At 36.1% G+C, this 119,001-nt stretch overlaps 5 protein-coding genes, 1 long non-coding RNA gene and 1 other non-coding gene across 8 annotated transcripts; 2 read left to right on the top strand and 5 right to left on the bottom strand.

Annotated features, from left to right (window-relative positions):
* Positions 1–5,421: 5,421 nt before the first annotated feature.
* LOC127789164 (oxygen-dependent coproporphyrinogen-III oxidase, chloroplastic) lies at positions 5,422–12,696 on the top strand. The gene is made up of 8 exons (XM_052317966.1): positions 5,422–6,111; positions 7,191–7,266; positions 8,946–9,040; positions 9,663–9,746; positions 11,531–11,618; positions 11,880–12,004; positions 12,092–12,190; positions 12,396–12,696. Exons 1-8 carry the CDS (start codon positions 5,563–5,565, stop codon positions 12,471–12,473), a joined length of 1,194 nt encoding a protein of 397 aa, XP_052173926.1. The 5' UTR covers positions 5,422–5,562; the 3' UTR covers positions 12,474–12,696.
* A 6,182-nt stretch (positions 12,697–18,878) lies between these two features.
* On the bottom strand, positions 18,879–19,254 carry LOC127788370 (uncharacterized). The gene is made up of 3 exons (XR_008020339.1): positions 19,222–19,254; positions 19,038–19,130; positions 18,879–18,953 (listed from the first exon to the last, which is right to left on the bottom strand). It is a non-coding gene; the product is annotated as an uncharacterized LOC127788370 (long non-coding RNA).
* A 29,949-nt stretch (positions 19,255–49,203) lies between these two features.
* On the top strand, positions 49,204–53,589 carry LOC127789218 (jasmonate-induced oxygenase 4). 2 transcript variants are annotated; one of them, XM_052318042.1, is made up of 3 exons: positions 49,204–49,779; positions 50,360–50,681; positions 53,223–53,428. In XM_052318042.1, the coding sequence occupies exons 1-3, from the start codon at positions 49,283–49,285 to the stop codon at positions 53,286–53,288; spliced, it is 885 nt and encodes a 294-aa protein (XP_052174002.1). In that variant the 5' UTR covers positions 49,204–49,282; the 3' UTR covers positions 53,289–53,428. The 2 variants fall into 2 exon arrangements, with proteins under 2 accessions (XP_052174002.1, XP_052174001.1); XM_052318041.1 differs by having other exon boundaries at positions 49,207–49,779; positions 53,251–53,589.
* Positions 53,590–53,743: 154 nt separating this feature from the next.
* On the bottom strand, positions 53,744–53,815 carry TRNAM-CAU (transfer RNA methionine (anticodon CAU)). Its single transcript has one exon. It is a non-coding gene; the product is annotated as a tRNA-Met (tRNA).
* A 14,134-nt stretch (positions 53,816–67,949) lies between these two features.
* Positions 67,950–78,278, bottom strand: LOC127789171 (probable sugar phosphate/phosphate translocator At3g11320). Its single transcript, XM_052317981.1, has 4 exons — positions 77,593–78,278; positions 70,217–70,320; positions 69,855–70,083; positions 67,950–68,588 (listed from the first exon to the last, which is right to left on the bottom strand). The coding sequence occupies exons 1-4, from the start codon at positions 78,034–78,036 to the stop codon at positions 68,442–68,444; spliced, it is 924 nt and encodes a 307-aa protein (XP_052173941.1). The 5' UTR covers positions 78,037–78,278; the 3' UTR covers positions 67,950–68,441.
* A 2,759-nt stretch (positions 78,279–81,037) lies between these two features.
* LOC127789170 (neutral ceramidase 2) lies at positions 81,038–107,619 on the bottom strand. Its single transcript, XM_052317980.1, has 10 exons — positions 107,382–107,619; positions 106,241–106,648; positions 101,476–101,684; positions 100,430–100,786; positions 83,399–83,663; positions 83,029–83,299; positions 82,806–82,931; positions 82,262–82,325; positions 82,013–82,182; positions 81,038–81,834 (listed from the first exon to the last, which is right to left on the bottom strand). The coding sequence occupies exons 2-10, from the start codon at positions 106,591–106,593 to the stop codon at positions 81,286–81,288; spliced, it is 2,364 nt and encodes a 787-aa protein (XP_052173940.1). The 5' UTR covers positions 106,594–106,648; positions 107,382–107,619; the 3' UTR covers positions 81,038–81,285.
* Positions 107,620–113,344: 5,725 nt separating this feature from the next.
* On the bottom strand, positions 113,345–118,323 carry LOC127789172 (60S ribosomal protein L35a-1). The gene is made up of 5 exons (XM_052317982.1): positions 118,164–118,323; positions 118,009–118,044; positions 117,686–117,914; positions 117,548–117,590; positions 113,345–113,547 (listed from the first exon to the last, which is right to left on the bottom strand). Exons 1-4 carry the CDS (start codon positions 118,193–118,195, stop codon positions 117,549–117,551), a joined length of 339 nt encoding a protein of 112 aa, XP_052173942.1. The 5' UTR covers positions 118,196–118,323; the 3' UTR covers positions 113,345–113,547; position 117,548.
* Positions 118,324–119,001: the final 678 nt, after the last annotated feature.

Below are 119,001 nucleotides of genomic sequence, written 5' to 3'. Positions count from 1 at the left end.
TAGGTGGAGTTCAAGAGGTGTTAGGTTTACGAATATTTTTTAAAAGTTAATTTTTAAAAAAAATTATACTACTTGGTTTATTAATAGGGTTAATTACATCAATAATAACCTAACTTTGCATTCTGTTACTATTTGGTCACTGAATTTTAAAATGTTATCTGTTAGTCACTGATATTTTAAAACGGTTACTATTTAGTCACTGAACTTTGAAATATTACATGTTAGTCACTAATATTTCAAAACTGTTACTGCTTAGTTACTGAACTTTAAAATGTTATTTATTAGTCACTGATATTTCAAAACTGTTATACAGAACTTTAAAATATTATTTGTTAGTCACTAATATTTCAAAAATGTTCCTCATTCGTCACTTGTGAACTTAAAATTCAATGACTATTAATGATAGGTGAAAAACGATTTTGAAATATCAATGGCTAGCAGGTAATATTTTAGAGTTTAATGACTAAGCAGTAACAGTTTTAAAATATTAATGACTAATAGGTAACATTCTAAAATTCAGTGACTAAATAGTAATAATTTTGAAATATCAGTGACTAACAGGTAACATTTCAAAGTTTAGTAACTAAGCAATAACCGTTTTGAAACATTAGTGACTAATAGGTAACATTTCAAAGTTCAGTGACCAAACAGTAATAGAATGTAAAGTTGAGTTATTATTAGTGTAATTAATCCTTATTAATATAAGAATTAATGAATAAAAAGTGAGCCTAAGTTTGTTAATAAAAAAAAAAAAAAAAGTAACTTCTGAAAGTTATACCAAATATTTGAATTTTTTTTGTCATAAACTAATTAAAAGTTATCTCATACAATATAAAGAGTATAATGTGTAATATGAATAATATATTATTATTATATAATACATTATTTATGTTGTATGTCACGTCCTAAGTTGATGTCAAATTATTTTTCAAAATACTGTAATTTTGGGATTATTTATTTTTAAAAACCTGTAATTTTAAATTTATTAGGGTAAGTATGTTGACTATTCTTGGAATTACCATCTTTGCATGATTTTCTATTACTCGTGTTCTTGATTTCAGCAGATGAAGTAAATCGTAGATAGATATTTTACTTCATTATGTAGTACAAGGAATCGAACCCATGATCTATTGATATAAATACTAACTTATCATACTTGATTTGTGTCCCGAAAACGTGGGTTGCCTACTCTTTTTGTTTATTTAGGTAATATTAGATATTGTGCACTTTAAATAACGACTTGTGAAATCACTAAGTAATAGTTATTAATTAAGATAGGATGAATTTTAAGTCAATGATATAAAATATAATGGCATTATCTCATACTTTTTAATAAAAAAATTTCAAGAAATAACTTAAATAACTAATATCTCTCGAGTAATAAGTCATGCTAAACAGAAAAAGCGCACCTAAAATCCCTAATCACCTAGATTTTCTGTCTTGAATCGACACGAAAGAAAAACCTTTTAAGAATTATTTGACGCCCTTTCTATTTTTCCTTTTATGTATATAAAAAAAGTTAATTTTCACAAAGTTATATATATATATATATATATAGAGAGAGAGAGAGAGAGAGAGAGAGAGAGCATATGATCTCTTCTCCTTTCCTTGTGTTGTGCCTGCAACATATTCTTCAAACTTGCTCCAATGGTGAAGAACATTGCCAGCCCAAGCTAGCTAGCAACCTAGGCAGAAGGACAAATTAATGGGAGATTTCCTAAATTATCCTTCTCTTGCCTTGACAAGGACATGGGGATTGAGATTTGGTCCTAGAATCTAGAATGCCAACTTGACCGTGGATGCAATAAATGTAATTTGGGGATATTTTTAGTCTTAAATTATTATAGTTAATTGAGAAAATATATATAGATACATAGACTACATATAACACAGGTGATGCAACTGGTGACAAAAGCTGGGCGAATGGAGCACCAGATTCCTGGGGATTATGCCAAAATGTATCAGAAGTGGGGATGTCCTTCTCAGGGGATTCATTCCATTGGCCCCATATCATTCCCTTTTTCACTATTTTATATTTCTATTTATTTTATTACTGCTTTTGTCCATTCCCCATATTTTACTTCTTGCCTGATACATGTTTTAATCTCTTGATTAATAAAAAAATAACTTTAAAATGATATAAATTAAATTGTATTCACTATTTATCTTTAGACAAAATAATTTTATACACTGTTAGTTCCTGGCTTAACCGACGTTAACCTTGTCTCGTCATGCTACCATGTCACTCCTTAATACTGTCACGTCATCACAGCTTAATATATTTTTTAAATTTTGAACTAATAAAAAAAATAACTTTAAGGATATTAACTAAATTGTGCTTACTATTTATCCCTGGACAAATATAATTTTATACACTTTTAGTCCCTACCTTAACCGACGTTAACTAAAACGTTAACTTTACCTTATCACGCTGCCACGGATATTATGAGTGACGTATCAGTAACGTGGCAGCGTGACGAGGCAAAGTTAATGTCTCAGTTAACGTCGATTAAGTCAAGAACTAAAAGTGTATAAAATTATTTTGTCAAGGAATAAATAGTGAACACAATTTGGTTGATATCCTTAAAGTCATTTTTTTTTTATTAATCTAGGGATTAAAAAATGCATTTAGCCATGGTGATGTGACAATACTGAGGAGTGACGTGGCAATGTGACAAGACAAAGTTAACGTTGATTAAGCCAGAAACTAACAATGTATAAAATTATTTTGTCCACAAATAAATAGCAAATACAATTTAGTTGATATCATTTTAAAGTCATTTGTTTTATTAGTCTAGAGACTAAAATATGTATTAAGCCTTTACTTGTTGTATAATGTGTGACTTTTGCTTCATAAATACTTATCATATGCTTATTTTCTTTTGATACAAAATATTTTATATAAAATTATTGTTTTTCTCAATGAAAAACATAGTCTTAATTTGATCTTATTATATTATATATAATATTATAAAATAGTATAATGTTGTTATTGTTGTCATTCGAATACAACAATAGATTTATTAATTGAGAATGTCATTGTCGACTCATTTAGACTCTAAAAGAAAAATAACGATTAAAAGACATAAGACCGTCTCCGTGCAAACGTTTCGATATTTAAATCAAATATTGAAAACTTAAATGCCATATTAAAATCAACATATGAGATATACTTAGTTTAGGATGAGAGTTTATCTATTTATAAAAGATCATTGAGCTTTGCAAGACGTATTAGAATTATGATTCTTCAAATAATGTCTATTTAATATTCTATGGTCTATTAAGATTAATATTCTTATTAATAATATTTATCATTTTTACAAAACTCTCAGAGTAATTTTTTGATGTCGAAATTATCTTATTTACGCTTTATATGAGATCTTTCCTCAATTAAGAAAAAAATTACATCGCAATTTACAATCTCCAGGGGATAAAAATAATCCTCTATTATAGGTTTTCGGGAGACCTATTAATCTTTCAATTTTTGGTTGCTAGCCAATCTCTATGGTCTCCCAAGTTAATATTTTTAGGAAACCTTACAATCTCTCAATTTAAAATCTGCAAAATTGAGGTTTTTAGGAGACATTGGCCTTCAATCAGTTGAGCCTGATCTTTTGCATGAATCTCAAAAATTGTTTTTGAACTTTTGTGTTTTTTTGATTTTTTGATGGGGTTTTATCCGACACATTAATTATAAATATAGTAAAACTATTAATACTAAATAATCATAATATTATGTAATAATCCAACCTATCTTTACTTGATTAAAATAATTATTCACTTTAGTATAAAATTACATTAACCGACTATCAACAAAGTTTTACTCGATTAAAGAGATACTCAGAAGATTTAACTTATAAATACTTGATTATTAAAAGGATTTACTCAAACACAAAAGATTTGATATCCGATTAAAAAAATTTCTTACTCAATTAATTTTTGAAAAGACACAAAGTTGTATAACATTCTTGAGTAGGAGATTATGGTTGTTGATTATAAAATATTTTTACTCGATTAAACTCTAATCGACTAATTTTAAAATAAACTGAATATTACTCGATTGAATTTAAAGCATACTAGATTGAATTTTCACAAAATATTTTCAAAAATTTTATTCGACTAACACAAAAGGTTACTTGATTGGCTCTCACAAGTCTTATAAAATACTTAATTAATATGAATATTTACTTAACTATTTTAAAAATATACTTGAGCAACTAAATAAGTGTTTCAATAAATTTTAGACTCAAATATCTTTTATTCCGTTGTACAGTTTCTAACCACATTGGGTCGCATGAGTTTTTCTTCATGCTCTCTTTGAGGCCCATTATTGAGCTTGGCCCAATTTAGTTTAATTTTGTCAAAAATTTATTTATATCTTAGGAAAAATAGCTTATTTAAATTCACTCTTGGGTGTAATATTTTTTGTAAATTCACTTTTAATGCAGTTAAATTCTCCTCAAGTCCCGATGATGGTCTAAGTTATTTCAAAGCTCCATTGGGGTGTAATTTTAATTAATTTGTAATATATATATTAGATACTACAAATGTTTGACAAGGAAAATCAAAATGAAAAGAGAAAGGGAAAGAGATGGAGATATTTTAATTATTTTTACAAAAATTTAACTAAAATCAAGTAAGGAGAGCAAAATGTTTGTTACATGAAAAAAAAATGTTAATGCCATTTTTAAAAATTCAAAAATACCAAGTGTGTAGTAATTTGGTGTAAGAAAAAAATCGAAATAGTAAAAGTACAACTATTATTTAGCTCAACATATTTTAAATATAATAAAAAATTCATTAAATATATGCACATAAATATAAAAAATATAATTTCATATTTTTACCATGGTCTTCTTTGCATCGATTTTGATGGACATAAATTATTTTATTAATTTTTATTTCTTCGCATAGACTCAAGTGATGAGAATAGTTTTTTTAAAGAAGTTAAATTGAAAAGAAGATTGAAGGGACAATTAAGGGCGCACGTGAGTTACGTGCGCAGAAACATATGGTATGGCCGCATGATTACGTAGAAATAATGTAACACTAATAGGGATTAAAGTAATATAAATGAATTTTTTTAGTTGAATTTTTAAAAAAATTATTTAGTATACCTTTTAAATTTTTTAGTATTAAAAATTGGAGTATTATTTTGAATTTTTAAATAAATACGAATATAATATATTTTTAAAAAATATAAAATAATTCGCGTATCATTAGTGAATTATTCGGCCAATTACTAACCAGGCTTAAGACTAAACCCACGAGCGCAAGAGAGAGAGAGAGAGTGGAAAACATTGTTTCCGCCCACCGGAGCGGATGATAGAGAGTGGAAAGGAATCACCGAATTAGAATGGAAAATTTTTGTAATTTATTTATTGAAGGAGTCAAAAGTCAACCTTCAGTTTCGGTTTCTGTGGATTGGTGACACTGTGGGCTGTTCTTCCTTGCCTTATCATCGTCACATCACATGTAAGGCCTCTCTCTCTCTCTCTCTCTCTCTCGATTCATCCAGCTTCTTCTTCTTCTTCTTCCAGCGACAAACCCAATTCTCCATCAATGCTGACCGCTCCTATTCTCTCCCCTTCGCCGCCCTCCTCCTCCACCGCCGCCGCATTTCCAATCGTTACCTCCCGTTCTGCCACATACGCAATCCCGATCCCCTTCACCAAATCCAGAAGAATTCGAAACCTCCCTGTGCGGGTGCAAATCGCATCATCCTCGTCGCCGCCGATGATTGAGAAGGAAACGCCGGAGAGCCAGCGGCCGCACACGTTCCTGCGGGAAGCCTCGGATTCCGCCACTTCGGCGAGGGCTCGGTTCGAGAAGATGATAAGAGACGCTCAGGACAGTGTCTGCGCCGCCATTGAAGCGGTCGACCAGGGCGGCAAGTTCAAAGAGGACGTCTGGTCGAGGCCTGGCGGCGGCGGAGGGATTAGTAGGGTTTTGCAGGATGGCGCGGTCTGGGAGAAGGCCGGCGTCAATGTCTCGGTGGTTTACGGCCTCATGCCTCCGGAAGCTTATCGCGCCGCTAACCCTACAAGTGCCGGTGCCGACGAGTCCACCAAACCTGGCCCTGTTCCTTTCTTCGCTGCTGGTATCAGCTCGGTAATTGATTCATTCCTCTAATTCAGTTCATTTGGACGAGTAGTTCACATTCTTGGAATATGTCAGTTGGATACTTATCTAAAACATCCTTATCTTTTTCTGTTTTTCAAACGGTGCCAATAGAATTCCCCATTTGACTGAAAATTGACCTCTATTAATTCGCAGACGACTAAAATGGAAGTTTTAATAGAATGTTAAAATTTCTAATGTGATGATATGAATGAGTGCTGTAGCTGAAAAAAAGAAAGTAGTCTCTATATCTTAGCCGTTGCCTAAACTCTTGGTTGCCACAACATAATTCTTGTACAGTAGTTGGGTAATTTATTTGAGATGGGTATAGTTGGTTGAAGAAGTATGAATCATTGCAAAGGTTCTACTCTTGGGAAATGGAATAGAAAAGGTCATTGTTTGTGGAGGAACAACACTAGAAAACCACATATTGTGTAAAACTTGGATCCTTGAAATAGTACTCTTTGAAACTGTAATATCTTTTTATGAAAGGGCATGCTTTCCCAAAAGAAGTTGCATTGCCAAGACATTGGAAAGAGGCAAAACAAGGTTCTCCTTTTCTTTTCTTTTCTTTTCTTTTTTTTCCCTTTGCTGGGTTGCTGTACGAGTTTTTCCAAACGCTGCTTGTTGCCTTGACATTAAGCAATAAAAATTTAAGTTATCTGAAGCCAAAAACCAGCATTTATGTTTTTGTGGCTATAATATGTGAACTCCTCTGTTTGTGAATTTGATTCCTGAGATTGATTTGAAATTGCTTACAATTCTGTTATACCTCATTGCTCTTACAATTGGGCGGAGTGTTATTTCTACAACTTAGAGTAGACAAGTGGTTTTTTCTTTTGTCTATTATTCCTTGCCTGTCATGTACCTGTATTAGCCTCTTAATTTTATTTTGCTTGGAGCTGATAATTTGATATTGACCTCAATAAAAGTTGAGTTAGTAATTTTGTCATTTCCTGAACTTCAGGAGTATTATTACTTCGTTGATCACAGCATTGCAAGCTGTGGTTTCTGTGTCCTAGTACATGTGCTTCTTTCCTTTTAATACCATCTCTTTCTTCCCGTTTCAGGTTTTACATCCAAAGAACCCTTTTGCCCCAACATTGCATTTTAATTATCGCTATTTTGAGACTGATGCCCCTAAAGGTACTCATGTGGCCTTAAATATTACTTATATGCAATTCATGTACTGATGTATATTAAACTTCTGCAAAAAAAAATTAATTGTACTTTATTGGCACTTGTTTTACAATTATATTTCTTGTGAACCACTGAATGTTTTTAGACCATATGCAGTGTCTTGCTTTATATTCCTTAGGAATAGATCAAAATTGGGGAGAGAATGGTGTGCGTTCCATACACAAAACCAACAGCAATGTAAAGGCAGAATAAATTGGTTTGGAAAGTAATATCATTCTTAGGCTTTCTAATTGATACCCAATCCTTCCTACCATAAGAAAATCATTTATTGGTCAAGCTATAGAGTAGGCTAAAACTCAGGAGTCTGCAACCAGGAGAAGTTTGAACATCTTCATCTCTTTCAAAGTTGCAGTCAAGCAATTTTTGTGGACAGCCCAGTTAACCCTTATTTCATAAACTTAACTCCTCGCTTTTCTTGAGCTCAGACTGATTGAAAAATAACCACTTCAGCTTGATAGTATTTTAACAACAGTTCAGCCTTTGCTGAGCAACAGTCAGATCATGTTATCGTAGTTTTCATTGTAGAACAATTATTAAATTATATGATAGTAATTTTTAACAAGTAATTAGATCTATATAAAGCAATAAACAATATCAAGCCTTCATCCCATTATGTGGGATCGGCCATATGAATTCTAGATTTCCATTCATTTCTGTCCATTGCCTTTTCTTCAGTAATGCCCATATACTTAATATCATATCTAACTGTCAGATCTACATAAAGTAATAGGGTAATGTTAACCATTGCCCTAAGGCCATTGGTTAAGCTGAATAAATGCACTTTGTTTTGGTTAGCATTACCCAAAGTAATAATATCAAAATAAACCAAAAGTGCAGGAAAGGGCGAAAGGCTTACTTCACAGTGAGCTGACCTTGCCCAAGCCAAGCCTCATTTAAGTTCAGGATTAACATCTTATTGGGCTATAAAGCATGGTCACTTTTATTATTAATTTCATTTTCTCACACATTTAAGACGTGTCCAACCTACAGACATCTGACAGACTTGGCAGGATTTTTGGTAAAGTTAGGGGTAAAACCTATAAACACAATAAGTTTCTGGGTAAAGATATGCAATACCAAGCCTAATTGCATCTCTGAAAAAAATAGTTACTTCTTTTATATGTTGAATGCTGTTTATATTATCATAGTTGTGGATTTAGTGGTTATTTTATGTTGGATTTTAGGGTTTTTTTTTTGTCTATTATTATTATAGATTGAATAGCATGTGCATATTTGATTTTTTTTTTTCACTACGTTTAGTATTTTTTATGACTGTAAGTAAAAAAGATTGAAAACGTTTTTGCTGCCTTCTTCCCTGCCATACCCATGTCCTTATTTTTCCAAATTTCATATCTTGTATTCATTTCCATATCTGTTTTTGTATCTGTATCCATTTCAGTGCCTATTAGTTATTGAGGTTATCCCAACCGTAGCACACAAAATGAACCTAAAACAACTTTAGGTGGAACCTGCAAGCTTTGGGCATGGCCAATCCTGTTGACAGTGCTAGTCAGGCTGCACCATTGAATATTTATATGCATATCAATGATTTCCATGTTATTCTTTAGGCTATTCAAAACAGTTTTGACCCGTTTGATTTTGATTTTAATTTTCTATGTCTGCAGATGCAACAGGAGCACCGAGACAGTGGTGGTTTGGTGGCGGCACTGATTTGACACCTTCATACATCTTCGAAGAGGATGTCAAGCATTTCCATTCGGTATTGAATTTTGTTTTCCTCTGCTTACACTAAGCTCCATTTTACTAGATTCCCATATTTAAATGGCAGTTAGACTTTCTTATACGAATGAAAGATCACTATCATGCCCTATGGATAAAACATAGTTACTAAAAAAATATCTTAGAAGTTCAAAGTGTTACCTCTCTTTCATAAGAGCTTCTGCAAGTTTGTGTGTGGGTGTAAACTGTAAGTTAAAAGAACTGGTTACAATTGAAAAGTTGTGGTGTACGTTCATACAGAAACACAAAAAAATTCAAACCCGGAATCATGTGTTTGGAAGACAGAAAATAGCCTGTTTGCACATGGGGCAAAGCTAACATCTGAGTCCCTATAGACCTCGTAGTAATTGGATTATTATACAGTATGCTGGCACCTTTTTCTTTTCCGCTGATTTTCACTGACATCGTTTTGCCACCAAAAAAAAAAAGCTCTTTGTCCTTTGACTGTGCATGAATGCTTTATGCTTGATTTATTGACTATCAGTGATCTTGCAACTTGCAAGTGAATCAAAATTGCACTTAAATTTAAAGGAAATTCACTCCTAGCTAATACTGGAGATCTCCTTATCTTGAGATATGCTCACATTGGCCTTCTCTTGTAGGTTCAAAAATTGGCATGCGACAAATTTGATCCTAGCTTTTACCCTCGTTTCAAGAAATGGTGTGATGATTATTTCTACATCAAGGTATGCTTTGATAATATGTAGTGATATACAAATTTTTGGTGCTGTTAGCATCCAAAAATCATTTTCTATTCTATGAATCTAACTATAGAGAAATATGGGCCTTCTTGCAACTTGGATCCAGGCCAGGGAAGAACCTTGGGCTAATTTTAATTTCCCAGGGTTATTCCAAGGGATCAAAATTTTTAAACTTGACCAATAGAAATTATGTTGGTGTTAAACTATTCTTCGTATTACAGTTGCATGTTGTTTTTATCTTTGTGATTTAGTTTATTTAAATATGTTTTATGTTTTACTTTTAGTTGTTTGAAATACAGCTGTTCATTACCTACCTGTCTGAATTCCCCTTTTACTAATTTAGTTAGAATGGTTTCTGAACTTTGCAAAAATTGAATGCATGTTGGTTGTGGATCATCTTTACACATCACATCCATTGAATTTTGAAGTTTTAAACACCGATATTTAGAATTTGAGCACAACAGATCTACTTCAGCAACTCCTTTGTTTTGATCTGACTCATCATAAAGTGAAAGTTCTAATTATTTAGGATTGTGCTTCCATTTTTTTGAGTGATGTAGTCAGTAGGAACTTAATTTTGATGATTTCTTCACCTTAACCCCTTGTTTGGATGGGAGTTAGGGAGGGGAGCGGAAACTCTTTTCCTTGTTTGGCAGAGTTTCATAATGTAGGGTACAGGACATAATGTAGGGAAGGGGAGGAAGGTACATGGTACCCTCCCAAATTGAGGTGTAATGTGGGAGAACAGAAAGCATTAGTAAATACTTATATTGACTTTACTATTTTACCCTTATTATTTTGATAACAACCCAATATTACCCTCAATCCAAGTAAAATCTTATAATTACTCTTTTACAATTTAAAACAACCTGATGGATAGCACCTTTCTCCAAAAATATTCAATTTCAATAGGGGTATTAATAGAACAAATTGAATGGTGTATTACCCTATTAAGCTTAGTGCCTAATTTCTAGTATTAACCTATTTTTAACATACATATTAAAATATCTATAGATATTAATAGAACAAGTTGAATGGTGTAACTGTCACTTTGTGCTTATTACTTTACCTTTCCATTCCCTTCCATCTTCTATCCAAACAGGGTGAGGCTACATTACTTTCTTTTTGTTCCATTCTTTCTGAACAAGGGAAAAGTAGCTTTATGTTACTTTCCTTACCCTTTCTTTCCATTCCGTCTGCCCCTTATCCCACCTCTCTCCGAAACAAGCATCAGTTGCTGGTAAATAGGTCAGATGAAGGGGTTGTGCAGCATACAGCTCCCTGCCTGCCAATTGTTTTTGGGAGCAGCATTTTAGTCAAAAGTTTACTTGTTGAAGTTTAATTCATTTATGCTGTAATTTCAATTTTAATGTTCTAGATACATATTTAAGTAGATAAACTGGTAACAAGAAAGTGCCACCACATGTAGTTTAGAATAGGTTTTCCTAGCCAGGAGTAAACCAGCCATTTCCAAGCTCATTCAAGTCTGAACTTTACTCTTCAAATTCCATGTCAGAATGGTATTCAAGCATGCTGTTGTCATAATGAGGTTTGTGATAAATCTTATCTTAACTAGTTTCCTGGAGTTCTGGCAGTGGCAGACAATGATGAGGGATTAAGTTTTCTCTTAACTACATTTAGTGGGGGAAGAGTTTCTGAAAATTGTTGGTTGCCTTATGATGATTACTTCGTACCTCTGCCTCAGGCACAATATTATTGTATTCCGTGTCAAATTTGAAGTTCATGCTGACTGTCTGCACTGTATGCAGCACCGGGGTGAGAGGCGAGGGCTTGGTGGAATATTCTTTGATGATCTTAATAATTATGATCAGGAAATGCTTCTTTCCTTTGCCACTGGTAATTTCTTATAGTGGTATTTATTTTCTTTACTTCTTGGCTATGCTTTGTTGGTTCAGTGGAAGTTTGGACTTTCATATAGCCCCAGAAAGCTAGGATAATTTGAGAAATCTAAGCACCCCTTAATGCGCATTGGCAGAAACCTGGCTTTGCCAGCATCTTTGAGTTAAAAAATAAAAAATTAACAAAAAATAAATTAATCGAACAAAAAGAAAATATAAAAGTCCATTCACTATTTACACACGCCTTGGTGATCTGCAGAATGTGCAAATTCTGTGATTCCTGCATACATACCCATAATAGAGAAGAGAAAAGATACGCCTTTTACAGAGCAGCACAAGGCATGGCAGCAATTAAGGAGGGGGCGCTATGTTGAATTCAACTTGGTAACAAAACTAGCTCTGAAGATCCAAATGCACGTATTTCTAAGAATAATCTGATCTGGGCTTCTTTCTTTTCATGCTTTCATGAAGGTTTATGATCGGGGAACAACATTTGGCCTCAAGACAGGAGGTAGAATTGAGAGTATTCTAGTGTCTCTTCCACTAACCGCACGGTGGGAATATGACCACGTAAGCTTTTGTGCGAATTGATTTATCTTTCATAAGAGTGTTCTGGTCTAAGATGTGTTTTTTTTTTTTCTTTTCTTTTTGGGTAACGGTTTCATATAAGATGTTAGAAAAATGGATTTTTGTGATCATGGTTAAAGCATAATTGAGGCTTCTGATGGTTGTTATTGTTGGGTTTTTGGTGAAAACATTTTCTCCTTGGGTGCAGCAACCTGAAGAAGGGAGTGAGGAATGGAAGCTACTGGATGCTTGCATCAATCCGAAGGAATGGATCTCTAATAATTAACTATCATTAATGTTTCCTTTGTATCTTCCTTTTTTTTTTTTTTAAAGTTTTTTTGTTTTTCTTTTTCCTCCCCTTGGATCTGTTGTAAATTGTATGGATTGCTGTCCTGACTCTTGAGAGCAAGGGCAGTGTGGATCAGTGCCTTGGAGATCACTCTTGTCAAATTTTGTACAACAGTGGTAATGTATTTAGTTGAATGATAACATTGTTATTTTTCATTGTATCCTTTTTTTATTTTTTATTCTTTATCTGAAAATTAAACAAAGTAGTAGAATGGGTTGCACATTAACCCATGTATCATTAATTTGGACGAAAGATTTGGTTATAACTACTGAAAGTGGCACTATTAATTTGGATGTATTTAGTGGAATGATAACAAAAATTAGGTTTCGGCTTTACCAGACAAGACGTGCACTATTATTATATATAAGTGGCTTTGTGTATTTGGCTAAGTTGTCAAGTTTAAGAGACCTACAAAATTAATGTGTCATCTGCATTAGACCTAGAAAAAACTTTTTGATTCTTGCATTTGTGTGGTGTAGAAAAATGGTGGTGGTATAATGATAAATATGTTGAAATAACTCAAAAGATTTCGAGGCACGAAAACTCACTTTTTTTAAGACTTTGTTCCAAAACACAATACACAAGGGATCCAAATAAGCCTTCAAGATACAATTGAATCAAGAACAACGTTTGTTAACGAATGTGCAATTTTTGAAAACAAACCCAAATACACGGAATTAATAACAAACACAAGAAGTTTTGTATTGTAATTCTGTAGTAAAAGAATACAAAAAATAGATTTTTGTATGCACAAATATTATGAAATTTTATGTAAAAATGTAAGAGAAGAATAAGGAGAGAGAAATCATATGAATTCTCAAAATTGTTTTATCCAACAATGCACCAATCTATTTATAGATAATGCTACAACTCTTTACCAAAAGTACAACCATTCACATGTATTACAATCCTTCACAAAATGATATATCCAATTTTTGTGTGTTACAACCCTTTATCAAAGGTGCATCCATTTGCCAAAGGTTATAACCACTTAAATTAAATTCAAAACAAGTGAGGCACAATCCTTTACTAAAAGTTACAACTATTCATGTGTGTAAATAGAATTTGAAAGGTTACAACCTCTACTTCCTTGACTTGGATCTCTTCCCATACAAGTGAAATGTTATAACCATTCTTTTAAAAATCTCTCCAACAATCCTCCACCATTTTCAAAATTAATGAAGTTTTGAAAAACTCTTGTGTAAGTTAGCCAAACTTATGCATAAATGAAGGTGTCTTTGGACTTGAACCTTCACGTAGTGAAAGCATTTCAAATGTCAACCAAGATGGCATGGTAGACAAGCTTTGAACTAGTGACCCTTATTTGATTAATCGAAAATACCTCACGCACTCGTTTGAATGTCCTTATTGTGTTCATAAGTACCGACACGTGAATAAGCCATGTGTCCCATATCTTGGTTTTCCTTTCGTGAATACCTTGAGTAGTTTACCAAACCACTTTGGAGACGGCACCATCCCCGATATTCATATAGGTAGGCTTATCGAAAATGCCAACGTATTTAAAGCATTTTATAGATATCAATATAAGCCTATTAAGAGCAAATTAACTCAACCTCCCATTATTGATACATTCCTAAACACTTTTACCTTGGGATTAACTTCAATGTTTGCAATCACTCATATGACGTACTTTACTAATTGAACCTAAGATCTTGATGTTTCAAGTGTTAGGTCGAGTTTCCATCATTGATGATTATTAATTGGCCACAATCCCATTCCCTTTGACATTTCAGAAACTAAATCACCTGCAAGGCCTTTTGTCAAAGGATCTGCCAAGTTTTGACTTGACTTCACATAGTCCACAGTAACGACTCCATCTGAGATCAATTGTCTAACCATACTATGTCTTAACCCAACGTGTTTAGACTTGCCATTATATATTTGGCAATATGCTCTAGACAACGTAGCCTTACTATCACAATGGATAAAAACCGAAGATATAGGTTTAGGCCAAATAGGAATTTCAATCAATAAATTCCTTAGCCATTCTGCTTCTTTACTACACGAAGCTAATGCTATAAACTCTGCGGCCATGGTGGAATCTGCTATACAAGTTTGTTTCTTTGAACCCCATGATATAGCACCTCTACCAAGTGTGAAAATCCATCCTCTTGTTGATGCATGATCTTCTCGATCAGTGATCCAACTAGCATTTGTGAACCCTTCTAAAACTAAAGGATAATTAGAGTAATGTATGACATAATTCATGGTTCCTTTTAGATATTTCAGAATTCTATAGACTCCTTGCCAATGTAATAGGCTTGGATTGCTCATATACCAACTCATTTTTCCAACGATGAAAGCAATATCTTGTCTTGTAGATGTCATAGCATACATAAGACATCCAATAACCCGAGCATGCTCTAATTGAGATACCGCTCTACTGGTGTTAGAATACATTCTAACATTTGGATCAAATGGAGTAGATACAGATTTGCAATCAAAATGATCAAACTTTTTCAACACTTTTTCGATATAGTGTGATTGAGTAAGAATGATCCCGGTATCTTCTCTTATGATTTTAATGCCCAAAATCACATCGCAAGTCCCATATCTTTCATATCAAAGTTGGATGATAACAACTTAATAGTTCTTATGACTTCCAAGTCCGTTCCGAATATTAACATATCATCCACATACAGACAAATGATAACACCCTTGTGCCCATTAAACTTGCTATACACACATTTGTCTGCTTCATGGATTTTAAATCCATTGGCAATAACAATTTTTTCAAACTTCTCATGCCATTACTTAGGTGCCTGTTTAAGTCCATACAAGGACTTAATCAACTTAAACACCTTTCTTTCTTGTCCCGGTAAGATAAACCCTTCCGGTTGCTCCATATTTATTTCTTCATCTAACTCTCCATTTAGGAAAGTTGTTTTAACATCCATTTGATGGATTTCAAACTTATATATGGATGCCAAAGCAATTAATGTTCTTATAACAGCCATCTTAGCAACTGATGCGTAGGTATCAAAGTAATCAAGGCCTTTCTTTTGAGTGAAGCATTTAGCTACTAACCTTGCTTTGAACTTGTCTAAGGTTCCATCTACTTTCATCTTTTTCTTGAAGATCCACTTACAACCAATAGGTCTAGAACCCAGAGGAAGATCTACTAACTTCCAAGTCTTGTTATTCATAATAGATGACATTTCTTCATCTATTGCTTCTTTCCAAAAGGCGGAATCATTAGATTTCATTACCTTTTCATACGTGAGAGGATTAGACTCAATTAACTGCATAATTGTAGTTTGATTTATATGTGAGTCCCTAGTACCTTCCACTAGATGCATAATGAAATTGGGTCCAAAAGTTTTCTCTTTTTTAGCCCGTTTTCTCCTTCTCAACTCTGGAGGTTCTTCATTAGAATTGCTTTTATTATCTTCTCACTACAAAACATTGGTTTTTAGCAGCATTTTTTTTTGGCATTTAGTGGCGGTTTCTAACCACCGCAAAGTGATTTAGCGGCGGTTTTTAGCAACCGCTGGTATAACCGCCGCTAAGTGATAGTTTTAGCGGTGGTTTTTTAAATTTCGCGGCGGTTATGAAACTGCTACTGAAATCATTGAATTTAATATTTTTTAGCGGCGGTTAAAATTTTTAACCTATTGAATTTAGCGACGGTTTAAGAAACCGATGCTAGTTAAAATAACTTAGCGGCGGTTTAAAAATCGTCACTAAGTTCTTTTCCTATTAAAATTAGTGGCAGTTTTCGAATCGATGCTAAATAAAATGATTTCAAAATGATAGCGACGATTTTTTATAACCGCCGCTAAATTGAATACTATAAAAAATATAGCGGCGGTTATAAAATCTTCGCTAAATTAAACACTATTAAAAATATAGCGATGATTTTATAACCGCCGCTAAATTCAATAAAATCCCACTTAAAATCGCTTGATAACCTGTATACCCAAACTTGTAACCTATATATATAATTCACAAACACAATATGTCCATCTATTTAATCATTAAACTATAAAGATTCCGACTTAAAGTTTAGAGGCCAAAGTCCAATCAAAATAGACTTACATATCAAAATGAAATTTAAAAAGTTTAGAGGTCAAGTCGTTCAAATATTTTAACAATACATCAATTTTGTTGGTCTGGAAGTTGTTGTGGATCATGAATGTTATGACTAGATATCGAAGACTGCCTTCTTGCTGGTGAAGCTTGTCCACTATTCGCATTTGGTGCCTGAAATAATTAAAATTGTATTAGATGTATACAAAAGATAAAAACATACTCTTAAAAGTATTAGTAGGCATAAACATAAACATAAACATAAACAATCACTTAAAATGAAAAATCAAAATTAATAATTTTAGAATTAACATATTAACATACCATTGAATTGAGCATAACAGTAAACTCAGGTGGTATATTCCCCACAACGTTTGTCAAAAGAAAACTCACTACACCTTGAAAATTTTGCAGCTGCGACTCTAAACTTTGAACCTTTTGTTTATTAGTTCGTAATTCTTCTGTCAAAACGTTCACTTGTTCTTGACATGATGGACTGGTATTATTGGAAGACGAAGATATCCCATTCAATTGACTAACGATCCCAAAAACTTGATTTGGACTCAGACCAAATCCCAAACCTCGGACTCGGCCTGAGTGTTCTTTTCCTAGCACTTGAGCAAGTGAATCATGGAAGGAGACTGACTGTGGCGATGTGCCTTGACTCTCAATCTCAAAAATTTTGTCCTGTGTACGAATTAAAAACAATATCAATAACAACAAAACACCAGCAAATCAACTTACAAAAAACTCTTATTAACACCAAAAATTGAAGTTAATATTTAAATGCACAGCCGAAGTAGTAATCTGCATGACAAAGGAATCAAATACTTAATCCATTCACTATTTTATCCCTTTCTTTACTTAGTCCCATCACTATTTAATCTGGATATCAAAGGGTTTGTTAGTGAAGTTGCCAGGTCCTCTCATCAATGCGAGTCTCACAAATTTGTAGAATCAACTGATTCAAGAGATGAGAGAGATTTTGATGAAGACAACATTTGGGGACGCCTATGATCACAATTATGAAGAATTTTACAAGTTGAAAAGGCTAAAACGAGTTCAACTGTGAATCTCCATGTTTGGAGAGGAGGAAAGAAAACCAGAGAAACAATGTGACTAAGCTAGAGGACTTAGAGAGATCTGCAGTATCTCACTGCCTAAATGACTGAAATAGTATTGTCTCTTGAACATCAATTGAGAGATGGTGAAGAGATTAAAAAAATTGGAGACTAATATCCGAAAACTAGAGTCAAAAGTACAAATAAATGCTTGAAAAGGATGAATGAATGAAGATCTCTTAAGTTAGATGAGATTAGGAGCCAAGAAGTAGCTTCCACAAGCTAGGAAAGAATGGTTTTTGTTCCAATGCAAGGAAAACCAAAGTTTAAGCTAGAAAAAATATTAGCAAAAACACTATGGAATGGTGAAAGGCAGGCAAATCATCTAAAATGTAAAGGAAGGATCAGAGGCAAACAAAACAAGTACTTAAGTAAATCAGAGGTAACTAAGGTTTAATGCTGCAAGATAAATTTATCAATCCAAATGAACAGGAAATAAAAGAATTGGAGCTTCATGCTGACTCTTCTGTAATTGGAGTTGCATTCTAATTTTTGGAATGAAAGCAAAAATCAATGCATGAGTATGGGAATGAAGGTTGGGAGATAGAGCAACACATCAAGGAGGGAGAGGGGCAAAAGCATTTAAGTGGTGTGAATCTTTGAGGGGAAGGCCTTAATTTATAGGGTAAGGTACACTAGGTACTACTCACCCAGGAGATTATTTCTTCAAGGGAGAAGGATTATCCAAACACCAACAGGTTTTGACTATCATTAGACATGACTTATCCCATGAAACTCGCTTGCAATAGGACATAGATTAGTTTGGTTTCTTTTCCTGCATCCAAGTTGCCTACTGATCCGGTCAATAACAAGAAAAATCATACACATATGCATGCCTAACCATATAGAATTTAAGATTTCAAATTTCAAAATAACCGACATGTACGGTTGCTCTAAAACCCTTTTTTATTTCTACCATGGAAGTAAAGAGGGGACCAATTTCAGACTCTAATAAACAAAGACATAAAAACAAGCAAAAGGTCTAAGAAGATGACTACACTGGGAAACAAAAGCAAAATGTGTCAAAACTTACGCTTATAGTTCATTAAAAGCAAAAGGTGTCAAAAGCAAAAGGTGTCTAGAAACAAACACTATAAAAACAAATAAATTTGAAAGTCAAGTTTAAGCCTGTGTCAAAACTTACGCTTATAGTTGGTGCTCTTTCATTCACAAAAGATCCGTCTTTCTTCTTATGTCTCGCGATGTATAATAAACCCCTACTCACTGGCTGACCACTCTCAATTTCCTATAATTTAGAACAATTTCACATAAATGTTAGTTGATGTTAGAATGAAAAATTCATACTTAGGATAAATTTTTGTAATATTACCATCTCATGTTTTTTTCTTGCCAAACTCTTTGATCCTCCAGTGTGTGGGATTGTCAATTTGGATTGATTTTCACTATTTTGTAGACACATCTCCTAGATATCCAACAAGAACATCATTAGTTGAATTATACTTATTTAGTTGTATAAAGAGTAGTACTCTTATAAGCAAGATTAGTAACATCACCTTAGTTTTCTCGCGTGCACGATAATCAATGAAAGTTGCCTACTGGTCTTGTGAGATTCCTGGTGGATGTTTTGCAAGATTTGCTTCTCGACCAAAGTGGGATCATAGTACTCGTGGTATAATTTGCATCTATTATCCTTCCATTTTTTTTCCAATGTTTCTCAAAATGAAATTCTTCACATGTCCTTTGTAAACATTAAATTTTTCCTTCAAAAAATAACAATGTTAATTATAACAAAATATTCAAAAAAATATATCAAAACAACAAATATTAGTTAATTACCATGACTCTATTTTTGTAAATTTCATCTTTATATGTGTTGGGAACTTTATGCCAGCTTTCCTAATTGACAGGAAAAACAATAAAATTAGAAGCTAACTCTCCTAAAATCCCTCCCAAAAGTCTGGCTGTATCTCCTATTGGTTGGAGTGATTCATTAAACTCTAACATGACACACTTTCCACGTGCAAGTAACCAAACATCCTTAACCCTTAGCTTTTCTTGTTTTATAACTCCCTGTTAATCTGTCAATCAAAATACATATACCTAATTTAATAATTAATGCAAGTATATAATAATTACACTCAATTTAAATATTTTGTGCATACCTATCACATTAATTGTCCAGTAATGGCGTGATGTAGATGAGCCTGTCGATGGAAAATCCTGAGATAGATGTGGGGTGGATGATTCTGATGGAGTCTGGTTAGATCCTGGAGATGGTGATGGGGCATGGGTAGATAATGGAGGTTACAATGGAGATAGGGAGGATGCTAGAGGCTGTGGTGGAGTTGGGGAGGATGCTAGAGGTTGTGGTGGAGCTAACAATGATGCTGAAGCATGTGTGGGAAGTAAGACATCTCCACCTAAATCGGTAGTGCCTGTCTTTCTTAGACGTTTCTTCTTAATCATGGCTGCATTTTTTTATAAATGAGAAAAACATACACGTATAGATAAAGCAAAGCAAAGCAAAAAAAAAAAAAAAAAGGGAGTAGGAGAAACATAATAATAAGCAAAGTAAAATGCAATATAATATTCTACATTTGCATTAACTAAATCCATAGAATTACATATCCTCATTATCAACATTAGACATTGGATCATCATCTATTTCTTTTGTATGCAGTGCTTTACTTTTATTAATACTATTATTAAGGCTAACAACAGTAACTACTATTATTAAGATAGATTATAGTGTGGGATATATGAAATGAAGCCCAATAACAATGGATTAGCCAGGTGTCTTGGAATTTTAAGTGTGGTGTGTAAGTGTCAATTATTGTCTAATAGTGCTAGGTGGCAGATGAATATACAATTAGAAAATGACTCACCCAATTTGGAAATTTTTGTGGCTAAGGACAAGTCTTCAACTTAGAGCTAAAGTGTGTGTGTGTACAGTAAGCTTTAAAATTGGTGATGATGATATCTGAATTCAAATTGAAGTTAGATGAGTAGTGTAAATACATATTCAGAGAAGTAACAAGGTTTTTGTGCTCTCTGTTAAAGGTGGATAGTTTGCACTTCTAGGTCAGAAATAAAAACATTCAAAGTTTCTTAGGTGGCATGTTGTTGCTATCCAATGAGTAAGCTTATATCTAAACATATGAATGACAAGTTGACAGGTTTCATCACATAAGACCTCATAAAATTAGCAAATAGAAAATGCTCTATTTTAAGGATGCAAAATTCCTAAACTTGAAGATTGCTCTTGTATTACTACAAGGACCGACACAAAATACGAAAGGGAAAAACAACATCAATATATGTTTTATTTATTTAAAATATTCAATTCTAATAATTATACAAATTTGCAAGATACCACTAAAACAACAAATCAAGCCATAATCCCACTGACATCCATTACTGATTGTCATTTAGACGAAGGTGCTATTTCTTCCCAGTCTACATTGACCAACTGCCATGAAAATAGCTTTGTTTGTGTCCTAAGCGGTTATGTATTTATTATCTAATTAATCTAAACCCTTCTAGTAAGACGTGTGAGGTGATGGTGATATATTAGTAAAAATTGGTAAGTTCACAAATTGATTATAATAATAAAAATTTTGTAAAAAAGAAGTCAGGATGCAGAGTATTTTTTATGCAAAAATATTTTGATATTTAAATCAAATTTTCGTATTTAAAAGAGTTAGTAGAGTTTTTTTTTTTTAGATAGCAATGATTTGTCTTTTAAGAATAAGGGCCATTGAAAATTTGTGATAAACATTTTTAATAATTTAAAATTGATTAGGATTCGTAATCTCATTGTTTGCGAGATTAGTAAGACAGATTTATGATGTTTGACTATTTGCTTTGGTGAGAATGAGGGTTTATTGGTGGGAGTTGACCCATGATACATCTCAAGTATAAAAACAAGTATTACCTAAAGTTTTGTACACCAAATAACTTAAAACATGCACGTATAGATAAAGCAAAACAAGACGAAAGGCAAAATAAAAAAAGGCTAACAACAATATAATAAACAAAGTAATTATAATGCAATATAATATTCTATATTTGCATTAATTAAATCCATAAAATTACATATCCTCATCATCAACATTTTCAACATTAGGCATTGGATCATCATCTATTTGTGCTCTTGTGAGTGACAAAATTCCAGTATCATTAGGAAAAAATAACCCTAAGTCTTGTGCTTGATATGGCTCGTTCTCATAGAATGTCTCTTTAGTGTCTTCACCCATATTGTACAAATCTCTTGGTTTTAAATGTACAACAACACTCTAATCATTTTCTACAACATCTTCAACATAGTACACTTGTTGCGCTTGTGAAGCTTCAATATAAGGTTCATCTTCTTCACGCTCACCAGTATGTATCAATCGAGAGAAATTCACTAAAGTAAACTGCAAAGCATCTTGTCTAATCCCTCTATCAGTTATGGTATTGGCACATTTACACTTGAATAGAATAATCCTGAATCGACCATAGTAATTAAGTTCAATTATATCTACCAATTTTCCATAATAATTAACATCTCCATTATCTGGGTTGTTGTCACTGATTCTAGAATGACTGCTTGTTCCAGAAATCACAAAAACTCCATTGTTTTGAGTTTTCAAACTATGTTCTCGTTCCATAGTTCGAAATTTGAATCCATTGACATTATATGCACTAAATCGCCTGGCACGTTGTAGTGGCCCTTGTCCAAGGCACTTAAGATCATCTGAATGGGATTCATTTTCAATCATTCATAATCTAAAATGAAACAAAAGGAAATCGATAAGTGCAATTTTTCATGATTGAAATATTGTTCTTAATAAAATATATCAATGGTAAACCTACACGCTTAGAGAACCAATCAACGAATTCTCGATGTACTGTTCTTTCAATCTCTATAGTTGATCGTGTTCGATTCCCGAGCCTTCTCTTGGTTATCTCTCTAAATTCCCTATATAAAATTAAGTCATTAACTCAACAAGGTAGGAAAATAAGGGATTTTGATAAATTATATATCTTTTATGTACAAACTCATTTCACAAACCGATCGACTAGTTCTGAATTCATTAACACATATCTGTGTGCTTGTCGTTTCTCAATATGAGTAAGGTTGAAATATGAAGTACTCCCAACTGATTTCCCTATTTCAGTAAAAAAACGTTGAAACTTGAGACTATTCATTGTTTGTCGTTTGATCATCAACACGTCCAACCTGATTGAATCTTGTCTCAATGTCCTCCAAGTATCTTGAACAAAAGGTCAAACATTCTTCAACTAAGTAACCTTCAGCAATGAAACCTTCTGGTTGTGCCCTGTTACGTACATAGAACTTCAAATGTCCCAAGTATCTAAAGTAAAAAACATAATTAGAAAATAGTGTTATACATATATACCTGCAAATCCAATGGCAAATAGCAATTATAATATATAGAATATTTACCTTTCTATAGGATACATCCATCGATAATGTACTGGGCCTCCAAGCTTTAGTTCATTCACTAGATGCACAACCAAATGAACCATGATTGTAAAGAACCCAGGCGGAAAAAACATTTCCATATGGCATTGTGTGAGAATGACTCGACGTTGGAGCTTGTCAAAGTCTAGAGGATTCAACACCTTGCCACATATTTGCCTAAATATTGAGCACAAATCAACTAAAACGGTAGACACTTGGTTAGGCAACACATTTCTAATTGATATTGGTAGCAGTTGCTCCATAAGAATATGTGAATCATGACTTTTCAAACCAAATATCTTTCGATGCTTTAGATCAATACACCTAGCAATGTTACTTGAGTAACCATCAGGCACTAAAACATTCTTCAAAGTTGTAAGAAATACATCTTTTTGGGCATTTGACATTGTAAATAAAGTAGGTCGATACTGTTTATTTTCATTTGGCCAAAGATCACTTCTTACGCCCATCTCTTTCAAGTCTTTTCAAGCATTGAGATTATCTTTTTTTTTCCACTTTCATTGAGAATGGTGTACAAGACATTATCACACACAATCTTCTCAATGTGCATAACATCAAGGTTATGGAGCAACAAGTTGTACTCCCAATAAGGAAGTTGGAAAAATATACTTTTCTTTCTCCATTGTTGACAACCACTTTCTTCAATATTTTTTCGGCGAGTTCTTTTTCTGTTATCTTCAACCTCCATCATTTTCCCAAAAGTAACATGAATATTTTCCAACTGCTTGAATATCTTAGAACCTGATAGTGTCACTGGTGGATTCCTAAACTCTGTATTACCATCAAAGTGAACACGGTTAAACCTGAATCTGTGATTTGGCTTTAAAAATCGACGATGACCCATAAAACTCCACTTTCTACTATGAGGTAGATGATGGGTAACAGAGTCCAAATTGCAAGTTGGACAAGCTAAACCAGTGTGTGTGTTCCACCCAGATAAATTACCAAGCCCAGGAAAATCGCTAATTATCCACATCAATTCAGTGCGCATATTAAACATTTGATTGAGTGAAGCGTCAAATGTTTCCACACCACCATCCCACAAATCCTTCAAGTCTTTAATCAAGGGTTGTAAGTAAACATCGATATCATTCCCTGGCACTTGCTTTCCTGGAATGATCATTGAAATGATGAAGGAAGTCTGCTTCATACACATCCAATGGGGTAAGTTGTACGGTATAAGAATCACAGGCCAAATGCTATAGTTGGTACTCAAAGTTCCGAAAGGATTGAAGCCATCACTAGCTAACCCAAGCCTAACATTCCGTGGATCTGATGCGAATTCAAGGTGTGTTTCATCGAATCTCTTCCATGCCTCAGAATCTCTCGGGTGCCTCATCAAGCCATCTTTGTTACTATCCACAGAATGCCACCTCATATGTTCAACAGTTTTAGAAGATATAAATAACCTTTGCAAATGTGGTTTAAGTGGAAAGTACCGTAAAACTTTGATAGGTTTCTTTTTTCTTTTCTTGCCCCCACTAGACATGTTCGTCAGGTTACCTTTCCTACTTTGTTTCTATCTTGACGTGTTACATACTTTGCATGTCTCCCTACTTTCATCTTTTCCCCAATACAACATATAGTCATTTAGACATTCATGTATTTGACTGTAATTAAGACCAAGCTTGGTAATTAATTTCTTCGCCTCATAAAAAGAATCAGGAATCTCTGCATGTTTGAAGGCATCTTTTAACAATTCTAAAATCATAGACATTGCTTTGTTACTCAATCCGCACAAGCACCTGATGTGATATAGTTTTACTAGGAATGATAACTTCGAGTACTTCGTACATCCTTCATACAATGCTTTATTTCCATCCCCAACTAGATTGTAAAATGCCTTAGTTTCCTCATTAGGTCCTTGATTCAATTCTGGCATCATTTCTTCACCTTCATGTACTGGTTGATGCGATGTGCAAGATTTTACATTCACATGGTCCCTAGATATCCCAAAAGCATCGTTGATCATATTGTGTATTGGATCATGACTGTATAAGGGATTTTGTATCGAAGGTGTGCTATTAGAAGTTTCCCCTGTAGTTGACTCCCCGTGCTAAAATCAAATAGTGTATGTGGTTGGAAACCCTCTACAAATCAAATGATCATACATCACTGCTCTGGTCTCCCAATTTCTAAAAACACAATCAGGACAAGGACATTTGATTTTGCTTTCAACAGATTGATGGGCAAAGGAAAATTCCAAAAATCCCTGCACCCCTTCATGAAATTCATGTGTATTTCGTGGCTTTGTAATCCAAGACTTATCCATGCAGCTAAAACAGAGCTTGTAGCTAGGGATGGTAATTGCAACCAAAATCGTGGGGAATCGAACTGAAATCGAACTGGTCAACGCGGTTAAAAATCGTTTGACTGGGTAACGGTTTGGTTTGGAGAAAAACCGAACACTATTTCAATGGGTATGGTTTGGTTATGGTTTTCACTAAAACTAAACCAAAACCCGAACCGAATGGTGGGTAACCAAACCAAACCGAACCGAATATATATATAATATATATTATATACAACCCAGCCCACCCGAGCCTAGCCCACCCAGGCCAATTGCCTTGCTTGCAAACCCTTCTCCACTTCTCTTCTCCTTCCTCTCTCGACCTCGCTCTCGCTCTCTCTCACCCTCGCTGCCTCTCGCTCATTCGCGCGCCCTCGCCTTTGCTCTCTACATTTCTCTTGCTCTCGCTCGCCCTCGCTAGATCTCTCTTGCTCTCGCTAGGGCTCGGCCCCTACTCTCGCTCGCCCTCAATCTCTCTCACCCTTTCTGCCTCATTTCTCTTACTCCTCCGCGCGAGCTCACCAGTCGCCCTCGCTCTCTGGATCTCTCCTGCTCTCGCTAGGGCTCAGCCCCTGCTCTTGCTCGCCCTCGATCTCTCTCACCCTCTCTGCCTCCTTTCTCTTGCTCCTCCGCGCGAGCTCGCTAGTGGCCCTCGTTCTCTGCATCTCTCTTGCTCTCACTCGCCCTCGCTGGATCTCTCTTGCTCTCGCTAGGGCTCGGCCCCTCTTGCTCTCGCTCACCCTTGATTTCTCTCACCCTCGCTGCCTCTTGCTCTCTGCCTTGTCTCTCTTCATATTAATTTATTTTTTATATTTATAATTTTGTTAGATGGAGTTGGCTCATTCATTTCAGATGGATATGCATCAATTTACGAAGAATATATTAATGTTGTTGATGAAGGTATTAACTTTTGTAGCTAATTTTTTTAACTTAAATTATAATTTAATTATGCAAATATTAATTTATTGATCTTAACAATTGTAGGTTTGGAGATGTGATTTTATATCCAAGAAGTTTTGTAAATTTATGCAAGAATAATGTAACTTTATTAGAATTTATCTTTGTTTGTTGTGAAATTATCAAAAAGTTTTATGAATGCTATTTGTCTTTGTTTGTTGGTATGGATTAAACTAAAAAAACCATGGTTAAACCGAAATCGAACCGAAACCGAATGGTTTGGTTATGGTTTTAAATTTTTAAAACCAAATGGGTAATGGTTTGGTTTTGGTTTTAGTAAATTAAGTTTGGTTTGGTTATGGTTTTGGCAAAAATCGAAATCAAATCGAACCATTGCCAACCTTACTTGTAGCTTGTATTCTGCTTTGCTAATCTACACCTCAATATGAAAACATTACATCCATATTAGTTTTAAGATGCATACTTCATACATAAAAGGTATTTAAAAACTACAACAATTTTTCAAGAGAGACCCTAATTACTGTCACTCTATAATACGCTCGACTTTTGTCTCTTGAAATACGCTTGTTAAGATTCATAATTTGTAGCACAAGGGCATTCTTCCCTTTCAAGTACGTATGCGATTATAATTACTTTAAAGAATTATAAAGTTGAAGTTGTCACGTCATCCTGATTTTTATAAGTAGATGTCATATTCATTTCACATTATTGTGTTATCAATCTCGAATATAGTGACTAATTTAAGAATCAAAAGATCCATTGGGGATTTAGCCTTGCTTGTCTTTTGCAATTAAAGCAATTCCCAAACAAACTCAAGCTCGAGGATAGCTAAAAATACTTTATAACGAAGAAGAGCTAGTTGGGAGCACATTCATTGCGGATTGTGTGGTGAGTAGCCCCAAAACCCTCATCAATTAATATTATAACATTATTTTTGTCCATATTTGATTAAAAAAAAGGAAAGAAAAATCTTAGGTTTCTTTTCAACCTTAACAGAAAAAAATTAAACCAAGTGGTTTGCCTTCATTTTGATTTTTTCTTCCTCTTAGATTAGTTTCTGTTCACCCATTTTAAAAAATCAAATAATTCAGTTCAGTTCAATTTTTGTTACACTTTTTGCAAAAATCGAATGATGCACACGTCTATTTTATCGAAAGAAATGGTCAAATTAGTCGTCGTAATTTAGTGTAAGGGCCAATTTGGTAAATAAACTTTTAAATAGGTCAAATAAGACATTACAGTTTTATAAACAAGGCAATTCCTTGCTTTTCTTTTTCAAATTTTGGGTTTTGCAGGAAGCTACAATTTCCCGTTTCTTGTGAAAACTAGTCAAGAGTTACTTTTGCTTAACAAAAAAAAAAAAGTTAAGACTTCAAGTTAATGGACACTTAAAAAATACCAAGACAATAACTTTAGAATATCAGTTAGTCACTAGATAATAAATCACATGATCCAATCAATTCTTGAATGAAAAATTATATGGAATTTCATCACATTATTGCTGAGTCAGTCAAGAAATTTCATTAATATTAGTAAAAAGATACATAAGTTTACCTAAGAATTTATTTAACCACTTAGTACATAAAAATAAATCTCTTTGCACCTCTCAAATATTGATTACGAATCTATTATTTTAACATTACAAAAATTGTTACATACACTAAGATTATCACTTTAAACTTAGTGAAGAGGGTAATTAATACTCCAAGTAAATCTGAACCCAAAACACTGCATTTATTGACTTTATCAACTATCAATAGATTAGGAGTAATGTTATTAGGAGTATGATCACTTGACAGCCACCAGAGATTGACTGCACTCTCACCCTGCAATTAAAACACAAAACAAAACACAATAAAAATTTTATATTTTATTTATTTATTTAGGCGAGAGGTTTATACTCGTCAGTGTACGAGTGCAGTTGTAGTTCAAATTTAAATTTATACTTTCTGGATAAGTCCAGGTCGTCCACTGAGAGATTTATTTATGGCAAAAGAAAAAAAGAATGTCACACACACGCACACGCATTTAGATGGATTGATAACATGATTTTTTTATGATTTTTTTAGATAACAAATACTAGAAAATAAAGCAAGACAGAAGTTGAAATAAATACTAAACGTGAGAATATGAAATTGGAAAGTACTTGAGTTAAGACAATTTCAGTGCCAACCCGTTGATTCCCAAATATTAGCATAAAAGATTAGCAACATTAATTTAATTTCAGATATGAGGATTTGTTATTAAATGCAATTAAAGATAATGATAGCTCTAGTTTAAGCAATCCCCATACATGATATGCGGGATTCTAATTTAAGAAACTACCATAAATTCAATTACAATTAATACACAAAACAACTAAATTAATCATCCGGGTTTGGGTATGATAGCGTTTCCAGTTCTAGTAACTCTCATGCGTGACATGAAAGCTCTTAGGCTTACGCTCCAATCCAAACCTAGTGATTTTTCAATAATCAAAACACACTCATATTGAAGTTTAAACCAATGTTACTCATTTAAAGCGTAGCTTTCTTTGGGAATCATTGGCGTTAGACACTGTCCTTGCCTTAACCCAAGATTAGATTTAGCTACTCATCTCTATTAAATTAATTGACAACAATTTAAATGACATAATTTAAATAACAGAATTTAAATGACAGGAATTAAAATAGAAGAAACTAACCGGCCATTTAGGCGGTAGATAATTAAAATACAAGAATTAAAATTGCAAGAATTTAAAGGCAAGAAACTAACCGTCCATTTAGGCGGTGAACAATTAAAATACAAGAATTAAAATTGCAAGAATTTAAAGGCATAAACTAACCGTCCATTTAGGCGGTGAATAATAAAGTAATAATAAATGACATAAGAATTTAAAAGAAGAAAGGAAGAAAGGAAGAAAGGAAGAAAGTAAGATCACAAGAGAAAATACTAAAGAAAATGAGAGAGAACAAAAGCAATTCTCAAAGAGAGAATTCTAAGGAAATAACTAAACTTTGATTCAAGAATAATAATCACACTTACAAATGCAATCAAGTGATCTATTTATAGGCCACAAGATGCAATACAAACCACACAATTTCAATTATTCAACTAGACATAATTATATCTAATGGGCACTCACACACTTAAAGTTAAATGGATTTTAGCTATAATACACACCTAATATTAAATGGATTTTAGCTAAAATACATACCTAATAAAGCATTCATAAAGTTAAATGGATTTTAGCTATAATATCCACCTAATAGTTAAGTGGATTTTAGCTAAAAAACACACCTAATAAAGCTCTCACATAAAAAATAAAAATAGATTTCTATAAATTGATTTTTAATCTTCATTAGGATTAAAAATAATCCTTGGGCCTTCTCCAAATAATATCTTCCATGGGTTGCTCAAATTGGGCCTTAATTCTTCATGGGCTTAAATTCTTCATGGACTTTAATTTTTCATGTGCTTGATTTCTTCATGGACTTGAATTCTTCATGGGCTTGATTTCTCCATGGGTTTGATTTCTTCATGGACTTGAATTCTTCATGGACTTTAAGTCTTCATGGGCTTTAATTCTTCATGCCTAAAAAAATAAAAATAATTTAATATTATTAATAAATTATATATTATATATATGTATTAGACATGGCACATATATATATATTATATTATATTATATATATTACATGAATGCATATAATGATGTATATGTATTATATATAATTTTATATATTATTATTATTATTATTAAATTTTACTTTAAAATTTCATTTCATTCATTTTTCAATTTAAACTTGCATATAACCATAAAATATATATTAATATCTAATTTAAACTATTTTTAAGATCAAAAGAAGGGTATAATTATAACAAAATTTTTATAAAATTAACCACTAATCACACCCCCCAACTTAAACATTGCTAGTCCCTTAGCAATCAGACTATACACATGCCAAGTTTTAATAACTGTATGAATGTAAAAATTTCAAATTTGAAATCGAAATGCATAAAATTGAATAAATAATTTAGCATTCTAAATCAGATTTTTGGTTAAAGATCATACAATCTCAGGAATAGCAATTAGGATGACCAACACACAGACTTACTCTCTTGAAGTTTTGACTCAAATCTCACTATGGATTTTCCCTCCAATAAAAAGGATTTCTCAGGTGTACACACAAGGGGGTGCACCGTTATAAGAGTAAATGCAGAACAAGTTCAAAACTCAGTGTCATCCCAAATACAAGGAACGTATTTTCATGAAAGAACAAGGAAATTGATATAGCTTCATGATTGGAATAATGCTCTAGATGAGTAACTTCTGAATTTAAACATGATTCCCTACTCCAAACTCGAATTCTGAGATCACATGATTTATAGCATAAAATGGGACCAGACTGGGTTGTAATGGGGCTATGAGGTTAATACGGGTTGTCAAAGAAAAGGTAAATTATGGAAAGTGTGTGTGTCGGGATTTTTTTTTTTTTTTTTTTTTTTTTTTTTAAGCAGTTATGCTGAATAGCTAAGAGAAGTTGCCCCATTTTTTTTTTACTTTTTTTTTTTTCTTTCTTTTTTTTTTCTCTCTTTTTTTTTTTTTTTTTTTTCTTTTTCTCTTTTTCTTTCTCTTTAAATATGAAAATAGATAGACAGATTAATTCCCAAAAACACACCAGGTTGGTCAAAATTCATATTGTTTTGGGTAAAACGAAGGTAGCGAAGAAAGTTGTACTACAAATGGCTCAAAAGGGCTACCAAAGGAGGTTAATTTAAAGAAAGAAAAAGGTTTAATAAGCTCAAAATGAAAGAAATTGATCCCCTTATCATGCTTCTACAAAACGATGATACTCAGTCATCTAATTCAGAGTTTGAAACCAGTCAAACTTATCCGTTATCATACTAGACATTCAATGCGAATTGATGTTTTGAAGCCATTGAAAAGATAAGATAAACAATAAAGCATATTTAGAGTAAGTGTTATTTCACTCAGAATTAACGGTTATTAGGCTCAAACACTCACTTGGGTAATAGTCTCCACTTTTGTTGAGAGATCATACAGTGTACTAATCAGCTAATTACTGTTACCTTTGACTTTATGACCGATAACTAATTTTTAAATTTTGAATCCCCGATGAATGCAAATTACTTATTCTAATGCATATACGTTTTCAAATAAGAAATCAATGCATTCATGTTTTGTATTGCAAACTTAACCGGCTATCAGTGCATAACTTCAAGCTTTAGGAATAGCATTATTTAAAACACATAATTTTTTTTTTTTATTATTATTGTTTTTTATTTTTTTAATAAGAGCAGATAAAGATAATCAAAATCACACAATACTACAAACTAGCAATAGCAAACTCACAGTTAAATATGAACCAGATAATTCATAATTAGACCTTACACCCCCCAACTTGAATTGCAGTAATAAACTAGGGTTGTTAGGAATACCTGTAACTCCACAAGTCCATAGATTTGCTGTGAACTGCTAAAACTTAAACAACAAATGAGCATACCATATATATATATATTTATATTTTCACACCAAAATAAAAATTCCATGCAAGTCATAAGATAAAAAAATGCGTCTCAAGAGTACAAAAAGTACTCCTTACTCAGCCATCTTATCAAAGACTTTGCCTAACAACATTCCACAGTTTTTTTTTTTTTTTTTTTTTAAGAACACAACCAAGAAAAATCCTGCAAGTTGTTCAATACTTAAAATGCGTCTCAAGAGTACAAAAAGTACTCCTTACTCAGCCATCTTAATAAAGAGCATTTCTCACAGTGATAAATCTAAATTAATCGGACCCCTTTGGCGCTTGTTACTAATTGCCTTAGACCAGTCTATCCAAGGCTCATAAGGATCGTGCTGTGGAACATAAGTGTGTAATTTTTCTAGCAGCTCATCAATGGTGGATGCGGAAATGAGAATCTTTCTTGCTGAAAGAGAAATGAACTTTTGATCCACAGCCTGATCAAGAAAAGAGAGCAACCCATCAAAAAAATGGTTAACATTTAAAAGTCCAATTGGTTTGGTATGGAGATTACTCTTGGCCCAGGAGATTATACAAAACATTTCTTCAAGTGTTCCAAAACCTCCTGGTAAAGCAATGAAGGCGTCTGACTGATAAATCTTACAAGCCATACGCTCAGACATAGAAGTCGTTTCTATAAGTTGACCGCGTGTAATCCCAGAAATATGTGGTTCAGCTAAAGGGAATGGCATTACACCTACCACAGATGAATTTCCAAGATGTACAGCTTGTGAAACATAACCATTCAATCCACGACTTCCCCCTCCATATACCAAATTAATTTTTTTCTCTCCTAATTTTTTGCCTAGTTCGCTTGCTGCAAGTGCGTAACAAATATCACTCCCAAGTTGAGAGCCACAAAGTACACATATGGTTTTGATTCGACGAACTAACTGACCTTCCATGTTTGTTCCTTTTGTATGCCCTGGAAAGAGATTTAGCGATCAAAAGTAGCTATACAACAATTCAACAAGAAATAAATACAAACAAAAATCATGCGTATGTATAAGTAGTTGTGATTGTGGCTCACATCTTCCTCTGGTTTTACGTCCAGAAACGGCTTAAACACTTTCTATGAAGCGGGGATAAGCTTCCCATCCAATTTTCTTATAGATTGGCAAACAGGGTCGTTTTTAGTCAGATTCCCAAGACTATAGCGTTGGTGGTCACTTCTAAACTGGGTCCATAAAGCAAGAAGTTCTCTTTGCACTATTCCACACGGATGCGTCTCAAGAGTCAATCGGATATCATCCAGAGACTCCTTACTCAGTCCATCCTTTATGAAACTAATTTTATCTTCTCGATTTATGGACGTAAACCCCACAGATTTGCATCGTGTGTTACAGGTCCATCGAGCACATTTGTAACAACCATTCACTCTTTTCGCTCTTCTTTTCTTCGCAAAACTACTCTTCCCTAAGCCTGGAAAATGCTTAAAACTAGGTGAAGTTTCACCAGCTAATCGAACTTTTGCTTCGATCAGCCAACGAATATCTTCAGGGATGTTATTAAGCATCAACAACCTAAGTCTTTCACACCTAGCAACATAAATTTTTTTCAAATCATTCTGCGGGAGAGATGGATAGTACTTGTGAATTTTTGAGAGATAAAGATCCATTTTTTTTTTTTTTTTTTTTTTTTTAACTATACTAAGAAAAAAAAAAGTAAAGAACTATAAACTTTGCAAAAGGGATGAGAGTACCTGATCGGAGGATAACACAAAGGAGAGAAGATTGAGCTCAAGAAGGGTGACTTGCCTCATACAGATATGGAGTCTCTTATAGAGCAACGGTCATCACTATTCTACACTCGAGTCGAGACATGTCACAATTACAGGGTCAGGCTTGGCGTCTCTTTTTCAACGCTTGGTGCCTCATTTTTCAACATTTGGCAGTGTGCCTTATCCTTTATAGGGCAGTGTGATTGCACTGCCTAAGAAAAGATAGCTACCACCAGCGTCAATTCTGTCTCTCTCAATTCAAATTTTTTTTTTTTTAATTTTTTTTTTTTTTTTTTTGTGGTAAATTTTTATTTTTTTTTTTATTTTTTTTTTTTAGTAGGGGCCCAATAAAATCATATATATCACACAAGACAATATTATCAAGTCAATCAAAATTATTTCACTAATAAATCAATAAGTACACCTTACCCCCCAACTTAAATTGCGCATTGTCCTCAATCGGCAATAAAATGATAGAAGATAGGCATACCTGACGGTCTTCAATACATGAACTCGTATGGAAAAATTTTTATTTAGACTGCATACAGAGAAACACTATTTGAATCAAAGTTAATTAAGTAATGCAGAAAATGAACAACTTATATATATACTTCTTTATTATTATTATTATTATTATTTTTTTTTTTTATTTTTTTTTTTTTATTTTATTTTTTTTTCAGATCTATAAACATCCATTTAACCTAAATGGAAAGGTGGTCTTTTAACGTCAGATTCCCAGACGACATGAAACTTCCCTTATTCATCAGATGATGGTGGATCATCCAAATCCATAACTCCTTCATTCTCCTCAACACTACCCTGGTATGGTTTCAACCTATGACCATTGACTGTTAGAAGCTGTCCTGACTCCGGATTTTCTATCTCAAATGACCCATATCCTGAGATGAACTTGATTACAAAAGGGCCGACCCATCGAGACTTCAATTTTCCTGGGAATAGATGCAATCGAGAATCGTACAAGAGTACCTGTTGCCCTACCTGAAAGCTTTTTCGAATGATGTGCCGATCATGTAACTCTTTCATGCGAACCTTGGCCAATCGTGCATTTTCAAATGCTTCATTCCGAATTTCCTCAAGTTCATTCAATTGGAGCTTCCTGGATAAGCCTGCTTCAGTTAGACTCTTGTTGATCTTATGAATTGCCCAATATGCTTTATGCTCAATTTCCACCGGCAGATGACAAGATTTACCGTATACTAGCCTATAGGGAGACATTCCCAAAATTGTTTTGTAAGCTGTCCTGTATGCCCAAAGAGCGTCTACTAGTCTTAAGGACCAATCCTTACGATTAGCAGCAACAGTCTTTTCCAATATGCGCTTAATCTCCCTATTGGCTAGCTCGGCTTGACCATTGGTTTGGGGATGGTATGGTGTTGCAACCTTATGCAGTACACCATATTTCTTCATTAATCCTGCCACAACTTTATTACAAAAATGGGAACCCCCATCACTGATGATTGCTCGTGGCATCCCAAATCGACTGAATATGTTTTCTTTCAAAAATTTCACGACAGTCCTATGGTCATTTGTTCTGGCCGGGATTGCTTCTACCCATTTGGACACATAGTCAACAGCAAGTAAGATATATTCATGACCAAATGAATTGACAAATGGGCCCATAAAATCCATACCCCAACAGTCAAAAACTTCTAACACTTGGATCGGATGTAATGGCATCATGTTTCTCCTTGACAGACTTCCTATCCTTTGACATCGATCACAATTTGAACAGAACTTGTACACATCCTTGAACAATGTCGGCCAATAAAATCCACTCTGAAAAATTTTTGCAACTGTTTTCTTGACAGAAAAATGGCCTCCACATGCAAGAGTATGACAGAAATTGATGACACTTTGTTGCTCATGATCGGGTATGCATCTACGGATGATTTGATCAGGACAATACTTGAAGAGGTAGGGCTCATCCCAAAAGAAGGTTCTGACTTTTCTGAAAAATTTATGCCTATCTTGCTTACTCCAATGGTCTGGGATCAGACCAGTTGCCAGGTAGTTCGCAATGTCAGCATACCAAGGGACAACAGATGATGCACGAATAACATTCACTTTAAACAGTTGCTCATCAGGGAAATTGTCATGAATTGGTTCATCAAATTGTGTGAGATCTTGACTTGGAATCCTTGACAAATGGTCAGCCACCCCATTTTCTACTCCCTTCTTGTCTCTGATTTCAATGTTGAACTCTTGCAGGAGTAAGATCCATCGGAGCAGACGGGGTTTTGCATCTTGCTTTGTGAACAAATACTTCAGAGCAGCGTGATCAGTAAAAATGATCACTAGTGACCCTACGAGGTAAGATCGAAACTTGTCCAGGGCAAAGACAACTGCTAGTAACTCTTTCTCTGTAGTGGTGTAATTCTTTTGTGCCTCATTAAGAGTTTTGCTAGCATAATATATCACATGAGGTTTCTTATCCTTCCTCTGCCCTAACACAGCTCCTACCGCATAATCACTAGCATCGCACATAAGTTCAAACGGGAGGGACCAATCAGGGGACTGAATGATAGGTGCTGAAATGAGTGCATCTTTCAATTTATCAAAAGCATTTTGACAGGCAGGACTCCATTCAAACGGAACATCTTGAGACAACAAATGGCACAAGGGTCTTGTTATGGTGCTAAAGGAAGCAATGAATCTCCTATAAAACCCTGCATGTCCCAAAAAACTTCTGATGTCTTTCACATTCCTAGGGATGGGGAGTTTTTGAATTGTTTCAATTTTTGACCTGTCTACCTCCATCCCCCTAGATGAAACGATGTGCCCCAAGACTATGCCCTGTTTCACCATGAAGTGACATTTTTCCCAATTGAGTATCAGATTTGTTTCCTCACATCTTGCTAAAACCTTTTTCAGATTCTCCAAACAGGCCTCAAAGTTACTTCCATAAACAGAAAAGTCATCCATAAACACTTCAACAATTTGCTCAACCATTTCACTGAAAATGCTCATCATACACCTTTGAAAGGTGGCTGGAGCATTGCATAACCCAAATGGCATGCGCCTGTATGCAAATGTCCCAAATGGACATGTGAAAGTTGTCTTCTCTTGATCTTCTAGTGCAATTTCTATCTGATTGTACCCTGAGTACCCATCTAAGAAACAATAGTAGGCTTGGCCTGCTATTCTCTCCAGAACTTGATCCAAGAAAGGCAAAGGAAAATGATCTTTCCTTGTCACAGAATTGAGCTTTCTATAATCAATGCACATACGCCATCCTGTCTGGATGCGCGTGGGAATCAGTTCATTGTTCTCATTTTTTACAACAGTGACTCCAGACTTTTTGGGTACTACCTGTGTTGGACTTACCCACTTAGAATCAGAGATTGGGTAAATTATTCCAGCATCCAATAGCTTAAGCACTTCTTTTCTGACAACTTCTTTCATGTTGGGATTTAATCTCCTTTGCATTTGCCTAACTGGTTTTGCTCCTTCTTCCAAGAATATCTTATGAGTACATATCAAAGGGCTAATACCTTGCAAATCTGAAATGGTCCATCCTAATGACTTCCTGTGTGCTTTTAGAACTTCTATCAATTGTTGCTCTTGCTGAGGTGTCAAACTTGAAGATATCACCACTGGGAATGCTTCCCCTTCTCCTAGAAAGACATACTTCAAATCACTGGGTAATGGCTTTCTCTCAGGCGTGGACTGATGGCTATCAGGAGCCATGAGCTTACTGTCCAAGTTTCTTAATGGCTCTAAACCAGGCATCCATGTAGGCTTCTCACTTTCTTTGCTTATGACTTCCACTTCTTTTATTTCTTCAAGATCTTGATTTCCTTCTTTGGGTCTTCTCATGAACTCTTCAAAACAGTCATTGGTCAGTGTTTGGATCAAGTCTACCTCCTCCACTTCACTCTCAGTGTCCTGATGTTTGGCTACCCTGAAGATATTCATTTCTACAGTCATGTTCCCAAAAGATAGCTTTAACACACCATTCCTACAGTTGATGATGGCATTTGATGTGGCAAGGAATGGTCGACCTAAGATGACTGGCACAGGAGGTTGAGGACCCTGATGTGGCTGGGTGTCCAAAACGATGAAGTCTACTGGAAAGTAGAACTTATCGATTTGTACCAGAACATCCTCCACAATTCCTCGTGGAACTTTGACTGATCGATCAGCCAGCTGAAGGGTCACTCTAGTGGGTTTAAGCTCACCTAATCCCAACTGTTGATACACACTGTATGGCAACAAATTGACACTAGCTCCTAAATCCAAGAGTGCCCGATCAACCTTTTGACTTCCTATGATGCATGTAATGGTTGGACAGCCTGGATCTTTGTATTTGGGAGGAGTTTTCAATTGGAGAATGGCGCTGACTTGTTCAGTTAAGAATGCCTTTTCATGCACATTTGTTTTCCTTTTTACAGTGCACAGATCTTTCAAAAACTTTGCATATGAAGGTGTTTGTTTGATTGCATCCAACAGCGGGATGTTGATTCTCACTTGCTTAAACACTTCATATATATCTGCATTTTGTTGCTCTTTTTTCAAATGATTCAACCTTTGTGGAAAAGGTGGTTTGGGCCTGTATTGAATTTCTTTCTCATCTTCTTTTTGTTTTTCATTTTTCTCATTTTTTTCATTTTTCTCATTTTTCTCATTTTTTTCATTTTTTTCCACGGTGGATTCATAATCTTTTGGTTCTTTTTCTTCATCAGCATGTTGGTTTATCCTAGGATCAGTTGGTTTCTCAATTATTCTTCCACTTCTTAGGGCAGTCACTGCTTGCACTTGTTCATGAGTGTTGGTTTCACTATTTGAAGCTTCTACCTGGTTGGTTTGTCTAATTGGGTTAGGATTAGTTTGGGATGGAAACCTTCCGGGTTCTCTCACACTCAATGTTTGTGTTATCTTGGTCAACTGGCTCCTAATGTCTTCTACAGCTCTATTTGTTTGGTCTTGATTTTTGACAAGCTGAGCAACCTGATTATTGATACCTGTTTGACTTTGGATGAACTGGTGCAAGGTATCTTCCAAAGATCTCCTATGAGGAGGTTGGTAAGTATTGGATGAAGAACCTTGATTTTGTTGGAAAGTGTGCTGTTGTGCAGGGAAGGGAGGTTGAGAATGATTTCCAAAATCATTTCTCCAAGAAAAATTGGGGTGATTTCTATTATTGGGATGGTATGAATTGTAGTTCTGATTATTCCCATAATAGGCTCCACTCTGATTTTGATTTTGTCTCCCCTCAAAGTTGTGTGAATGATTGTTATTAGTCTGCCCATACAATACCTCCTTGAAAGCAGGTAGGGTAGGACATTCTTCAGTTGAATGATCTATTGCATCACACACAACACACTTTACTTCCACTTGATTAACAGATTGCACCTTTTTGGGTTGCATGTTTTCAACTTTCTTTGTTAAAGCAGTTAGTCTTGCATTTAAATCATCACTCTCACTTAGTTGGTATCTCCCTCTAGGTTGTGGATTTTCTCTTGAATCAAGAGCAGATGTTGGACCAACTTCCCAGTTTCTTGTATTCTCAGCCAATGTGTCAAAGAAGTGGAAAGCTTCTTCTGGAGTCTTCTCATAGAATTCTCCATTGCACATTGTAGAAACTAGCATTTTCAATTGTGGAGTGAGTGAATCATGAAAGAAACTGACCACTCTCCATTGCTCAAAAGCATGGTGCGGACAAGTGTGAAGAAGGTCTTTAAACCTTTCCCACGCTTGAGCAAAATTCTCATTTGGTTTACAGGCAAAGTTCATGATTTGTCTTTGAAGAGTAGCAGTTCTGTTGGCAGGGAAGTATTTTTTTAAGAAAGTTGTTTGCATTTCTCTCCAAGTTCCTATAGATCTAGGTGAGAGAGTGCTTAACCATATTTTTGCCTTATCTTTCAGTGAGAATGGAAAGAGTTTTAATCTGATGACATCCTCATTTACTGTATGGTCCATGCAAGTGCTACATACTTCCTCAAATTCTTTCATATGAGTATATGGATTTTCAGAATCCATGCCATGAAAAGTTGGCAACAATTGGATTGTGCCAGGTTTGAAGTTAAACCTATGGTGGTTGATGGGAAGAATAATACAAGAGGGGGTTGTCTGCCTAGGAGGATGAAGATACTCTCTGAGGGGTCTGATCATCTCCTGATCAATGGGATCAGGGTCACCGTGGTCACTACCACGTGCAGACATGTTGTGTGCAAGTGGTATGTTCTCATTGTGTTGAGACATGAGCGATTGATTTTCTACAGTTCTACCAGACCTAAGTATCATACACAATGGACAAACAAAAATAAAGTAAAAAGAAACAGAGTTACCGAATTTATCAGGAGATGCTTCTTCTTTCTCTTTTTTTTTTTTTCTTTTTGTTTTTGCCTCAATCTCCCCGGCAACGGCGCCAAAATTTGACTGCACTCTCACCCTGCAATTAAAACACAAAACAAAACACAATAAAAATTTTATATTTTATTTATTTATTTAGGCGAGAGGTTTATACTCGTCAGTGTACGAGTGCAGTTGTAGTTCAAATTTAAATTTATACTTTCTGGATAAGTCCAGGTCGTCCACTGAGAGATTTATTTATGGCAAAAGAAAAAAAGAATGTCACACACACGCACACGCATTTAGATGGATTGATAACATGATTTTTTTATGATTTTTTTAGATAACAAATACTAGAAAATAAAGCAAGACAGAAGTTGAAATAAATACTAAACGTGAGAATATGAAATTGGAAAGTACTTGAGTTAAGACAATTTCAGTGCCAACCCGTTGATTCCCAAATATTAGCATAAAAGATTAGCAACATTAATTTAATTTCAGATATGAGGATTTGTTATTAAATGCAATTAAAGATAATGATAGCTCTAGTTTAAGCAATCCCCATACATGATATGCGGGATTCTAATTTAAGAAACTACCATAAATTCAATTACAATTAATACACAAAACAACTAAATTAATCATCCGGGTTTGGGTATGATAGCGTTTCCAGTTCTAGTAACTCTCATGCGTGACATGAAAGCTCTTAGGCTTACGCTCCAATCCAAACCTAGTGATTTTTCAATAATCAAAACACACTCATATTGAAGTTTAAACCAATGTTACTCATTTAAAGCGTAGCTTTCTTTGGGAATCATTGGCGTTAGACACTGTCCTTGCCTTAACCCAAGATTAGATTTAGCTACTCATCTCTATTAAATTAATTGACAACAATTTAAATGACATAATTTAAATAACAGAATTTAAATGACAGGAATTAAAATAGAAGAAACTAACCGGCCATTTAGGCGGTAGATAATTAAAATACAAGAATTAAAATTGCAAGAATTTAAAGGCAAGAAACTAACCGTCCATTTAGGCGGTGAACAATTAAAATACAAGAATTAAAATTGCAAGAATTTAAAGGCATAAACTAACCGTCCATTTAGGCGGTGAATAATAAAGTAATAATAAATGACATAAGAATTTAAAAGAAGAAAGGAAGAAAGGAAGAAAGGAAGAAAGTAAGATCACAAGAGAAAATACTAAAGAAAATGAGAGAGAACAAAAGCAATTCTCAAAGAGAGAATTCTAAGGAAATAACTAAACTTTGATTCAAGAATAATAATCACACTTACAAATGCAATCAAGTGATCTATTTATAGGCCACAAGATGCAATACAAACCACACAATTTCAATTATTCAACTAGACATAATTATATCTAATGGGCACTCACACACTTAAAGTTAAATGGATTTTAGCTATAATACACACCTAATATTAAATGGATTTTAGCTAAAATACATACCTAATAAAGCATTCATAAAGTTAAATGGATTTTAGCTATAATATCCACCTAATAGTTAAGTGGATTTTAGCTAAAAAACACACCTAATAAAGCTCTCACATAAAAAATAAAAATAGATTTCTATAAATTGATTTTTAATCTTCATTAGGATTAAAAATAATCCTTGGGCCTTCTCCAAATAATATCTTCCATGGGTTGCTCAAATTGGGCCTTAATTCTTCATGGGCTTAAATTCTTCATGGACTTTAATTTTTCATGTGCTTGATTTCTTCATGGACTTGAATTCTTCATGGGCTTGATTTCTCCATGGGTTTGATTTCTTCATGGACTTGAATTCTTCATGGACTTTAAGTCTTCATGGGCTTTAATTCTTCATGCCTAAAAAAATAAAAATAATTTAATATTATTAATAAATTATATATTATATATATGTATTAGACATGGCACATATATATATATTATATTATATTATATATATTACATGAATGCATATAATGATGTATATGTATTATATATAATTTTATATATTATTATTATTATTATTAAATTTTACTTTAAAATTTCATTTCATTCATTTTTCAATTTAAACTTGCATATAACCATAAAATATATATTAATATCTAATTTAAACTATTTTTAAGATCAAAAGAAGGGTATAATTATAACAAAATTTTTATAAAATTAACCACTAATCAGAGATCACCCAAAAAAAATTAAGTTTAATTTTGGGAATTGAAAGGCAAGCTATTCATGGAAGAGAATTTGGTCTTAAGGAGCCTGCCAAGATGATATTTTATTACTTGTGTTATTGTTCAAACAACAATCTAGTATGATTTTGTTGCTTGTGTTATTGCGAGAATTTGGTCTTAAGGATCCCCATTTTAATTTCTCAACAAAATTTATTAACAAAAATTAATATAATATACATTAACATAAACCTAAAGATTGTAAAATTTAGGCTAATTTTGCACCTTTAATAATTTTTGAATTCATTAATAAAATTTGATAAAAAATGACAAGAATAACTGAGTTATTAAAAAAAAATTAAAATTTATTAATTGTAGTGATAAAAATTAAAGTACAATGACAAATTTGTTACAAAATTCAAATTTATAGACGACAGTGAGCATGCTGTTTCTTAACAAAATATGGCATAAAGTTTCAAAATAAACAAAATGATATTGAGCCTCAATGTCTTCCCTTTGTTGAAACTGGACAAAATGCAAATTAACATCCTCTGTGCAAAATCTTAAGGGTACAACATGACACTGCTCATAACTTTAGCTAAATTATTAAGCATTCCATTCAATTCTGTATTTACAGAACTTCCCATCAAAAAAGGTCTCCTATACAGAGACAAAGCAAATAGTTGGGGCTCAACAAGAAGAGGGCTTGACCGATTTTATTGCTTGTGTTATTGTTCAAACAACAATCTAGTATGATTTATAGGCACTTGCACCTTTTGCCTTAATATTCTTTAAATGAAAATTTCATACATAAGAAAATGAACCAACCAAAGGAAATGAAAATTTCACCAAGCAGTAAATAAAATTTCATACATAAGGAAGCCATTTAAGCATCAATAACCCAACTAAGTGACACAAGATTGACTAATAGACCATAACATGCTTTAAATGAATAGAAAATCGAACTAACCTGAGGAACTGCGAGAGGCGAGAGCGAGTCAGTGATGGCCACCGAAGGGCCGAGGGCGAGCTCGAGTGAGTGGAGGGCGAGAGCGAGCGAGGGGGCGAGGGCTAGCGATGCGAGGAAGAAAGAGAGAGAGAGAGAAGGGTTCGCAGAGAGAGAAAGGAAAATTGGGGGAGGGAATTTGGGAAATTGGGTGCGTTAGCGTTCAAGCAGGTAATGGGAAATTGGGGGAGGGAATTTGGGATTTTTTTTGAATTTTTATTTTATTTCTTAATTAATTATTTAACTATGAGATTTAAAGTAATTATACTTAATATACATAATTTAATATCAAAAAATAATAAAAAATTAATATTGTCGAATAATTTATATTTTTAAATAATATAAAAATATTAAATTTAATTACGTGTAAAACTTAATTCATATTAGAAATTATCTGAAAAAAAGATTAAAAAATTATTAAAAGAGATGTACCGTTTTGTTGATATCTTTCAAGTGATCAATAACATTAAATGTGTGTTTGATAGTATAAAAATTTCATGAAAAATATCACATTCAAAAAGAGAATTCCATTATCGTTATTTGACACACTATATTTTTTATAGAATTAAATTTTATAGTACAATCATTTAAAGCATATTTTAATCTATTTTCTATGAAAAATTGATTCCAAGAGGTGGTATTTTTTGTTTTTCATATAAACTAAAGGTGTGTTTGATTGCATTATCTAGAATTTAATTCTAGATAATATTGCCTAGAAAACAAAAATCACCCCACCCCCTTGGAAAATGAATTCCTTGAAAATAAGTTTTAAATGTTCGTACCATATATATTTTTTCATAAAAAAATTAATAGTGTTTGATTGTTTTTCATAGAAAATGTGTAATAATTACATATTTTTTATGGTAAATGTGTGCAATCAAACACACTTTAAATGTAATCAAACACACCTTGAGAATATTTTTTAGACCTAGCTATTATTCTACTATAGATAAATGTTAAGTAAACTAATAAAATGATAGACACAGGCCCGGCTATGTTCACTTTTTTTCTAAACACTAAATTGCTTTATATTTAAAAGAATTTTCGGTATCAGTTACTACAGTACTATATTAAAGTAATTTTGATCAATTTTGTAACCTTATCAGTATGTTTGGAAACAAAAAATTTCTAAAATTCAATTCATTTTATTTAAAATAATTGAATTCCAATGTTTGGAATAGTAAAATATTCATAGAATTATGGAGATAAAATTGAACTTCAAATGAAGTTCAAATTGATCTTTTACAAATACAAATCAACGAACCAATTTAGGAGTGATTTGGAAAGAATTGAAGTTAACATGAGAATTCTATTTTAAATTGATTTATTTCAAATAATTTAAATTTTAAAAAAATTAGAAAAATGTTAATAATTTAAAAATATTCAAATAAAAATGTTACTAATTTCAATTTATTAATTTTTTTAAATTTTAAAAAATTATAAAAATATTAATTAAAATTGAATTTTAATTAATTTTAAAATTATTCTTAAAGTTTTACGGCAGTTCATTGAAACCACCACAAATTGTAATAAGAGTTTAAATTATTTTTTAATTAATTTGAAAATTTTCTTTAAATTTTAAGGCGGTTTCGGAGAAATCGCCGCAAAATTTAGTTTTTAATTATTTAATTAAAAAATATTGCGGTGGTTAATAACTGTCGCAACATGTTAAAATTAAATTTTAATTAATTTTAAATTTTTTCTTTAAATTTTACGGCGATCTGCAAAATTTTATTTTAATTTTTTAAATTATTAGATTATCCTTAAAATTCAACAGCAGTTTCACAAAAATTGTACTTTGCAACAGTTGGTAAACCGCCGTAAAATATTTAGTTCTGCGGCGATTTCTAAAATCCCCGCAAAAAAATCGCCGCTAAAATGCTATTTTTTTGTAGTGTCTCTTACTACCGGTACAACAATATTCAAATTTGTAGGTTTAAGAATAGTAGTAAAGTTATTCTTATAGAATATAGCATCTTTAGATTCTATCACGGTGTTAACTTCAATAGAACTATTAGGTTCTATAACTAGAAACTTATACCCTTTACTATGTTTTGCATTTTCTAAGAATATGCATTCTATTCTTTTTTCACCTAATTTTTTAATCTTTGGATTAGGTAACCTAACAATAGCTCTACAACCCCAAACATGTAGATAAGACAAGTTATGTTTCCTATTCTACCAAAGGTCATACGGTATAACTTTATTTCCTTTATTAGGTACTCGATTAAGAATATGACAAGCTGTTAGTAATGCTTCTCCCCAGTATCCTTTACTTAAACCCAAGTTACTAAGCATAACATTAACCATTTCCATTAAAGTCCTATTCTATTATTAACATGTCCTAAACGTGAATGCCATAAAAATAAAGAATCAACAACAATGTAAATGAAATTTGTAGTTTTTTTCATAGTATTAAGTTTGAACATTCCATCACAATAGAATCCTTTCCCAATAAAGACACCTCCCTTAGACAACACAAACTTATTTGACTCAAATATAACTTATTAAGAAGACCATCGGACACAAGATTCTTTCTAACTTTCGGCACATGGTAAACATCGGTGATAGCGAGAGTCTTCCTAGAAGTAAATTCCAATTTGATGTTGCCCTTGCCAAGCATGGCTGCGGTGGTGGAATTTCCCATGTAGAGGGTTTTTCCATCTTCAACAGACTCATAAATGGCGAATAGGTTTTGATTCTTACATACATGCCTAGTAGCACCCGAATCGATCCACCACTCATTTTTATTCTCCACCACGAACACCTCACTTATCATAGCCATGAAGTTGGAGTTTCCATCTTGTTTTTGCTTCTTTAAAAGGAGGCATTCTTTTTTGATGTGACCCATTTTACCACATTGTAACATGACCCATTTTTCTTCTTTGAGTCCTTGTCTTTGGAGTCAAATTTTCTCTTCTTGCTATTCTTTGAAGAGTTTTGTTTTCCATCATTTCTTTTGTTGGTACATTTTTCTTCCTCCACCACATAAACATTAGAAGATTGACCATTGTTTTTATTAGAGTTATTCACTCTAAAGTCCTCTTCTATTTGAAGATGTCTGCCCAACTCCTCAAGGGAAATATCATCCTTTCTATGCTTGAGATTCTTTTTATAATCTTTCCAACCAGGAGGAAGTTTATCAATGATGAATGATACAACAAAGGATTCATCCATTCTCATGTCATGTTGTTGAAATTGGTTATAAATGTGAACTATTTCATGAAATTGTTCAATTACCTTTCTATTGTCCACCATACGATATTGATGAAATTTAGAGGCTAGAAATTTCTTACTCGTGGCATCCTCGGACATATACTTAGCCTCCAAAGCATCCCAAATCTCCTTTTCACTCTTCTTGCTATGGTATTAGTCAAATAGAGCATCTGGCATAGCATTGCAAATGTGCCCTTTGCAAATGTAGTCATTTTGATCCCATTTTTGCCTTGCCCTTGCATTTTCCAAACTTTCTTCTTCAGTTTCCTCTGGTCTTGGTGTTGTAAGCACATAGACCACATTAAGTGTGGTAAGGAGAAAATGTAGTTTATTTTGCCAACGACGGAAATGAGATCCTTCAAATCTCTCTAATTTCACAAAATCAACAGCAAAGTCTCGTAGAGAAGAAGTCGGTGGAGCCATCACAATTTCAAGAAATAAAGTCTTAAGATTGTAGAAAAATGGTGGTGGTATAATGATAAATATGTTGAAATAACTCAAAGATTCCAAGGCACGAAAACTAGCTTTCCTTAAGACTTTGTTTGTCCTAAAACACAATGCACAGGGGATCCAAACAAGCCTCCAAGATACAATGGAATCAAGAACAACGTTTGTTAACGAATGTGCATTTTTCGAAAAGAAACCCGAACACACAGAACTAATAACAAACATAAGAAGCTTTGTATTCTAATTCTGCAGTAAAAGAATACAAATAATAGGTTTTTGTATGCACAAATATTATAAAGTTTTATGTAAGAATCTAGGAGAAGAACAAGGAGAGAGAAATCATATGAATTCTCAAAATTGTTTTATCCAACAACACACCAATCTATTTATAGATAATGTTACAACTCTTTAACAAAAGTATAACCATTCATATGTATTACAATCCTTCACAAAATGATATATCTAATTCTTGTGCGTTACAATCCTTTATCAAATGACCCCTTTGCCAAAGGTTATAACCACTTAAATTAAATTCTAAACAAGCGAGGCACAATCATTTACTAAAAGTTATAACCATTCATGTGTGTAAATAGAATTTGAAAGGTTACAACCTCTACTTCCTTGACTTGGATCTCTTCCCATACAAGTGAAAGGTTACAACCATTCTTTTGAAAATCTCTCCAACATGTGGGTTGTAATTTTTTCATATGTGTGAACTGTCATATAATCGGAATAGGGATTGAGAAAAGTTTTTTTTTTTTTTATTGTAATGAGAGAAATTCAAGGGGTATTTGATCACAATCAACTTTCAGCTCGTTTCGTCTTGTCCTCTCTAAAATTTATAGTCCATATGTTTCATAGATTTAGGTAAATGAATAGGTTCATATTAAACTAAAATTTAGGGATTTGTCCCTTCAAATAAACATAAACCTTTGTATAGTTTTGTATGATGATAAAATTGAATTCACAAGCTCGTGGTATCTCAATCTCTTGAATGTGTGTGGTGGAATGGGGATCATCTATGCTACCTCAAGGGATTAGGGATTGAGAAAAGTTAAAATGTCAAAAATCAAATATTTGTTTATGTAAGTATGTTGTTGATCTTTAATTATTCTTTTTTTTTTTAAGATGCTTAGGGTATTTTTTTATTTTTAAAAATATATAATTAAAAAAATTAAGTAAACAAAAATAGTCAATATGCATACACTTGAGATGATGGTTTGAAGTGAGATGGATGAAAAGAAATTTTCTATGTTAGGAAGGAAGAATGGATATAATAAAAAGAATAATACTAGGAGTCATGAAAAATGACTTTGGATTAATTTTTTATTTTGACTATATTAATACTTTTTATTTAAATGTAAATTTTCCTTCACATAATAACAATATCTTTTTATAATTTAAGCAAAGTAGGGGTAGAATGGTCATTTTACCTTTCTCAAAAGTTCTAACAACAAAAGAGAAATTCTATTTGCAGCCACATCTTTTGTTATCCACAATCATTTTTATTAAAATTTTATACTTTATTCTTCACACCCACTCTTATTATTCTTTGCACCTATTACTTTCCAAAAATACCCTTATTATCTTGCACACAACCATCTCACACACAACAAGCAGGCGTCAACGACTCATATGGAGAAGATAGTGGCCATGGTGAGGAGAAGATGGTAACAGTAAGCGATCGTGACGAATGTGGCCTCCATTATCGCACTCGAACCCCAGGGTTTGGGTACATTCAAGCCCATCCGAACCCTGGGTTGGGGGGCTTTGAAATGCCCCCGAACGTTGGGGTTTTCTTGTGACCATCGTGCTTTCCGACACAACCGTTGATCTTCTTCTCCAACTATTTCCCCGGCAATCTCATATTCTCCAATTGTGTGTGTGTGTATCTGTGTATATCATTGTCGGCAACCATGAGGAACGTGACCGTCATCATCGCACTCGAATCCCAAGGTTTGGGGGCATTTCAACGTTCATCGAATCCAAGGGTTTGAGAGCCTTTTAAAGTGGGTTCGAGGGCATTTGAACACACTTGAATGGAGATGATGGCAATGATCGCTGTGAGTTGCTTTCACCGACGATAACAACATAGAGGATAGCGCGACCGACGATGATGAATGAAGATGATGGTGACTGAGTTTGAACGCACCAGAACGAAGATAATGACGGTTGCGTCGCTGTTAAGGAAGTAAGTCGTCGACAACAATAATGAACAAAGAAGAGATGGGGTGACTGGCAACGAGAGAAGAAAAGAAGTGACTACAAATAAAGGATAAAAATGAGTTTTTACTCAGAGTTATTTTAGTCATAAATAAATATGGCTGTATAGGGCAAAATACTAGACTATAAATAGAATTTTCCTAAAAAAAAATTAAGTGGCTTTTCAAATAAAAGTAAAATTCCCATGAAGGAAGATGAAACGAGATTTATTTTTCTCTCTTTGTTTTTTTAATATATTCCAGTGCTAATAAATCCTTTCAATGGCGAGGTGAAGCAGTGAAAGCACTGATTCGACGTATGATTGGGTATGGCCGTCGCCGGGCGACAACCCATCAGAGTCCAGTGCCTAGCCCAAGCCGGCACACCGGAAGTTCCCCCTCAGTACATACAACCCCCGGAAAGCAGACCCAACTTACCATCGCAACCTCCGAGGACCGCCGCCCGCGGAGGGGATAAAACCATCCCGGCAATCGATCTGGCCGGCACCGCCGCCATCGTCCGGGACGAGGTCGGACGTGCGTGCAGAGAATGGGGGGCGTTTAACGTCATAAACCACGGCGTTCCGATTCGGTTGCTCGACGAGATTAGGCGGGTAGGGTCGTCGTTCTTCGAGGAGTGTCCGATGGATCTGAAGCTCCGGTACTCTTGCGACCCCAGTTCCGCTGCTTCCGAAGGCTATGGAAGCCGGATGTTGGTGACCTCCAACGACTCCGTTTTGGACTGGAGGGACTACTTCGATCATCACACTTTGCCCCTTTCTCGCCGCGACCCTTCGCGCTGGCCCCATTTCCCCCCAAATTACAGGTCCTTCTTGCCCTAGGTCTTCTTATTCAACTTGTTTGTGTTCTCAAAACAGTGAATTTCGTGTTGCTTTGAATGAATTATATGACTTTGTATACAAGAGATAAAGATAAGCCTATTATATAATCAAGAGTTGAACGGAAGATTCTACACAAAGATAGACCTAAAAACTAATCTAATTTAAACTTGACCTGATTTTACTCGTAACAGTTTGTTGTCGCCAAGCAAACTAACAAATAAGATAAGTTGGGAGAGAATATTGTTTGGATGTTGCCCTGTTCTATTGGAACGAACAGCCTTGAATGCAGCTGCCAAAATGATTTCAGAAATTTTTTTCACAAAAAGCTTGTGAAAACTGAATTTTGTGAACCAGTTTATGAATTATAAGTCTGCAAGACACATTTTGTCGTCGTGTTATTGAAATTTCCATTGGTTCCAAAGCTTGAAAATCCCTAAAACGAGGATCAGTATCATTCAAGTTGTGATTTTAATTTTATTTCTGGTGGGTTTGGTTCAAGTTTATTTCAGTTTATTGCTAATTGAATATGAATGATCTCATGCAAAAATAAAATACTTGAAACAGAGAAGTGGTGGTGGAGTATAGTGATCATATGAAGGCCCTTGCTCAGAGGCTTTTGAGGTTTGTCTCTGAGAGTCTTGGCCTGCCGCCTTCATGCATTGAAGAGTCTGTTGGAGAATTCTACCAGAACATTACAATTAGCTATTACCCACCATGTCCACAACCAGAGCTCACTCTTGGTCTACAAGCCCACTCAGATATGGGGGCCATTACCCTTCTCATCCAGGATGATGTTGGGGGTCTCCAGGTTCTCAAAGATGGTGAATGGGTAAATGTACATCCTATGTCCGATGCCATTGTTGTCCTTCTGGCGGACCAAACTGAGGTATGGTTTCTTTGTCATTCAGCATCTGCACTGCATTGTTTCCTCATTATTTTTCCTAAGATCCATACAATGATTGTGGATGAGAGTTTTCTGATAATAAGAATTAATATAGTTAGGCCGTACCGATTAACCCTCTCATTCCCCAAGCCACATAGGTAATCAGAACTTCCATATCCTACCAGATCCCTTTGTTTGAGTTCCTCAATGGTACTCGATTTAGTTCAATGCTCAGGACACTACTTTATGCTCCTGCATCTATTCAGTAAATGTTGATATATTCATTGAGACTTGACCAGTGGATGTTCTAACTTTAGCATGCAGTTTTGGTAGTCCAAAAGGATATGATTCAGCTAATTTATGCTTATTCTCCCTTATCTATTTAGCAAGTAATGATACAGTTATTGAGACTTGAACAGTGGATATTCAAACGTTAGTGTATGGCGTTTTGGTTGTCCAGAAAGTTGTGGATCAGTTGACTTGCGGGTATGCAATCCCAAATTGTAACATACTGAAGTATGGTTTTAGAAGTTGCTGACCAGGGTTCAAGGTGCCTTGGTGTGGATTAGTAATGAGCTTGTGAGCTTGTGATCACTTCCTTTGTGATCAATTTCACTGGCCATTGCACCCTTGTTAAAGATGCATGAATTTTGTGGTTTTGGTATCCAAAAGAATGGTCATTGTTTGGAGATAGATTCTATAGTCTTGGATAGTAATGGATGAAGGGAATATTACCTGAAGTGAGCTACTGCCCGACACTACTTCACCTGCATTGGAGCTATAAACTTGTGCCACCTAAATCCACCTTTATAGAGATTGATAGGTTATATTTTTCTTAAGATTGAATTTTTATTACAGTTATCAGTTAGAACTTGATGTCTTTTATTTTTGTTACCATTAAAAATATGCCTATATGCATATAAATAGGACTTAATTGTAATAAGAATTATTCGGATTCTAAGATCCTGAAGCCTGACCACCCATCACGGAAATGGCTGAGCCAAAGAATAAGTAGGAAAATGCATGAAGCCTGACCACCCAGAAATTAATAAGGAAAGAAGGATATAGGCTCTATGACCACAAATAGAATGTTTCACGCTGTCAAATGCTCTGTTGTTTGTGTTGTGCCAAATGTGTCAACATAATCCTAGAGGGGGACTTGGGCTCCAGGCAAATAAAAACTCAAACAACTCAGGCTTGCATCATTCATTGAATACCCCCCCCAAAAAAAAAGAACTCCAAAAGCTGTACAAGAGATATCAGTCAAATCGCAATTTTCCCTCTTGACGCAAGCTGTCTGCTGTAAGAACAAAATCAAGAGATGTTGTCCAAACAAAAAGGGCAGCCTTGGTGTAGTCCCAATCTCCAGATAGGGTGGAAATAGTTAGGGGTGTGTTTGGCCATGCAGCGAGAGGTAGAAAAGCATTTTTTTAAAAATAAAATACACATCTATCAGTTTTTCTGGTTTTTGGCAGAAGTTAGAAAGCACTTTTATATGACAATGAAAGCTATTTTTCTGTTATAAAGTAGAAGCAAATATTTGGAGTTCCTTCTGTGAAGCAAAAAATAAGATTATCAACATTTCAGATTACAAACGCTACCCTCAATCATATCTAATTACCACAAAAAAAAAAAAAAAAGTTTACATAAATATCATTTTTTTGGGGTAATTTAATTGTTAAAAACACTTTTATCATCATCCCCTGGGCAAACACATATAACAACGTTAAAAACATTTCTTAGATCATTTGACCAAATGCTAAGCTATTTTTTGAAAATGATTCTTGCTAAAGCACTTCTGGCAAAAATGATTCTTACAACAACAAAAATTTCATAGTAATGCCAAGGTGGCACTTTAGCCTAATCATGGAGAGTACTGTAAAAAATGTGATAAACCTTTTTAAGTCCATCCATCACCCCCCTGCTCTGATTGGTGATGATCTAGAATTATCCCCAAAAAAATATTGTCATCGATTCCACCCCAACTTGAGGATTTGTCTGAAAGCTATGTGATTAAACTCTATCCCTTGGAAATGAGAGGGATCATTATGGTTCTAGCTATAAGAGAACAAGATTGGTGAAGACCCAACAAAGGCCTATGGCTCATGGCTGCATCAATTATGTAACAAGAAGAACCTGATCCACCTAACATTACCAACCTCAAAATTAATGTTCCTAAAAGAATAGGTTCTTGGAATACCCCAATAACCTATTCCCATGGGTGAAGAAGAATCCTGATTTATTCTTTTCTTTTCTTTTTTTTTTTTTTTGAATTCTTATTCCCTTCCCCTTCTACAGCATTTTGGGGCGACATGCCTTTTCCTTTTTTGGTTTTGGTCCCTTCTATGTCAGCTTCTTTTGTCATCTCCACGTCTTCTTGATGCTTTCATACTGTTTGCTTGGATTGGATTGGATTGGATTCTAGTTAACTAAATGATAATTTAATCAAGACAGTAGATAGCAGTGAAGTGTTAAATTAGTGGTGTGAGATAAAAGGGAGCTTTTCTTCCCATTATTTTTAGATCTCTGATGAAACAAATGTAGACGTGTGTGTGTGTGTGTCGGCCTGCAGATCATAACCAATGGCAAGTATCCAAGTGCCGAACATAGGGCGATCACTAACGGCAGGAAGGCACGACTCTCGGTGGCCGCATTCCACGACCCTGCAAAGACAGCAAAGATATCGCCAGCTTCAGAGCTCACCGCCCAGTCTTCTTCCCCCCGCCGATACAGGCAAGTAACTTACGGCGATTACGTCTCGTCTTGGTATGGAAAAGGTCCTGAAGGGAAGCGGAATATTGATGCCCTGCTTCTGTAATATTTACTAGTAGCATAGATGGATATGGATTGTACGCTTCTTCGTAATTTTCCCACACTGGATCTCATAAATTCCAATTTGGATTGGAGAGGATGTCTATGACTATGACCACACCTTTCTTTCTTTGATAAATATATATATATATATATATTCTTTTGCAAATGGCCAAGAGAATGAAATGGTTCAGAGGGGAGTACGGGATGGATGTTTTTTTTTTTTTTTTAATAAAATGATAATAATATCTATTTATCAGAGCCAGGTTTCGATCCTGGGACCTGTGGGTTATGGGCCCACCACGCTTCCGCTGCGCCACTCTGATGATTTGTGATGTATATGATGGACGCAACTATACATATCTCAATCAGGCAGGAAATGTAATCATGAAAGGTGGCAGGGCATATTTATAATGTAAACTTTTAGGTGTCGCATTGGTATTGAATACTAAATAGCATGCTTAGAAAATTAAATGTAAAATAGATTTGTAATCTAAGATTTAATTTTTCTAATAAAATGTATCACTTAACATCCCATACTTTGAAATAAAATAAAATAAAATTAGGTATTGTGCTTTATAGTAATAACTCATTTTAGAAAAATAGTTCTTATTATATTAAATTTATTTATTATATATATATATATTTAAAATACTAAATTAAACGGAGGGTAAGATGTTTAACTATCTTCTTCTTCATCAAGTATTGATTGGTTCCTATTTCCTTTTCATCCTTTTGAAATAAATTGATTTGACATTTGTTGAATTTCTCAACTAATGAAGTTTTTAATTAGAAAACCTTATTTCCGTGGTTAATTATCAAAATTTAGAACCGCAGATATTAATACATATAATACATGCATCATAAAAAAATACATAATACACATACAAGCTACATCACGAATGGTACCTTTTGCTTGTCATGAGTGATATTGATAAGCATGATCACACCAACAACTATCACCAATGGATCAACCTAACCATCGAAGATAATGAGCACCAAGTAGTCTCATACTAAACCACTTTCAATTGTAAAAATAATTGATATATCCTATGTAAAAGATCCTGCGAAAGAAAATCAAAAACAATAAAAATTTAAAGGAAAGAAGATGGGTTGACCCCGTTGAAGGTGAGTTGACCCCAAAGGAAGGACAAAGACCAAGGGTGAGAGACCTTTGGTCTTTTGTCGAAGGCCTTCGGTGACGGTGGGAAAGCCTTCATCAGAGGCACGAGTGGAAGGCCCCATTTTTCGACAGCAAGAATGATGGGTCTCCTACCCCCATTGGCATCAAGCACGATGGGAAGGAGATTCAGGTCTTCGGCTCCTATCAACAACAAGCACGATGGGTAGGAGGCCCCTCGGTCTCTGGCCCTCATCATCTTAACAACGATATTTTTATTCCATAAATTTATTATAGTGTTCAAGTGACAACAATTGGCGTCGTCTGTGTGAAACATATAAAAAACCAACAAGTTAGTCTGTAATCGCCAGGACAAGAAGTGCAACTAACCAACGGAGTTAAGAAGAAATGGAAACTTGGTCCTTGGGACACCCACTTGGGATGCAAGATGAACTCCCTCGCTCCACAAGACCATGACCAGATAATTCTTTTCATGCCACTCGGGATACCCAACCTTAGGTCCGATTGGAGATTCACTCTTAGGACGAGCTGGAAACTCATTCTCAGGACGAGTTGGAGATCCACTCTTAAGACAAGTTAGAGACTTACTCTCAAGGGTGGCATGAGACCTGTCCCGTTGGATGCACTAATCCACCTAAACAAGCTTTGTCCACGGTACCATTTGCTAAGTATGAGGCCTTGTAGCGCTAACATAAAGAAAGAATGTGGGCACTTCAAAAGATGGCAGGTTTGTCGCAAAACATCGCCCCATGTATGACATTGCCATTGACCTTGAGAAGGTTTGTGTCTAGCTCGATCCTATTGTAAGAGATACAAGAAGAAAGTTTTGAGACCACTCTAGAGCCACAGAGGACGTTGTCACAGTCCATTCCCCCTTAGAGAACTAGTATGTGCAACTTTCCCCTTTGTCGGATTCAAGACTGGGAAATGGGAAAGCCTTGGAAAAGGCCAAGAAACACCTAGAGGGATCCCCAGAAGGAGAAGTATCTCAAGATAGTAGGAAGCACGTCTACTAATGCATAATGGGCTCCACTAAAGGGCTTTGTGAGAAAGATCAATAAAATTGAGGACGCATCGGGATTTAGTGCTCACAAAACGGTAGATATGAAAAGAATGATCAAAGAAGTCTTGGAATAGAAGAAGTTGCTACCTGTGTTCGAGGATTAGTCCAAGAACAGAATCATTTTGACCCCGACCATCACGGAGAAGCCTTTATCAAGGAAGTTTAAGATGCCCTTGATGACTGCATACTCGGGCAAGGGCGACCCTCACGATCATATTCAGAACTATGAATCCCTTATGGTGCTACATGAATGGGAAGATGAAATTATGTGCTGAGCCTTTCCTTTGACCTTGATGGATCACACTTAAGCATGGTACAACAGTTTTCCTAAACACTCCATATTCACTTTCAAACAACTGAGATTCGAGTTTATTAAAGCATTTATCATCAATAGTTAAAGGAAAAAAGACTTTATTTATCTTCTCAGTATTAAGAAAGGAAATAAAGAGACCCTTTGGCAATACGTAGACTGGTTTCGCAATGTGACACTAAAAGTACAAGACTTGCAAGTAGGGGTAGTAGTGGTAACCATGCTACAAGGAACCCAGTTTACGTTACTACAAAAATCTTTGGCCTTAGATCAACTAACTACCTTGGCAGACTTGTTTGTGAGGGCCAACAAATACATTCTTTAGTTAGAGGTCATGAGAACTATCGGGACAAGCGAGGAAAATGACTAGAAAATGAAGGGATGAGATTCTAATAACTGTGACGATAAGAAAGAAGACAAGCCAATGAGAAGTGAGGGCCCTCCAAAGTTGCACTACAAGAACTACACTCAACTCTTTGAGCTTCCAACTCACATCTTAACATCCATTGAAAGAACGAACCTATTGAGGAGAGATAGAAACGCCTAATGCAGATTCCACAAAACATACAGGCATAAAATATATAGATGTCGAGACTTGATGAACCAAATTGAGTCCTTGATTAGAAACAGAAGGCTGCAACAAGGACAAGAGAAGACGCGAAGAAGAAGTAGAGAGATGGGATGAATGAGCAGATGAAAGGCAACATGGTGACAAGAGAAGAGTGAAAAGACGGAATCCATTGGTGGACAACCAACCGACCAACTAAGCTATTTACATGATATCAGAAGGAGAGACCATGGCAGACCACACTTTATCATCAAAGATAGCCCACACACGACAGGCTTACCAAGTTAATTCTATGATGCTAGTACAGTTTAGAGAAGAAGCTATCACTTTCATACCTGCCAATCAAGGAGAGATTATAATACCCCATGATGATCCCTCGGTTATCTCAGGGGTAATCACCAAACACCTGATTGGAAGAATACTGGTAAACAGTGGCAGCTTGGTTAACTTGATATACTGGAATTGCTTTGAAAAGATAAACATCTCCATATATCGCCTGAAGCCAATCCACTATCCCTTATTCAGCTTCACGAGGGAGTCAATCCCTATAACCAAAGTGATACAACTGGCAATTACTTTGGGGACAGAACCTCTTAGCATAACCAGGCTAACTTCATGATAGTTAAAACACCTTCATCAACATACAATGTGTGGCACCCTCGATCCCACATTCGGGGTGCCTCCGTACCCACGATTACAACCATGGTCATATGCTGAATTTGAAGGACACCTATGCCCCAAAGATATGGGCTACCCGGGTGGGATCCAGGTTTCACTGCCTTCGCTCGCCGAGAATTCAAGTCCTAAAAGAAAAATAGGCAGCGGATGGCGTTCGAAAAATAGATTATTAATGTGGGTACGGGGTGCCTCTGTACCCACATTAATAGTCTTGCTAAGGGATCCATCTCCTATTTTGACCAATTAAGGGAAAAATTCATCAAGGCCTTCATTATTAACAGCCTTAGAAAGAAGGACTGCACATATTTGCTTAATATCCAATAAAGTGGCAAATAAATCCTCAGACAATATGTTAATCATTCTAGAAACATAACATTCAAAGTACAAGATTTACAAACAGGTGTGGCAACCTCTACGATACTCCAAGGGACGACATTGGTACCATTGTAAAAATCCCTAGCCCTGGATCTGTCTACATCGTTGGTAGACTTGTTTACTCGAGCCAACAAGTATATATTACAAGCTGAAGTAATGCAAATAGTTGGAGAGAACGAAGATAGGGACAAGAAGAGAAAAGGAAAAGACTTTGATGAAGGGGTAAGCCAGAGGAAAAATAAAGCCATGAGATATGATGATGCTCCTCAACTTTAATTCAAGGAATATACCCTACTCACACAGTTATGCTCCAATATTTTGGCAGCCATTGAAGGATTGAACCTTATTAAATTCCTTAAGAAGACTGACAAATGCCAAGACTTAATGAATCAAATATAGGCTTTGATTGAGGAAAGGGAACTGGAAAAATTTGTGGACACAGAAGCCCGAAATGAAGAACAAGCTGACTACCTTGGAGGCCAGGGGTATAATTCAAGGTAAAAAGAGCAATAAAAGAACAAAAGATTTTCAATAAACATGTTTCATCACTCAAAGGCCTAAAGCCTACAAAAGAATTTTGAATTCATATGTACGCTTTAGGGAAGTATCATGGGCAAGATTAAAAGTTTGAACATTTATATTTGTCATTCAATAATGCATGAATAAAGTGACATTTTGTCTTGTTGCAATTCCCTTTTTGTGTATTTTATATTTTAGGACAATGAATGCATACAAAAAGACCAAAACTCTGATAAACAAATGAAGCCTAGTATCAAAGCGTGGAATACGCAAGAACGATCTAGGGTTCTGTTAGTCATGTGCCATAATGCTAGATTTAGATGACATTGATTAGGGTGTAAATTATATGATATATCTTTGTATATTATTAATAAAGACAACTTTTCATCATTCATTACTCTCCAGTATCTATATGAATGAGTCCCTAGTAATCTTGTTTGAGATCTCATTCTTAAGGTGTTAAAAATATATGACAGGGTACTTTGGTAACATGATTTCTTGAATATTTCTAGTCCATAGTTTTTTAGATGGGGACTCTGATTAATCGATGGTGGACTAGCACGAAAGTTTACTACCTTGATTAGTATGCGATACTAATGGTAAGAGATGTTGAGTCACATTCCACAAAGCATGAGATGCTTGTAGTAAACTCATGAGTAGTTGTTGGAGAACAATGCACTGAAAATGACACTGATGACGAATCATATGGCATTGTGGATAATGATCTTGTCATCAAGTTGCGATTATATAATCAATCATTTGACTTGAAGCGACACAGTTGTCTTGTGTGCTGATGTGTGAGATTTGATGATGCACCGAATCATCCAATTGCGAGGTGGGGCCATTCATTTTATGTGGTCTTGTATTGCTAGTGCATCAATGTAACATCCCGCATCGAGCGATAAGAAGGACCATAACAACTTACCCTGATGGGCCTACGAGAACTTCCCAGGGGGTCACCCATTCTTGAACTTCCCCAGTTCAAGCAGGCTTAATCCCAGAATTCTTTGCCTACATGTAGCTCAAAAGGTATCCAGCTGGTGTTGTTTCATTCCTTACTTATCCTCGATATATTCTACCCTAAGAGCCCAGAGAAGGGTAAAATATATCGAGGATAAGTAAGGAAGGAAACAACACTAGTTGGATACCTTTTGGGCTAAATGTAGGCAAGGAACTTCGGGGTTAAGCGTGCTTAAGCTGGGGAAGTTCAAGGATGGGTGACCCCTTGGGAAGTTGGCGTAGGCCAATTAGGGTAAGTTGTTCCGGTCCTTCCTATCGTTCGATGTGGGATGTTATAGGTGGTATCAGAGCTGACCTTTGGTGAAGGCGGTCCGATGAGAGTGGGGAATGGCACTGGGGCTCAAGGGCCTGTACAAGGAGCGACTTCTGGCAGGCTTCTAGGATGGCAGCATCCAAAGGGGAGAGGTGGGACCAGTTGTAAGGTCGCATGACAAGGACGTCATGTGCTTAAAGGGGGGGGAGAATATACTACCCTAAGAGCCCAGAGAATGGTAGAATATATCGAGGATAAGTAAGGAAGAAAACAAAATCAGCTGGATACCTTTTGGGCTGAATGTCAGCAAAGAACTCCGAGATTAAACGTGCTTGAGCTGGGGAAGTTCAAGAATGGGTGACTCCCTGAGAAGTTCGCGTAGGCCTATTAAGGTAAGTTGTTCCGGTCCTTCCTATCACTCGATGCGGGATGTTACAATAAAAGGCAGGTGCTTGTGGATAAGATCGATCACTCTCATTAAGTTGAGATGAACATCCTATATGGTCTACTATTAATATGACATGAAAGTCCTTAACTAAGGCAGTATGAATGATTAGGAAAATAGTTTCTTGATGTGTCATCTAATCACACTTATGAGATCGGACACATAGTTATCAAGTTTGTGAGCTGTCTGTAATACCCGGGAAATTCTTGAGGATATAAATGGTATTTTAAAAAGGGCATAAATGAATTTTTTGGAGAAATGAGGCTATAGGATACACTATCGCAGTTTTAAGTGACTGAATTGACCGAAAGGGGTACCTCGGACCCTAGATGATTAAGGAAAATATAGTGGTATTGATGAGTAATACGAGTTATGATTTTAGGTATCAAAAAAAGTTGGATCGGGAATAGTTTTCGGTACAGTAGTCTACCAGGTTGAGAAAATCGAATGATCGTAAGGGATGTAATACTCAAGATTTTTAGATTCACATAATTGAGGAAATAGAATATTTTAAGGGGTTGTGGACGTTTGAAAACAAAAGTTCAATTTTTGAGCTAGAGGCAAAATCGTAATTTTTGAGATTCAGGTAAAAGTGTAATTTACCTAAAAATAAGAGGTATTAGCGTAATTAATCCATTCTTCAGGAACTAAAATACAATTAATAATTATCCCGGTGACTATGTTGAAAAGGGTCGAAGTGCAATTACCCAAAAGTTTGGGCCAAAGTGTAATTCTTGAAACCCTTTTACTAGAGGCATTTGGGAGATTCAAGAAAAGTCTCATAATGACTTTAGAGATAAGGATGAAGTCTCATGATGATGTTAGAGATAAGATGAAACCTCATGATGACTTTAGAGATAAGATATGATTTGATTTGAATAAGATTTGATTCGGATAACAGTGATTGCATAAAATCTTAGAAGATTTGAAATGATTATAGAAAATCTTAGAAGATTTGGAATGATTGCAAAAAATCTTAGAAGATTTTGGAATGATTGGAAAAGATTTTGGAAGATTTGAAATGATTGCACAATATGTATTTCTTGGTGGCTAAGTTTTCAAACCCTATAAATAAGGGGTTCATGGCCAAGGGTTTCTCATTCGAAGTTGTGATAAATTCGTGCTAGACGAGAGTGCTTCGGGTTTAGTGGATAGAGGGTTTTTTAAGCATACGCGAGGTATCACACGCGCAAAGCACTTGGGCAACGCGTAAGGGCATGTAAGGAGGTGGTTTGGTCAAAATACTTGAGGAGTTGCACGAAAATCAAGGTTGGACACAAGATTCAAGGTGTTCTGAGTTTCGTTCGAGGTGAGTGTTCTACCGAAAAACTTGATTTTGACTTGTGAGTAGTTCTCCCCCAAGCTTGTTTACAATGAGTATTCTACCGAAAAACTTGGTTTTGACTTGTGAGTGGTTCTCCCCCAAAGCTTGTTTATTGTGAGTGCTTTACCTGGAAACTTGGTTTTAAGTTGTGAGTGGTTCTTTCCCAAAACTTGATTTACTGTGGGTGTTTTACCCTAACAACTTGGTGTTTATTCTATCTAAAAGTGTTGTGATTTCATGCAAAATGATTTTGTTGCATGCAAACGGTAACTGGTAAAGGTTGGTTTATGAGGGAGGTTCGTCCCTAAATGTTTTAAACTTGTGCATTGCATTTTATAAAATGTTATTTATATGATACATTGAATTGTGAAATGTGGCATTGTCTTGTGTTTTGTGTGTATGTATGGAATGTCAGCCTAAGATGTTGTCTGGATAGTGTAGCCATAATTCTCCAAGGGCGTGACGGAATAATAGGAGTATCTTGTACTGATGTGCATGCCGAGATAGCTGCCTTGGTTTCCATGCCGGGCCGTTTGGTCAGGGAAGTTGCACTAGGATGACTAGGTGGTCTATATTGTGTTGTTCATGTGGGATGTCAGCCTAGGATGTTGTTTGGATAGTGTAGCCATAATTCTCCAAGGGCGTGACAGAATAATAGGGGTATCTTGTGCTGGTGAGTATGTCGGGATAGCTACCTTGGTTTCCGTGCTAGCCCGTTTGGTCAGGAAAGTTGCACTAGGATGATTAGGTGGTCCATGTGAAAATTTGGAGTTGAGATTGTGTGGTGGTTCCTGGATGCTTAGAGTGGGAACGTAATCTCCGATGTAAATGTGGTGAGCCGGGTTCCTGCGTTGATATGACTCTCGTGGGCCGGGAGTTGGTAACGATTGTTCCCGAGATGTTAAAGAGATGCGTTGACTTGCCCCTCTCAAGCTAGAATCGCGTCGTGTCGATGTGTCGGTATGGTGGCATAGCTTCTAGAGAGATTGCTCTTTTCTCGTGGTAGGGTTAAGCACTGTGAGATTCTCTTGGGTTAGGGCTTGCTAGGTTGTGTTGGTTTATTTCATGTCTTGCATTCATTCATGAAAAATGTATTTTTGAACTTTCACTTAGATGATTCATCATCTAATATGGACTTTGTCCCTGAAATATTCAAACTTTCTAGGTGAAGGCAGCAGTGCGAATGGAAAGGGAATTGCCGAGGAGTGACGGCTATTAGTGGATAGTTTATTTTATGTCATTTTCCATTATGTTGTTAATTTTGATGATGTCATGTAAGCGTTGGTTCAACTTTATATTATGAATAAAAAGGGTTCGATTATGATTTATTGAGATTTCGATCTAGCTTCCGCATTTGTGATGATGTACCTGTTTTAGTTTATTGATGGTTCATAGTTGATATATCGAGAATGTGTAACGGGATCTTCGGGGAATGGTTTTGTGTTGAGTTTTTGTTGATTGAAAAAAATATCCCCGGAATCTTACGTTACCTAACGCTCTGGAGAAGTGGAGTGTTACATTGTCACTCCATGGTTCTTACCGAATTAAGATGTTAAGTGATAGAATGATTGTATTACACGATAATCATTTAGCTATAATAGGTTCACTTATGAATAGACTTCATTGCCTCTTAGATTGTTATGGGTTGTTGCTAGTCAATACTCAAGATCGTCAAAACATCTCGAGAAGATAGAGAGATTCTTGAGTTGGGTCGAATTGTTCTACTAGTATCAAAGGGGTTTGATGTTATCTGGTTGCTACTAGACAATAAATCTAAAAAGTCACATCGAAAAATGTAGTGTTTGAAACTAGATCTGCGTACCTGTTGTGTTCTCGATGCCATTAATTGTTAATGGTGGTCTTAATACATCATTAAGTGTTAATGATGGGGTTCATTTAGTGTTAACAGACTGGATATAACTAGTTGTTAGATCATGAAGCATGGAGGTCAAAACAGTTGACTTGTTTCGTGAAGTTGTTGATTGTTTTTCTAAAGAGTTGGAAAACAGTTGACCATTGTTAGGGAACTATCAACTATTTTATGTCATAAATCGCCTATGGAAGCTTCGGGAGAAATTGTTTCTTCCATGTAAGTGGCAGACACTTGACCATTTGTGGGGTATGCTTGGGGCCAATTCTTGGTCTTTTATTAGGCCTCTAAATTGGTTGATTAAAGGGAGAGGTTAGAAGGAGAAAAGGGTTTCTACATGGGTTATGTGATTCTCTTGGCTATCTTGTGCTTTGTTGCTTTTTATTTTCTCTTTCTTCTCGTTTCTTGTAAGCTTGATTTGACTCAAGGGTTGAGCCAGGGTTTTAAAAGACAAGGAGAACACGACCGGTGCTAGTAGCTTGGTATCCTATGTCTAGCACAGGAAGAGGACAAGAAGTTGGTTTTGGAATGATTGCTTGGTGTGGACAATCTAAACCCTCCACAACTTGAGGAAGATTTAGGCTTAATGTAGAAATAGTTTTTGCTCCCACTTAACATCAAGTCTTCAGATACACATTCATTTAATTATATGTGATATAATATTGCATGGCTCAAACATCCAAGTTACATATGGATCGTGTAGAATTCTATTGTGTTGCCTAGAAAAATACCCAAGAGGGGGGTAAATTGAGTTTTTCGAAAATTAATAATTTTAACTATTGTTGAAAACTCTTAAATTTGTGATCTTAATAAGTGGTTATTGCAAAGGAAATAATAATAGTAAAGTCAAACAACCACAAGGAACAAGAGAATTGTATAAAGGTTTGACTCTAAAGAGTCTAGTCCTCTCTCTCAATATTGAGTTTGAGGTTTCACTAGAGAGAATTAACACTAGTTTTTAATTGGAGGTAGAACTAGCATACAATCCCTTATCTAAGCAAGAATCACTAGCACATTAAGACCAAATACAATCTCCTCACACAATAAGTGAGTAAAAATAACAAACTTACAACCAGAGATAATTTTAAATAAGTCACAAATGATTGAGAATTCTACTAGCTAACATACTTTCAACACTTAAACTTTCTCACTCATATTTGAATGCTCTATCAATAGTTTGTTCTATCTCTTTATAGCTTCCATACTCACCATATATATATGTATCTTCAGAGAACTAGTTGTTACAAAAAGAAACAAAAAGCAATTTTGAAATTCAAAAGTTCTCTAGCTTTTCTAAGTTCCCATTGATACATTTCAGCATCTGTAGGTATCTTAGTATACAAACACACCAGAAAAATAATTTGCACTAAAGATCAATTTGATAAAGTTGAGGAGACAGCCTGATAACAAAATTAGCTATAAACTTTTTGAGACAAAAATGACATGAGAGTTAGAGACAATAACATCAGAATCTATAAAAGTAAAGTTAAAATATATTTTCTTCAAAAATAAATTTTAATTTTTGCATGAGAAAATCAGGATATGATTTTGAGGTATAAGGTGAAAAACAATATGAAAAATATACCCTTGAATGTGCAACAAAAAGAGATGTAGAAAGTACTGTACAATTAGAAATAACTGTTGAACTTCAATCGACCTAAAGGATTACTTCAATCAACCGAAGTTGCCCAGCAACCATTCGCATGACTTTGGTCGACGGGTAGGTCCGTCGATCTAAGATAAGAAGCCAACATTCTGATCAACTTCGGTCAACCTAAGATATGCATGTACAAATACAAATATTTTGCCTTACTTCAGTCGATTTAAGTTAAACTATCAGTCAACCTAAAATACATAGCCATGAAAAACACATATATCTCTTCATAAGAAGATGAAAAAATATATCTATATTATAAAAATATTTTTGTTATCATCAAAATCTTATTTACTTACCCTTGAGCTTAACACACTACTTATCTATGATGATAAAATTTTAAAATTACACACATGTCCATATGGCACTTCCAACAGGCTCATTATTTAAAACCTAGTAGCAAAGTGCAAAATGCATAAGAATGATCTAGGGACTTATTATTCAAAAAATTAAAGTGCAAAAGCGTGAGAACGGTACAAAAATCAAAATGCAAAAGCGTGAAAACAGTCCAAAAATAAAAAATGTAGAAGCGTGAGAATGGTTTAAAAAATCGAAGCGTGAAAGTGTGAGAACAGTTCAAAAATCGAAACACAAAAGCATGAGAACAGGCTAAAAATTGGAGCGTAAAAGCATGAGAACGGGTTAAAAATTGAAGCACAAAAGGGTGAGAATGGTCTAAAAATCGAAACGTAAAAGTGTGAGAACGGTCCAAAAACTGAAGCACAAAAGCGTGAGAACCGTCCAAAAATTGAATTGCAAAAGCGTGAAAATTGTTTAAAAACCAAAGTGCAAAAACATGACAATAGTTCAAAAATTAAAAACGTGAGAATTGATAGAATTATAGAAGGAAAATCTAGCATCAGAAGTGCAAGATGCATAACATGGGATTAAAAACTGAAAGCACAAAAGCACAAAGATGATCTAGAACAACCCAGAATAAAAAACGATAAATGTGTAAGAATAACCTAAAGTCAAAAGTACAAAATGCATGTGACCAGGTTAAAATAAAAAATTCAAAAGCATAAGAATGGTTTAGGGTACATCATCAACAAATAATTGGGGAGCAAGTATAATAGTTGTCTATCATTTACAAAGGACTATGGAGCAAGCATGATATCGCTCTTCTAAGAAAAGCTAAGCAAGAAATAAACACAAGCCTAGAATTGGAAGCGCACAAAGTGTGAGAATGGCATGGACAACTGAAACGGGAAAGCACAAGAAAAATTTGAGGCAAACCCGGCATCAAAAGTGTGAGAGTGCATGAACATGATCTGAGGACCATTGTCTAAAAGAAGTTAGAAGGACCAATGGGTTATAGAAATCAAAAACCTTCCAAAAGTATAACCTTTGATAGAGTGAAGTCATCTCGAAATGAGGGAGAACTTTATCTTGCGACATCCGAAGCAAAAAAAAAAAAAAAAAAGAAGCTTACTCAATTGGGCAATAATCCCACAAATGGGATTGCTGGATCAACATTATCTCTTAGAAAGTAATCAAGGTCAAGTTCTCATCAACTGGCATGGATCCTCAACATTTAAATTCACCAGTCATCTTGGCCACTTGACTTGAAGAGGAATAGAAAGTCCATGCGATAGAGGAAGCTAGTATTAAGGAAAAAACCCTCGAAAAAAATCTTCAAGAGAAGACAGGTCGACAATTACTCTTCTCACTAGGAAATTCAGGGGCAGAGTGTGAACCAATTGTCATGCCCACTAAAGAGCCCTAGTATGATAAAATAAGCTCATTGTACATTGGGTAAGCCCATCACGAGGCAAAATTAAGTGGGTGGAAAAAAAGGCTAAATGGCAAACAAAAAGTGAAGAGATAGAAGAAAAGCATAGCACAGGCCACAACATCGAGCACAATAGTGAGAAAGGCTGTGCAGCAGCAATGCAACTATGAAGCAAGCCATAAGGTAGCAGGCAAGCATGCAAGGCGCAACATGGTTGGTGGCAACGTGTGGGCGTGTCGTGCGACATCAAGAGACTCACCCCTACACACATGGAGAGACCCATTCGCGCACGTGGGTGATCAAGAGACTCACCTGCATGCGCACCAAGAGACTTACTCGTGTGCGCACCCAAAAACCCATTAATGTGCTCGCGAGTGATAGAGAGACCTATCCGCACGCACGCAAGTGACCGAGAGACTCACCCATGTGGCATTGAGAGACGTTCACCCGCTCGCGACATCAGGATACCCCTACCCACACGCAGGTTGAGAGGCCCTTGTGCGCACAACCATGTGGGTCGAGTGCCCTGTAGCCATTCCATGAGCACCAAGTGCATCGCACCCATGTCGCATGCACAGAGTGCCTTGCAATTGTGTCATGCGAGACCTGATCCATGGGAAAGACATGCAAAAGGCCTACCTAGCCGAGAGCCATGGTTGAATCAATCAAAATCGCCTCTGGGATGCTAGCCTAAAAGGGTGGGTCCCTTACCACCTGTCAATCTCCTCCTTCTCTATAAATAGGAGAGTCATCCTCCTTGTTTAGTTATGTCCATTACACTACTGAAATTCAAATTCCTCTTCAAGCATGATACTGACTTAAGTATCGGAGGGTTCACAGGTGAACTTGCTTCTTTCTCAACAGGTTTCTCGTTACTAAAGAAGTCTCTCGGTCATCAAGTCTCTCGTCACTAAAGAGGTTACTCGATCATCAAGTATCCTGTTACAGTCATCAAGTCACTCAGTCATTAGGTCTCCCGTCATTAAGAGACTTTCTCGTCACCAAGTCTCTTGTCACAAGACTCATCACTAGGTTAGGTGACAGAGGGTTACTTGCCACCTCCTCAAGACACACTCTTGCACTTAAAACTTAGTATTTTATCTTGAGAACAACACAATTAATAAGTTACAGTCACTTTGTCCTTTCAATATTTTAAAAAGATATTTAATATATTTATAATATGACATTAATGTATTGAAATTACAATCTAATAATGTACTTGTTATGTAATCATACTGTGAATGTCTGACACCTCCTAAATATAAACTCTATTTTATATTTATTAAAAATCACGAACTATTATAATCTAGTCAAAAAGAAAAACCTAGCAAACAAAAAAAAGCCACCAACTATTATGTATTAATGATCTAAATAAATGACAACATATTATTAAATTGTAAAATTCCATCAACACAATAACCTAGTATTACAGTTACATTGACTATTCTCTCCCAAATCACAACATAGAGAGAGAGAGAGAGAGAGAGAGAGAGAGAGAGAGAGAGAAGTATAGAAATAAGGCGAAGGCGTTTCTTCTTGTATACATGTTGAATCAATGGCAGTCATTGTACAGAGTTTTCACAAAGACTGTAATATAAATCTTTAGTTATCAAGACATCATAGTACAGTTGTTTCTACAAGAGTATAATTATAACTCTAATGATAAAGCAATGGTTGAATTGGAATGTCTTCTATGATTTGATCAAAAAAGGATAAATAAGAAGAAAAATAACAAGAACAAGAAGACCGACAAGGCTTGTGTTCAAATTTACACCAAAAGAATGACTAAATATGGCTGCCCCACAAGAAGAAAGGCCGGCTAATAAAGCTCTTCCTTTGGTAATTATCCACTCGAGAGCGCTGGGCCACTGGTTTTTGGTTCCAAAGAAATGAATATAGGCAACTGCATAATGATCTAGCCCAAGCAGAATTACAACTGGCTCCGTAACGGTCTGCCGGCATTTTGACTAGAGAAAGAATACAGTAGAAGAAAAGCAGTCTCATCTGCTCCTCTTCTTGGCCTCGCTGTATAGAATGACTCCAATGACGGTAAGTATGTACCCTAGTATCCCTGTTACTGAGACAGGATTCCTAAATATTAGAATGGAAACAACCACAGCAACAGCACCTTTCGCATTCCCTAGGACCTGGAAAAAATGGAAAATTCATTCTCAAAGTGGACAAGTTTCGAGAAGAAAGTTAACAGGTAAATGTCAGCAAGGATATACGTTATTGGGAAACAAGAAAGAGCATCAAGATCAGACCATCTGCATGAGTTTTCATGTTGAGTGTATGTCTTCAGTAGCATATCATCATAAAAGCATAACTCAACAAGAAATCTAGCGTGCAGTTTGAATTGCCACTATGGAAGTTGCTTCCGGTTAGTTCCTGTTCCATTTGATCTCGAAATTCTCTAATTCATCTACACTTCTCAAGATGCAACTTTCCATAATATTACTCTCATTTTCTTTCTAAATAAAATCTAAAAGCCATTAACAATAACCCGGAGGATTTAAGAATCTAGGACATCCTTTAGAGCAATTAGCCATGGCACTCACTATACAATATTATCTGGGGTTTCACTATTATCAGAATAGAAAGTGCATCCATGACTATTAAATCCCTATCAAAATATTTCCACTTATGTTCCCATGCCATAACATGAATTAAAAAACACCCGTTTTAATTAATAATCGGTGGCTGCTATATGCAGATCTAACAAAATATCTCAAGTACAATTGTTAACCAAAAAACCATATCAATTAGTATCTATATCCTCTAAAACCTTGTCATTCACTAAACAAAACTTCAAGCAGATTAATATTAGTACCTTCTATGCATCATTAACAAACACATCTAAGAATTTAACATACCAGAAAAACAAGCATACCAGAAAAACAAGTGGACTTAACAGTAATTTGACATTCGTGATCTCAGTTATTTAAGGTAAGACTAGGAAAGTAACACATCAAACAGGGTTAGTGCAAATATATATGCATCGCCAAGAAAGCACTCTTGATGCACATTTAATAATAAGTTTGACAACCACAATCTGGTCAAGGATTGAAAAGTTGGTGTTGGACGTGCATTTGAACAATTACTCCCCAATAGCCTGGGAAATACGGCATAGTAGCTGTTCATTTCAAAAGTTAAAAAGGAACCAAAGGAAGTCCCTCATGCAATTATCCCTGATCCCAGAGGAAAGAAGTATTCTCCTCTTTGAACATATATTTCTTTTTTCTTTTTCTAAGTAAAACTTCTTTGTATATATATTTCCAATGATAAAAAAAGAGATCCCATTTTTTTTATACACATAACTAAAATGAGTGCATGTTCTGTTATGTTTAGTAAATATCACCACCAAACTAAAACTGGACAGAAGCTATGCTCCTGCAAAAAATAAAAAGGCGTACCTGGAGTGTCAAAGCGCTGGTATGTTTGGTCACCAAGAAATTGGTCAAGTTCACAAAATATGCCAATGCAGAATTGAAGAGTAGGTACCATATTATTTTGCTATCATCCCGGGCAAGCGCTATTGTGATCCCAACCACATTTTCTTCCATTAACAGTGTTGCAGGAAGTAAGAATAGAACAGCTACTGGTGCCATATACAGCAAAAGGTTCATAGAATTCAGTTTTTCCCTGGAAGATCGAAATAATGAATAGCCAGATCATTGGTAAAGTAGGTCGATGAATTTTGTACCAAGACTAATGACCCAAAATATCTCTACAATCTTGCTATGGTAAAAAATATTATATACAAGTATTTAATTACCCTTCTGAAGAAAGCAAAATTCCTTGAAGCACCGACTTTAATGCCCTTGCAGCAGTAGCACCAATGCACATTATAAACCCAAATAGATGGAAACTTGGTTCACCCTGCAGCAATGTAACAAAGTGATTAGAGACTTTATCACCATTTCCTCTCAAAACATTAACTGAGCGGGTTAACGACCACTATTGAGATTTATCAATATCATCCCTAAAAAAGGGAAAGGAAAACAGGAAACAAAGAATTCAATTCAAATTGCTATGTCCTATTTCTCATCAGCTTACGCAACATGAAGCAATCACTAATATGGAAAAAAAAAGAAGACAACCATCCTATAACTATTTGCCATTCTATAGATGTAAAATGAAGTGAAGCAAGCTATGAAAAATGGTAAAGCAGTTGATTGGATAATATCTCAATAAAAGTGAAGAAATGCATGGGAAAAGAAGGAATTTAGTGGTTAATGAGATTATTTAGCGTGATCCTTTAATGGAAAAGGATGTTGGACAATTGAAGAAAGAACACTCTAGTTCCCATTTATAAGAATATAGGAGGTGTTCAAAGTTATGAAAACCATAGAACGGATCAAGCTAATGAGCTATATTATGAAACTTCAAGTTGGGTGATTGAAAAAATATTAAGAAAAGAAATTACAATTTTTAGAAACCAATTTGGTTTCATGCCTAGTAGATCTTCAATGGAAGTTATCTACTTAGTGAGGCACCTATCAGAAAGCTCTAGACATAAACAAAAAGATTCGCATGTGGTGTTTATAAACTTGGAAAGGGTTTATTACAGAGTTCCCAAAGAAGTCTTATAGAGAGGTTTAGAGAAGAAAAGGTTTGAATTGCCTATATATAGGTTATTAAAGGTATATATCGTCTGAAAGAAAAAGATATATATCAACAAACAGAAATATGTGTTAGCACTTATATAAGCATTGCGCCCTTACCTCTTTGTTCTTATGATGAATGAACTCACAGCACATATCCAATAAGAGGTGCCTTGATGTATGTTATTATACTGATCATATTTTCTTAGTGGATAAGACAAAATAAGGTATGACCTGAATTATAGACGGACACCTTAAAATTCAAATTAAGCAGGTTGAAAGCAGAATATATGAAATGTAAGTTTAGTTGATCAAAATATTTTTGAAAAAGGTCAATTTATTTCCCTCTCTCTCTCTCTCTGCTGATCTAGGAGAGGCAGCCACAAAAAGAAATTGCCATCAGAAGAAATAGGAGTAACAAAGGTGAGCCTTTGTTGCCTTCCATCTCCATAATGAAGTATAATTTATGCATCCTTTTGTAAAGCCCCCATAAAAATTTGTGGTGCCCCATTAAAAGTAATCAGTGTCATGATTTATTTAAGGATGGTCAATGAAATTCATGTAGTTGTAATTACAAGCTAGATAAAAAATTAGAGGCAAGAGAAAACAGTTTGATCATAATAAGGGGTTATGTTGGAATATAAATGAGGAAGAGAGTTATAAAAAATAAAAACTTCATTAATAGGATATTGATGGAGAAGAAATTACAAGCCTTCAAGAATATTATTTTCCTAGTGGGCTGAGAAGAAGCACTAGTGTTTGGGAGAGAATCCTTCTAGTTTTGGGAGTAAAGAGACTTAGTGGTAGGCTGATTGGTGTTCTTGGTTTTTGCATGCTCCAATTGTAAGGACTCCCACCTATTTTGGTGTTCTATTTATTGATGTTCTTGGTTTGCAGCACTGACATTGCTGATGCTTCTCCTTCACCGCCACCGATTTGTGGCTGAGGTATTCCTCCTTATGCTTCTAGATCATTATTCATAACATGTGCAATCTGATGTTTCTATATGAGATCTTCGAGATGTACATCATGGTCTTCAATACCTAGAGTTGCTATGATGATTCTAGATGTACAGAGCCTTCTAGAAAAGTATGCATCAGAACTTATTGCTCCTCCTTGATGCAAAATTATGATACTCCAAGCTTGTACCATAGTTCTTTGAACTTATCTCTTGATAGTGCCTTTGTGAATATGTCCGTGATCCACTCTTCTGTCTTGCAATAATGGAGCTCAATCTCTTTGGTCTCTATTGTTTCTCGTATCATGTGATACTTGATGCCAATGTGCTTTATTTTGCTGTGAAGGACTGGGATTTTTAGCTATAGCAATTGCTGACTTCTTGTCACATAATATCTCTGTTGGCTCTTCATTTTGTTTGCCCGAGTCTTCTAGAATGCTTGTAGCCATATAGCTTGACTCGCAGAATTTGTTACAGCTTTGTATTTGGTTTCTGCTTATGATTGTGCCTGGTTTCTTTGAAGCTGATAAGAAGCTAGACCCCAGCATGAATCATGCCCTAAGGTGTTTTTCATATCACCTACAGAAACAGCCCAACATTGTTTGCATACCCAATTAGTTTTGAGTTGGTTTTGGATCTACCCCAAACCTCTAAGTCCTTCATTCCTTGTAAGTATCTTAGAATTCTCTTGGTTGCTCCAAAGTGTACCTGACTTGGGTTTTCCAGGAATCTTGATAAGATACTCATTGCATACATGACATCCAGCCTTAGCTGTGAGATATAAACATACTTCCTATTAAACTTCTATAGAGCGAAGCATCTACTCTTTTAGATCCATCACCTTTCTTCAACTTCTCATTCATAAGTGGAGTAGCAACTATCTTGCATCCTTGCATTTTGAACTTCTTCAAGACCTTATGTGTGCTTATTCTAAGGGATGAAGATCCTGTCTTTTTCTTGATTCACTTCTACATGGAGGAAGTAATGCATCAGACCAAGGTTGCTCATGTCGAATGTCATCACCATATCTGCCTTAAAATCTTCTATCATCTTCTCATTGTTTCCTGTATAGATTAAATCATCTACATATAGAAAGACAATGAGAGTGTCCTCACCTTGAGTCTTGAAGTATAAAATTGGCTCACTTTTGCTCCCCTGAATCCTTGACAGGTGAAGTCGTCAATTCTTCACTCAAAGAAATTTGTGTTCCTCTCCTTTGACAACAAACCCTTGTGGTTGTTTCACATAAATCTTCTTCAAGTAGTCCATTTAAGAATGCTAACTTGACATCTAGTTAGTAGATGCTCCATTTCTTTTGAGCAGCTAGGCTGATTGATGCTCTTATTGTGTCTAGGAAAGAAACAGGGGCAAATGTTTCATTCTAGTCAATCCCTAGTTGCTGTGAATAGCCCTTTGCCATAAGCCTTGCCTTGTGCTTCTATATTGAACCATTGGGGTTAAGCTTTTGTCACGACCCCAAGGGTAGATTAGTAAATATAGTAGTCGTTAGCTTACGAATGCATTACACAGTACAGTAATTGTAATTTTCTTTCCCTTTTCTGTTATAGATGTTTGTCCTTAGCTATAGGCAGTTATGCTTATAGTTGTACTGCACATGGATGCATGTGGAAGGCTGTTAGGCTATATATAAGCCACAGCTAGAGGATGGGAAGGCATGTTTTGAATTGATGAATGAATTCTCTCATTTCCCTCTCTTGAATTCTCTCTCAATCTCCCTCCCGTTTCCCTCTGCTCTTTCTCTAATCTCTCCCTTTCTCTATTCCAATCTGCAACTCTCCCTCATTTCTATCTATTATCTCCCCCTATTTCTGTCCAATTCCCCCTCCAATCATTCTGTTCTTGGTCCTAATCCCCTTGGATTCTTCCAATTTCCAATCCAAACCTTAGGCTAAACCCTAGGTACATGACAGCTTTGTCTTGCAAACCCATTTCACTCCAATGATTTCTTCGCCTTCTGGACAACTCACCAGCTCCCATGTGTTGTTCTGAAATAATTTTGATATCTTCTTTCGTAACTTCTACTCATACTTACCTGAGGGGGGACTTTTACCCATACTTCTTCTGGCTCAAATATAGCAAAATTGCATATTTCATATATCACAGCTAAGGATCTCGTCCTTCTGGATGTAGATTCTGGAAAAGAGCCTTCTTGCTGTGATGTTGGAGTAGTACCAATAGGAGTCCCTAATCTTTCACCTTCTAGAGTTGTATTGTTTTCTTGAGGAGGTTGTATAGGCATAGTGATATTCCTTTTCCCAACCTTCTCTTCTTACCAGTTCCAGACAGGAGCTTCATCAAACTCTACATCTCAACCGATTACAAGTTCTATGTCTTTAGGTTGTAAACCCAATAACCTTTTGATTGCATACTATATCCCAAGAAGATGCATCTTTCAGTTTGTCTTGTAGTTTGTGCCTCTTTATCTCAGGCACATGAGTATAGCATATACACCAAAGACTTTGAGATGTTTAGCTGAGGGCTTCTATCCACTCATGCTTCTAATGGAGTTTTGTCTTGAATTGGCTTTGTCAGACACCTATTTAGCAGGTAGACTACAACATGGACTGTCTAGGCCCAGAATGTGTTTGGAAACCCTTTTTCCTTCATCATTGATCCTGCCATCTCCATGACCATGCAGTTCTTCCTTTTTGATACCCCATTTTGTTGTGATGTGTAGCTGACTGTTAATTGAGGCTCAACACCTTAATTTTTACAGAATTTATCGGACTCGTGAGAGTTATACTCTTTATCACGATCACTTCAGATTACCTTAATATGGCATCCACTTTGTTTCTCACCTTGGCTCTTAAAACTTTTTGAATATTCCAAATACTTTCGATTTTTCATGAATAAAATATACCCATGTCATTCTAGAGCAATCATCAATGAAGAGAATGAAGTACCTATTGTCGTAGAGAAATAGCATCCACATTACATTGCAAATATATGTGTGTATTAGGCTATTAGAGCCAATGGCTCTTTAGCTCTCCATTCCTTTCCTAAAGGAGACGATAGTTGATGTTGTTTTCCAAGGAGGCAGCCTTCATATACCTCTTCCTTGTCCATTTAGCAATGGAAGGCCTTTCATCATATTCTTCTGATATAAGATCTTTAGTGCATTGAGATTGAGTACCCAAATCTCAAAGCCATAGCCATGGATCATTAATTTTCACCCCCATGACTCATGTTGTGGCATACTTCCACGGTATAGGAAAATTCTGCTTCCATTCATCTTCACTCCATTTCTCCAATCATATATTGTGAAAAAATCTCCTTTATAATAGAGAGCATATCGATTTTGCATCATCTGCCCAATACTTTTTCTTTTATACTAGGTACAAGCAAGATTTCTCCGATGAATCGGAAACCTTTCTTTGTCTCAACAGCAATAGTGCATTTTTCCTATTGTATCCACAACTACTCCATTGCACATTTGGACTTTTGATCTCAAAGATTTATATATTTTTGTAGAATATTGTCTCGTCCCCCAGTCATGTGATTACTGCAGTTGTGGTCCAAATACCACTTGACCATCTTTTCTTCTTTGGCAGCTTGGCTGGCATAGAATAGATGTTTCTCTTTCTCTAATTCTTCAATATGTTTGGTTTGATCATTTTTGCTGCGACAGTTCTTTTTGAAATACCTAATTTTTTTACAATGTTGACATTTTTCCTTCCCACAATGTCAGTAATCCTTCTTCAAGTGGCTATTCCTTTTGCAAATGCCACATGGAGGAACGTTACCCTCCTTTTCCCATTTGAGTATTTTTGTTATTTTCTTTATTTCCGGAGTTTTCTCCTCTAAAATCATTTATTCTCCTTAAACCATGTTTGAAATTTTTGACCTTATTCTCAGCTTAGATTGTAAGGCATTTTCTACCATATCACTATCTCCTACTCAATCTTTGCTCATATGCTTCTAGAGAGCCCATAAATTATGTCACTACTCGAGTTGACAGATCTTTTGTTTGTTCAATTGTGATGGCAATTGAATCAAAATTTTGGGGAACTTTGTACAATGTCCCATAAAAAGTCTTGGAAGTGAAAAATGCCTTCGTTTTTATGCTCCAAAAATCATAATTTTTCCCTGAGAAAAGTGTGACAGTGATAGAAGATGATTTAATGGGTTCTACCATGACAAAGGAGTTTTTGGAATAATATGGAAAGATAGGGAATAATATGGAAAGATAGAATGGGACTCTAGTAATATGTGGCTGATGGACTGACACCCAATTTATGACCAAAGGAGGCTTTGATACCACTTGTTGGAATATCAATGAGGAAGAGAGTTATAAAAAAATATATTTTATTAATAGGAGACTAAAAAAAAAAGAAATTACAAGACTTTAAGAATATTTTTTTCCTAGTGGGCTGAGAAGGAGTTCTGGCGTTTGGGAGAGAATCTTTCTAGTGATGGAGGGAGGCAATTAGTGATAAGCTGATTGGGTTTCTTCATCTCCAATTTCAAGGAACCCCCACTTATTTATAGTTGATAGAAGCCGGTTTGCAACACCAACATTACAGATCCTGCTCATTCACCGCTATTGATTTTTGGCTAGGTTTATCCGCTTTATGCCTCTAGATCATTATCCCTCATGTGCAATCTGATGTTTCTAGATGAAATCCTCTAGATATACATTACAGTCTTCAATAGTTACAGAGGAGTTGTGATTATTCTAGCTATTAGGGCCTTCTAGAAAAGTGTGTCACAACTTATCAGGTTACCATCTACATTATGGTCAAGTAGGGTCTTATCTAACTATGTTGATTTAACTACGAAGCACGGGCAGTTCTGAGTATGAACCATACCTATGTTTGATGCATCTCACATATCAATATATCAAAGGGACTCCTATATGGACAAGTGCCCAAGAACTATTGTATAGATGCATTATTTGTAGACAGTTTTGCTTCCAGACGTATCCATGATAGATTTTATTTAGATATATATGCATATTTTTCCTAAACTTGGATTCCGTCCCTTCTTTTTCCATCAAAGATAAACCAAAACAACAGAGCATCTCTAAGCAGAACGTCACAAAAATTCTCATAACAATAGAGATTAAGCAAATTACAAATTTTGGAAGGATAAAATGCATAAGATTCAAGAATTTTTGCTTGATATTTTGATCAGTAAACATAAATAGAAAGATAATTTCTGCACTTAGAAAGACAAAATTGGAAAGGAGTAGGTCCTCGTCATTTACTAATTCTGTTATTTAAGTAATTGAAATAAGTTGGACCTTTTCAAGCAATGTAAAGAAGGGAAAATAGAAAATTTCTCTATTTTTTCCTTCAGTGACCCTTCAATTTTATCTTCTTTATTTCTTTTCCTTCACCATTTTCTCGGAAAACCATTTCATTTCATTTCTTCTATTTTTATTCGCAAAAGAAACAAATTCTCCATAATGTTTTCCAACTTCCCCCTTCTTTACCGTTTCCCTTTCACGAATTTCAAATTAATTTGCTCATTCACAAGTACACTCCAGCCATCAATCAATCCAATTCCGGGTACTCTAAGATCGAAAACTCAATTCACAGAAACAATAAAGAAAACGGAAAAATTTACCCCACTGGCAATGATAACCCCAGTAACGACAGGAATGAGAGTCACATACGTGAGCCAGGCCTCCCTCTTCACCGTCATAAAAAACGCAAACACCGCCGTGAAGAATGGCGTGGTGGCCCCCACGGCCTGGTTGAACGATACCGGAAGGTACCGGAGCGACACGTTCCCGCTCACGACGGAACCGCAGAACACGAGGCTCAGAGTCGCGATCTTGCTGAACTGAACCCGCGACCTGACCGGCTGCAAGGGCACGAGCTTCATCCAGGCAATGGCGACGTAGCTGAGCAGCGAGCAAGCCGTCATGTGGCACATGGTGAGGAAGATCGGGTACTTGAAGCCGTAGTTGCTGAGCAAGTACTTGTTGAGCAGCAGGACGCCGATGTTGGAGGCGTACCAGGCCGAAACGAGGCCGATCGTGAACCACCGGCCGGAGCCGCCCTTCATCGGAGATCTGGAGAGACGAACGGAGATTTCCGGTGAATTCCAAGCGTCAATCCGTCCAAGGCTTTAAGGCGCCACAGGTAAAGTGCTCGTTTTCAGACTTTATCGACGTAACGGTAAAGGAAAAGAGAGAGAGAGAGAGAGAGGGTGGGGGAGAAATTCCTGTTTGAGCGATGGTGGGAAAGTACCGGCCGTGTGAGAGCATCCGGGTGTTTCACGCATGGCTACCCCCCGTGGCTGTACGGCCCACTTGGAATTATATAAAATATTCAATATATATATATATCACTGTCGACTAAGACTCAAATCTTTAACACAATACAGATAATCGCTACAAAGTATATATAATAATAATAATAATAATAATAATATTGAAAGCTTCGCTTGTACAAGTCTTACTTACTACTAGTTCCCATTCTAGATCCGATCCGGAATTTATGAATTTACATCATTACCCATACCCACCCCAGTGGGTCCCACTTGGGTAGGCTACTATTGACCGCTGATTTGGCCGGACGTATTCTTCCGCGTTGATGTCGGCGGCGCGCGGCGGAACTATCCGCCGGCGCTGCGTTGTTTCTCGACAACGTACGCGGTGTAATTTTTAAAAATCTTTTGGGTTTAAATAAGAATAAATAATGAGCTCGAAAGCCAATAAAATGAGGAAACAAATTATTTTAAATCAAAAAAAAAAACTGTCGGCGGCGGATGAAAGGCTGCCACGTGGCGAGCATCGGAATGGATCCGTTCATTTTCGGAGATCAAGTCATTGATGCCCGCAGGGACCACCTTCAATAATTAAGCTAAAGTTTTGGCCTCCATAAATACATATATATATATGTATAGTATTATTTTGTTCATTCAGTGCAACGCTGTCAACCTTTCATTTTCGGCAGATTAATTCCATATCTCCACAAGTGGTTGAGAGTTTAAACAACTAAACATTAAGATTTGACCTTTTGGATGGAGGCTTATAACCTTTTATCATCAAAGTTAAAAGTTAAATGTTGATTTATTTAAAAAAATTGTGATTTTGTATCCCAATAATAGAATTTAACCATATTTTATGACGTCGTCAAAAAAATTCTAACAAGTGATTTTAATCATAAATTATGAACAAAAAAAATACACTTTTAAACAATCAGTGTGTTTACTTTTAAGAAATTTCGTCGGGTTCTCGTGTTTTGAAATTTTTACTTTTATATAATAAAAAAAATTAATTTTTTTTAAAAATGACATCATATATTTTATATGATTTGTGGTCTAATAATTGTACTCAATTATAATACAGACTTAATAAGTGATGGCTACAAATTTTGTTAGGTAAATTGACTAAAGACTTACTATAGTTTAACCTATTATGGGCTCCTCCTACCCTCCATGATTAAAATATTTTTGGAAGTTTTTTTAGTTTTACATTTTTGTTTACACAGACACCCCCATCTATTATACATTACAATGTTAATTAAATCAAAAGTCAAGTTAAATTTAATCATAAATAAATAAATAAAAACATTGCCAATGGTTACATGGGATCTATCTAGATGGGTTTTTTTTTGTTATTTTTATTTTCGGTCTAATTTAATTTAATTTAATTTTAGTTCAATTAATGCAATAGATGGGTGTTCATCTAAGAAAAATAAATTATAAAAATGACTCAAATCACATAATAATAATAATAATAATAATGATGATGATGTAAGGATGATTTAGTCAATTTTGATTGATGAAAATGAATAAATAAAAGGGAAATAGAAGGGGCTGCATGGTTCTTGAGATCAGGCAAGAAGGCACTTGAACAAATTTGAATAGTCAATGAATGGGGTGGACCATTCAGCTTTCAGATCAGACACAATTGGTCAGACAGTTTTAGGCATATCTCAACTGGGTATGGGTATGGGTATGGGTTGACCAAGTTCAACCTCCAATCACCAATTTCTTGGCTGGTGATACCTAATTTTGGTGCATCTACGTAGGCCATGTTTTTTTCTTTCTTCTCTCTTTTTTTTTTTTTTTTTTTTTTGGGGGGGGGGGGGGGGGGGGGGAGGTGGTGTAGGTTTGTCAAAAATAACTACGAATTTTGAATGAAATTTTATGCTTATTTTTGTTCATAGAGGATGTTGTCAATATATTAAGAAGGGTACTGATTTTTGGCCCCTTTTTCAGCTGGTAAATTGCACAAAATGCCTAATCTCTCTTGGCTTTATTTTGAGTAATTATGGTGATTGATAAAATTAAAATTATGATAAGCTAGATATTATATCTAATTAATTGATTAATTGGCCCAAATAAAGAGAACTGAAGGCTAAATAGTCACTAAATTTTGTATTAAGGTACAAAAAAAAGATCAATGAACTTTAGTTTGTAGTTAAAAAGTTACTGAATTTCAATTTAGTATACAATTTTGTAACTACCGTCAATTGCTGTTAAAAACATCTAACGAAATACTAATGTTTTTGTACTTTAGGATAAAATTTAGTTACCATTTTATACTTTTGTGTAAAATTTAATGACTATTTATGCTATCCACCTTATTAGCCACGTCATCATATCACTAGTTTCTTTTAACAACAATTAATAATAGTTTTGAATTGTACAATAAATTAAAGTTCAATAATTTTTTTATATCTTAATATAAAATTTAATAATCATTTATACTATTTAACCGATAATTGAATGTAATTATCCAAACAAAACAACTATTGAGTGTTTTTCTTCTAAATCCTATTCACTTCCTTCTCCAATGCTCCTATCCAACAACAGGGTTTAAGAGCCCGTGCGGCCGAGCGTTGAAGGGCCAAAAAGAATGTGTTATTTCTTTAATCAAAATGCTTCTAAGATTTTTTTTTTTTTCTATTTTTGAGACATTTGGCGAAAAAAAAGTACTTAAAATTTCAAATATTATAGTTATCAAATAGTGTTAACTGCACGAACACTTTTGTTAGTACCATTTACGTTAATTTTATTGTCAAAAACACTTTTCTAATTACGAACCGAACACATATAACAAAACTAACTATTTTTCCTTGAAGGTAATTCTTATAGAGGCCTTTTTTACAAAAGAAATCCCCACGACAACAAAATTTTACACCACCAGGAAGCCGCCGGACGAACGGAAACTAAGTCACACAACGAGGTTGCTTTCTTCTTGTTTGGACAGATACAACAGAAGGCTGAAGCTAAAACCATCGTCCGGGAGTGAAGAATTGGAAGTTGAAGGAGATGTGTAAGTACAAGTGGTAGCACTCACTCTTACGCCACTACAAAGGCACTAGATGAACCTGTGAAATGGTGGATTGAACCAAAAAGCCGTTTAGAAGCACCAAAATGGCTTATCCTGTACACACCTGAAACTGCTGAATCTGGAATTCGCCATTCTATGGTTGCAAAGCTTCGAGGACTGAGTTTAGCCGGCCTCGACCACTTGAAACGAAGACAGAAATCATCGTCATCGTATGCTGGAACCCATGTGTCTCCGCCCTGGAGAAGCTCGACCAGCGCATACGTGCCCTCCGTCATGAGGTCATTCCTCGGGCAAGCAGAGCAGAAGGTGACTGCAACCACGTCACCTCTCTTTAAGGTACAATTTGAAGGAACATCGGCTTTTACATCGCCAAAGCTCGCGCCAGGAGAGGTCATGTCAACAACTACTCGCGGGAGTAAGCTGATTTGCTTGTCAAGAAGATCCGGGGGTTGTGGGCCGGGTTCGACCTTTTGACCACTGACAAGGGCCGCTGCTAGTTTCTTGAACTCCTGAATGTAGGCGTCTAGTGTGTGTGGACCATAAAGGGTAGATGCTCCCTGAAAATCAAAGCATCCATGTCAACATTTATTTGTTGATGTAATTCTGCATTTTTTCAAATTTGAAAAACGCTGATCAGTTCAAACTGCATGCTATTATAACTAAGAAGAATATGGGTAATTGTAGGTTCTGGTGCAAAATCTTCATCCTAGAATTTTAGCAATTTGCCATACAAACCTCGTAGCGCTGCACTTGGTATTCCTCAAAAGTGGTCACATATTGTGAATATGCATTTGTCAGCCCTGCAATGACAACATGGACATTGCTATCAAATTCTCCATTGCCTCCAGAAGTTAGAACCATCTTAACAGCATCTCGTAGTCGTCTGCCAGCCATGGTTGTGAATTCTGTAAGGGACAAAAAGCAGTATTAGTCGTGAGTTAAAAGGGGAAAATACTGGCAAGACAATGGAAGCATCCCAACAACCTCCAGGTACACTGAGCACAACAAGCTGCCCTATTTGCAATATCTGAACTGGAAGTATCGAAGGCTGCAAAAAGTACGTACATGTTTCTCAGTAGCTGAATCATAACACATTGGCCAAATTATCACAAGGATATATAATTAAGACACTTCAAGCTATCATTCACTACAAATTGGAACTTTCAAAGAGCCTCTTTTCTCCCCTATCTGATCAGAGATTTTTATTACAAGTATAAGCTCTATGCGTGCGCATGCACTTGTGTGTGAGAGAGACAGAACTCAAAAAAGCCAATTCATCCTGCTACCTGAACTTTCTGTCTGCTATTCTGAGTTTCAAGGATGTGATAGAGGTCCTTGCTCATGACTAACACCAAGGATATTAAAGATCCACTTTAACAGAATAATCAAACTAAAACATTGGTAATAGTTCCAGCATGATCAATATAATGTAGTTCTATTCTAGTGGAGACTGCCTGTGTAGGGACTAGATGTTCCAACTTTAGCTTCCATGCTCATATGAAGGTCAAAATGAGATGATGTAACTTACTGCCCAGTCATATGGCTCCTTCATTTCACCAGTGTCAAGCAGAATAGGCTTTGGATGTTGACACTTGACCTGTTCATTGCCTGGGGTTTTTAATAAATTCCTCACCAGTTTCCAGAAGGCATTTCCCTGAGACAGTGCCAGAAAACGAGGTTATTCCATGAGTTACACACTGCATCATTTAAGTGTGTTATGTTGGTTTTCCTATGACCTGGAAACTTCTCACCTTATCATCTCCTTGCTTGAAATCAAAAGCTCCAGGTCCATCTGTGGTTCCTGCAGCAAATGCAAAGCCCATTGCAGCTGGACATGTTTTCACCACCTGACACCCCCCTCCTACCTTTGGGATTGTGACCTCAAGGTTGGAGAAGTCAACATATGTATGCCGGTAGCTCACCTTTCCTTTTATTTTCTCAGAAGCTGAATTAAAAAGTTCAACAGCTTTTCTAAATTGCCTTTGTCCAATGATCCGTGTACTTTCAAATTCATCAGGGTAACTGCCACATGAACATGGCACACAGATATTTAAGTCTACATTAGCACAAATGCAAATTTTATGCTTAAAGAAACTTGAATGTTTTCAATAATACTAATACCCTGGGCCTCGTCCATAGCACAACTCATTTTTCCCGTTGCAGGTACTGTGATTGAAATCGCAGGGAAGCCCAGTGTCCATGCAAAATGCACCAAGTACATTTGGGCTAACATCACCAACATTTGACTGGCAGAATGCAGATACAAATTGCGGGCTGTCAGCCTGCCTAAGGGCACTTCTTACCCTTCTAGCAACACTTGAAATTTTTGTTGCTGGTTTTCCAGGTGAAGACTGGAAAGAAGATGCAAGTTCCATCAACTCTTTACCTGTAATGTAAGAACCAAATTAAGAATGACTATTTAATTCTGTCTCCAACGAAATTGAAGGAAATCTTTTAGATGCTATACTGTGCATTCAACTTATGCAGTTCAGTCAATGCACCAGACCGCTCAATTTTAACACCTTTCCTCTACTCCTGCTTTCTCATGATGGCGAAGAATGGATTTTTCTTTCTATTTCAAACAGAGAATGCAAAGGTGGAGAACTCACAAAGTGTTGACGGTGAGTTATACACACATAAGGAGGCTTTTGGTCAGAAACAGAATCTGATATCTTAGGGCCCCTTTGATTTTGTTTTTAGTTAGAATATTGAAAATTGAACCTGTTGTTTGATTTTTGCTGTCAATTGTCATCTATAAACAAAAACAGAACATCATTTGATTTTTGTATGTGTTCAAATTTTAAGTATAATTATTTTATCTGCAATAAAGAATTATATTATTTTAATATAATATATTAATCAATTCTTTAATATCATTATATCGTTAATGTAATATATTAATCAATTTTTTAATGTAATTATAATATTATTATGATATATTAATAACCATTAATAATTTACAGAAAAAAAAACCATTAATAATTATATTATTTTAATATAATATGTCGGGAGATAAGGAGTTTATCTTTTCTCAGTTTAATCAGGTTTATCCGATGGGTTTATGTCTCATTGTTTTATCATTTATTTGTTGGTTATTTTTTAGTTATTCTTATTTGGTTGTTATGGTCAAAAGTAGGTTGAGTCATGATCCTTATCTTTTTGTTTGGTTTCAGTTTAGGTAGTTAGTGTCACAGGAATAGTGGAATAAGGGGGCTCAAGTGTAATTAGTGATTGTTAGTTGATTGTAGAATGAGGCAGGAATGTTGGTTGGTTAGTTAAGCAAGTTGATTTCAAATTTTGTAAATAAGGCAAGTGGCCTTTGGCGCCTTGCCATCTCTCTCTCTCTCTCTCTCTCTCTCTCTCTCTTCCTTCTAGTTCTTTCTCTAAAATTTCTCTTGGCAAGAGGAGTTACGCTTGTCAAAATCGGAATTTTAACAATCTGGTATCAGAGCAAATCTTAGGCCGTGATCTCACCGGAATTCACCATGGCTGACAGCACACGAATGAAACAAATGGAAGCTCAACTGCAGCAAGTCACTGCTGCAATGTCCAACATGCAAATACGGATGGGTGGTCTGGAATCGTCCATGGCAGTAGTGGAAAGGATGATTGAAGCGCCATGTAACGATGGAGGGATGAAATCGGGAACAACACAACCAATTACGTGATCAGATGCAAATGTTTATCCGCATGGTCACAAGCCAGAACCAGGTGAGGCTCTCATCAAATTTCCCTCCTTGAGAGAGATCATATCCCATCTTACCTGGCCATGATCTGCCTTCCTACACAGAAGGTGCCTCTGAATTTGGGGGTGATCCGACAATGGTAGAGGAGAATCACGTGGAGAGGCGGCAAAGCAATCACATAGCTTCCCATCTGCATGGATTTCCAACTCCTAAACTGGAAATACCAATATTCGATGGGACGAACCCGAGGTGGTGGGTGCGTAGGTGTGAAAGCATGTTCAATTTCTATAGGGTGCCGAAGTAGCAGCGCGTGACTTGTAATGGCTTACTTGAACAATGCAAGGGATGCATTGTTTCAAGGATAGATCGGGACTAAGGAAGGATGTCGGTGGGCGGAATTTGTGGAGGACCTCTGCAAGAGGTTCAGAGATTCGAATATGTTGGATGTGGTTGAGGAGTTCAATAAGCTCTGAGAGGAAGGAACGGTCCAGGCATATCAATTGAAATTTGAGGAGTCCCTCATGATCATTCTATACCCCCACCTGACCGAGGGGTATTTTGTTTCCAGTTTCGTGAGTGGGTTAAGCGAAGAATTAAGGCCCACTGTCAAAATGCAGCACCCAAGAATGATTAAGCAAGTCGCGGAATGTGCGAGGCTACAGGAGCTAACGAAAAAGGCATTAATGAGGAAACAAAGAGGGCAGATGAGGGCCCTGAATGTGGGAATGACTCAGATGGGAAATAGAGGATTAGGAAGAGAAGGAAATAAGATGATCCAAAGGAACGCAGGCAGGGGACAATCCTCTGCCTTAACCCTCGTGCCTCTGAATAGCGAGAGGTTCGCAGAACAAAGGAGGAGAGCAAGACTCTACTTTCGTTGCAGGGATCGGTATACTCTTGGACATCAATGTAGAAGGCAACTCCTACCCATAGAAGGAGATGAAGATATGGAGGAGCAAGAGGAAGAAATGCTTCATCAGGGCAGTGAAGGGGGAAGAAAGCATAGAGATATCTCTCCCATAATTACCTGGTTTGTTCTCCTCCCTTAAGAACCACAAACTGGTTCGTGTGTCCCAGTTCGCAGTACATTTTCAAACTGGTTCGTAGCGGTGCACGCACTGAGACACTACAATCAACGAATTGGAATAGTGAGAGGAGAGAGAGGCAGCAAGCGACAAAGTAGTGAGAGGTGAGGGCGAGCCGCCGACGGCGAGGGCAAGGGCAAGGATGAGGGCGATGGAGGGAGTGATTGAGTGAGAGAGGCAAGGCATCGAGCGAATCAACGAAAGCAAGAAAGGGAGAAGGGCAGGAGTGAAGCTTTATAGAGGGGGAGGGGGTGGGTGACTGGGCCTGGGCAGTGGGCCCTTACAAAGAGGGAGGTTTCCAATTTATGGGCCCCAAATAGTCAAATTTTTTGCTCCAAATAAGAAATTAAGAGTTGAAGATGAGGGGTTAATAACTCCAACAACCACGAGATAGTGGTAGACAAGCCACTAAATACGTTCATTACTAGCTACTAAATATTTAAACTTATTGAATATATGAATTTGATAATGTAAAGAATGAACCGAGCAAAATTTTCAAACATACCACGTCCCAAAATAGCACACCAACTAAGCCTACCCCCTACGTACCACATATCTACCTAGGTGAAGTACCACGTACTTGAACCCATACCACAAACAAAAGCGTACCGCATTCCTGATAACTATGATCTTTCCATGCCCTCTAAGGACTTGCCAACAACAAAATATACAAGTGGAAGGGAAATCCAAGGACCACCGACTAATGGTCTTAATAGATAGTGGAAGCACTCATAGCTTCCTTGATGAGGGGACGACCAAAAAGTTAAAGTGTGAATTGACAGGGACTCAACCCTTGTCAGTAACGGTAGCCAACGACAATAAGGTGATGTGTCGATTTGCGTGTGAAGGGTTTTGTTGGGAGATGCATGGGGAGCCTTTTGAAGCTGATCTAAGATTACTGAAGTTAGGGGGTTGTGATATAGTCCTAGGAGTGGACTGGATGAAGGGTGTGAGCCTTATCAACTTTGACTTCAATGCAATGGAAGTCACATTTGAAAATGATGGCAGGAGATTGACCCTTACAGTGAGTCCTGAAACAGGAGTTTGTAAGATGATTACCGAGAGAAGGTTGCAGAAGGTATTAAAGTCTAAATGGATTCAGGTGGCCCAACTGTTTTCAATTGAGGCAGTGGAACATGGAGAAGGGAATACTAAGCAAATGGAAGCGGAGATTACTACCCAACCACGACATTGGCAGGTACACGAAATAGACTTCCTTAATAAACTCTTGCTTAAATTTAAGGACCTTTTTGCTGAACCTCAATCACTGCCACCTTACAGGCCTTTTGATCATTCTATTGTTCCAAAACCAAACACCAAACCTATCAATATCTGAGCCTATAGATATCCCCCTAAACAAAAAGTAGAGATCGAGAACCTGATTAAAGATATGTTGGCAAGGTCAATTGTTCGACCAAGTTAAAGGCCCTATTCCTCACCTATACTATTAGTCAAGAAAAAAGATGGGAGCCAGTGCTTTTACATAGACTACCACCAACTCAATTCCCAAACCGTGAAAAATAAATTCCCTATCCCTACAATGAAAGACCTCCTCGATGAGCTTAAACATGCCAAAGTATTCACCAAATTGGATCTAAGATCAGGGTATTATCAGATACGGATGAACCCTGATGATATCTCTAAAATAGCCTTCTCTACTCATCAAGGACATTACGAATTTTTAGTAATGGCCTTCAATTTAACCAATGCTCCAGCTACCTTCCAAGCCTTAATGAATCACATATTTGAACCCTACCACTGTAAGTTTATGTTATTATTTTTTGATGACATTCTCATCTACAATCCTTCGTTCTCACAACATGTAAACCATCTGGAAACTGCTCTAAAGGTCCTGAGATTCAATCAACTATTTATTAAAAAGTCTAAGTGTTCTTATGCCCAACCAAAGGTAGAATACTTGGGATATGTCATATCTGGTGCAGGAGTTAGCACTGATTCCAAAAAAATAGTTGTGATGCTATCATGGCCGAGGCCCACATCAATAAAGGCCTTGAAAGGATTTTTGCGCCTCACAAGTTACTACAAAAGGTTCGTAAAGGATTATGGAGCAATCAACAGGACTCTCACCAATTTGCTGAAAAAGGAAGGGTTCTGGTGGGATGAGAAGGTAGAAGAGGCGTTTGGGAAGCTTAAGAAGGCAATGAGTGAAGCCCTTACCCAAGCCTTTCACGCTGGAGACTGACGCTAGCAGCATTGGGATAGGAGCAGTACCATCCTAAGAGGGGAGACCCCTAGCTTTCATTAGCAAAGCTTTGAGCCCGAGGCATCAAGGGCTCAATGTCTATGACAAGGAGCTGATGGCGGTGTTAATTGCAGTTGATAAATGGCGTCACTACTTGTAGGGTGGATAATTCAACATAAAAACAGACCATAAGAGTCTCAAATTTCTCCTATAACAGAGGCTACACACGCATCTACAAAAAAAGGGGATTGTGAGATTAATGGGGTTGGATTACATTATCTAATACTGAAAGGGAAAAGAGAATAAGGCAGCAAATGAACTGTCCAGATGTGTTGAAGAAGCAATGGTGACCTCCATCACAGCAGTTATACCTGACTGGTATCAGGAGGTCACTGATAGCTATGCACGCGGTGAATGGGCTAAGGGGATAATGGAGCAACTCACTTTAAACCCCATCTCAAGATTGGGGTTCACCCTAAAGAATGGAGAACTGAGATATCAAGGAAGATTGGTAGTGGAAGATCACGAGGAATTAAAGGGCAAGATTTTGGAGACACTGCATGGCTCTCCACTAGGAGGTCACTCTGGAGTGCAGGGCACTTATCAAAGGGTAAAGCAAATGTTCTTCTAGCCGAAGTTAAGGAAGTACGTTATGGAATTTGTGTTAAAATGTGATACATGCAGAAGGTGTAAGCACGAAACAGTGACCCATCCTGGACTACTCCAACCGCTTCCCATTCCTACCCAAGCATGGACCAATATTTCGATGGATTTTGTGGAGGGATTACCTAAGGCCGAAGGACGGGATTGCATACCAGTAGTCTTTGACAGATTCACTAAATTCTCCCATTTCATTGGCCTAACGCATCCTTTCACAGCTCAGGAGGTGGCCCGCCTCTTTCTCGACAAAGTAGTGCAACTACATGGCGTTACCCAAGCCATAGTCTCGGATAGAGATAAAATCTTTACCAGCCTTTTTTGGAAGGAGCTATTCAAGAGTTTGGGAGCTAAGTTGCATATGAGTTCAGCATATCACCCAGAATCATATGGGCATACTGAACAAGTGAACCAGTGCCTCAAAACGTACTTGAGATGCCTATCTTTCTTACAGCTTAAGGGATGGCATCACTGGCTATCCTTAGCCCAATGGTGGTACAATTCTTGTTACCACAGTGCTATCAGTATCAAGATGACCCCATTCGAGGCCTTATATGGGTATAAACCCCCTCTACTGCCAGCAATAGCAAGGGAACTTAGGGAAGTGACGGTGGAATCCTACTTACAAAAAAGGCAACAAGTGTTGCGGGTGTTGAAGAAGGAATTAGCCAGTGCTCAAAACCGCACAAAGCAGTTTGTTGATCGAAAGAGGATTGACCGGGAGTTTGACGTAGGAGATCTGGTATATCTAAAGTTTAGAAAGGCTCACATGCAAACCTTGACTCAAGGTCAGCACTCCAAATTGAGTCCAAAATACTTTGGCCCTTATCCTATTGTATCGAGGATAGGTAAGGTAGCTTACAAACTGCAGCTACTCCCGAAGTCCCAAGCAGTGTTCTAAAAATTGGCCTAGGCGGCCGCCTAGGCGCTGCCAAGGCGTTAGGCAGCCCTTAGCCGCTGCGATTTTGGCCAAATCGGCCCCCTTAGGCGCTGGCATGGCTAATCAATGCCGAGTGCCGCCTAATCGGCCAGGGCGGCCACCTAGCCGCATGGGCTGCCTCGGCTGCTTGCTCTCTCTGTTGCGGTGCCTAAGAAGATTTAGGGTTTTTTCCCCCTTACTAATTCTCTCTCTCATCTCGTCGCCACCGCTTGCTCTCTCTATTGCCGTCGTCACCAACCGTCTCTCATCACTTTCTCTTTGTGTCTCCTCTCGTCACACGTTGCCGCCGCTTGCTCCCTTTAGTTGTAGTTGCCATCGACGTTGCCATCGACGCTTGCAGGAGATTTGCTCTCTCTTTCTCTAAGTCTCAACCTTTTCTCTCTCTCTGTTGCGACGTTGCCATCGCCTCTCGTGGCCTAATCCCCTTTATATATGCAACAATATTATATATATAATATAATAATTCTATTAATATATAAGTATATCATATATATGTGTTTATAATTTTATATATCTATAAATAAAGATAGATTTATATATATATAATCTCTATATATATATAATTTATTTAAATAATTTTTTTATGTACCGCCTAGGCGTCCTAGGCACTAGGCCCTAGTCTGGTGCCTAGCGCCTTTTAGAACATTGGCCCCAAGTACACCCAGTGTTCCTTGTTTAGCTATTGAAAAAGTCTATAGGGACTCATGCAGCTAGCACTACCCCACCAACTCTCCTACTCAATCCCACGGAGGCCCTAGAGCCTGTCGCTATTGTGGATAGGCGAATCATACACCGACATGGGGCACCTTTGATGCAAGTCCTGGTCCAGTGGTCTAATCTCCATCCGAAGAATAACACTTGGGAGTACATTCCCTAGTTACTCAATCAGTTGCTGAAGGGGAGGGTAATTGTCACAAGAATGATGGAATAAGGAGGCTCAAGTGTAATTAGTGATTGTTAGTTGATTGCAGAATTAGTTAAGCAAGTTGATTTCAAATTTTGTAAATAAGGCAAGTGGCCTTTGGAGCCTAAGGGTGTGCGGGAGCAGTATATATAGCTCTAATGCCATCCTTCCAAGGCATCTAGATAATTATCAATATATTCATTCTCTCTCTCTTGCCATTTCTCTCTCTCTCTCTCTTTTCCTTCTGGTTCATTCTCTAAAATTCCTCTCAACAAGAGGAGTTACGCCTGTCAGAATCGGAATTCTGACAGTTAGATAGTGTGTCATATTTTTAAGGAAGAGAAAAGTGGGTTGTTAACCTCAGAATTGCGTATATATTGAGTCCTAATTTGCAGGAAATTAGACACAATTTTTCTTACTTAAGTTTTAACATGGTATCAAAGTTGTAGGCAGTTTCGTTCCTAAAATCGATACTACCATCCTTTGTGTCCTTAAGCCCTACAAACTTGTACTATTGGAAGATCAAATTCTATCCCCATTTTTTTGACTCAAGAGATCAAGCAAGTACCATCTAGAGACCATGTCTACTGTAACAGAATTTAATGATGTATTTGAGGCACCTATTACAGCAACTATCAATAGAGATAACAAAAGTACAACTCCAACTAGAGAATTACAAAATATTCATGCAACCTATAGGCTAAATGGTAAGAATTATTTAAAATGGTCCTAGCTGGTTTGTACGTTCTTGAAAGAAGGAGGCAAGCTAAGCCATTTGCTCGGCACTGAACCTAAAAAAGGGGATCCTACCTTTGAGGCTTGAGATGAAGAAGACTTTATGATAATGTCTTGGCTATGGAATTTTATGCTTCCGGAGATAAGTGACACTATCATGTTCCTAAGCACAACTCAAGAAATTTGGGATGCTATTAAGCAGACTTACTCTAAAATTCGAGATACAACCCAGATTTATGAGATTAGAACAAAAATCTCAGCTACAAAGCAAGAAAACCAATTAATCACTAAATACTCCAATCTCCTACAGACTTTATGGCAGGAGATGGATTATTATCGGTGCATCAAGAAGACCTGCAGTGAGGATGCAACCCTTCTAAGAAGGTTTGTTGAAAAGTACAGGATTTGTGAATCTATTGTTGGTTTAAATATTGACTTTGATGCAGAAAGGGTATAGATACTTTGGGAAAGAAGAATTGTTATCTCTAAATGAGACTCTAGCTATTGTTTGTGCTGAGGAAGGAAGGAGAGGAGTTATGCTTGAGACTCCTACGGTGGATAATTTAGCTCTAATGATAAGAAAAGTGACCCTACATCATTCCAGTTCTAAACAACAAGGAGGTGAGCCTAAAAGAATACCAGATGGGTCTTGGTCAAACAAACATCTATTGTGGTGTACTTATTGTAAGAAACCTAGACATACCATAGATAAATGTTGGAAGCTACATGGCAAATCCCAAGCTAAGAAGAAAGGGACATCAGGCAAGCAAAAAGTAGAGCAGGCATATGTGGCAAACACTCAACAATCTAGGGAAGGGGATTCTACATAATCATTGACTAAATTTAATAAGGAAGAAATCACAAAGTTGAAACAGTTACTTGGATCCCTAGAGAAGCCAAACAAATTACGTACCTATACCTTAACTTTTTCAAGTATTTCTTCTTTCTCTCATGCTTTAAATGCCTCAAATACTACCCTCTCAGGTGCTTGGATCATTGATTCAGGGGCCACAGATCATAGGACCCGTTTCTCCCAAAAATTTATTTCATGTACCCCCTGTCCTAGAAATAGGAAGATAATTATAGCTGATGGTATAACAACTACAGTTGCTGGTCAAGGAGATGTTTACATTAATGACTCTCTTATATTGAGGAATGCCCTGCATGTACTTAAGTTGTATACTAACCTTGTTTCAATCCAAAAACTCACCACATATTCTAATTGTAGGATGATTTTTCATCCCTCTTATTGTGAAATTTAAGAACAAGACACGAGGAGGATGATTGGGCATGCTAGAAAGAAAGAGAGTCCCTACTATCTTGAGAAACAAAGTGGACAAGAGAATAGGACAACTAAGTTCTCCCCACTATCTTTTCTAACTGAGTCGTCAGAGTCAGGAAAAGAAAGAATTTGGTTACAACACCTACGCTTTGGTCATCCATCTTTTAATGTTTTTAGCATAGTTATCAAAGGCGCGCCTAGGCGCGAGGCGCCTTAAGGCGCCAGTTTGGCGCCTCGCCTGGGCCGAGTCGAGGCCCTCGCCTCGCGTGCCTAGGCGCTAGGGCGTGAGGCACGCCTCATGAAACCTAGGTCTTCTAACTAAATGTTGCAGCCCAGTCGCTCCTCACTCCTCCCGACTCTAGCATCTGCCGCGCTTGCCTCTCCTCTCCAACTCACTGCTCGCTCGCCCGATCTTCCTTTTCCTCTCTAGCCCCAGTCGCGCCTGTCTCCTCTCTTCCTCTCCTCTCCAGCGATCTTCTTCTTCCTCTCCTCTCCAACCACGACCCCCTCCTCTCTTCCTCTCCAGCTCGCCCGATCTTCCTCTCTAGCCCCAGCCGCTCCTGCCTCCTCTCTTCCTCTCCTCTCCAGCTCGCTGCTCACTCAATCTTCCTCTTCCTCTCTAGCCCCAGCCGTGCCTGCCAGTGCCCTTTCCAGCTTCCTCTCCTCTCCAGCCACGACCCCTTGATCTTCCTCTTCCTTTCCTCTCCACTCTCCAGCCGCGCCCTCTTCTTCTATTCTCCTCTGTCGAGTCTGCCCACGTCTTCTCCTATATTGTAAGTTCTTTACTTGTATTTTATTTGTTTATTTCTTGCATTTTTGCCTAATTTATTTTGCTGGCAACTGGTTGCTGAAATTTTTTTTAAGTCTTTATAGTTTATTTCTATCATTAGGAGAATTTTGTGGAAATTGGAACTGTGTTGCAACAGCACAATAAATGTCGTCAACCACTTCCAAAAAGGACCCGGCATGGAATTATTTTGAAGCTGATCCTAATGATAGAAATACCACCACATGTAAATTTTGTCATAAAGTAACAAAAGGTGGTATATTTCGGGCGAAACAACATCTTGTGGGCGGTTTTATGAATACTAAAGCTTATCCAAAATGTCCTCCATCAGTAAAAGAAGAGATTGGAGAGTACATGCAAAAGAAATAAAATAACAGGGATGAGCGAAATATAGTATCATTAGATGATGATCTTCAATTTGGTGAAGGGTATGATGATGATGATAAGCCGCTGCCTCAAAGTAGAAAAAGACCTAATGTATCTACCAGAAGTGGAAGCGGTACTAGTAGTGTTGGTAGTGTTAAAGGGCCAACACAAAAGGGTCCACTTGATGTTTTTCTTAAAGACCCAGAAGTTAATGTGTTGAAAAGCAAGGGCAAAGGAAAGCAAACAAGGTTGGGTGAGCATGATTTTGCAAAAAAAGAGTTAAGAGCTCGAGTTTGTAGAAGCTTTGCACGATGGATGTATGATGCAGACATTCCATTCAATGCAATGATATATGACAGTTTTAAAGTATTTATAGAAGCAGTTGGTCAGTATGGTCCGGATGTGAAGCCGCCTAGTTACCATGAAGTCAAGGTTCCCCTTCTCAAACAAGAGGTGGAAGCCACTCGTGAAATGATGAAAGATCATGAAGAGGCGTGGGCCAAATATGGATGTTCCATTTTGTCAGATGGCTGGAAAGACAAGAGGGAAAGGACATTGATTAACTTTTTAGTCAATTCTCCTAAAGGAAGTATGTTCTTGGAGTCTGTTGATGGTTCTAGTTATTCAAAGACTGGGGAAAAGATGTTTCAATTATTAAGTAAATGTGTGGAAAAGATTAGAGTAAGAAATGTGGTGCAAGTGGTCACTGATAGTGCTTCAAACAATGTTTTAGCAGGTATGAAATTCATTTTTGTAATTTGTATTATGTTTATAAATAGAACAATTTGAATATTCATTATATATTTATTATTTACTAATATCTTGTTAATTTCACTCTAAATAATAACAGAAAGATTTTTGGAGGCAAAATATCCTACGTTGTTTTGGACACCATGTGCAGCGCACTGCTTGGATTTAATGTTGGAAGATATTTTCAAGTTGCCTAATATGAAGAAGACATTTGAGAGAACTGTTATGGTGAATAGCTATATCTATACTCGTTCGGGTCTAGTAAACATGCTTAGAAGATTTACTGACAAGAAAGAGTTGTTGAGGCCTGCAAAAACACGGTTTGCAACTGTCTTTATCACTTTGGGCAGGATGCATAGTCTGAAAAGCAACCTTAGAAGGATGTTTACCTCTGAGGAGTGAATGACAAGCAAGTGGGTAAAAGAAGCGGGGGCTAAAAAGGTTATAGAAGTGATTTTGATGCCTTCATTTTGGAACAATGTTGTATTTGCTTTAAAGGTGGCTGGTCCATTGGTGTGTGTATTGTGCTTAGTGGATGGTGAGAAGAAGCCTGCTATGGGATACATATATGAGGCCATGGATAGGGCCAAAGAAGCGATTGCTAACTCTTTTAATGGGGATGAAAAGAAGTATGCACCCATTTTTCAGATCATTGATAATCGATGGGATGTTCAGCTTTATCGCCCCTTGCACGCAGCTGGTTGGTACTTGAACCCAAAATATTTCTACAAGGCTAAACGTATAGATCCAAAGATCATGATTAGCTTATATGAATGCATTAGAAAGTTAAATCCAGATATAAAGGTTTAAGACTAAATTGATGCTGAGCTTTCTATGTATAACAATGTAGATGGGTTCTTTAGAAACTATATGGCTATTAGAAAGAGAGCTGAGAAATCACCAGGTACACACACACACACATATATATATATATTACATTATATATATAATCATTCTAGATAATAGATAATAACTAACCCATGAATTTTATTGGACAGCTGAATGGTGGGCTTCATATGGAATGTCAACACCCACGTTACAAAAATTTGCAATTAAAATTCTTAGCTTGACTTGTAGTTCATCTGGGTGTGAACGTAATTGGAGTGTGTTTGAAAATGTAAGTGCATTGTACATATATATAACACTTACAATTTTTATTAGTAGTTGGTTTGTTTCATGCAGCTTATTCTTAGTATGTTTTTGCATAAATTGTTGCAGCTTCATACTAAACGGAGAAACAAACTTGATCAACTTCGTTTAAACGACTTGGTGTTTGTAAAATACAATAGAGCATTGAGGCGTCGGTATCAAATGCGTGATACCATTGACCCTATCATATTGACCGACATTGATGAAAGCAATGAATGGTTGACTGGAAAACTTGATGAGGAGAATAATAAAGATGATGAAATTGTTTTTCCAGATGACGTTGGGGATGGGTTGACATGGAGTAATGTTGCTGCGGCTGCAGAAGTTGGAGAGCCTAGTTATCAATTTAGAACTAAACAAACTCGATCACAATTGGGATCAACTTCGGCTTCGACTTCAAAGCGGCGAGTAACTCAGGAGATTGAAGAGGAGAAGGAAAGTGAGGCAGGGACTGAAGATGATGAAGACTTGGAAGAGGGAGAAGAATTGAGAGATGAAGAAGAAGATGAAGGGGATGATGAAGATATTGACCTTGATGTTGATGATCTCCTTGATGATGATTGATTAAAAAACTTCTTTATATTGATTGTGGACTTGTAGTGTTTATGTGTTTGTTTAGAACTTTGCATTATAATTGGTACTTGGTAAAGTTTGAGACTTTAAGTTTGAACTTTGATGATGTTTCTAGTTTAGAATTTGCATGATGAATGAATTAACTTTGATGTTGTTAGTTTATAGAATTTGAAGATAATGAATCATGAATGATATGAATGTGTTATTATTGATAATTTGATAGTTGTTTATGATTTTACAAGATTTTGAGTTTTTTTCCTAAAAGGTGCGCCTCGCTTCACAAAGGCGCGCCTCGCCTCGTGCGCCTCGCGCCTTTCAGAACTATGGTTTTTAGATTGATGTATCCTTTATTGTTCAAAGGATTAGTTGAAGAGGACTTTCAATGTGATATATGTGAACTCGCAAAGCATAAGAAAACATCTTTTCCAGTTAATATGAAAAGAAGTTTTCTTCCATTTGCTCTTATCCATAGTGACATATGGAGTCCCTCTCCCATTTCTAACATCATTGGGGCTCGATGATTTGTCTTTTATTGATGATTGTACTCATGTCACATGGGTTTATCTTTTAAAGAACAAATTTGAAGTGAGTTCCACATTTCTAGTTTTCTATAATATGGTGAGGACCCAATTCAATGTTGAAATTAAAAGAATTCGGTCTAATAATGCTAAGGACTATTTCAATCAGTTCCTTACTTCCTATTTCCAAGCAAAAGGCATAATCCATGAATCCTCTTGTGTTAATACCCCACAACAAAATGGGGTGGCTGAGAGGAAGTATGGACACCTTCTTACTATTACAAGGGCTCTCCTATTTCAAAGAAATGTTCCAAAACAATATCAGGGGAAGCCATTTTAACTACTACTCAGCTTATAAACAGATTGCCTTCGAGAAACCTAAGTTCCCAAAGTCCACTCCATTGTTTTCTCAATTCTTTCCATCGGTTTCAATTTCCAATGGCCTTATGCCTAGAGTGTTTGGGTGTGTAGCATTTGTTCATTTACACTCTCAACATAGGGGGAAACTTGATCCTAGAACTCTTAGATGCATCTTTGTGGGGTATTCACCTACTGAAAAAGGTTACAAGTGTTTCCATCCACCAACCAAGAAATTCTTTGTATCAGTGGATGTTACATTTGCCGAACAAAATCAATATTTTACTCAGCATTCTCTTTAAGGGGAGACCTCAATAATTGAGGACAAGGACAAAGATTTTTTCCTCCTTGAATTTCCATCCTCGTTACCCCCCTCTGTTCCACACTTACAACCTACTGTTTCACCCTTACAACCTACACCTAATACTTAGACCAAAACCCAAGAACAAATACAAGAGGTATACTCAAGAAGAAAGGGACCAATTGCTCATCTGGCACCTGTTCAAGCATCCGAATCAACACCTAGTCCTGTTACTAATCATAATGAGGTAATCATTTCTCCTTCTACCTCTCGTAATGAGATTGAACCTGTTGCTGACCCATCTAACTCAAGTGATAGTGAACTTCCTATTGCTAATCGTAAAGGAACTAGAGCTTGCACAAAGCATCCTTTGCACCTATTTATGTCCTACAAAAATCTGTCTCCTAGTCATAAAGCTTTCCTTACAAACATAAGCTCCATTCCCATACCAAAAACAGTATCTAAGGCATTAAGTGATGAGAATTTGAGGAATGCTATGAAGGTAGAGATGCAGGCTCTTGAAAAAAATAGGACATGGGATCTTGTAAGGCTGCCTAAAGGGAAGAAACTAGTGGGGTGTAGATGGACATTCACAGTTAAATATAACTCAGATGGGTCATTATAAAGATATAAACCAAGATTGGTCGCTAAGGGCTACACCCAAACCTATGGTGTAGATTATCTTGAAACCTTTGCTCCAATTGCAAAAAATGAACACCATAAGGATATTGTTGTCACTAGCAGCTAACCTTAGTTGGAAATTGCAACAAGTTGATGTGAAAAATGCTTTTTTACATGGAGATCTAGAGGAAGAAATCTATATGGACGTGCCATCAAGATTATGTTCAAAAGCAGGAGAGGATATTGTATGTAGATTGAATAAAGCTCTATATGGTTAGAAGCGGTCTCTAAGAGCATGGTTTGGAAGATTTACCAAAGCGATGCTAAGTTTGGGATACAAGCAAAGCCAAGGAGATCATACTCTATTTGTAAGGCATTCGTTTTCTGGAAAGGTCATTGTTTTATTGGTTTACATGGATGACATTATAGTGACAGGGGATAAATTGGAAGGAATAGAAAGCCTAAAGAGGTGTTTGATAAAGGAGTTTGAAATTAAGAAGTTAGGCAAGCTAAAGTATTTCTTGAGTATCGAAGTGGCTCACTCTCAACAGGGGATTTTCATATCTCAACAAAAGTATATTCCTAATCTATTAATAGACACAAGTATGCTAGGATGCAGACCTACTGAAATCCCTATTGAGCCTAATCATCAACTTGGTGACAACCTAGAAGATGCAGTAACAAATAAGAGCCTCTACCAAAGACTAGTTGGGAGGCTCATCTATCTGTCACATACTAAGCCAAACATAGCATATGCTGTTGGAGTTATTAGTCAATTCATGCACAATCCTAATGTGATACACCTGAAAGCAGTACATCAAATTTTACATTACTTAAAAGGTACACGGTAAGGAAATTTTGTTCAAAAGGGGACAAGAATTAACTCTTAAAGTCTAAACAGATGCTGACTATGCAGGGTCAATAATGGACAGGAGATCAACATCTGGGTATTGCACATTCCTAGGGGGAAATATTGTAACTTGAAGGAGTAAGAAGCAGAGTGTTGTGGCAAGGTTAAGTGCAAAGGCTAAATTCAGGTCAATAGCCCTTGGAATATGTTAGTTGTTATGGGTAAAAATAATTCTAGAAGATCTAAAAGTCAGGTGAAAGGCTCCTATAAAGCTATATTGTGATAATAAGTCAGCTATTAATATTGCACACAATCCAATGCAACATGACTGCACAAAACATGTGGAAGTTGACAGGCATTTTATAAAAGAATAATTGAAAAATGGTCTAATTTGTATCCCATTTGTGTCTACGAGAAATCAATTTGCAATTTTGCAAACTTACTCACTAAAGGCCTTCCGGGTGCAGTTTTTCAAAGGATAACAAGCAAGCTAGGAATGGAGGATATCCATTCACCAGCTTGAGTGGGAGTGTCGGGAGATAAGGAGTTTATCTTTTCTCAGTTTTATCAGGTTTATCTGATGGGTTTATGTCTCATTGTTTTATCCTTTATTTGTTGATTATTTTTTTGTTATTCTTATTTGGTTGTTATGGTCAAAAGTGGGTTGAGTCTTGATCTTTATCTTTTTGTTTGGTTTCAAACTAGATGGTTAAATAGTGTGTTCTATTTTTAAAGAAGTGGGAAGTGGGTTGTTAACCCTCAGAACTGTATATATATTGAGTCCTAGTTTGTTGGAAATAAGACACGATTTTTCTTGCTTAAATTTTAACATAATACATTGATCAATTCTTTAATATTATTTTCTTGTTAATGTGATATATTAATCAATTTTTAATGTCATTATATTATTTTAATAATATATTTCTAATATAATTAAACAAAAGCTTGAATAATAAGAATGAAAATTGTTGTGTTGGTGAGTGAAAATGGCAAAAGGAATTGAAACCAACTCACAAACAACTTTTAGGTGTATCCATTTTTTAACATTATTTCAATTTTGAGGTTAATTTTTTTAACACTAGACACAAAATCAAACAGTATTTTCATGTGTTCATTTTAAGATTTTGGAAATGAACATAAAAAATTGAAAACAAACGCAAATTCAAACAAGCCCTCTAGCTAATGAGAGCCTGAATGATTGTAAAATATACAATATGTATAGCAACAAAAATTACCAAAAAACTGTTGGAATGTCATGTCTAAAACAAGTCCAATTGAATCTTCATTCTTTTTAGTTAAGTGAAGCAGGCTTAATTTAGGTTTGCTTCCCTCACAATTTTGCAGGTGCAAATAAAACTCTTATCTGACAATAGTAGATGTTAACTCACGGTTTTTATGAAGGCTGGGAATTATGCTGGACACTCTTCGAGGGATTCTAACATCGCCAGCTGTCTCATAATTCAGACTTCCAAAATCATTTGCGAAAGATCTATTTTCATACCAATCCTCCATAAATCGTGCAGCAGCTCCTTTATTGTCACCACTAATCAATGAGTTTGTTCGGCTCATGGAAGTTCCATGTGTTGCAAACCAATTGAAACTGCCTATTGGTCCCCATTCATCATCTACAAACTTCAAAAGAGTCATTTCTTTATCAACATTGTACTTATATTTGCTCCTTTCTGTCGCTGGGTTGTTGAGATAAGCACTAGGACTACGGTTTATACTAGTATCTAAGAGCTCTCCTGCAAAACCATCATGAACAATTAGCCTATTTACAGAATAGGGAACAAAGAATGTCAATTAATGATGAGAAGTATAACCAAATAGAGAAAAGAAAAAGGAGGAAAGATCGGATCTAGTCTACTTGGCAGCCTGGTGAATGACAACATGAAGGACTACTGCTTTAAAACACAGAACTCATCAGTCATATGGTGAATAGGATCATCACCACAATACAACCACATTCAAAAGGCAATAGAAGCCAACTTCTAGGTCATAAAGAGAATTAGTGCTTCTTCAGACAATATACAATAATTATTTAAGAAAATGAGTGTTCAGCAAGCAAAATATAACAACATTAAGAGATTGACTACATCTGAAATATAAATATCAGGAGATTGACTATATTAGGATATAAATTTTTATAGATTTCTTTTCAGACTGTACAATCTGGAGACAATAACTCCAGCCCCATGGAAGCATTGACCGTTCAAACACCAAAGTTCATATTTTGAAAGCACCTAGTTGCTCATGTTCAATATTAATTTTGATGGGTTCAGTTGTCAGCTGTTGGACTTCTCTACCTGGAGAAGGTATCCAGGCTAGCTAGTCTCAGTTTTGATTGGACAAGTAACACTAAGAAAATCTAGTTAATAGGTTTGTGAAAGCAAGATTAAGCTAAAAGAGATGAATTATAAATCATTTTCTGTACCTTTATTCACAAAAATTGAACCCGGGTGAAGATTCTCATGAGCTTGCACTATGCTTTTCTCAATTCCATCAACAATGACATCAAATGATTGGCGTACAAATCCAAGAGATGTCACAATATATATCACATATTCCAGATAACCACCAGGACCAGCATGAGTATGAGTGCCGCTGACAGCAACATTATGTTCACTATACAGGTCTCCATACCTTCAAAGAAAAATAAGAACAACTATTCAGTAAGCTAGACCATTTCTGCATTCCAAAATTCAATCCCTAATTTGAAACCCACTCCTGATGGCAATTTTATATGGAATACCAAGTTCATGCCTCCGACATTCTTGAATTTCCTACTAATGAATTGATTGGCATCAGAGCAAACTAAGGAATCGATTGCTCACAAGAGGAAAGCAACCCCAAAGGTGTTAGAATTTTTAATTAGAAATTGCTTGAATATGCAATTTTTTCTTTAAAATTCTAATGTGGGTTTTTGGCCTAACGAAAGAATGGTAGGACATCTAAATGAGCACAAAGAAATTTGTCGTCATATAACAGTTTGGTGGACTAGCCGTTTGAATGGGAGGATAATTAGAGTGAATGAACATATAACTAATTTCCCCGACGCCATCGAGGACATAGTAACGAATCCCCCAAATCTCATGGTCGATATCATGATAGGCAACCTCGACATTCTACGGATGAGCTATGTAACTGAAATATTAAGCCCTAATTGGTGGGAAGTGGCACAAATAATTTTAGACAAGGATCCCCCTCTAACCTACCACCGATTCACCAAACTTTTAATAGAGGAAAACCCAAAGCCTGAAGAAGCCCAATGGAAGAAGATGAGAAGCTGGAGGAAGAGCTAGGAGAAGAGGAAGAGGAATAGGAAGAAGAGCCAAAAGAATGGGAAGAACAAGAAGACAGACCTGAAAAGCAGAATATGTCTCATCACTCAAGCATGGATGTCTTCTTCAAGGCCAACGAGGAGGAAACGAATCAACCTACTAAGAAAACAAAGAACTAGAACAGAGTGTTACCCCTTCGGAACCTCAAATTTTTTATGTAATCATTAGAAACGACTAATGAGCTCCATATGAAAGGAGAAATATGATGTTGTCATGACACTATGGATTTCCCAAGGTTAGATTAGTAAATATAATAGTAGGAGTTTACATTTACTTTTGTATTTTCTATTATAGGGCTTTGTCTTTAGCCAATAGGCAATTAGGTTGTTTGTTACATTGCACATGGGTGCAAGTGGAAAGCTGTTAGGCTATATATATAAGCCACAGCTGAGGATGGAAGATTGATGTTTTTGAATTGATAATTGAGTACTTCATTTCCCTCTCTTGAATCCTCTCAATCTCCCTCCAAACCCCCTCTAATCTCTCTCTTAATTTCTCTCTTTTTCTCTCGGTTATTCCCAATCTCCCTCTCTATTTTGTTCTTTCTTAATTTCTCTCCATTTCTTCAGATCTAACTCTCTCAATTCCTTCCCAATTACTTCTTAAACCTGTTATGAACCCTAGGTTCATGACAGATGTGTAGTAAGGTTCGATGAAATGCAATTGTCTTTATCTTTCACCTTGCAAGTTGAGAATAACTAACCTAGTAATAACTAACCACAGATGGTTCAAACACGAAGAGAACTCGTCGAAAGTAATCCCAACAATGAGGGCAATCGAATTGACCCCATGAAGCAATTAACGGAGAACATGTTAGGGTATATGCAAACCAAAGAATTGATGTCTTCGAACGTTACCAAGAGCAAAACCCTATAGTATTCCAAGGTAAGGCAGGCACTAACCCTAGTGGAAGTGAGTTTTGGTTAGAAAAAATGGAGCAACAACTAGATCATATTGGTTGTAGCAATGAGGAAAAAGTCAATTGTGTCATATTCATGCTATGAGATGAAGCAAGCCAATGGTGGGACATGATCAAAAGAAATCTTGAAGCACTACCACCCACCCTAGGACCTGAGATCATTGAATATGACACAACGTTGAACCCAACTCTCACTTGGGAGAGATTTAAAGAATTGTTTAATGCTAAGTACTTTAAGTAGAGAAATCTCAAAAAGCTTAAGCATTCATGAACTTATGGTAGGACGAATAACATGTAAGTGATTCAATATGAAGTAGAATTTACTCGTTGATCAAATACATGCCCTTATATGAAAAGGACAAGACTAAAAATGCCTGCAAGTTATTGGAAGGACAACAATCGGAGCTCCTATAATCAATGAGCACAGTCCACGTACAATCCTACGCCAATGTGGTTTTCAAGGCAACGATGGCATAAACGAACCTCACAAGGATGGGAATGCTCGAGGAGGGAACAACGGAGGATAGGATCAACACAGGCAAGTTCAAACAAAAGCTTGGATTGCAAGGGAGAGACTTCAAGAAAGGAGGGGGCAAGCCTTACCCTTGCAAGAAGAAGCACCCAAGGAAAATGTAGAAACTCAACCACGTGCTACAACTATGGGGAGATGGGTCATATTTCCCAAGCTTGCTCAAACTGGAATAGGTGAGGAAAATGAAGGAACTCACAGGAACCTAATGCAGTCAAGTCTACAACCTAACCAAGGGGGACGCACATGACAACTAGGTCGTGACTCAAGGTACCATGTTCATTTTTCGTACCCTTGTACATATAGTAGTAGATTCAGGATCTATGCATTCATTCATGTCACACACCTTATCAAGAAACTTGGGAGTGGAACTTGAAATACTGGGGTACAAGATGGTGATCACTACAACTATGGAAAAAACTTTAGAAACCATAAAGGTGTGTCTGGGTTGTGGGGTATCAATAGGAGACATTGAATTCTTAGCGTACCTAAATCTCTTAGAGATCCAAGATTTTGACATCATCATTGGGATGGATTTCCCATCCAAATATGATGCCAAGGTAGATTGTTAAACCAAGACAATTACCTTGATGGGACCAAACGAAGTAAAGGCCTAGTTCCAAGGTTAAGGAAGATCACAAGAAAAGAGAATGATCTCGACTTTGAGAGTCGCTCATCTATTGAAAATGGGAGCATACGAAAAGGGCAGTCGCTCATTACTTGTTGGAGTTCCAATCATAGTCCTTCCAAAAAGTTACAAGCCTTTTCAATCTCGTCTTTTTCATATAAGGGCATGTATTTGATCAACCGAATAAATTTTGCCTCGTATTGGGCCACAAACATGTTCATTTATAGTAAGTTCACAAACGTCTAAGCTTTCTCTATTTTCCAACAAGTTAAAAAGTACTTTGCATTAAACAATTTTTTAAATCTCTCCCATGTGAGAGTTGGGGCCAATGTCATGTCATATTTAACAATCATGGGTGTCCTAAGGCAAGTGTTAAGGCTTCAAGATTTCTTTTAACCATCTTCCATCATTGATCTACTTCATCCCATGGCATGAATGTGGCACAAGTGACTTTTTCCTCATCGTTGCAGCTAATATGATCCAACAGTTGTTCCAGTTCTTCTAACCAAAACTCATTTTCACTTGGGTCGGTGCCTGTCTTGCACCTAAATATTGAAGGGTTTTACTTTCAGTTACGTTCGAAGACGTCAGATCTTTGGCTCGCAAGTTGGAGTCCTTGCATATACCCCAGCATGTTCTCCATTAATTGCCCCATGCGGTCCATTCGGTTGCTCTAGTTGTTGGGATTTCTCCTTACAAGTTCCCTTCTTGTTTGAATCATTCATGGTTATTACCATATTAGTTATTCTCAACTTGCAAGGTGAAAGATAAAGATAATTGCATTCATTGAACCTCAATACACATCATACTACTCCTTTCATACGAAGCTCATTAGTAATTTCTAATGATAAAAATTATGAGGTTCCTAGGGGTCACACTCCATTCTAGTTCTTCGTTTTCTCAGTAGGTTGATTCACTTCTCCTCGTCGGTCTCGAAGAAGAGGTCCATGCTTGAGTGATGGGACATATTCTGCTCTTCATGTCCTTCCTCTTGCTCGTCCAATTCTTCTTCCCATTCTTCTAGCTCTTCTTGCAGTTCCTCTTCCTCTTCTTCTGTCTCTTCCTTCGGCTCTTCATCTTCTTCCATTGGGTTTTCTTTAGGCTCAAGTTTTCCTATACTAAAAGTTTGGTGGATTGATGGCAAGTTAGAGGAGCATCCTCGTCTAAAATTATTTGTGCCACTTCCCTCCAATTAGGGCGTAATATTTCAATTACATAGCTCGTCCAATGTCAAGGTTGCCTATCAAAATATTGGTCATCAGATATGGGGGGAAAATCTATTACTATGTCCTCGATGGTGTTGAGGAAATCAGTTATATGTTCGTTTACCCTCATTATCTTCCCATTCAAACAACTAGTCCGCCAAGCTATTATACGATGACAAATCTCTTCGTACTCATCCGGATGTCCTGCCATTGTACCGCTAGGCCAAAAGCCCACATTAGAACTTTAAGAAAAAATTGCATATTCAAGCAATTTCTAATTAAGAATTCTAACACCTCTAGGGTTGCTTTCCTTGTGCAAGCAATCATTCCTTAGTTTGATCTAATATAACAATGTAAATTCAGAAATATCTACTGGAAAACACCTTTCAAACTGATTTTCATGATGTAACTATCCAAAATCTATTACTGAAATGCACCAAGGGAGTGATACCCATGTAAAAGATCAAAACACTTTTCAGTTATTGCAAATGTTTTGCAGGTCCAGCAGGTGTCTTTTTGCACTCTGTTAGTTACACCCATATGAGTTCACCTAAGTCATAGCAAGATTGATATCTACCTCGCTTTCAGCCTTTCAAGAACTTTTAGCGTGACAATCTGTGAGGCCATGCAGGCATCAAGATTCACAAATACTACACGATCTCCCTGAGGTTCTGCCACAATGAATGTACGAGCTCGGAGTCTAAAGTGAACTCCAGAAGTAGTCTGTTCCATATTTGCATATCCCATCATATTGACATCTGCTGCCGGACCTGTTATATCATAGCTTCCAAGGCCAATCAAATAAGAGGATGCTGATAGAATTCCCCCGACATTAAGTAGCATGCATAGTAAGAAGCCGCACAAGGACCACAACCACATAGTTGTTGGTGGCCGTGTTACAAAATGGGGGAACAGGGATAGCAACTCCATAATCCTCTTGAACTAAAGACTGTCCCTCATACAATTATCTCCATCCTTTGCCAAACTGAAAGATAAAACATGTGAGCAGCTATTCATCTTTAATCATTTGAATTCACAATGAGTTATCATACACAATATTCAAGTTCTTCTGCAAGTAGATTTTTAGTGTAGCACCTCTGTAGAATTGACTAGTATATTTATAGACTAAATGAAAGATCCAAAAGAAAGGGAGCATGGTCAGGTCTCAAATTTAGGCATTTCATAATCAGAAACCTTAAGCATATGAATCATATCCAAATAAAAGAACAAAGAGGAGGGGCTGTCCCTTGACAGAAAAGGCTGAAGAAGTGTTAAAATGGGTTTTGACGAACAGAACATGTAAACTTGTTCAGCTTTCAACAGTTGATTTCAAGTCTCACTAACTACGGCTACTCCTTTTTTCCCCTTACGTAAATATGAAATTTACTGCCCAAAAAAAAAAAAAAAAGAAGATAAATTTCATGGTCGTCAGAAACAAAGAAAAACTTACATGCAAGCATCTGAGCTACCTAAAAAGCCAAACAGAAACGTCTCAACTTAAGAACAGTTGCCCTAACACAAACACGAGACCGATACGATGGCAGGTTATGACAAGATAGTTAAACACCAGCCCAAAGAGTCCAAATATAATGCACATCTGGCACTTGACTACAGAATCTTCAAATAAAAACAGAACCTTGATACCATCAAATCTGGTCTGAGTTAACATACCAATCCGTCCTCACAAACACTACACGACACAGAAAGTGGAGAAGTACCTTGGAAGTAACCGGACTCTCTCGATTCCGACAAAGAATTCACAAATGGAAATGAGAGTGATCAGAGGCCTCGAAAAGCAAATACCTAACTTTGCTCGATCGACTGACCTGATGTGAACAGAAAGAAAGAAAGAAAGAATCCACCGGTTAACGGTGGGCGTTTTCCGCCATGATCTTGTACTATAAATTGAAATATATTTGCTTTGGATAAACCGTAAGCGGACAGGAATATATCAAATATGGGGAAACGATTTAGTACTTTGACTCTTGTTAGGTTAGGTTAGGGGATTGTTATAAAACAATTTATTGCTTTTTATGATGACGTCTTCTTTTTTCTTTTTTTTTTTTTTACTTTTTATAATACTGAATAATTTATCCCTTTAATTTTTTATACTTTTTATAATACTGAATAATTTATCTCTTTAATTTTTTAATTTATTAAGAGGAACATCAAAGTGGTTATCATGTTGCCATTGTTTAACAAGTCCGCGTTATTTAACTATTTTTGAAATTAATAAAATACGGGCGTTACTCTTTAACCAAATGAAAAACTTGACTCAACCCATGAACTAGGTTAAAATGAATCGAGTCAGAGCTAGTCTCAAAAATCTTAACTATTCGACCAGTTTATTTTAAAAATATATTTATTTAATTGATATCTAAGATATACAAATATTTTGAAAAAAATACAAATTTCACTTATAAACCACAATTTAGAACATATAAGTTTAAAGATTTAAAAATTAAAATTTTTAATAGTTTTAATTTCACTTATAAAAGTAGTATTTAATTATATAAACATTTATAAAATTTATTTCATACTTTGAAATCAAACTGTAATATCTCAAAATTTGAAAATAAATAATGATTATAAATATCGGTGTTTGAGGATATTGGGAATTTAAGTGGAAATATTTATTTATGTGGTTTTGAGGAAAATAAGGAATTAAATGTAATTAATTAAATTATTTAAGAATTATTAATAATTATTAATTATTGTAATTAAAGTGATTATTGAATTATTTGTATTTGAGAAGTGGGAAATTAATTGTTGAAAATCTGGAGGTATAAGTGAAATAAAGAATAAAAGAAACGTGGGGTGTGTGTGTGATTAAAGCAAACAGTGGGGGTTTTGCTGATTTTTATTAAGTTTCAGGTGCCCAAAACGGCGCCGTTTCATGTAAGGCGGTGGGCAGCCCTTGGCTGTCACATGGCGCGCGCTGATACGTCCCTACTGTAGCTTCCACGTGCCTATGTTTTTGCTAATTTTAAGGCCAAATTGGCCATGCTCTCTGCCGAAATTTTGCTGCTTTAAATTGCTTCAATTGAAGCTAAAATTGAGATTAAATTAGGGTTAAAACAGTGAGCAAGCAGAGGAGGAAGAAGAAGAAGGCACTTTGAGGCTAAAAATTAAGAGAAATTTTTGTGGTTTAATTAGCTGGGTAAGTAAGTTATTATGTATTAATAATTTCGTACGGTTAGATTTTAAATATAAGTGTGATTTTGTTAATTTGGGTGATTATGCTGTGTAGGGTGTATTAATTTGATATGCAAGTATATATATATATATATACATACTAATACACTGTGTGCGAGTGGTGAGTTTACTGTGTATATATTAATTTGATTGTGAGGATTAAACACAGTGAGTGTGCCGTGTGCTAATTTATATATCTATATGTATATATATGTGAAATCAGTGTGTGAGTGTGACTCAGTGGGTGAATGCAATGAAATTAGGATAAGAGAAAAGTTAAGAAATGTGTAGCCATGTAAGCATATGGGTGAAGATATTTGTATATGCTGCTAAGCTTTCTATGTTTATAAGTTAAGCAGAATGTCCCTGGTGCATAATAGTATGTATTAATTAATTACATATATATTGAGGATGTTATTGATGTGATATAATTTAAATTAAATATAAGGCTCGTCAGGGTTTTATTTACGGTGTGCCTGCGTGGGATTTTAGTCAATTAGATTTAATTAATGTGAGCCACGGGTTTTATTAATCGCTATTAAACGTTTTATTTCGCAGCGGGAGCGCAAGAAGGGTCAAAAACGGCCGTGTAAAGGCAAGTTCCTCACCCTCTTCTAGTGTTCTTCAATTCCCGTGAAAGACCCATTGATTTCCTGTATTTTATCTTCTCCCTTACTCTGATTCGGCACATCGCCTTATTTGTTGAGTTATTATTCAGTGTTTTAAGTTAAATTAAATCCGAGACAACTAGAGTTTTATTTGTTATGAGCTTCCAGGGGTTTGTACCGCCCCTACTCCCTTTCGGAATGATGCCGGACCCAGCTTGGGAACTAGGTTCCTAGACGTGCGGGTTTATTTACGATTTTATTGGGTTTATTTACAGTTTTTCTTGGATTTATTTATGGTTCGGTTAGAGCTATCGAGCAGTAGGGTAGGGGTCAGTTGTTGGTGACGTTGGGGTAGACTATTGTACGGCCCTGATGTGGACCGTCTGGTGGACACTCCTTGTCACTGACCGTTGACCGGTGCCGGGCACTACTGATTAAGTCTGCCAGTATGTGATTTACTACACGTTTAGATTTATTATATTGCTGTTCATGACTTGATATGCACATGGGTACGGGTTGCATATTGGGATATTCATTTACTGAGTATGCTTGGACACGGGCATGCTAGCTTGGTTAGGTTGCATCCAGCACGGGCATATGCATTGCGTGTGGTTTACTATGTGGGCAGAGCATGGCCTAATGTCTGGATGTATGGCGCCTTGTATCACGTTGATGCTCACTACGCCATTGCATTTTATGTGCATTGCATGGCTACTGGTAGTATTTAGTTCTCGGACGGGAGTACCGTTCTGAGGGAGCCTATGGCTCCGCTGTCGGGAGTACCGACAGGGATACGGGTGGCGGGAGTACCGACCCGGGATGGCGGGCACAGGATGCTGGAGGTATTTGTTACTGTCCAAGGCAGCGACAGGTTGGTATGGGACTTGGGTGCCAAGTGTCTTATGTGGGCCTCAAGGACCGGTATGTGCTTTTATTTTGTTATACTATTGAGCTGTTGTGTTGTAGTGTCTCATGGTTTGTGTATACTTGGGGGTTCGTTCTGGGGAGAGATTTCTGGTTTTGTGTAGCCTTCAGCCTTTTTTTCCTTATGCTTGCTAAGTCTCTCGACTCACCTTGCTTTCCATCATTCCAGGTAGTGGCGGCGTGGGCCATGGCAAGGGAGTCATCTGTTAGCGGTAGAGTCGGTATGGTGTACAAGCAATTCCGTCAATCCCTGTCAACTCTGATGTCTTAGCATGATTTACTCTATTATTTTGTATTGTGCCTGGTCTTTCATCGAGTCTCGTGTATGTTGGTATATGAGTTTGTGTTTATTTATTTATCATATGACACTGTGATAGCGGGGTACCCGTAGTGCATGCCAGGGTGGCTTTGTCTCGTGTCTCATTCTTTTTCCTCCCATAAACGCTCTCGTTCGGGCAGTCAGGATGTTTGGGGATATTCGGACGGGGTGCTTACACAAACTCTAATAATTGTGTATAAAAAATATGTATATATATATAGATAGAGAGAATTTTTAAGTTAATTGTGGCTTTTGGTGTATAAGATATAATTTTTTTTATAAGAATTGTAAAATTACGTATGAGATGTAAATTATTTGAGATTTATTAATTGTCTATAATTTTTAAAATACTAGAGGTATTAGATTAAATATTAAAAATAAAATTATTTATATATTTTTTTTACAAAATTTAAAATTTAGTCAAAACCAAATATTTGAACCCACCAATTGAACTTACAACCTTGAGCTAAGTTGAGCCCGTAGATAGGCCATGTTAGATTGGGTTGTAGGCATATAAATATTAAGGATAATTCAATTTTATATAAATGATAAATTTAATTGAGCCAAACTCCCTAAAATATTGAATTGAGTTAACCCAAATCTGTTTGATATCTCGACTCAATAGAACATGATGAAGAACTATACAAATATATATATATAAAATATTTAAAATTCACTAAATTTAAACACGAGATTTCAGACTAATTAATATTTATTATTTTTAAGTTTATGAATAAAGTTTAAATCATGGTGAACAATATATAAAATATTAAATTTATTCCACAAAATATAGTCTCATGGAAAAGACAAGGGTAGATAAAATAATGGACAAATTTAGGCACGAAGTTGAACCCAATGACAAGTGAAAGAGTGGTCGGAGAAGAAAACAATGGACAAATCACAGCTCAAAACGCTGACTGCTTGTTAACTTGCCCTGTATTTGTACAAATAATTTATATTTATATTACTTTACATGACTATATTTTAAAAATAATTTTTAGAATCATAAATAAAATTACATCCTTTGGTTGCAAAAATAAGGCCATATCACATCACAAAAATTATCTCAAATGCTTCAATTTTTAAAATATAACAATATCTATATATTATTTGCTGATTGCAAAATTTTAATCACTATAAGGTAAAAGTGGCATTTTAAAATGTTGATTACTTTTAGTTTCGAAAAGGCTTAATACATACGAGTATGCGACACCCCCAATAATTAAAAAATAATAATGATTAATTTTTGATGGGTGAAATATCAAAATGTAATATATTAATTATTAAAAATTATTATTTTTAATTTTTACTATGACAAAACATTAACGTGCATATGAACGTGCCCATTTTCGTGAGTTATTTACCACGTGAATTATAAGTTCTACAATATATATGTAAACTAACTAATTTATTGTGCTCCTTTAATAATTAAAAAATATCATGTTTAATCTCTAATGAATAAAAACATTAAAATTTTATATCTCAATTATTAAAAATTGTTACTTTAAATTTTTATTTTGACCGAGAATAAACAAAATTGTTATCTATGCCATGTAAAACATACATATAGAAAAGAAAAATTGTTATGTTATAAAAAATTCACGTCAACAAGACACATTAAATTAAAATTTATCTGTAGTAACAAAAAATCAAATTATCCATAAATTAAAAAAAAAAAGAAACCCTAAATCCCAAACAACTAAATCTTTAAATTCCTAACTCAAAAAATGTTATCTTCTTTTATTCTCAATCACAAAATATAACAAAATTAATCTCCATCATTTCTCTTTCTAGAACTCGTTTATTATTATTATTTTTTTTGTGTTTCAAAATAATAATATTAAACACTTAAAATAATAATTTTTAATAATTAAAATATTAAATCTTAATGTTTTACACATAAAAAAAATTAAACACGATTTTTTTTTTAATTATTGAAAGAATCCCATATATATTAAGCCTTTCAAAAACAACCCAACAACAAAAGACAACAAAATTTCTAGATTCAATCTCTAGCTCCACCCATCATGTTGCATTTGTTGAGTGCCACTGCCAACTGTCAATTGCCACCTGTCGTATTAACATACCAGAGTCCAGAGTTGAATAGAGCCATCAACCCCCATTTAAAGTTCCAGCTACTCTTGTGCTGTCCTGCTGGGTGGGGTCGGCTCAGGCTGTACCTTTTATTTGTATTTTGCCCGAGTTTTACTTGACTTCACCACTAGTGCGTGACAATATCTCGTTCATTTGAAATACCCCCAGTTTATCTTGATGGCAAATATGCCCATATCTCATCGATTTGAAACACCATCAGACAAAATACTTTCTCAAACATTTGAATACCAATTGATATACTAACATCTCTAACTCTAGATTATTGGTTGGTACAGAAAGTGATCAATGCTGCTTAATTATTTCTCAACTATCCACATTAACTTGCATCACCAAATGTACTTTATCCTGGAGTACATGTGATTGAATGCTCCTCCACCAGCTTAATAAATGTACTTTATCCTCGAGTATATGTGAAAACTTTGAACAAATTCTATAAAGATAACAAACCTTTAAGAAGGATTCAACATCGCATTGAATTCACCCACCATCTGAATACCTATACTGTAGTTGTCCTAAAAGATGTAGAAAGCCCTAAAAAGAATTATTCATAAGCATCCTCAGAGACGTTTCATTTACTAAAATTAAACCATCCCATAATTATCATCTAACTTAATTTCGCAGTACAAAATCTTTGAACCAAAATTAAAACTAACAAGAAAGCCCGGAACATCTTCTTCACCTATAATGAAATGACAATGATCAAGATCGTCTGGGACTGGCATACTGCAATGAGGACAAACAAGAATTACATAAGTTTAATCAACAAAAAAATAAAAATAGGAGTTTTAACAGACCAACAGGAAATCCATAGAATAGCTGCCACATACAAAACTTTCAAAAATAAAAAATAAAAAAGAAAAAGAAAAAATATTGTGTTGTGGGGGTTCCATTGCAGAATAGGTTGAATTCAAGAAACCAAAATATAACAGGCGTCAAGATTGAATTATGAAGAAACACCTTAGAAACCATGTTTTAAATTAAGTAGGTCGAAAAAAGAGGATGTGTAGAATATGAGTTCAGTACAAATATAAGGAGTGCATGATGTTATTGAGAGCCTTCATAATCAAGTTATCAAAAACAATCAATAAGATATACTTGATCAATTGTTCAAAAAAAGAGAATATATAGAAGTTAATCATAAATTCAAAGCAGAATGATTAAAAATGGAGAAGTGCATCCAGTATTTATGCAATCATAAAATCATTCTAAAGCTAAAACGGAAATTCTATCACAAGACCACAAGACCATCTTCACAGTATTGATTCAGAAAATTAAGTATAAACAAGTGTAAACTAAGAACTTAACTTAGATGAAAATATTACAGTGAACTATTAAACATAATAATAACAAGAAACAAAATCATAGGTAATAAGGTTGAAATAACACCTACGGAAGATAAGATGCCCGAGTGACGATTAAAATAGTGTAGACATGTAAAAAGTAAAAACCAATAGAAGCACCTATGAGACAAGTGGATGAAATAGGGGAAGTTTGTAACAATGGAAGGAGAGAGAAACCGAGCAAAACTTGATGAGAGGAGAGCGCTTAAATAAACATGGGCTATAACAGCCTTACAAAGAATGTAACTATATACACAGATGGTCGGAAGTTTAGAATTCATGTAGGCAATCCCACCTATTACGATTATAGCTTTTGATTGTTGTTATTGTTATTGTACTATCACAGGATAAAAGACTTGATTTCATGCAATTCACCTTCTCTAGTAACAACAACTCTATGTGCAAGCCTACTAGAAGAGAGGGGCTCGGAAAAGAAGTTTAATCAACAGCACGTAAAAGGTAAAAGAGTGTTCATTAATGCCATGACTATCTTGCCAAGTATTGTCAACTGAGACAACCAAACAAGAATCATGTTTGTCAATGACAAAAAAGTCCAGAGGTAAAATGAAGTTCTGTTAGCAATATTGAGAAGACAAAAGAACAAAAATTGCAAGCCTTAATGCCACTACATGTGCCTGGCATGAATTCTAGATCTCCAATTATCACTATCCAAGGTTTAAGAAGACTAAAAAAAAAAAAAGAAAAAAAAGAAAAAAAAAGAGGTGTCAAAAAAGACCTAACCAGTAATCTTTAAATTTTTTTTTCCTCACAGTTCTAATTCAAATGGCAATGAATGAAAAAAGAAATTCTGGCACATTTGCACAGGTGATGCAATGCTACAAGTCAACTGATAGAAATCACACCATTAAATGGGAAAAACTAGCACTCCAAAGACAGTGAATTCATAAATCATAACAAGGACCATGCAGGGATGAGTTTCATTGAGGTAGTATTATTAACAACTGTTTGCACTTGGATGATGGTGATATCATTTGAGATACAAGAAATAATGTTCCACCAATATTATTTCCTTTCTGTTCTTTATTATATATTTTACCTTTTTTTTCTTTATTACTAATGAAAGTAGCACCAGCAAGATTTGAGCAAAGAAAATATGACAGAAATTGCTTTTTTTATTTGTTTAATTTATATTCTAAAGAATATATACACAAAAACAATAAATCGAGCCTTTATCCTACTAGTCAGGGTTAAATACATGAATTCTAGTTCACTAATCATTTCTATTGATGGTTGATAAGTGTTTTTTATACACTTATTTTGGTCTATAAACTTAGCATTTATACATTCATTGAGCATGATTTCTACTTGATTTTGTTCCATATATGGTTATGTAGATGTGGAGCATGTGTTGAATACACTTGGAGCAAAAAGAGTGATTTTGGTGCATGATGGGAGTGAAATAAAGCTTGGAGGCAAGGTCGGGTATCAATGCAAAAGAAAGCAAAAGATTTTCAAGAGCCAAAAAGTGGAAGATGATAAAGCAAGAGGCCAAAGAAGAAGGCTAGCAGTCTCACAACGGAATGCATACCGCTGTAGGACCGCTGTAAGATTTAGTTTCTAGAGCTCACAGGTCTACAGCGGAATGCATACCGCTGTAGGACCGTTTTAGGAATTAGTTTCTGGAGCTCACGGGTCTACAGCGGAATGCATACCGCTGTAAGACCACTTTAGAAATTAGTTTCTGGAGCTTACGGGTCTACAGCAACAAGCATGCCGCAGTAGGACCGCGGTAGGGTTTAAAGCTTCGTGAAAAGGCCGTTTTAAGCCCATTTTAATCCAAATAAAAGAGAGATAGACTCCTTCAAGGTGTATGACTTTGATAACCTAAAGAGGACTATATAAAGACTTACTCTTAAGGGATTTGGGAGTTTTTGGGGGGCATGGAAGAGAAGCGGACGAAAGATTGAAGACTCTTGGGTTGTATTTTTCTTTTCTTCTTCAATTCTTTGCTATGGATTCCAACTCTTTTCTTTTTCTTTTGATTGAGAGCATGCATAGCTAAGTGTTTATAGCTAGGGTGAATGATGAAACCTCGACTTCTAATGGTTTGATTTAAAGTTATTTGGTTTGCTATTTTCTTATCTATCCGGGTTGATTGTTTGTTATGTTTATAATGTTGTTTTGATGCTCGATCACCATTGAAACTTATTTGTGATTTGTATTGCTTTCGAGAGATTCAATACGGATTAGATATGGTAGGAAACAACGTAGGGTCCGATAATAGGTAGAGATATCGTTATGCCCTATGAAATCATTGTGTGATGATCTCCGTGATTGAATGCATGTTTATATGTTCGAAGGTTGACTAGAGATAGTTAATCTCATATATATACATAGAACTGAATGACCATCGAGAGAGGCTTTTGGTTGTAATTGGATTATCGATTTTCAACCTAAGATAAGGAATAGCAACACCCGAGTAATGAATAATTGAATCATAGAAGGCCGACGGTGGATTCACTAACCCTAGTGCCTTAACTTTGAGAGTTTTTGAATCAAAGAAATTGTTTTGTTTGCATCTTTTATTAGTAAACTAGTTTTCATTACAGTTGAAGTCTTTGTTAATGTGTGTATTAGGTTAAGGTTAAATCAATTAGAGTAAACGTCAAAAGTTAGTCCTCGTGGGTACGACACTCTATTCATCACTGTGTTACTTGTCACGATCCGTCCACTTGCGGGATAGAATTAGCCGGACAATGGTCATATCTTTTATAAGGACTTTATAACACATATCATACCTAATAATTTTCCACCATGTTTTTATTAGTTTTAACCCTTTTTACTAAAAACTTCTTCTATTCCATCCACTCTCATTACAAGAGCTTATTTCAGTCTTCTTCTCCATGACTGAACAATCTTAAAGGTGTCTTACACATTTTATCTCCAATAGAAACCACTCTGACGATCTGACCTTATTATGGATAACATCATTTTTAATTCTATCTTTTTCTTATATGGCTGCACATCCAGACCAGCATAGAAGGCTAATAATAGTAGTAGATTAGTAGAATAATTAAAAAGAAGCTTGTAACTGGCTAGTTAATGTTGGAAGCTTGTAATTAATTCTCACATTACAGGAATTCGTTTTGAAACTAATGTTTTATGGTATTCTACATTTCTCAACAGAACTACATTATCAAACGCCCCTGAAGAGAAATGCACACTTGAAACCAATGCCCACAATATCATTGCAAAGCAACTATACTAAACCAAAAAGCCCCCTAAAAATTTCAATCTAAATCCATTACTGCAATAACAACTCATCACCAAAACCAAGTATCTACTCTTTTACTGATTCACAAATTCAAGTAAGAAAAAAATTGACATCAAAACTTTAAACAAGTACAAGAGCCTAACCGTACCTCAAATATTGCTTGGATACATGAAAACCCGCACCCTAGCTCCCTGGTAAACCAAAACAATTAAACTCAGCCCACTGCTTATACCCATATAAGCATGTATATTTCGTAAATAAGCTGATTTTCAAAGAAGAACTATACCATGGATTTTGGAGGGAGGTTAGACTTGAACTTGGCGCGGACGACGCCACTGTTCCCATGGGGCCTAGTGACCTTGCCCCAAATGCAACGGTAGTGAGAGCCGTTTTTCTTCACCTTAGCCTTGTAAATGTAAGCCATCCGCTTGCCGAGGTACCAGGCCACCTCCTCCTTCGTGTTCACTCCCTCGATCTGAATCAGCGACGTGTTCGGGTACTGGTTCGACTTCGACCTGAATCAACCCAATTCACCAAATCTAACCTTCAACGACAACAGCAAACATACATCCAATACAAAGTAGAAGCGATTAGGTCTGCCGATTTTACCTTTTGTAGCCGAGAACCGTACCTCGAACATAGAGTCTGCGGCAATAAACCAAGTCGAATAAAAACGAGTAAGATTTGACTCATTTGGGAAAAAAATAGGATCAATCGTGAGCTTAATTAAACGGTGATATAAAGAGGAAGACGGAGGATGGAACCTGATGCGCTCTCCTTGGCGGCCCTTCACCATCGCGACTGAAACTTCTCTTCGGACACACGGCGCAGTGCTGTTGAATCAGGAGAGACGGAAGATGAAACCCTAATTAGACAATTTTAGAGGGGGCCGCTGGAGACTACTGTGCACTCGCTTATACGAGATTGATTGATGGCTAGTTCAGGGTTAAGAACCGGTGATGGGCCATGATCCGTATTATCGGACGGTTGAGGTTGAAATCATCAGGGGTGAATCTTATTAATAGGCACTTCATTAATATTCCACGTGTCAGATTAATACCATTTTTAAAAAAAAGTAATATGAAAAGATGGATAAACAAAGTAATTTAAAGATTTAAAATTAAAATTAAAATTAAAAAATCATAATAATAGATAAAACATCTCACGTCAGTTGATAATTAAGAGATCCTCTTTGAGATTAGTAATTATGTAACATTTTTCTCCACCCACTGTTTTAATGCTGTTAAAATTTTTGAAATTTTGAAAATACCCTTAATATTACCTCTCTCCCTTTTCTAGCAAAATTCTTTTTAGATTTGGTCTATAGCAATGACAAGGGAAACTAGTCCTAATGGTTGGTTGCCAACAATTGTCGGTGGCAGTCGATTTTTGTGTTGACTGGGCATTGGAATGGATTTAGTTGGTGGGAAAAAATGGGGGATTGCTCGTGTTTAGGTTTGAAGATGTGGGTTCTAGAGAGTAGGTGCTAACTGGAGGTCCGTATTTTGTGTTTGGTCAGCCTCTTTTGCTTAAGATTAGGCCATTTTGCTTTGAGTTTGATAAGGATTGTTTCAGTTCTATGTCGATTTGGGTTAACTTACC

The sequence above is a fragment of the Diospyros lotus genome, chromosome 13, assembly GCF_014633365.1.
Source record: "Diospyros lotus cultivar Yz01 chromosome 13, ASM1463336v1, whole genome shotgun sequence".
Classification (NCBI taxonomy): Eukaryota; Viridiplantae; Streptophyta; class Magnoliopsida; order Ericales; family Ebenaceae; genus Diospyros; species Diospyros lotus.
This window is presented reverse-complemented; position numbering and strand designations above follow the sequence as displayed.

Bases quoted from the DNA above. Each gene is read 5' to 3' on its own strand.
- LOC127789170 (XM_052317980.1), bottom strand. From the start codon at position 106,593: ATGGAGTTGCTATCCCTGTTCCCCCATTTTGTAACACGGCCACCAACA. The intron at 82,183-82,261 runs GTTGTTGGGATG...TGTCCCTTACAG, and splicing joins TGTGCTCAGTGTACCTGGAG to AATTCACAACCATGGCTGGC. The intron at 81,835-82,012 runs GTTTGTATGGCA...TTTGATTTTCAG, and splicing joins ACCAAGTGCAGCGCTACGAG to GGAGCATCTACCCTTTATGG.
- LOC127789171 (XM_052317981.1), bottom strand. From the start codon at position 78,036: ATGAAGGGCGGCTCCGGCCGGTGGTTCACGATCGGCCTCGTTTCGGCC. The intron at 70,321-77,592 runs GTAAATTTTTCC...ACATTGCTGCAG, and splicing joins GGGTTATCATTGCCAGTGGG to GGTGAACCAAGTTTCCATCT. The intron at 68,589-69,854 runs GTACGCCTTTTT...CATTTTTTCCAG, and splicing joins CCAGCGCTTTGACACTCCAG to GTCCTAGGGAATGCGAAAGG.
- LOC127789164 (XM_052317966.1), top strand. From the start codon at position 5,563: ATGCTGACCGCTCCTATTCTCTCCCCTTCGCCGCCCTCCTCCTCCACC. The intron at 7,267-8,945 runs GTACTCATGTGG...CTATGTCTGCAG, and splicing joins TGAGACTGATGCCCCTAAAG to ATGCAACAGGAGCACCGAGA. The intron at 11,619-11,879 runs GTAATTTCTTAT...GGTGATCTGCAG, and splicing joins GCTTCTTTCCTTTGCCACTG to AATGTGCAAATTCTGTGATT.
- LOC127789172 (XM_052317982.1), bottom strand. From the start codon at position 118,195: ATGGTGAAGGGCCGCCAAGGAGAGCGCATCAG. The intron at 117,915-118,008 runs GTAAAATCGGCA...GGGTTGATTCAG, and splicing joins ACGGTTCTCGGCTACAAAAG to GTCGAAGTCGAACCAGTACC. The intron at 117,591-117,685 runs GTATAGTTCTTC...TTGGTTTACCAG, and splicing joins ACCTCCCTCCAAAATCCATG to GGAGCTAGGGTGCGGGTTTT.
- LOC127789218 (XM_052318041.1), top strand. From the start codon at position 49,283: ATGGCCGTCGCCGGGCGACAACCCATCAGAGTCCAGTGCCTAGCCCAA. The intron at 49,780-50,359 runs GTCCTTCTTGCC...TACTTGAAACAG, and splicing joins CATTTCCCCCCAAATTACAG to AGAAGTGGTGGTGGAGTATA. The intron at 50,682-53,250 runs GTATGGTTTCTT...GTCGGCCTGCAG, and splicing joins TTCTGGCGGACCAAACTGAG to ATCATAACCAATGGCAAGTA.